Source organism: Cucurbita pepo, chromosome 15, assembly GCF_057944985.1.
Source record: "Cucurbita pepo subsp. pepo isolate OVF chromosome 15, ASM5794498v1, whole genome shotgun sequence".
Classification (NCBI taxonomy): domain Eukaryota; kingdom Viridiplantae; phylum Streptophyta; class Magnoliopsida; order Cucurbitales; family Cucurbitaceae; genus Cucurbita; species Cucurbita pepo.
The window spans coordinates 7,145,275-7,267,102 of NC_141812.1; the positions used below are offsets into that span (position 1 = coordinate 7,145,275).

Here is a 121,828-nt window from a genome sequence, read left to right on the forward strand (position 1 = left end):
GCCCCCACTCACATGTCTCCACATGTACAATTTAGTGATCACATTGTTTATATCATATGCAAAAGTGGGCCGCATCCATAGTGTCCCCAGAATAAGGTACTCAGCCTTATCCTTATACTATAGATCATTTTAACTATATACTTGAACTTGATCCACTCTTATGTCTCTACATATAGTTCAAGTAATCATACTATAGCCAGAGTGTTCTTAGTTTATTGGATTTAGATTAATGATCGTAAAGTTCACTTTATTCAATAACAATCTTTACTGAATAAACAACAATAATAACTTTATTGAAAATAGAATATGTTTTTGTTTACAAACTATGAGTTTTAGGACATAAAACCCAACAAATTCGCATAATTCAAGGATGACTAGGCTGTCACATTCCCCTTCAGGTACTCCCACAAGCCAGCAATAAATTGTTTAGCCTTCAACTCATTAATACTAACATAGGCTGGAGAAAACCATGTCAGCCTACTGATCTCTAAGTCATATTCCTCCACTGACCTGTCTCCCTGTTTCAGTTCGAGGAATGATGCCTGCATTTTCACTCTGGCATTGATTGGGAATTATTTGCGGAGATAGACATCTTTAAACTGGCACCAGGTAGTAAACTCCACAAGGTATAATGGTCCTCTGAGCGCCCTTCCACCAGAAGTGCGCCTCTTCTTTCAGCATATACCTCCCACAATGGACTTGATACTTTAGCAGGCAATTCATAAAATGGAATGTCGTTTCTATGACCACTAGCCAATTCTCTACAGCAATGGCATCCACCTTGCCTCCGTCAAAGGAAGGCGGTTTATGCCTCTGAAAATCTTTTAGGTAGCGGGACTCCACAGTCATAATACCTAAATTTTGGACCATTGCCCTGCTGACTGATTAGCCATCATTGTCTGCATCATTTGGTTCATCAAAGCCTGATTTTCCATCAAGGACATCATGAACGTCTAAAACATCTCTACTGTGGGCATGGCTAACAGCTGGTTGAGTAGGACTTCTGTATTAGTGGTTGGAACCAATGGGACCTCCTTAGAGGAGGGAGCAATAGGGGGGTGTCGAGCAGCCTTTGAGCCTTGGCCTTCCTCCGGCGCTATTTTGTTCTTGATAGCTGTGGTATGGTCCCCTCGCTAGTTTGAGGTGTATCTCCAACCTCCTCTTGAAATTCAGGTTCTTCTACTTCAGGTGTTGGAATTGGGGTGTCCTGAACTTCCTCTCTTCTTCCCTTTCTGGGTTCGGGCCCAACAAAAGGTTTGCGTCTCTTTGGTGCCATTATCTACCACAATAGAAAAAAGGACTATGGTTACAATTCATTCGTAGCACATCTTCTAGGTAATGTGCGATTATAACGCCATAGAAGGTCATGGTATACTTTATAAATACTAGCTTGACTTTTGTCTCTATGTTTCCATGATGTGAGAACATCTGGTCTCGAGCGGACTGTGTTTGACGAGCGGGATCACAGAGGATACGACTCTCTATCCTAAATGTCTAGAGGATCTATAACCTGACTACTCTGATACCAAACGGACAAGACCCAATATTTTACTACGGACCGTGACCAACAACGACACATGAATGCACAAAATAATTTAGATATGCAATAAAGAAAAAAAATCATTTACTTGCAAAAAAATCATTCGGAGTTCGAATCAATATGGTTTCTTCAGCAAGGTTCTAGATCGTGCGAGCTACGTCCTGGTATTTTTCTTTTTTGTAATTTTTTCTTAACTACTAGACGAGTTAAGAGCGTCGGAAGTTCGTTTACCGTTCTCAGACGATTCTCGGATCTCCGCCTTCGAATCGAGATTTTTGCCAAACTTCTTCATAGATCGTGTGTAGAGAGTTGTTTCTCACGGTACGTTCTTGGATCTTGGCAGAGCGCCGACCTTGCTAGCCTATTAGTTCTTACACATGTCTCATCTGAAGATGGATTCCGACGGTGATCCAATGAAACTTTGCGGCGACTCTTTTCTGTTTCCTCTCAATTTTCTCTCTCACTTCTTTTTTCTTTTGCCCGAGGTTTGATGGGGTTTTCCTTGAACCCCTATTATGGCTGTAGGGGCCAAAATTACTCTGTTGACTTAACCACTGTTTTTTTTTTGGCGTTACATAGTGTCTATAGGCTTCGAGGTAAATTTTACCACGTTATTGCTCAAATTGTAACTTCAGGTTTCACATGAGTACTCAAGGATGGGTTGGAGAAGCATATCTCTGACGAAGAAAAGCAAAGGATACTTAACCATACTACTATAGAAAAAGAAGTACAAATATCAAAAGTGAATTTGGAATATTTCAAGTTATGGAGAATGATACAAGTGTTGAAGAGCCATTAATACCCTTTTATATACTGTCTCAAAGTTCGCCATAGGTGAACTAGAAATCCATATGAACCTTTGACAAAATTCTTATGAATATAAGATGCGAAAAGTTAGCTACTTTTGATGGTATAAAGATATGTTTGTAACTAAGGTTATGACAAGATATGATAGTACCCTTTAATTATGGATGATGCGCTTCATTGAAGGACTTCCAAGTATTTTTCTCGAAGGATAACTACCACTCTCAATGAAGAGCGTGAGCATAAAATTTCTTGGAATGAACTCACTTATGGTGATTTAGGTTCTGTGACAAGTCGACTACCAACAAATATTGTCTACTTTGACCCGTTATATATCGTCGCCAGTCTCATGGTTTTAAACGTGTTTATTAGAGTTCAAAATGATATAAATTAACTAATCATAGTGGCGCAGCGGAAGCGTGGTGGACCCATAACCCACAGGTCTCAGGAATAAAACCTGGCTCTGATACCAATTGTAACACTTTTAATCATATGTGTCATTACGTGCATGCTTTAGATAACATAAGCAGAATTCAAAATGAAATCATGGACTTACATGAAAAACGAAATAATACACCTAAACCCCTATATGATCTTGATCTGATCGAAGAAACCTGAAAAATTGGATGTCATCAACAAAATTTGTTCAATTAGACGATAAAGTTCAAATAACTACCTGAGGAGAAATTGGTATCCTAAGCCTTCTTTTCCCGATGTAATGACTCAATCCACCTATGAAGGAATAGGCATACATGAGTGAAATATAGATGGACTATCTGATCATATAGTCATAAGTGTATTCAACGAAATGCATATTGGAGCTAGTGTTTATAGGCTCCGAGGTAAATCTAATCACGCTATTGCTCAAATTATAACTTCTAGTTTCACAGGAGTACTCAAAGAAAGGTTGGAGAAACATATCTCTGAAGAAAAGCAAAGGATACTCAATCATACTACTATAGAAAAAGTAATACAAATATCAAAAGTAGAGTTAGGAATGTCTCAAGTTATGGAGAATGATATAAGGGCTAAAGAGCCGTTAATACCTTTTTATATGCTGTATCAAAGTTCGTTGTAGGTGAACTAGAAATCAATACTGAATGCTTATTGAAATTCTTACGAATATAAGATGCGAAAATTTAACTATTTTTGATGGTACAAAGATATGTTTGTAACTAAGGTTATGACAAGATATGATAGTACCCTTTCATTATGAAAATGCACTTCATCGGACATCCAAAGTATTTTTCTTGAAGGATAGCTACCACTCTCAATGAAGAGCATGATAATATGATTCCTTGGGATGAACTAACTTATGGTTATTTAGGTTTTGTAACACCTCAAACTCACCGCTAACAAATATTGTCCGCTTTAGTCTATTATGCATCATCTTCAACCTCATGATTATAAAAGCATTTGTTAAGGATTAATGATATTAATAAACTAATTAGAGTGGCACAACGAAATCATGGTGGACTCATAACCCATAGATCCTAGGATCGAAACCTGGCTCTGGTACCAACAATAACATTCCCATCAACTACAAAATGAAGAACTTTACTCAACTAGACTTTAAACCCCATGTTATCAAAAGACTCACTCAACTAGACTTAAACCCCATGTTATCAAAAGACTCACTCAACTAGACTTAAACCCCATGTTATCAAAAGACTCTCGCTAGCTCCCTACACCGTTCCTTTATAACAAGTGACCAAATATACAAAATAGGAAAAAAACCGTGATCTTGACACGCTTGCCAAAAACCTTAAGGGGTACTCAATCTACATTCACATTTTTCACCTAGCTACTCAATCTACATTCACATTTTTCACTTAGTTTTGTGGCTTTGTCGGACCTTAGGCAAGGTTTACCTTCGACATTCAAACATCACTTATGTGGAATCAAAACTTGTTTCACCACACACACCGCCTATGCATCGTGATGCAATCTCATGTCTCGAGATAGCTCGACCATCTTGATTTGTCCAAACACGTTCGTCGGGATAGTTTGGCCGAGTGGTCTAAGGTGCTAGATTTAGGCTCTGGTCTGTATATAAGCGTGTGGGTTAAAATCCCACAACTATCATTAATTTACATTTTTCGTAACCTTCACGCCCGCTACTAGCACATATTGTTCGCTTTGACTAATTACATTTTGGCGTGTTATGTATCGTTGCTATTAGCCTCATTGTTTTAAAATGCGTCTACTATGGAGAGGGTCTAGCCCTACTCCGACCAGTGCATCGTGTCGCTTTGAATAATTACATTTTGGCGTGTTATGTACCGCTGTCAGCCTCATGGTTTTAAAACGCGTCTACTATGGAGAGGGTCTAGCCCTACTCCGATCAGTGCATCGTGTTATGGTCATACTTCTTCAAAAGTGCGGCCTCGTGATCTTGACATGCTGTGAAGGATCGACTTACTAATCATGGTTATATCAAATGGACAGAAATATATCTTTACTGAGGGGAGTGCAACTACTAGGCTATATAGTGGAGTGTCATAGTAGTTAACGAATGTTGGTTAACAAGGTTAATGAGTTTAGTCGGTTAATCTCGGATCATTGGAGCCCATGGTCTATAGGTCCATTGGGTCCCCTTGCTAGCTCATATCGGACTAAACTATAGAACAGTGTGACGAGTGAGTTTGAAGTGTTTGAATTCAAATTAGGGAATATGCGCTAAATATATACGATATATTTAACTGCATTTTTGTTTTATTTACGAATTAAACAAAAAAAGAGAATCAGAGATATTTAAATAAGATTTAAATATTTTAATCAATATGTGTCTCGGATTAACATTTGAATTAAGGTTAAATATTAATTAAATAGTTTAATTAATCCTTTAATATTACTTTAATTTGAAATTAATTATTCAAATTTATTGTTGAATTAAAGTGGAGAAAGTCATAATGTTGACGTCACTTAATGCAAAAATCCATGTTTGAGTCGGTGGAAGTTTGAGTGTCAAAATTTGATTTAACCAAACTTGCATGCTTGCCAAATAAACCCGACAAAAGAGTGATCAAGGTACATGAAACTTCTTTTAAAAAAAACCTTAAGAAAAACCCTCACAAACTCTCTCTTCACATGTACTAAATTCCTTCCAAATTTAGTCACTCCCCAGATTCCACAATCCCGTTCTAAGACCAGAGAATAGTAGAGAAGACACTAGTGGTGGTTTGAAACCGGTTCGTGAGGAAAAAGAAATTTGAACTACAAAAGGTTGGTACTCAAACTCCTTGATCACTATTATAGTTAATTTACTATAATTGATGTTCTAATAGTGCCTAAAATCCAAATTGCTTCTGCATGTGTTATAACAACACCATCAGCGAAAAACCTTAAGGGGTACTCAATCTCCATTCACATTTTCACCCAGCTTTGTGGTGTTGTTTGACCTTAGGCAAGGCTTACCTTCGACATTCAAACATCACTTATGTGGAATCAAAACTTGTTTCACCACACACGCCGCCTATGCATGCATGCATGTTCAATTGTGTGCGACTGAACAACGTGCATCTCATCGTCATCTCGGTTCCCAACAACACAACCCATGCATCGTGATGCAATCTCATGTCTCGAGATAGCTCGGCCATCTTGGTTTGTCTAAACACATCCGTCGGAAAAGTTTGGCCGAGTGGTTTAAGGCGCCAGATTTAGGCTTCGAGGGTTCAAATCCCACAGTTGTCATTTATTTTTATTTTTTGAAAACCTTCAAGCCCGCTACTAGCAAATGTTGTTCGCTTTGACTAATTACGTTTTGGCGTGTTATGTATCGCTATCAGCCTCATGGTTTTAAAACGCGTCTACTATGGAGAGTGTCTAGTCTTACTCCGACCAGTGCATCGTGTTACAGTCATACTTCTTCAAATGTGCGGCCTCGTGATTTGACACGCTCGCGAAAAACCTTAAGGGATACTCAATCTCCATTCACATTTTCACCCGGCTTTGTGGCTTTGTCGGACCTTAGGAAGGGTTTACCTTCGACATTCAAACATCACTTATGTGGAATCAAAACTTGTTTCACCACACACGCTGGCTATGCATGCATGTTCAATTGTGTGCAACACAACAACGTTGCATCTCATTGTCATCTCGGTTTCCAACAACACAACCCATGCATCGTGATGCAATCTCATGTCTCGAGATAGCTCGACCATCTTGGTTTGTCCAAACATTTTTGTTGAGATAGTTTGGTCGAGTGGTCTATGGTGCTAGATTTAGGCTTTGGTTCAAAAGGGTATAAGTTCAAATCTTGTAACTATTAATTTATTTTCATTTTTTGTAAAGCCTCAAGCCCGGTTCTAGCAGATATTGTCTATTTTAGCTCGTTATGTATCGTTGTTAGCCTCATGGTTTTAAAACTCATCTACTATGGAGAGAGTCTAGCACTACTTCGACAAGTGTATCATGTCACAATCATTCGTCTTTAAATGTGCGTCCTCGTGATCTTGACACACTCACGACAAACTTTATGGGGTACTCGAACATCATTCACATTTTTCACCCGACTTTGTGGCCTTGTCGGACCTTAGGAAATGTTTGCTATCGGCAATTATTCATCACTTATATGGAATCAAAACTTGTTTGACCACACATGCCACCTATGCGTGTATGTTCAATCTTGTGCAACACAACAATGTTGCATCTCATCATTATCTCAGTTCCCAACAACACAATCCATGCATCATGATGCAATTTTATGTCTCGAGATAGCTCGACAATCTTTATTTGCTCGAGCACATTCATGTGAATAGTTTGGTTGAGTGGTGTAAGATGCCAAATTTAGACTATTATTTGAAAGGGGGTGGGTTTAAATCCCATAACAAATTACAAACAATTCTATGGAAAGACTCAAGCAAAATTCAATGAAAATCAAACTTCCTAGCTAGAGGTAAAAGAAAAAAATTAGGGAGACCAAAAACTATTATAAATATTACTAGTGTGAATGCTCTAAAAGTTGAGAAGAAAATTCCACCTATCTAAGACAAAGTAACCGAAGAGGCACTTGCTCTCATCAAAGTAAAGATAAACAAACTTTACATTTTGATCACCTTCAAATAGTTAAACTTTTAGTGTCATAATGAATCAAAGGAGAATGAACTGAAAAATTTCAAAAGGGATTTCCCCGGGAAGAAAAGATGTCCAAAAAGCTAGATGTCATTAGCAAAATTGTTTCAATTAGAGAACAAAAGTCCAAAGAACTACATGAGAAGAAATTGGTATCATAAGTCCTCTTTCTCCCATGTTCCATTTGAAGAAAAAACTCAAAGAACTCAATCCACTTATGAAGCATCATGCATACATGAGTGGAATGTAGATGGTCTATCTGATCATCTAGTCATAAATGTAATCAACAAAATGCTATTACTCAAACTATAACTTCTCGTTTCATAGGAGTACTTAAAGCCCGATGGGAGAAACATTTCTTCAACGAAGAAAAGCAAAGGATACTCAACCATACTACTATAGAAAAAGTAGTACAAATATCAAAAGTGAAAGTGAAGCTGGAATGTCTTTACTCATTTTGGAAGGAGAAGCTAAATCAAGTTCTGGTTTAGGTGAAGGAAGTATTATAAAATTATGGGTTGAATAATCATTAATATCCTTTTATATACTATCTCAAACTTCACCGTAGGTGAACTAGAAATCTATATTGAACGCTTGTAAAAATTCTTATGAATATAAAAGATGAAATTAGCTACTTCCAATAGTACAAAGATATGTTTGTAACTAAAGTTATGACGAGATATGATAGTACATTTTCATTATGGAAGATGCGCTTCATCGAAGGAGTTCCAAAGTATTTTTCTTGAAGGATAAATACCGCTCTCAATGAAGAGCATGATAATAAGATTCTTTGGGAGGAACTTACTTGTGGTGATTTATGTTCTGTAAGAGCAAAACTCACTACTAGCATATATTGTCTACTTTGACCCCTTATGTGTTGTCGTCAGATTCACGGTTTTAAACACGTCTGCTAGGGATCGAAATGATATTAATTAACTAATTAGAGTGGCGCAGCGGAAGGGCGGTGGACCCATAACCCATATGTCTTAGGATTGAAACCTAGCTTTGATACCAATTTTAACACCCTTAATCAGAAGTGTCACTACGGAAACCCTCACCACACTTGCAAACAGGCATGGTGATGATTGTTGGGACTTCAACTCTAGAGAGATCACACAGTTCTTATTGGACGAGGATCCTTATATCCTTTCTAACTTCATGCTTGATGTTCACACAAAGAACCTTAACATCTAATCAGATACCTAGACTCACAGTTTGCTCAAATCATCTAACATGACAAGAGAATCAATGAGAATCAAATTTCCTTTTCAAAGGTAAAGGAATTCTTAAGCTCCAGATCCAATACCTCATGAATCTCTAATACCTCCATAAATCATCAACATGACAAGATGTATGCAAGTAGAGTATACCTCATGAATCTCTAATACCTCCATAAATCATCAACATGACAAGATGTATGCAAGTAGAGTCTATTGATTACAACAAAGGAGTAGTTCAATCCATTATGAGGACAATCCCAGATCTCCAACTCAAACTGAAGTGGATACATCTATCTTAAACCAGATCAATGTTATCACAAATGAAATTTTTGCTTATAAAGAATTCTTGAAAAAGGATTTCGCATTACACAGGCATACTCTAGAGAGGAATGCATTCTTGGAAGAATTTTTTAAATAAGAAAGAAATGAGATAAGAAGTCATATGGATGGAATCCTACGCCAATATGATTACTCAAGAAAGATGAAAACTTCCCTTTGAATAATTATCCGCCCTACTCCTCCTCCTCTTGAGAAATGTGAGTTTGAGAGTCAATAGGGAGAAAATGTCAAAGCCGTTCAAAAGTGCTGAAGGGATGACAAAAGCATTCCATCCTTGAAGGATATCTAAAATAACCGACATTAAAATAACTTCTCAAACAATAGTCTCTCAACCATTGCAAGATAAGTAGATTGAAGAAAAAATTTAGAAAAATCTGCACCAGCGGAAAAAACTATTACAAATATAAATAGCCTGAGAGACCCAAATATTATTATAGGCTCTGAGGTGATCTATAACTTGGTTTCAGAGAGGAATCAATGACATGTGGGAGAAGCATATCTTGGACGAAGAAAAGCGAAGGATACTCACTCATACTGCTATAGAAAAAGTAGTACAAATAATAAAAAGTAGTGCAGATATCAAAAGTGAAGCTGAAATGTCTCAAGTCTTGGAGAATGATATAAGGGTTGAAGAATTGTTAATACCTTTTATATACGGTCTCAAAGTTCGCCATAGGTGAACTTGAAATCTTTGATGAACCCTTGAGAAAATTCTTATATTTTATAAGATGCGAAAAGTGAGCTTACTCCCAATGGTACAAATATATGTTTGTAACTAAGGTTTAGTTACAACAAATCTAATAGTACCCTTTCATTATGGAAGATGCGCATCATCAAAGGACTTCCAAAGTATTTTTCTCGAAGGATAACTATCACTCTCAATGAAGAAAATGGTAATACGATTCCTTGGGATGAACTCACTTATGGTGATTTAAGTTCTGTAACAGCCTAAGCCCACCACTAGCAAATATTATCCGCTTTGGCCCGTTACGTAGTCGTTGTCAGCCTCATGGTTTTAAAGGCATTTGCTAGAGATCAAAATGATTAATATCATTCGAAATTAATATCACTATGATTAGTTTGCCATTCATAATAAAATGATCAAAGTGGCGCAGCGGAAGCTTGGTGGGCCCATAACCCATAGGTCCCAGGATCAAAACGTGGCTCTAATGAGCTTGGTGGGCCCATACTCCAACCAGTGCCGCGTGTCACAGTCAATACTTCTTCAAATGTGCGACCTCATGATCTCGACGCTCGCGAAAAACCTTAAGGGGTACTCAATATCCATTCACATTTTTCACCCCACTTTGTGGCTTTGTCAGACCTTAGGCAAGGTTTACCTTCGACATTTAAACATCACTTGTGTGAAATCAAAACTTGGTTTACCACACACGCCGCCTATGCATGCATGTTCAATTGTGTGTGACACACAACAACGTTGCATCTGTGTTCCCAACAACACGACCCATGCATCATGATGTAATCTCATGTCTCGAGAGAGCTCGACTATCTTGGTTCCAAACACATTCGTTGGGATAGTTTGACCGAGTGGTCTAAGGTGCCAGAATTAGGCTCTAGTCTAAAAGGGTGTGGGTTCAAATCCCATAGCTATCATTTATTTTCAAATTTTTGTAAACCTTCAAGGCCACTCCGACCAGTGCATCGTGTCACGGTCATAATTCTTCAAATGTGCGGCCTCGTGATCTGTTTGAAAGGGCGTGCATCCTTGAAGATGTGAGCCTGAGGAACAAAAGGAGATACACTACTACCCCCATTTTTAAGAGGACTCGAACCTCCATGCTCTTTAGCACAAGATTTTGAGTCTCGCTTGTCTACCATTTCACCACCAAGGCATCTTGAAAGTGAATCATATTCATGCTCAATCATACTACTATAGAAAAAAGTACAAATATAAAATGAAGCTAGGATGTCTCAAGTTATGGAGAATGATATAAGGGTTGAAGAGCCATTAATACCCTTTTATATATTGATTGTCTCAAAGTTTGCCGTAGGTGAACTAGAAAACTATGATTAACGCTTGTGGAAATTCTTATGAATATAAGATGCGAAAAGTTGGCTACTTTTAATGGTACAAAGATATGTGTGTAACTAAGGTTATGAAAAGATCTGATAATACCTTTTTCATTACGGAAGATGTGCTTCATGGAAGAACTTTCAAAGTATTTTTTCTTGAAGGATAACTGTCACTCTCAATGAAGAACATGGTAATAAGATTCCTTGAGATGAACTCACCTATGGTGATTTAGGTTCTATAACAGTCGAAACTGACCGTCAGCAAATATTGTCTACTTTGGCTCGTTACGTATCGCTATCAGCCTCATGGTTTTAAATGCACCTCTAGGGATCAAAATGATTAATATCATTCAAAATTAGTTTGTCATTCATAATAAATTAATCAGAGTGGCGCAACGGAAGCGTGGTGGGCCCATAACTCACATGTCTCTGATATCAACTATAATGCCTCCAATTAAATGTGTAACGCCCCTAATTTTCTCTACCCAATTAGCGACGTTACCTTATACTCGTCTAATCAACAGGACAAGAGTTCACGTGAGACAGCCTCAATAACGATAATGCATTCATCAATATAAGCAGTTCATACCTAGGAAAACAATAACGACAACCTAGCCTAGAAGTAATCAACAGAGAACTAGAGGAAACAACCGCAAAACTATGAACCCAAAAGAATCCAACAAGGTGCCTACGACACTACAGACTCTCCTCAAGATTTCCATGGCCCTTCGCATCATCCACCGTCAGCCGTACATGGGAGCCTTGCTCTTACCTGAAAATATGGGTAGCACGTGGCTTGAGTATTATATAAAATACCCAGTAAGTCGCCCCACTGTTGGGGTTAAGCATATATTCATACATCCAGACACAAGCAGTCACACACAATACACCTACATGTCGCACACGATACACATACATGACGCACACAACACACATACATGTCGCACATAATACCCATGCATGTCGCACATAACAGCCATAACTTGTCGCACATAATAACCATACATGTCGTACATAATAACCATACATGTCGCAAAGTGTTAGAAGAACGAAGCTGAGAGGGGGGTCTTTCTTCCATTCCTTTCCATGGCCTTAGGCCCTTGCTTTGTCCGGGCGGGGGTGGATGCATGGTAATTTCCCACACATGGCCCACGTGTGTGACTGTGGGCCCACCAGGCGAGCTCGCAAGTGAACTCCCTGGGCCTGGCTTGGTCGGGTATGTATGACATACAATACCGGACGTCACGGACAAAGGAGGGCCTGCATGATATCGTGGCGAACACAATATCAAATATACGCATCCATACCATCAGTAGCATAACGGGGGAGTGCCCCAGGTACATAACCATAGCGTGCATGAGGTTCTTAAGGTTTACCTCCATGGCATTGTACATACAACGTCCCATCCCCTCGCCGCATTACATAGCATAACCGGGTCCACATTGAGCAAGCATATCATAGCATACTAGTTATCTCATTCATGGCATGCGGGGTTCTCATTACAATCATGACATGTCAACCAAGCTCATCATACATACGGGGTAACAAACCGTGTCACGACATCATATTCATAAACATGACATACATAGCAATTCACTGCAAGAATCACATACATAAACATAGCATGCATAGCATTTCACTGCAAGAAACATCTAACCTAGCATACAGCAACAACATATGGTGCATGCAAGGGCCACAGGGCACGCACCAACATACATACATAACTAACGCCAACAGTAAGGTTACTTACCGCCTTGGCCGAAGTCACCCACAATGCTAACTCCAGCGCCTAACTACCTCCTATAAGATAACATGATACACTTAGAGCCCTTTCACAACTAGCTCTTATGCCTAGCTACCAAGGTACGTCCCTATCACAATCTATTTTATCAGAATGGAGTTATACTGACCTCAGATGGCTGAAACAAGGGTGGGAATGGCTCCAGAAGGGTCAAAAACCTAGAAATCGGTATACTATTCGGATGTCGACCGCCAAGCCGCGCCGCCAAGCCGCACAGCCGAGCCGACCTAGCCGAGCCGCCAGTGGAGCCGAAACCGACGGGCTGCGAAGAACCCTAACGGCGCAGGGTTTCTGGGGGCACCTCTGGTTTGGGCCGAAAAGGAACGAGGCCCAATGGTGGTGTCTGAGCGCGGCCTGCGAGGTGTGGGCTGCACGCCAGCCGAGACGAACCGCGTAATGCCGAGGGTCGACCCGCGCCTGCCGCTTCGTCTTCCTCGCCCAAACGCCTCAATAGCCCTAATCGCGAGCTTGGCTGCTGTTACCTGTGGAAGCGTCGTCGTTCGTCCATCTCCGGTGGCGCGTCTGTCCCTGTTGGATTTCGATAATCAGCCAGGGAAATTCCTTTTTCTCGGTGAGAGGAAATCTTCGACAAGAGGTTGTTGGAAGAAAAAATAAAATGCGTAAAAATAACAAAGAGAGAAGTTGAAATTTTGACTGCGCTTGAAATTTCCTATTTAAATATAACCTATCCTACAAATGGCTGGAGAGTGGCCAACTGAATCTGTGACACTTACTAGAAAATTGAGGTCTAAGAATTCGCTAATCCATTCGACGTGTTTGTCAAATGGTCAGACCGAGAATTAATGTAATCGTGTAAATCTAAATAAGGAAAAACTCAGGTTTTATCTAATAGTCCCTCCTTGCCCGACGTACACTAGCGCCTGCTCCTACCTAAAGCTCGCGGCGTTATTGAACCCGATCTGAAGTCTAGCGACGTTTTCGATTGCTCACCTAAACCCTTCAGCTCCTCCCTCACAGGTATGACAGTCACTCAAAAAGGAAAAGACGGCTACTAAGGTACCTAGGGTTTAATACGCCTGAGCTGGCAAGGCATACCTCACCGTAAATCCCATGATTTCCGGCGAGATTTAAGGAGTTCCCTTTTTTTTTTTTTTTTTTGCCTTTTTGAAACCCCTACCGTTACAAAAACGTATCACTATGTGCACATGAAAAATATAAATAATGTGTTTTTTTTTTTTTTTTTGCTTTTCCATTTATTTCCAAATTCCTTGGATTCTTGGAATTTCAAATTTAAAAAATTTGGAGAATTCAAACAAATTTTTAAGATGTAAAAATAAAACGGTGAGAAAAGTATATTTAGATCCACACAACAACAAAAGGTGTGGAAGAATAACTTTTTAGAAACACCCTTTACAAGATCCGTGAAAGAGGTAAAACACTGAATTTCTCAACTCAAAGTCTAGGCTACTGGCAGCTTTAGCCTGACATCTTCGGAAGCTGATTTTCAAAGCTTCTCTAAGAGACTGCTTTAATCGGTTCAACATTTTCTCCTTCTCTTAATGAAGAAGAAGACACAATATATAACTCCAATGATCCGTTCTTGGATTCACAGCCTCCAAGTTTGTAACAACAAAGGCAACCGATCACAGTTATCGTTAAACTATTAAAGATAGAAAGAGAAATGGAAAACGTATCTCTTCACTACCACTTTACTCAACTAGATGATCAACACTTCACTAATTATTTAGATCAATAGAACTGAGATTGTTTTTAAACTATGTATCAAGAGAAGAGAAGGAATAGTTGATAAACTATTTTATTAAAAAAATGTCTTGTACAAATAAAAACATGAGAAGCAAAATAGACATCCAAATAAGCCGTTTGATGAGAATGGTATGGTTTCCTCAAATTTGCAGTCCTAGAATCATCTTGAGCATATGTTCACGATGACTAGACCATAGTTAGAGGGATTTCGTGGTAAAATAAATATTTTTACCCTAAAAAATTAAAATGTCTGCTTTGTCTACCAAATATATATATATATATATATATATATATATATATATATATATATATATATATATATATATATATATTTATTTTATTTATTTATTTATTTATTTATAAATTTTTAAAAGTTTTTATAATATACTTATTATTATTATTATTTTAAAAAAATATTTTTAACTACTTTAGTTAAAAATATTCTTCAGTACACTTCAATTTTTTTTTTTAAAAGTTAAAAAAATTATTACTGACAAAACAAAAACCGTTTATTCATGGATTATTTTCAAAGTTTATGAGTATTTTTAAAATATTATACTAATAATAAGAGTATTTTTTATTTTTTAAATTTAAATTTAAATTTAAATTTAAAGGTATTATTGAAAATTTTAAAAAAAGTTTAAAAGTATTTTTGGAGTTTTTAGAAAAAATGGAAAAGTATAATAAAATTTTCATATTTTAGAATTTTTTTTTTAAGTAGATATTATTTAAAACAAATTATTAAATGTTTATTCCAAAATAAAAAAATATTTTAGAATTTTTTTTAAAGTTTTAAGGGTGTTCTGATACTTTTTTCAATTAAATATATCTATATATATATATATATATATTTTGAGAGTATAAGAATATTAATTAAACTTTATATATTTTTGAAAAAAATACGTGAGATTAAAGGGTATTTTAATTAACTTACGAGATTAGTACAAAATTGATTGCTTAATTTAACAAATTTGAAAGATCACGTGCAGATCACGCATCATTCCTAAACGGGCCAAAACTATCCACTCTGGTTCGGTTCTAGAGACTCGGGCCATTTTCCCAGTCAGCAGCCTCCACCGCCTCTCTTAATGGCAATTACGTAATTTCAGGCCAGGTGTAAAAAGAGTCAGGATCAAGTCATCTTGGTAACAATCACCTGCAAACAGAACCACAGTATGCTCCTTGCTGTCACCACTAACGCTGCTATTAGGTTTGACTTTTCTATTAAATTTTACCCACATGCACATCACGTGGCGTCGATCTGTAACGTTGTCAGAACTCTTAATCCTTCCGATCACTTCCTTTGTAATGAAACTCGAGGGAAATGTATACGATATGTCGACTGTGGCGATTTCTTTCTAAATACTCGCAGGGAACACGCCGTGACTCGAACGGATCATCCCGTCTCTGAGAATGAATATCGAATTGACTTTGAATTGCTTCTCGTTCTTCTTCTTCTTCCTCTTCTTCTTCATCTTAAGTTTGTTCTGCTTGCTGTTTGGTTTGTAGATTAACGTACAAGAATCTTATTGAGAAGCCAGAAACATGTTGGAGGATCAAGTGGCGTACTTATTGCAGAGGTACCTTGGAAATTATGTACGAGGACTCAACAAGGAGGCTCTAAAGATCAGTGTATGGCAAGGTTGGATTCATTTCATTTTACTTCTGCTGTTTCCATCTCATGAGTTTTACTTTAGGAACTTCTGCCAACTGTCTACAGATATTGAGCTTTTGATCTTTGGCGGTTCGAGTTTTGAAAGTTTTATAACTTTAGGCAATAAGAATATGTAATTTTTCTTCGGAATAGTTGTAAGGTGGCTAATGAGAGGATAGCATTGAGTTTGCTAGGAAGATAGCTAGTGGGATTGAACTATGTTACCGATGAATTAGTGAGTTACGTTTCTTCAATTTGGACCTTACTGTTATTCCACTATGGATATAACACTTACAAGGCATTGCATCGCGCTCGGGTAGAGGATATTAGTAGGATTAAGCGCCATTTGATATTAACAATAGACAGTGAACGAGGAGGTCAAGCCCATGATTTCTACCTGTATCTGGTTATGAATTGCGGTAGGAGCATAAAAAATTCTTTCTGATCTGGAAACTTTTATGAGTACGAGATTTTACATAAAATATCTGAATTTGAAAACGGTTGGCATAATTGGGGGGCATTGCATTGTCAAGCATGCGTGCAAAGCTCTATTTGTTATCCTGTATTTGAAGTCGTTATGGTTTTGATTGAGATTTCTACTTGTTTCTGTTACTGTCTCACAGGTGATGTTGAGCTAACAAATATGCAGCTGAAGCCAGAGGCACTCAATGCATTGAAGTTGCCAGTGAAAGTTAAAGCCGGATTTCTTGGATCAGTTAAAATTAAGGTTTGTGAAATTTCCATCAGCACAGTCCATAATATTATTTCATATTGGGATTTTCCCTTCAAAATTGAATAGTTTAATCATACTTATAATTATTTTAACTCCCTGATTGGAAATATTATGGACCAAAACTTACATATCAGCAGGAGAAGAAAATTGAAGCTGAATAGTAAACATGAATCTTTGAAATTTGAAAGGCATCAATGTATTTGAACTGGATGGTTATTAAAGCCCAAATGATCAGGAAAGTGCACTTCATGTTACATAGTGAGACTATGTTCTAATTATTTGTATAAAAAGAGTTGCTCTGTGACTTCTTAAGTTTCAACGATTCATCCTTGGTGCAGAGAAATAAAGAAGAATTATTGAAGGAAAATCTTTTTACAATAGGATCGACAAGCTTTTATAGCCAATTGTGTCGACTGCCAAGAAAGATTGTTAAACAATTATTTCAGTCTGTTGGGAATCTTTTTTGGATAAGAAGCATTAACATTGATGGCATGAAATTACAAAAGAGGGGCATTGCCCCTATGGAGTTACATAAAAATCTCGCCAGTTGGTAAGGGGAGCATTATACCTATAGTGGTGATAGAGAGGAGAACATTTACATCAAGATACAACCAAAGAACTATAGCATAAAAAATAATATGAAACAAAAGCTTCTTATCTTGAAAGATCGGGCGGTTCCTTTCTTGCCAAATACTATAACAGTAAGCTCCAAGGATGCCTATTGAGAATACCAGTATTTGAAACTCTTTGACCTAACCACCACTCCACCCGAGAAATTTTCATGGGCTCCATTTCTTTGTTTCGTTGTTATTGACTCAAAAGGTGAGACATCCAAAAGAACCAAAAGCTGGATACAAGTTTCAAACAATCAAATCAATATCATCAATCAAAAGTTTTTTTTCTTCTCAAAATGATATTCCATGCTGTTGGTGGTTTGGGTGGGGGTAGGGAAAGGAAGATGAATAGTAAGGATTGATTCTTGCAATTCCTTCTGTCTGCAAGCACTTGCCAGACCTTGTTGCTATTAGTGCATTGGGGTCTGGAAGATCTCATGGCCTTGGTGGTACTGGATCTACTTTAGGTGTCAGTAGAAACTGGTGGATTGTGTAGCATAATGGTTATCTTTCATCTCCTCCTTCTAAGGATAATCTACTTCTTCATCCTCTTCTCTGCCTTCACTTTCCTCATTGGCCTCTTTTTGTAAAATGCTTATGGCGTATACTATTTGCTTCTGTAGTCAACTTGCCCTCATCTAATCCCTTTCCAATGTTTGAATTCGTGTATGGTTCTTTTTTCTGATTTCTGTCTGGTTGCAGAAGGTTATAAGAACAGTTTGAGTGTTTTTCTGCTGTCTTGAGCGAAATGCTGAGTTCTGGATTTGTGGGCATCTTTTTGGTTCTCAGATCTACTTGAGCTTGGAATTCAGGTTCCTGACTGAGCTGAACCTTGTAGTGGTCTTAGTGAGTTCTTTTGTCTGCCTTTTGAGCTGGTGGAATAGATTCAGTTAGCTTGTCAGTGGGACGTAAGTCTATTTTCTTTTAATGTGTACACTACCTATTAGTTGGCTTTCAACTTGAGCTAAGGTATTTTTAGTGCTTATGCAGTAAATTGATGGGTATGTTAACCTACGTTCTTCACTTGTCATTTGCTACCTTCTATAAAGCAGTTCATAACTTTCTGACTGAATATTCTCCATCAAATATATGCACATGTACAGTGAAGAAATTCCCAGTTCCCACCACGTGCAATTGCCCATTTTAATTTGTGTGATTTTGAACTTTCTGATCTTTCTGGTGTGTTATTGCATATGAAGAAATCTTGTACATGTTTATTTATTTATTTTTTTTCACAAGATGCAATTTTGTATTGGAAAGAACAAACTCCCAAGGTTTTTATTTCACTGCTAGTTTGCTGCTGGTCTTTTTCAAAAGCTCACACTTTCTCAATTGAAGTTGTCTGAGGATGTTCCACCCATTTATTGAATTCTTGAAGCTAAAAATTCATTTGTAGATTATCCCGTCTCTTCTTTGTTGTCATGTACCCTTGGAAATTTTTAAACGATGGGTTTTCTTCTCCCATGCTAATTTAAGCATTCTGCTTATGCCGGGTCGAAATCTACTTGATCGGTTCTTGGGGCAAGGTCTGTGCCATTGATTTGCTAGGTTTAGTTGCGGATGGATTGCTTCAGGTTTATCAGTGTTTCAATTGCAGCCATCCTTCTTTTCAATCTTTCTTGAGAAAGGATGCACCATTGAATATTAAGATCAACATCTTGTAACCAAGGATTAAAATGCTGGTGAAAATGTGAAGGTCTCATATTTGCAGAAATATTGGTATTGATGGATATATTATAAGAAAGATTTTTGGAACTGAGAAACATATAAAAATCATTTTGATTAATAATTAAGTATTTTGCACTTCTTAAATAAGTTATAAACCTTAGTTTTGGTAGTTATGTTCATATGGGTGAATTTTTGTTTGATAATTTTTTCATCTTTCAATGATATTTATTTGATCTATTAGAAAGATCGGTTGATGCTTTGCATTAATGTTGAATCCTCTCATTTATGGTTAAATTAACAAGTCAAATGGATATTTTGTAACTTCCGATCGAGCAAAATGTTAAGTTCCTATCTTCCCTTTACCATCCAAAGGTAAGGGTTAAAGTGGCCCCTGATACCACTTCGGTACAGAGAAAGTGGCCTCTGATACCACTTTGGTGCAGAGAATTAAAAATCTTTTTAATTGGTGGGCTCTTACATGGCACGTTGATTGGTTCTCTTGTCTTGATTGTTATACATATATTTATGACTTAAACAGGTAATTAATTTTTATTTACTTGTTATTTTGAATTTACTTATTTCCGTTCAGCTATACGGCTATTTGCAAGAGTACTTGTCATATTGTTTCAACTTTGACTTTTGTGTACATGGTTTTTATGTCATTAATACGTCTTCCAAATCAGGTTCCATGGAGCAGACTTGGTCAAGATCCTGTCATAGTGTATTTAGATCGAATTTTCTTATTAGCCGAGCCTGCTACTGAAGTTGAAGGACACAGTGAAGAGGCTATCCAAGAGGTCAAGAAAGCTAGAGTCCGGGTAAGATTTTTCTTTCCCCGGGGGGTTGGGGACAAAGAAACCATATCACCATATAGATTTCTAATTTACTCACTCTTAACATGGAGCAGGAAATGGAAATCAAACTCTTGGAGAGGATGCAGCGAATGAAGACAGAAATGGTATGTCTACTGTATGCACTATGGGTCGTTTCGGTCCCTGAATGGAGGTTGCAAGTTTTCTCTTATATGTTCTTAATCGAGTTTTCTCCACTAATTGCCAATGAATTTCGATTTGCATTGGTGAAACATTAAGATATAATTTCATGGAAAATACGTTGAAGTTGTATTGTAATTTTTTTATGCATTGGTTGTTACTTGTGAGGCTCATGGCCATCGTGATTAAATATTGCTGATCACACCTAAAAAACCCACCCCAAAAAGAACAATAATACTAAAAAAGAATAATAAAAAGAACAAGTAGAAACCCGGTCATTTATTTGAGGTAGGAAACTTTGTCCCTTTTCAAACACTTGCACACGAAGTCACATCCAAATCTTATTAGAGGATATTGATGTCTAGCCATTTATTCTACATCTCTAGCTTAAGGAGAATCAAATTTTATTGATGTTTGAAATTTATAGAAGGGATGTATTATCCGTACTGTTTACAAAGGACCCCATGATGAGGGAGGTATGACTATTGGAAATAAAATTATTTTTTTTATTATTTTTATTATTTTTATTTTTATATAAGAGACAATTTCATTGATGATTGAAATTTACAAAAGGGATGTATAATCCATGGTGTTTACAAAAGACCTTTCCAATTTGTAATGAGGGAGGAGGTATAACTATATGAAGTAAAAATATTAGACAGTTTACACCAAGATATAGCTTGGTAAACAACGTTGTCGAAAATTTGTGTATTTTTTGCAAATATTCTCTGATTTTTTTTCTTTTCATAAATTCCAAAAGAAAGCCATGATGAGGTTTTTCCATAATAGGGTTTTTGTATTCTTGAAAGGGTGGTACGTTAAGGCGATATGCAAAAATTCCTTTACCTCCCTAGGAAATATGAGATACCATCCGAATATATTGAGAATTGTTGTCCAGAAATTCTGAGCGTATGTGCATTGCATGAACAAGTGGCTTTGTGATTCGTTTTCTTTCTTGCATAATAGACACCAATTTGGAGAAAGAGTGATATAAGACATTCTTTTTTGAAGATTTTCACTTGTGTTAATGACTTTATGCGCTATTTTTCAAAGGAAGAACTTCACCTTTTTAGGTTGATGTTCGTTCCATACTGTCTTTGTTAGGGTGGGATTTATTGGTTTCACTTTTTCCCCATGTCCATCATCAAGGATTTTGTAGAAAAGACCCCGTCAGCGCTGGGGAGCCAAGTCGGTGAGTCTGCTTTGTTTAACAATACCACAGGGGCAAGGTCAAGGCTTAATTTGGCCCACTCCGTTGCTTCATTATACTTTAAATTCTTACTAAGCTTCAGGTCCCAAAATTTGTTGACAACATTCTACGTTTCTTTAATCGTGGCTTTTTTGCTGTGAGAGAGCTTGTACAAAAGTCTAAGGTTCAATCCATGGGTCAGTCCAGAATGATGTGCTTCCCCCATCACCCACCTTATGGCGAGTTCGGTTGGTGATGAGGTTTTGATGTTTCTTTATGTACTTCCAAGGCCTTTTTGTAGAAGATGGAAGGGTGATTTTTGTTTGCTGTAGGAGTATATTTAGCCTTTGTAAGATTTCTCCCTAAGGCCTTTTCTTCATGATGATATCTCCATATCCATTTGGCGAGGGGAGCTTTGTTCTTCTTCCTTATCGAGAGAAGATCGAGGCCTCCCTTTTCTGTTGGGAGGTTTATAATATTCCATCTAAAAAGGTGTACATCATCTTTCCACAAGTAGTTTCTGAATGATCTTTCTATATCCGCGACCACTTTTTGTGGCATTTCAAATAGAGACATGTAGTAAGTAGGGAGGTTGGATAATGTGGCTTGTATTAGGATGAGTCTTCCGCCTTTTGAAGTATAACGTGATGACCATGTTGACAACATTCTTTCTATTTTTTCAATATAATCTTCTAGAAGGAAAATGATTTGTGGTTCCTTTTTTAGAGGTAGTCCTAGGTATATATTTGACCATTCTTCCTTTTTAGAACCATATATGCTAGCAAATTCTTCAATAATCTTTGTGCTAATATTGATGCCCATGATCTCTGTTTTTTGTTTCTTTTGGAGATTGATATTTTGTCCAGAGAATCCTTCAAAGGTTTTTACCGTCTCAATTATGTTTTTTTATGGAAAAGGCATCTACCAAGTCAGAAAAGAGGATTGTGTTGTCTGCAAACTGAAGGTGGTTGATGCTCAAGTCTTCATTACCAATATGAAAACCTTTTATCTGCCCTTTGTATTCTGCTTTTGTCAGTAGGCGATTGAGGCAGTCCATTACCATGATGAAGAGAAAAAGGGATAGTGGATCTTTTTGTTTCAGACCCCGTGTGGCATAAATCTTCCCTCTCGGTCTTCCATTGATAATGATGGAGAAGTTTGTGGATGAGATGCATCCTTTAATCCACCTTCGCCATTTTGAGCCAAAGCCTTTTGTCATAGGAATGTTTTCGAGGAAAGTCCAACCAACCTTGTCGAAGGCTTTAATGACTATTCCTTTTTGTTTCTTTCCCATTCATCTATGAGTTTGTTTGCCATGAGGGATGCATCAAGAATTTGTCGCCCCTCTACAAAAGCTGTTTGTTGCCCAATTATTGTGAAGGGGAGAACGTTTTTTAGAAACATTCTGATAATACTCTTCCTATGATTTTATATAAATCGGTCGTGAGGCTTATGGGACGAAAGTCTGCAACAGTGCAATCATCCAATTTCTTTGAGATCAGACATATGTATGTTTTATTCAGGTTGCCATTGATAACTCCGTTTCAAAAAAAAATCTTGGAATACTCTCATGATATATCAACTCTCATAAAATTTCAGCATTTTTTGAAAAAATTATGATGTAAAACCATTCGGTCCTGGAGTTTTATCGGAGCCTAGGTGCTGAATCGCCTTCCCCACCTCTTCTTCAGTGAAAACGACCTCGAGGGAGGCAACTTGCTGTTGTTCAATAGGACTCCAGTCCAGATCGTGGGGAAATTTGTAGTATGCATTGTCCTTTGTGTATAAGGATGTGTAAAAGGACACAAATTGTGATACAATTTCTTCTTCATTCACTAAACTTCTGCCTTGTGTGGATAGTATTTCCATGATGGTACTCTTTCGTTTCTTTGTAACCATGATACGATAGAAAAATTTGGAGTTTATGTCACCTTCCTCTAACCATCGTTTTTTACATTTTTGTCTCCAAGATTGCTCTTCGTTTGCTGCCAACGAAATAAGTTCTGCTTTCCTAAGCTTTTTCTGTGTGTATTGAACTAGTGTGATGGAGCTAGCTTCCACCATCTGATCTAGGAGAACAATTTCAGTTAGCAGTTGGTTTCTATGTGTGGAAATACAACTAAAAACCTCCTTGTTCCATTTCGTCAGGACTTCTTTTAGTCTTTTAAGTTTGTTGATGAAATCGTGCCCCGACCATCCACGGATGGGTGTATTCTTCTACTAGTATTTTACCATTGGTAAAAATTCAGGATGGTTCAACCACATATTCTCAAATCGGAAAGGTGAGGGCCCCATTTATAGCAACCCATGGAAAGTAGAATGGGATAATGATAAGATGTAGGTCTATTCAGTCTTTGAACACCCGCGTTACTGAATTTTCCAAGGAGGCCTTCAGTGGCAAGAAATCTATCGATGAGTGTTGAGGTGGGTGGAGATCTATTGTTTGACCATGTATAAAGTCCATTACTGAGGGGAAGGTTAATGAGTTCGGCTTTTCTTATGAAATTATTGAAGTGTCTCATGCTTTTGGTGGCTTTTCCACTAGATTTTTCATGTGCCCGTTGAGAGGTATTGATATCTACATGGCCATAGATGTCTTTCTTGATATCTACATGGCCATAGATTCCTGTAATCCAAAATCTGTAATTATCAGCTAGTGTAATATGTGTGGTTAAGGTGTATAAGCCTTTGGTGACTTCTAAAATGGTTAAAGTTGGTTCGTTCCACATGATTAAGATCCCCCTGATGTACCTAAGGCATCCAAAGTTGACCAACCAATATGTCTGGGGCTCCAAAGGGATTTAACTGTCCAACGATCAACCTAATTCAATTTTGTTTCTTGAAGAATAACCATTGTGGGATTGTATTTGAGGAGGAAGGACTTGATTAGGGCTCTTTTTTGCCGATCTCCCAAGCCCTTAACATTCCAAGAGATAATAATCATAAGAGGTACTGACCTCCCAATTGAAACTTGCTCGATTTCTCATAATTGATGTTTGAAAGGAGGCCAGCAACCTTTCTAGTCAGTGCTCTCTAGTCAGTGCTCTCTAGTCAGTTTATCTATTTCTTGGCCGTAGTGGGTTTCTTTTTCCTAGATGGAATAGCCATGATGCACATGTGGTGTTTTTTTTAGCCATGGTACCAAGATTTGGATGGCTCTTGTTGGTGTGAGTGTTGCTGATATCGGGGTGCTCTCTTCTACCTCTATTTCATCCTGCTTTTTTTTTTGAAAAAGAGTGCCAAGCTCTGTGTCTGCAAGTTTGATCTCTAGCAATGGATGAGAGATGTTGGGCTTACCCGCGGTGGGGGATAGTGGGGCGGTGGAGAGGGGGAGAGGCTGGATGCATATTCATCGTCTGATTCTTGGTCAATGCCAACCGTGGAGAATTTTATTCTGGGGACGAGGAGGGTTTTTTTGGTTATTTATGATGATGACATGTTTTTCTGGTGATATTGTCACAACTTGTGGGTCGGGATAAGAAGTGGTGTAGTAGATGGGGTTTTGGAGATTGGTGGAAAGTAGGGTGAGGGGTTGGTGGCCTTTGGTTCATGGGGGGAGACCATGGGTTTATGGGGCATGGAAGATGGGGAGGGTGGAGGAGTATGGTTTAGTTGGGGGATTGGCCTTTTTTTTTTTATAGGAGTTGGCTTGGAGGGTAGGGGGTTGTCCATGGCGGATGGGTATGGTCATTACCTTTTTGGGCCTTTGTGGTATGACCATACACTCTGTTAGGTGTAAATTTGGTGGTGAGTCTTGCTGTACTCGAGAGGCCCCTTTAGGTGTTGTTTCTTGGTGGTTTGACCAACGGTGTGGTCCAAGAATGCCGCAAGAAATATCTGTAATAAACTCGGTATCCTCTAAGGTACAAAAACTTTTCCATGCTTGTTTAGTGCCCTAGTAGCCAATCATAACATCAACAAACGATTCTGTATTAAAGCAAGGGTTTATATTGACCATAAGGGGATTCTTGGAAGATGATGATATTGGGACTTCTTTTGGTATGAAACCCCATGTGTTTTTCTCAATAAAAATGGTGGCTTCCATGAGGTCCACTCTCGATGAGGTTTTTTTAGCAATCTCAACAAAACCTCCAAAGGCGTCTCCTATGTGTTTCAAAGTTTCAATATCCGAACGATTAAGAGGCAGATTTTTTATTTTAATCCAACCTCTATAAGAGAGAACCACTGGGTCATTCAGGGTCTTTTTATTTGACGACCATGGTTCTAGTTTCACAGCGTAGGGGTTAGTTGGAAAAAGATATTGAGTATGCATTGGATGCTCCTGATTATCATAAACTAGTCATCGTGAAAATGTTTCCGAGTGATAGTTACCATCGTATCCCATACAGTATGAATGGGGGAGAGGGAAAACTCGTTGTTGATCGTCTTTGCTTTTTTGTTTAGAATCGAAAGACATATTTCTGCATCTATCTTTCTGGCATTTGTGACAACTTTTTAGTAACAAGCAAGGGTTGTGTAGGTAGATGGATATGTCTGTGGTCTTGTCTTCTACTCTGAGATATTGAGTTTAGTTGATGGTCTGGTTGTTTTAGTGGACAACACGGAATAGTTTCCAATAAGATTGAAAAAAGCCATCCAACCATTCTGTTCGCCCACTGGGACAAACAGTTTGTTAAGACCTCCATTTCCATGAAACAATGAGATTTCAGCCATAGTACTCTTCTTATTTCTGAGTTTTTTTATCCAAATGGTCTGTTCCAGAAAACGTTTCAACTTGAAGAATTTTTGGTTCAATGGAGCCAATAGTAGTGCTTAATAAGATGTTTTCAGCCATTGGAAAGAGTCCCATTTCAATGATAGGAAAAAAGCTGTCTCGGGTGATTTGTAATAGCTTGATTCTTGTTCCCCTGTATCTGTCATCTAACTAACTCAATTGTATAGGTCTTCCTATCAATGACAATTTTGCATCTCTGAAGTATTTGGTGTGATGCCATGGGTCAAAGGTTACAGTCAAATGAATTTGAAATCCTTGCTGGTTGATGGGTCAAAAGTTACTGTCCAAATGAAATCCTTGCTGGTTGATGCAAATCCTTGCTGTCGGAGGTACAATCAGGCAAAAACAGCAACCTAGCTGCTTTTTGAAAAGCCGAGGATGAAATCTTCAGAGATTGATTCCAAGGCTTTTTATTGGTGGCTGTCGTCGTGGGTTGAGCAAGCGTCGTCGTCGGAGGAGCGGCTGTACACGTTTACTGGCACTGGAAGTCAGAGGAGCGGCTGTCGTCGTGGTCTTCTTCGGTCGGAGGAGTGGCTCGCCGGCTGTGTAGGTGTGGGATTGGAGGGGCGGTTGTCCTTATGGTCTTCTACGTCTTCCCCACCTTGGCACGGCGCCAAAAGTCGCGACTCTTCGCTTCTGGAAATCGCTACTTTGTAGGGAGGCAGCAACGGAGGAACCATGACGGCGGCTTCGGAAGTCGCAACTCTCTCTCTTTCATGATTTGTTGTTTTTAAATATATGGTTTTATGATTTGTTGTTTTTCTTGCACAATGGGCACTCATTTTGAAGTGAGTCATGTAGGACATTCTTTTTTGTAGGTTTTTACTTGTACTAATGACTTTATGCACCGTTTTCCGTAGTAGTTCTCCTTTCCATATTGCTCATGTGAGGTTTATTACTTCTACCTTTCCCTTATGTCTATCATCAAAGATTTTATCAAAAAAAAACTTCAACACTAGGAAATCATTTCAATGAGCATGCTTCTTGAGATGAGACAATACTATTGGGGCAAGCTAAAGGCTTAATTCGCTTCATTCTATATCTTTGTTATCCTTTTAGGTTTCTACTGAATTTCAAGTCCTAGAATTTGTTTACATCTTACCATGTTTTTTGACTACATCCTGATATTTTTGGAGCCTGAAGGCCCTGAACTCCGGAATTCCTGTTTTCCTTCCTCATAATTGATGTCAAGCATATGTGATATATTTTTTTATTTGCATGGCTTTAATTTCCTTTCCCCCTTCTTTTTTTCTTTTCTCTAAAGAATAATTCGTGGTTGGGATCACTGATCAGCACAATAATCGGAAATTTGAAGCTTTCGATATCAAACATCCACGTCAGATACGAGGATATTGAAAGGTAAAAAAGAATGTCTCTACTTCATGTGCTTGATTGATTTATTTAATAGCATAAGTTTCCATTTGCAGCAATCCTGGACATCCATTTGCAGCTGGTGTAAGCTTAGAAAAACTTTCTGCTGTTACCGTAGATGATGATTGGAAGGAGACTTTTATAACTGGTGGTGCACTTGATCGTATTCATAAGGTTTGGTTCTTAGACATTTCATTTTTTTTGTAATGTCCTTGTCCCCTTCTCTATTTATTGGACATGAAATACGATCTCTGTGTTACTATTGGAAAAGATCCAATTATGTGCAGGCTTTTTGAAAAAACTTTAATAACACACAGAATGCTAAGGCTGGAGCGTTCAACTTGCAAACCTTTATAGTTGTTAACTGTTTATTTCTACTCTTATTTTTATTTTTCTGTAGGAAACGGACTTTTAGTTGGTAAGTGAAAAGTTAAACTATAGCATTCTTCTTTTCTGAACCAAGAAATAGCTTTTTCATTGACAGATGAAGAGATACAAAATGTTCAGAGAAGAAACCTTTGGTCAAAACAACAGCCACAAAAAGACAAAACCAACTTTAAACTGGTTAGAACGGCAACTAACCCACATGCTCAACATGCTTAAGAAACCAAACAAAAAAGATAAAACGATAAATCTGCACCCAAACTGCCAAAACGGAACAAGCAAAAACAGTAAACCAGCAGCTCCTTAAGTTTTCTGCAGGGTGAAGAGGTTGTGTGATGAAGTTCGAGAGGTGGTGAAGTTTAATGCTTTTATGGTGTTGGTCACAGGGTCTTTTTGTATTTTTGTAATTTGATCTAGGTTTGATTTTTTGGATTAGTCTTTGGACTCCCTTTTTTGTTGATCTTGTTTCTCTGAATTCTTTGTATTTCCTTCATTCTTCTCAATTAAAGCTTGGTTCTTGCAATAATAATAAACATAAAATAAATAAAACAAGAAAATTTCCTTCAGAGATAAAATCTTTATGTAATCCCATGAAGCTGAAAGGAATTTGGCATTATGATAATCTTTTGGCATTAAGATAATCTTCAATCATATAGAACTATTCGATTGGAAAATATGGTAAGTGTGAGTCCTTGTTTTTTGGGTGATAATACTAAGTATGATAATCTTTAGATAATTGATGAACTGATGTCTCCTTTTGAGCCAATTTCAATTAAGTAACCACTAAATTGCTTTCTTCCCGTTGCTACCCTTTATTTACTACATGAGACCCATGACATACAAACTTCTCACTCATCCTTTAGGCATATGAATCGAGAAATTTTAGAGATGTGGTTAGGATATTGATGTGGATGGATAAGAGGTAAATTCATTTTAGTCTTGACTAAGTCATTGGTTAATCCTTTTAGTTTTCATGTGGGTTTTAGATTTCTTTTAATTCTCTATTAATGAGAATCCCTCTCATGTATTCTTCACGACTTTTTTGATTTATAATAAAGACAGGAGTTAATCTTGGTGTGAATCCTCCTTTTATCTTCATGGGCTACACCAGATATTACGGGGCCATGTCTATCATTAGAAAGAAGTTGAGTTAGTGAAATATGGTTATCAATATGACACTTAAGAGTAAGGAGCGACTGTTTATGGAACTAATGTTCGAAAGAATTTAGACCACTGAAGATTTGAAAGGAATTTGTGGTGAAATGTGGTTACAAATGGAGTGACTGAGAAGTTTCTAGAAATATTTTGTTGGAGAGCTTAGGCCTCTTGGATTGTTTAGGAAACTTGTAATTGTCCTTCCTAATATCAATCCCATTTTGAATTATTAGAAAAAAAGTTTGTAGCGAAATGTGGTCATAAATGGTGTGCATAGGAAATTCCTAGAAATCATTTGTTGGAGAGTTTAGATATCTTGGGTGGTTTAGGAAACTTGTAATTGTCTTTCTAATTGTCAATACAATTTCATTCGAAGTCCTTCTCACCATCTTAAAAGAGATGGAGAGACCTTTCTCCTCCCTCTCTCCATAAAACCCTAATTCTTTCCCATTAGCTGTCATTGCTTGGGACTGTTGTACATCGTTATCTCTTCACTTCTCGCTTGTTGTCCTCTATCTCGCCATTAGCCAGTTCTTTTTCTGTCCACTTTATTGGTCTATTTGACTTTTGCGCTAGTCTCTTCTCTTGGCTGTTAATCAATTTTTCTTTGTAGTCACTTTCTGCCATTTTTTGCCGTTTGGACGCCTTTTTGTGTGCCTCTTGTCAGTTTGTTTCATAAGCTATTAATACGTTGGTTGCCCTTTGTTGCCCTTCTGTTATGAATTTTGTTCATCCATCAGCTTGTTTGCTTTTGGTTTTCATTAGAACGTAGTAGTTGCTGTATTGAAGAGAGTTATTATCAAACATATGGATTTAAACTCCTCCCTCAGGAGCAATTGTCAATTGTGTTGTATAGCGAATATTTGATGGAGGGAAAGTAATTAGTATGAAAAATGGGACATGAGCAAGCGTAGTAAACCAGAATTCATCAATGACTATGGAGGTTGGACTAAAATCATGAACTTACCTCTCACTATTAAAATATGCGCAGTAGGTCATTACTTTGGTGATTTAATTCGTATTTCATCTAAGACCCTAATTTGTTGGATTGTAGGTCAACTTATATTGAAGTTCAAAAGAACATTTGTTGTTTCATTCTTGCCTCAATGGAAGCTATTGATCCAAGAAGGGAAAGTTTTTCCTTCAATTTGGGATATCACTTCAACTGATATTCCTTCCATCTAATGTCATATGATATCACTTTAGATCTAAAATATTTTTTGAATCTATAGGACATTACTCGAATTGGCTTGGTAATTGAAGATGAAAAGTCTCCTCAACATAGATATTCACCACCTTTTGATGATTTATTAGTTTAATCACCATATTTTTTGTATGCTTCATAGGAAAACTTAGAGCTTCCTATTGCAATCGCTAATGTGACCCCTTTAGGTGACTCCCTTAGGGCGCTTGAGTTCTCTAAGTTTTTAAGTGTTCTGGATGTGAAAGATTGTTTTGTTGTAGCTTATCCACAATTCTATACTTGAAGAATAGTGCGTCATTCTTCAATTCCTCCAATTACTGAGGATAATACTTTGAATCTAGATTCCGTTGAAGAAAATATTTTTAGTTTTTGGCACCACAATGCCAAGCCCCTTACGGTGCTTGAGTCTGCAACTTGGATTTAGAGGTAAATGGCCTAGTTAATAGGTGCATACGGAAGAATAGGATTATGATTTTGTGCACAAGATGACCCTAGAACGCTATAACCCATTGAAGCTACAAAACAAGTTCTGATTAGAGGATATTGAAGAAGAAATTGTAAGAATTGATGAAATAGAAATTCAATTAAATAAATACTTCCGTAAGTCGGTGAAAAGAAATCCAAGAAAATGAATCAAGAAAGAGTGGGTATGCTGAACGGAAGAAGGAAGAACAAATGGAAAAAAAGAAGTGCTGGGTGTTGCCTGCTGGAATTTGAAAGGGCATGCAACTCAGACAGTTGAGGCACAAAAAATCTTCCTGAACATAATTAACCAGCCAGCTGGAACCCAAGTCAAAGGAATTACATGCAAAAACAATGGACAGGATAGTGGAAACCTTCTTGAAGCAAAAATTGGACTGTTTGGTTTGAGAAAGTAATGAATTTTTCCCACACTTTCAAGTTTGCATGAAATTGAAGCGTGTATTCAAGAAAATATTCACAGGGGGTCAAAATATCATGGGACGATGATTAAAAAAGTTGTTCCTTGCAATTACCCCTAGATGTACCCAGAATCTGTCGATTTTGAGAATTATGAAGAAAAAGTAACACACCCTACACATTTAACCAAGGTAACCTACAAAGAAGTTTTGTGAGCTACAAAGGATACCTCAAGCTCATATTGGTCATCAGTTGAGAATTAGAAAGCTTCAGAATATGAAGAAAATTTGCAGATTAACAAGAATATTGATGGGAGAGAAATTGTTGCTGTCCTCGAAATGGTTGAATGGGCAAGAAAAATGTTTCAATGATTTTTTTTAAAAAAAGCTTTTCAGGCTATAACAAAATCCATGGAAGAACTACTCTTTGATGGACTTATTGATTATTCTTATGAGGAGAGGGTTCAAACAACAACGAAGAACATCGAAGACCATGGAGGAACAATTTTTTCATGAATTTGATGAATATTTCAATGATGAAGATAATTTTTTTTCCCTTGCTTGGGTAACTCCTTGCCAAAATGGTAGAATTACCAAAGGGAAAGAACGGGAAGATGTGCTATTACAATCTGAATTAGATGGAATTTGAGATTCTTCTCAAATGTGTTTAACCAAGCTGGAGGATTTCTATTTATTTTTATTGATGGTTTTGGTGAGGATTTATGGCAAGTACACAATCTGGAGTAATTGATTGAAGACTTTCAGGTTGGATATTTTGCTTCTTCAAGAACCCACGATCCTCAAGATCAGATTTATGGATTGCGAATTATTTGGAAGTTTGATAAGTTATTACATTGAAGTTTTGATGGGTTGTAAACAAAATATTCTTTGAAATTTTGATGGAAGTTTTTTGGGCTTCATTCTTTTTGATTGTATGGTCTTTATTTGTTTTGGAAACTTGTATTCTTAGAATATTTTTTTTTCCTTTTCATATATCAATGAAAAGTTGTTTGTTGTTAAAAACTGGACTTGGCATACCTTTTCAATCATCATGAATATTCAAACAAAGATCTACTAACAAAAACCTCCCATTTAATTCACCAACTTCTTTATCTTTTATTACAACACTATGAAAGGTAAGTTAACAAAAACCTCCCAAACCTCCCATTTAACGGGATTTGGAGATGGATTCTTAGGAAAAAACCGATCTCCAATTGATAGAGAAGGCTGGATATATGATTTCACAATGTCCACATAGGAGGAATTATGGCTGCACTTCAAAGGTAAGTAAGTCAACCACGTTTAAAAATCCATTAGGAACACCAATCACCTTCCTACCACCAAAAATTGGCTACACAATACAATAAGTAACTGATAGGGAAGAAAACCAACATTTTTGAATTCTGGTCCAAACTCATCTCTATCTTACTTGGAGAAAAAACTGAAATGTGGGCCAAAACACCATTTCAACCATGGATTTTTTAGCCATCATGGATGAGAAAATTAAAAATGAACAAACGATTTAAAATCTATATCTTCAATAAAAAATACTCGTTTTCAAACAAAATGCAGTGATAACTCATCAATACAACTACTTCGATCCATTGAAAAAAAGAACAAAATGAAAAAATGGATGTTGAGAACCAAATAGCGATAGACGATGATGATGGGTAGTGAACTTGACTAACGATAGACAACATGATCTGACAGACGACAAAAGACCATGAGTGTGGGATGAGAGGACGCGACTAGAGAAACACAAACATAGATTTGTTGGTGCAGGAGAAAAGGACACGGGCTGATGAACGATGATTGGTAGAGGAAGAAAGGCCGTGAATGTGAGTTGAGAGGAAGAAGAAGAGAAGCAAAGGTAAATGGCTGATTAGCAGAGGAAATGCGAATGGATTGGGGTGATGAACCAGGTTGTGGGCAAGATTACGTACTGTCAGAAGGATGGGAACAAAGAAGTTTCTCGGTTAGTGACAATGATCGACAAATCCACGGCAGATGACGATGACGGGGGCAGGGGTTGATGGAGAGGGTTAGGGTTTTTTCGGTAATGGAGAAGAGGGGGGAGAGTGCACAGGAGGAGAGAGAAGTGTTTTTTATTTTTTGATGAATAATAAACACTCTTTGGAGGGTCATTGGAGATTTGTCTCATTTGATGCTTGGTTGCATCATTTTCCATGCATTAATTTGCTTGTCTCTAAAGTTCTTATCACTATATCGTATTTTTCTGTTGGTGCTTGCAATGATTTAACTAAATAAGGTTCATAATACAAGAATGGCCTGGGGTTCATGGTCATATAGAATGGTATGGTGCCAACAACACTATGAAAGGTAAGTTGTACCAAAGTTCAGCCCCAGAAAGGCAAGTTGCATATTGAATTAGTTTCATTGTTTTTTCTTTTCAATTCTTGTATCTCTTACTTTTTATTGCCATTTTTCCTAATTTCAGCTTGTTGCTCATGTTTTGTTTCTTGTTAACAGTTTGTTGAACTCAACCAGTTAGCAGTTTATCTTGATTGTGATATATCTCCTTGGTATATGGATAAACCGTGGGAGGATTTGCTTCCATCAGAATGGGACAAAGTACTCCACTTTTACTCTTCCTCTCAAGTGTTGATGTCTTTTAATTTGGAAAATTAGTATTGTGTTTCTGATACCCTATTCCTTTTAGGTATTTCGCTTTGGTACCAAGAATGGGAAACCAGCTGAAGGTTTTGACAAAAAACACAGCTACATCTTGCAACCGGTGTCTGGATATGCAAGGTATACAAAGCTGCGGGAAAATGATCATGCTGATAGCCGTGAACCTCTACAGAAAGCATCAGTATATTTGGATGACGTGACACTCTGTTTGTCAAAGGTTATTATATATAGACATTTACATCTGAAACACCCTAAACTGTAATTTTGCATTAGAAACAAATTTTATTGGAAGAATTAATGAAATCCTTCGATGCAGTTATCTGAATTAGCAATCCCAACTCAAAATAGGATTTTTGTTGATATGAAAGGGGATCATTCTGAAAGTATTTTAATGTGGAAGCCTAGAGAGTAGTCAAAAGAAAAAAATTTAAACCAGAAAACGTCTTTCTGAATGATCTTTTTATATTTCTTTTTGCAGAATGGGTACAGAGATATCCTAAAATTAGTTGATAATTTTTCTGCGTTCAATCAACGATTAAAGTATGCTCATTTTCGGCCTCATGTTTCCGTGAAAACTGATCCTCGTTCCTGGTGGAAGTATGCTTTTAATTCAATCTCTGATCAGTTGAAGAAGGGAAGGTAATTTTGACCAGTTGTGCTGTTTTCTCTAAAGGATTTGTCTCCATTTGTTATTGAATTAAATCTTCTCATCTGATAAAAGAACACAAGAAAAAAAAAAAAAAAAAAAAAAAAAAAAAGAGAAGCTTTTCTTGATAATAAATCCTTTTTGTTTGTTTTTTTTTTTTTTTTTTTTTTTTTCTTTTTTTTTCTTTTTTGTATGTTTTAAACATTTAGTATACAGTTCTGATTTGAGTTAGGTGATGCTTAGTAAGGTTAAGTAGAAACGGTTTTCTAATCATACTTTTATTTGAGTTACATGTATAGAAACACTGGGTGACATGTTCTATTTTTCTCGGTTTGTGTAAATATTCTGTGCTGCTAGTTTGTGGTCAAAAGTCATTGAATTGAGCAGTATACAACAACAAATATAGCATGATGATGCTAGGTAGGTGTCATAGTTGCAAGTCTAAATTAGCTGGGTTTTTTCTTGTTAAATCAATAGATAATCTAAATTCCCTAGATACTAGGTAATGTAGGTAATCCTTAGAGAATAGGTATCGTAGATAAATCTAAATAAAATCTCTAGTTATTAGGTAACAATAAATCTAAATAATAATCCCTGGATACTAGACAACTAAATCTAAATAAATCCAACCAGATAAATTAGGGAGGTCAACTCCTTCCCTTATTTAATATGAGATTATACAAATATCCTTTGACACCCCGCTTGAGCTAAGTAATAGATATCATTCGTAGTTTAGACTTGGATAGATTTATGTGCAATATTGATTGCATTACTTCGACGACATGGCTTTAGTGTCAAGGCATGATATCAATGATAGCTATGAAGGACTTAAATAAATTTGTCAATGGTAGCTATGAAGCCTTCGAATAAATTTATCAACGGTAGCTATGAAGGTTTCAAATAAATTTGTCATTGGTAATTATGAAGGCTTTGAATAAATTGTCAACGATAGATATGAAGGCTTCGAATAAATTTGGTCAAGGGGAAAGATCAGGTATGAAGGCTCTGAATAAATTTGGTCAAGTGGAAGATCGGTAGGTATGAAGGCTTTGAATAAATTTGGTCAAGTGAAAGATCGGTAAATTTGGTCAAGTGAAAGATCGGTAGGTGAATCTGCCGAAACCAAATAGAACTGAAAATTCTCATTATCCAAAACTGAAATCTTTAATTCTGTTGGTTCAAAAGTTACAAGTGCAGATGGGTCGCCATAGATTGGAATATCATGAGCAGCCAAAAGATTTACCAATTGGGTTGTCCCTGGAATCACAATTGAAAAACTCCTCTTCTTTGGCCAGTATAATTGCAGCAGAACGAACAATAGGGGCGCTGTAAATTTCTTCCCGACCTTCTTCTGTTCTTCCTTCACTGGCACAATCAAACCCTTTTCTGCAAATTTATTAAGGATCTCACCAGTACGAACTTTAGGTGTTTTTGATCTCCACTGCCTGAAGAGTCCAGAAGGCCTTCTCCAATCCACCAATGTTGTAACCGCTTATTTAACACTACATTTTCAAGAAATGCAGCAAAATATAAAGAACACTTATGGCCATAAATTTGGCAACTGGAACTCATTCTGCCTCGCGATTTCACTTCCGTTGTCAACGAAATGGGCGGAAACATAGTACTTTTGAAGTTATTTAATCAAGAACATATATTTAATTTATTGGAAACATAGTACTTTTGAAGTTATTGACCATTACTTTGGTGGTCTAGTAAGTTTTCTTTTCGACACTTGATATGTTGGATTGCTGTAAGGCATTTATTGAAGTTGAAAGGAATTTGTGTGGTTTTCTCCTAACTATTATTGAGATTAAGGATAAGATAAGAGGGTATGTGTTCCTTAGATACGAAAATGATGTTGTTCTAGATCCTCCAAATATTTTCAATGAAATTCCTTCGCGAATGATTTATCAAAGTCATTGGATTTATATCGATTACACCATTTCTATATTGACATCGTAAGGATCAATTAATTCAAGGTTTTGAGAGCTTCGATTTGGTTGTCATTTTCTTAAATTTGTAGATGATGGTTGGGGATAAATCCGTATCTTCCACTTTTTGTTGTTTGTTGGATCCAATATTTTGGATTCTTACTTAAAATGTTCTCCATTTTCTTATCCTAACTAATCGTACGGCCGTCTTCTTTCTTCTTTCTTCTCCCCCTCCTCCATCCCTGTTATTTTATTTTCTTTAGTTTATTTCTTTTTAGATTCTTAATTGTTGTCTTTGAGGCTGTTAATTCTTCTACTTTTCTACATTATATTCTTTGGTATGTTGCAGTGGAAAAATGACATGGGAGCAGGTTCTGAAGTTTGCAAACTTACGCAAGAGATATATCTCTTTGTATGCTTCGTTGCTTAAGTCTGATCCTACTCGTGCAATTGTTGATGATGACATACATATTGAGGAACTTGACCGCGAGCTCGATATTGAGCTCATTCTTCAATGGAGGTACATTTTGACAAATTTATCCTTAAATGCGATACAGGGCCATAATGTGATGTTTGTATCATTTTTTTAATTCTCCTTTTCTACTTTATTTCCTTGTTGGTCAAGACCCAATTTGTCTTGCATGGTTGGAATGTTTGGGCTGAGTCTAGAAGCTTATTATGTAAAATACTTTTTTTTTGAAAACGAATCTATATGACTTTTTATACTTTTTATAAGGTTATTATGTAAACATCGGTCGGTTTGATGTAGCAAATACGTATTGTACTATAGGTTTTTTCCTCCCAATACATTTGGGGGGGGGGGGGGGGGGGGGGGGGGAAGGTAAAAGAAAAAGAGAAAAGAGCAAAACGGATGGAAAAACAGGAACAAACATGAAAATAAAAGTAGAATTAAGGAGAAATAAAAGCTTCCCAGTTGATACAACTACCCTGCAGAGAGAACTATTAGAAAGCTCTGGGAGCTGAGCACCAAAAAAAAGCCTTTAGTTAGCCACAACAAAACAAACCGACCAACCTCTTTGCTTACTGGCAAAAATTCTCCACCAAATTCTGAAATGATAGCTATAACCACATTAACCCATAATAGCGAAGGCCTTGAAGGCATGCAAGGGCCAATGAGCACAAGAAGTGTGTTGCACATGTTGTTGTTGTGGAAAACCCAATAGATATTTACGATCCCATTGAAGATTCTTCCATGGCACTTTACAGGGGCTTGGAAGGCTTCAAAGGGCTTGCCCAGCTAATAACTCCTTCAATGCTAGAAGAGTATTGAGAAATATATTTTTTGGCCTCATTTTCTCAGGGTTAAAGCTGCTTTTCTGAGTTTCAAGCCCTTATGTCTTTGTTATACATCCTCCAGAAGAGTTAGCTTATCTGCACTTTCAATAGATCACCTTGAGAGAGCGCCTTCTTGCCACTTCTTTTGTACAAAAGGCATAGATTCTGCTTTACAATCGAGAACAGATATTTGAGAAATATAATCATCTTAAGATTTCTTGCCTAGAAACAAATTATTTTTGTGCCAAGTTTTTATTAGATCGTTCAGAATTCTGAACTTCTTAAGAATTGAGAAACCTACCCACCCATTAAAGTAGTCTTGCTGCAACAAATTCGGAAGGGAGAAGGATCCCATGAGAAATTCCTCGGATTCCATCAGTAAAAGATAATGTTCCAAGGTAACCCTTGCCTTTCTAGAAACCCTTGATTTCACATAAAGCATATGCCATTCATTTAACGTAAAGAAGTTAAGAATGAGTATGAAGGGGTTCTAGAACCCCTTGACCAAGTAAACCGCCACTTTGGAAGAGAGAGCTCCATCCAATTTAGCTCTTCTATTACACGATTAGATAACCACATGCTATGCCTTTTGTTCTATTCACAAAAGATCTTTCATGAGTCCATCTGACTATTAAAGCCCCATCCTCCCCCCAAACACCATGGGAAAGCAATGTAGGCAGAGAAAGATCTAAGTTCTTGCCGTAAGTATTTTCTTTCTCTGTAATTGGTTGGATCATAGACCCAAAATTCCTTAAGTCAGCTAAAGAAAGTCCAATTGAAAAGTGTGTCCTCGATTAACTCCATTGCTGAAATTGCACTTTCATCCCATAAAGTTCGCATTCTTCCTGATCTTCCAATTGAATTATCATAAGCACTGTCCCTTGAACTCCAAATTGATTTAATCAGCTTACGATCCTTGATTCCAATTTTGTTTCCTGAAGCAGAATTATATCTGGACTTACATTACAAATTGAATTGTCACACAGCCCCCTGATATTCCTAGTAAGGATTTAATGGTTGAAAAGAAATAACTTCCTGAGCTTCTTCTTCGTGTAATAAGAGGACTAGGATCAACTTTTCTATTCCTTTTCTTGTAAGAATTTGGATACTGAAGGATCAATATTTGGTTTAATAGGTACAAGCGGTATCTAAAAAAAAAAAATCTGTTACAAAATTTCCAGAAGGAAGATGAGAAGACTGATTGGACTCAACAATTAAATCAGTTACACAATTTCCAGAAAAAAAGAGGAGAAGACTGATTGGACTCGACCATTAAATCACCTTCCGTATTTAAGACACTTGGAGAAGAGGAATCTGGAAATAACATTCTGATGTCTTCTTTTATGTTAAAATTGCCATGTAATATATGAATTTCTTTTAAAAGAGGAGAAAACTCATCTACTTCATGACTAACTATTATCACTGATAATCGATAGATCTTCTCTGATGAAGCTATAGAAAGGATTCTTTGTAATCTTTTTTCAGGATGAAATTTATAATTCTGGAAAAAATTGTTTGATGAGTCGCAAACACTTGTTTTCTTAGAAGACAAATCTGAAAATAAAGACAATTTCTCATCTTTCATAAAGATGCGTGGCCTTGAGATATATGCAACTAAAGTTTGTCTCTCAAAGTCTCCTGCGGCTCTGTGTTAGTTGTTGGCTTTACATATTTTGTAAGGCTCTGTGTTAGTTGTTGGCTTTACATATTTTGTAATGTTTGTTGGCTCTGTATTAGGTGTTGGATGATGGAAGTCCCACATTGGCTAATTTAGGAAATGATCATGGGTTTATAAGTGAGGAATACTAACTCCATTGGTATGAGGCCTTTTGGAGAAGCCCAAAGCAAAGCCATGAGAGCTTATGCTCAAAGTGGACAATATCATACCATTGTGGAGAGTCGTGTTCGTCTAACATGGTATCAGAGCCATGCCCTAAACTTAGTCGTGCCAATAGATTGGTAACTCCTCAAATATCGAACAAAGGACTCCAAAAGAAAATGAGTCAAGCCTCCTCGAAGGCAGTAAAAAATGACTAAGACTCCAAAGGAGTCGAGCCTCGATTAAGGGGAGGCGCACTTTGTTGGAGGGGAGGTGTTGGATGATGGAAATCCCACATTGGCTAATTTAGGAAATGATCATGGGTTTATAAGTGAGGAATACTAACTCCATTGGTATGAGGCCTTTTGGGGAAGCCCAAAGCAAAGCCATGAGAGCTTATGCTCAAAGTGGACAATATCATACCATTGTGGAGAGTCGTGTTCGTCTAACATTAGGGTCACTCAGTATCTTTGTTCTTCTTGCTGTTTGAAAACCATTGTTTTTTTTTTTTTTTTTTTTTGGTGCTTTTGTATTTCTTCCTTTTAACTATTCTCTTGGTTGTAGTGGTTTTGGTCAGTGTTTCCAGTTCTTAAGGGTTCTAGTTTGCAGCCCCTTTTCTGCTTTTCTTTCTCTCCTTTGGGAGATTGTATCTCTGAACATTTTTCTTCTTTTCCAATCATAAATGAACATTTTGTTTCTTGTTTAAATAAAAAGTAATATGTAGTATGTACTCCCTGCCTTCCGCAACTGTGTAGATCGCTAATTTGTTAATGAATAGGTTAGTAAAATTATGATTCAACAAACAGATCAACAAACTAGCAATAGAAAATATCTTCAAATGTGCTTGAGGGGAGTGTTATTTTTATGCTTTTAGTTAATCAGTAGTTTTTATTATTTACAGTGTTATGTTAGCTGTTATTAGTATATGAATATATTTGTAAGATTATTTCTTTTTATGGAAATCTTTCTCCTACTGATGAGGTACATTTGAAGAAACCTTGTTAAAATCATTGTGAATCTGACAAAATAATTTTGTTAGATACGTACATTCTTCTTGATATTTAGTAAAACTTTGTGATTTATTCACCTTCATTTTATTGATGAGGTTTTCTGTTATCATTTGATTTTGTAGGATGCTTGCTCACAAATTTGTTCAAAAGACGGTGGAATCGGACCAGTACTTGAAAAAAACAAAAGCGAAGAAATCTTGGTGGTCATTTGGATGGTATCTAGTTTTCTCTCTATAACTCAGATAATATCGTTCCTAGAACTACCATAATTTGTTTCATATTTTATAGAACAATCACAAACAGTTTTTTGTATAATGGATCCACTACCAAAAAATTACTCTGTAATCACAACAGAGCCGACTATTATTGAACACTTTTTCTCTAATCATTCCATCTTACCTAGTTCATTATTAGTCAAAATAGTCAATATTTTAGGGATACTTTGGTGTGTGCACTCGATCAGGAACAATCAATCATTCAAAGATGAAGAGGAACAATTTTTTAGTCAAGAAGACTGGGAACAACTGAACAAATTTATAGGGTATAAGGAAGAAGAAAATTCAATTTCCATCATAAATGCTAGCAAAGAGGACGCTCTTCTTACTTCTTTGGAGGTTCACATGAACCGTAATGCATCAAAGCTTACTGATGAGGCACAACATTGTCTTGCTGAATTGTCATGTAAAAACTTGAACTGTTCCATGAAGTTTTTTCCAGAAACGAAAGTTTTTGACATCAATTTGGGGTCATATCAACTATCTTCGCCAAGTGGTCTCCTTGCTGTGGTCTGATTCAAACCCTTCCTTTTACTTGCGAACAATTAATATTTCCAAAAGCTTGACGAAGTAATTTGAATGCAGTGGAGCACTGAAATATATGTGTTTTGCAGAGTGCTGCTACTCATGATTCATTGGTTGGTATCTTCTGTTACAAGCCTTTTGATGTCAAAGTGGACTGGAGCTTGGTTGTGAAGGCTTCTCCTTGTTACATGACCGTAAGCTCCATCTTGATACTTTTGCAACTGTAGTTCTTTTTCCATGCCTTTCTGCTGATTAGCCCCTTTGTCCAGTATCTCAAAGATGTCATCGAACAAATTCTGAGCTTCTTTGAGAGCAGCGCTACTGTTGGTCAGACTGTGGCATTGGAAACAGCAGCCGCCTTGCAGGTGTAGTTTTGATCTTTGCCCACGATTGAAATGTTAAACATATTGCTTCTAACGGCCTGCTAATTTAGTTGGGTAAACTTCCGAGTCACTGATGTAATTTATTGGCAATCGTACTTATAATTGTTGAAGATGTCAAAAAAGTTTCTGACATGAATCCAGATGTTAAATTATTATGAAGAGTATCTTGATATTGAAGTATGGTCTTAATGACTTGAAACGAAAGGTTCAGAAATTTCTAGTTCCGGACTATGTGGTATTAAAGGGCATGGTGGATTGTTTGTGATGAACATGGGTTGTCATCATAATGTTCTATTATGAGCTTCACAAACAAGATAAAAAAATCTCTCTCCTCTCTTAACCCTGTATCCTTAACCCTAACTGTCAGCTAACACTGCTGCTACTGCCTCGTCCATCGTCGTCGTTGTTCACTTGACCAATTGTTTCTCTTCTCCCTCCGATAACCACACATCTTCTCTCCGCTCACAACCCATGACCATTCGTCTTTCTCCCCCCCAAGGTACCATTTGACTCACAACCTTTATTCGTTATTCACTTCTCCATCCCGAGACCACTTAGTGTACAACCACCAGAAATAAAACCTCAGAGTTCTTCTATTTCATTTAACAGTAAAAGATCACTAGTATTTATACTGTAGTGGATACAATTGAAGTTACTGTTGCTAACTAAACTAACTCTAACCAATGGCAATTAACACTTAACCAAGAGACTAACACTTCCAGTCCTTCACAAAGAGAAGAAACAACCATGGAAAAAATAGCTACATAACTACATCAGCGTCTTCCTACCAAAAATTCAGCTTGCCCTTGAATCAACTGCTGGATAAGGAAACAAATCCGCGATCTTGATGATTGGATTGATCTTGTAATTGTCTGGAAAGTAAATTCGATAGGCATTATATTTACATCCTTCTGCAAAACAGCATAGCGTCAAACTTACTTGCCTGAAACTTGTTATATGTTCCTTTAGGAAATTGAGCTTTCTTCAAACTTTTGTGTTCATCAACTTTGGCCTTATATCGGGCAGTAGTTTGTTCCAAATGATCCATAGCCTCATTGTGAAACTCCACAATCACAGTTGTCATGTATGTAGCTTGCTCATTCAAATTGATAGATGTTGTAGGCAAATTATAAAACAGGGCAACCTTTAGCTAAAAGCTCCTGAATTTGTTGTTCTGTGTAATTGTGACCTGTGAACTGCCTTTGTGCTTTTGCCAAGCATGGAAGGTGGAAGTTCCTGTGTAGTTATGAAGAGAAAGGTCCAAGTCCCTCTTTCTTCTTATTTACATTGGGTAAGAAAGGATCATGATCATTTTAAGGGATTAAATGTTCTTTAGTAGATCATTTTAAGGTTTCTATTCTGCTCGATCCTTTCATGGTGGACAAGGCTTTATTCAAACTTAAAGCTGGCAACTCCCCAACGGTTTAACATCCTACTGGATAATTGAAGCTCTATGGTGATTTTCTTTTGCTGAGTGAGAAGTGATGTAGTGATAAGGACACTTTCTAGAAATTATTGAAGGGTGTGGTGGGTGGATCTCAATCAAGAACTTGTGTACGACTTATTGGGAGCATATTATGTTTTAGAAGTTATTGACCATTATTTTTCTTAAGATTTTTGAGTCAATGTAATGGAAGGTGAATAAGTTGAATAATAATGGAAGGTAATACATTTTCTTCTTGCTTTCAATGTATTTTACTATGGTGTCGTTGCTTATCATTCGAATTTTGATAAAGCCCTAGCAAGTTCCGTACCACTTATGTGTGTGTTGATTGTTTCATTGTTTTGTAGATGACAATTGAGGAAGTTAAGCGCACTGCTCAGCTCCAAGTGAATAGAGCATTGAAAGATCGTTCAAGGTTTCTGTTCTCCTCCCTTGTGGGACTTCTAGTCTGTGTTTTAGAACATAATTTTATCATATTGAATCATCATTCGAATGCTTAAAAACGTGAAAGAGCACTCATTTGGAAAAAGTTTCTGCTGCTGCAATGGGGTTCACCACTCTAGTAATCAGTCTTTGTGGCAGTCATGAAGTAGAATGGGGTTCTGGTTATTTTCTTTTTGATTGTTGTAAATTGCATATGTATGAAGTTCTATGCTCGAACCAGTATATGTCATTTCCTCCCTACTAATTCTGATTTCCACTTTTTGGCCCTCTACAAATTTCCAATTCTATAAATCTTCAGCCCCCAAAACAAAAATCCGATAAACCCTCAAAGCCAACCTAAAGATACTTCTAGCTTACGACTGCCATAGCATTGCAAAACTTAGTCAAAGAAATTGAGCTTTTTTTCCATTTTGTGTTCTTTCCATATATCAGTTAAAAAGAAGTCTTAAATTTGATTCAGTTATTGGATGTTCGAACCTTGTTTCTTATCATCTATTAATGAAAATTTGTTTCTTTTGGAAAAATGGACTTAAAATACTTTCAATAGGCGTACTTCCAACGGAAAGTAGTTCCACCACTAGAGGTAGGTCGTGATGGCAAGGAAGATTGCTGCAGGCGGGAGTTGGAATATGGGCAAGGTTGTGTAGAATGTGCAATGTTGTATGAGTTTGAATGGAATGAAGCCATCCCCATTTACAACACTTTGAATTGGAAATGGGATGTATTGGACGTTACCAATTTTAAGAACATAAAAATACCAAGAAGTGTTTTATTTATGATCTAACAAACTTGTATACAAGTATCCTTGAATCAAGTGGAAATGGTGTCGAAGAAGAAAGAAAATGCATCTAGGTTGCGTAGCAAAGGAAGAATCTATATTATTGTATATCTCAACTCTCAATTAAAAATAAAAATATGTTTGCAAGCTCCAAAATGATAAAAGTGTTGACGGTAGGAAGGACTGTGCATGAGACAAGGAGGAGAAAAAGCCTCCGTTTAACCTTCTAACCTTATCGGAGCCAATTAATTTTTGTATTGAATTAAAGATCAAGAATTATGAAGGAGATATCTAAACCCTATGATATTTAATTGTGTAGATGCAAGTTATCCTATAGATGCTACCTACAATATTGTAAAATTTATCTCATATAATGTTTATCTGCTTTTAGGTTTCTGTTGGACTTGGATATTGCAGCTCCTAAGATTACAATTCCAGCGGAGTTCCATCTTGATGATATCAATTCAATAAACCTTCTGATTGATTTGGGGAATTTGTTGATTCGAACACAGGTTTGTACTAGTATTTAAAGAATAGAAGGGCTGTCATTCAAATTTATTTCTCTGATATTTTGTTACGTCTCTGCCTCTTCTTTGGGTCTGATATTGTTTTAAATTAGGAGATTACAGAATATAATCTGGATAACAAAATCCCATTACAATAACAATTACAATTGAATGCAAGACAAGACACCACTAAATAATAATTAAATGAATAATAGAGTAATGTAAATCAATCTTGCTTAAGAACTTTCTTCCAACAAAATCTCTCTCACTGCATGAAGAAAGCTCAATTTATAGGGTGATTCCTCTTCTTACCAACCTAGCTAACCAACCAACAAAAAGAAAAGAAACAAAAAACCTAGAAATAATGAATCATTTATTTTAACCAAAACAGCATACTAACAATTAAGCAGTGTTGAAGCTTGAAACAACCAGATTCGGTTAAATCAATTTCATACCCCATGAGAAAATGAACTTATCCTCAAGTTGATCACGAAGAAGCCAACTGAAACTGAAAATGAAGATAGAAAAGTACTCTCACCTTTTCTTCTCTATGCTTTCCCTAATCTTTATCTTTAGCCTTCATCCTGTCTTCAGATCTTGACTCAAGAAAGGACATCTTTTTGAAGTTGGAAATTTTCTTCTAGTGAGTGAGTTATTTATTTATTTATTTTTATAAATAAATTGGAGTGTCAAGTGAAGGAAATCCAACAATCGTGAGTAAACACAGAAAACCTGGAGCGACCAAAAAAGAAAATTAAGGAACCATCAAAGTTACAAATTCCCCTTTAAATTACAAATGCCTTAAAACAGGAAGCACTTAATGGAGAAAAAAAATCCGCTGAAATAGTCTGGAAGAAAAACCAGATAGCCAAAGAACATCCGAAGCTATGACCAAATCTAGCGATGTGCAAGACCAACTCCTCAGCACTACCCAAAAGACAAAACTTGACAGAAAAAGCCAGGAAGATACCAATTGGAGAATCAGCTCCAACTTTTCTACAGAAGTCATATATTCTTTTTTTCTTCTTATTAAGACAAAATCCATCCAGACTATGTTCTTTCTATGTTTTCATGCCAAAGTCATTTAACCTTTCTTTGTTCTTATGTGACAACTTGTTCAACCTCGTGATTCTAGATGGTTTATTTGTATTGAGCTTTTTGAATGTATCAAGAATTTTTTCATTAGCTACCTCATGGGCCAGCTTTGCCTCCCTGGGCTCATTGATTATGGGTTAATGGATTCGGTTTGAGCAGATTCAAAAGGTTTTCGTAATAAGCATTGAAATTTCTATCAGAGTTTTGATATAGCCAAATTCAGGACTTTCTCTGTGGTGTTCTCTCTGTAGTTTGTGAGCAGTATTCTTCTAGTTATATTTGTGTGAACTGTGATGCATCTATTTCCTCTCTTTTGGCTATTATTTTCATTCCATTTCAACTTTTTCGCTTCACCCTCTTTGGGAATTTGTATTCTTGAACATTACCAGCCTGTTGCTACCTCAAAGAAGGCAAATTTTGTAAATGCAGTTATGATTATTGGTCTTACACATGGTTAATGTCTACAGGATGAACATGAAAACGTGTCTCCTCAAGAGTTGGATATGTATTTGCAATTTGATGTGGTCTTGAGTGATGTCTCTGCCTTTTTGGTTGATGGCGATTACAACTGGAATCAAATTTTTGGCAAAGATACTCATGAATCTTCCCGTGTAACAGAGATTAATATATTGCCTGTTATTGACAAGTGTGGGGTTATCTTAACGCTGCAACAGGTAATCTTCCTCTAATTTGTATGTATTTATTTTCTGAGCTGCCTATACATGCTATTCAGTAGGCATGCTTAACCTTTAATGTTACTTGCCTTATTCAATGCAGATTCGATTGGAGAATCCGTCTTACCCTTCAACAAGGCTTGCAGTGCGATTGCCTTCATTAGGATTTCACTTTTCACCAGCAAGGTATCATCGACTGTTGAAAATTCTGAAGATCTTTCAGGGGGATAATACAAATTCAGATGTTCCTCAACCGTGGAATCAAGCTGACTTTGAGGGGTGGCTATCTGTTCTTATTAGGAAGGTTGTGCTTGCTATCTCTTGTTATCTCCTATATTCTGTTTATTTATAAATCTTTAATTTGTTTCATTATTTCCCATTTTGTTAATAGGGTGTTGGAAACAGGGAGGCTGAATGGCAACTGCACTACTGTTGTCTAGTAGGGCCCTATCTCTACTTGATTGAAAGCCCAGGATCCAAATCTTACAATCGCTATATCAGGTTCAAATACTATGCAAATTAGATCATAATCGGCTGTATGCATTACTATTCCGAAGATATCATTTTAAGAGATGTGAAATTGTAAATGGTCGCCAGAAATTATGTATTGAGAGGTGCATAATCTATTTATAATATATAAAAAAACAAATAAATCTTTAGATATTAGGTAACAATAAATCTTATTAAATCCATACAAGGTAACAATGAATCTAGATAAATCCTTAGATACATGGCAATAATAGAGGTAAATTAGGAAGGTCAACTACTTCCCTTATTTAATGAGATTACACAAATATCTTTTAATTCAAGGTTATTCTTTCAACACTCCCCTTCAAACTGAGGAATAAATATTATCCATTTCTAGCTTGGATACTAATTCATGAAACATTGAGTTGGCCTTCTGTTAGTGTATCTATTAGTTAAAGTTGCGAGGGCAGTAACTAATCCATGCTATCCCCTTCTCTTGCTTCTCCATGTAAAATGTTGATCGATTTCAATATGTTTTGTCCTGTCATGCTAGGTAGGATTATGTGCAAATTTGATAGCTAATTTGTTGTCACAGTACAACTTTATCAAACATTCTCCTTTAATTTGTAAGTCATCAAGGATTATCTTCAACTATAAGAGTCCATATAGCTTTTGTGCAATAGCTTGGAATTCTAATTCGACAAAAGATCTAGCAACCACATTTTCTTACTCCTCTATGTTACCAAATTACCTCCAAAAAAAAGTATATTCCATAGTAGATTTTCTGTCCACTATTGATCCAACATAGTCAACGTCGGTGTCAGCTTCCAACGCAAGATAATTATTTCGTTCGAATAATTCTTTTTCTTGAAGTTCGTTTTAGGTAGCGTAACACTTTATATGTTGTTTGAAGGTGAGGCTCCCCCAAACCATGCATAAAATGACTAACTACACATTGTTTATGCTATGTTTGATCGAGTGTGAGTTAGATATATAAGCCCTCTGGCACATTTCTCTGTTTACCATAACTTCCTCTTCTGAGTTTTATCGTTTACGGATGCGGAAAAATTGCTTTGTTCAATTCCTTAAAAAATGGCTAAGATGATTCACAATGATTATTTGTCTTGTGAGTGTGAGTTGATACTTCATTGCTTCGATGATTATTTGTCTTGATATATTCAGAGTTTTCCTTTGGCATTTGTTGTCTTGGAGAGGCGCTTTTGGTTTGTGTAACTTTTGACATTTGGCTGCCTTCATAATTGGAGGTTATTGGTTCTTGTCACTATGCCTTTTCAGGCTGAAACAGTAACCTACCTACTTATGTACGCTCATCAAGATAGAACCATAAAACTACCTGTCTTAGACATAGTAGCTACTTGTTACTTTGACTTTCTAGACTTGAACAGTAAAACTACCTATTACTACGCCACTCAGGCTTGAATAGTAAAAAAAAACCATTGCTCTTCCCACTAGGCACCATTGATAGTACTTCAGTAGTATACCCTCTATGAATCCTGAAATCATCTGTGGGTGACAACTAAGCCATGTGTAACAAGTAGACCCTAACCCCTGTTGGTTAGTTCATGAATTGGGGTAGCGCTCTATCCGTCCCTACAAGGTATTTGGTCAACCCAAGGAGGCTATGGAACTCATGACTAGGTACTATGACCATAATATGTGAAACAATAACTCATAGTCTATAGATACACATCTAGCACTCTATGACACAGCGATAGTCCAACTTATAACTAGGCAATAACGGGATATCCAAACCCTAAATCATGCATAATAAATGTTTAAGGGCATACAACATGCTCGAAATGCTCATTAAGTGATAACGACCCAACCTCAGCATAATGGAAAGCATAGAAGTCTAATGATCTATTAGAGTTCAACATCATGTTGCGGAAGGTATATAACTGTAAATAGAACTAAGTGGTAACTGTTCCCATTATCTAAGCGCAATTATCATGAGACTAGGTCAAACTAGTCTCCTAAACATAATACTCATTCATTGCCCTCAATCCTAATTGACTCCTACAAGTATTTCTGAAACTTGCTCCATATGGTTACCTACTTGATTGTAGACTTCTCGAGCTTTTTCGGGTCTTCGAGGATATTCTAAATTTCTCCAAAATTGTTCAATATGCCCTAAATTAAGTTAAAATAATAAACGGGTGAAAATGGCTAGCTTTAAATTTGCTAAAGAGAAGGTTAAGAAACTAACCTGTACAGTCATCTTGCTTTCCTTTTTTTTTTTTTTTTTTCTTGGAAAAAATCTTTTTTTTATTTTCTTACAATACGAGGTGTTACCGTATACTGTGGTTTAATGGGCCACATTAATTTCACGTTTTGTTTCAAGATATTCATTTTTTAATAGTAAGCAAAGCTGTTCAACTGCATTTTTACTTTGGACTTTTTGGCTTCTGCCTTCTTCCAAGATGATGTTTTGGTTGGGGATTCATGATTGTTTTCAAGACAACATTTAATGAGGTTTTTCAAGACAACATATATATATATATTTGGTGATTCAAAGGCTCTCTTTGAGATTTATTTTCAACATTTCTTATGGAGTCAAATCTGCTATCTAGTGCTAGTCGAGAAATTGGATAGAATTTGAAAAGAGAAACTTCTTTGATTAGTAAAGTTTCTTAAAACGAAGATTGAGATTTTTGTCAATACTTGATGGAGCTTTCAGAAGTCTATTTCAACTTTCATGGGGAGTTCGATGCTAATTCTCTTGATTCAATTTAATGTATTCGTTCTTTGGTAAAATTTTGTGTTTATCATTTGTTATGGGTTGTAGTTTCTTTTTGTTTCTCTTTACTTTTTCATTTCCACTCATTCTGGAGTTCGTACACTTTGAGTGATAGTCTCTCTTTTCATCTTTTCAATGAAAACGTCTTGCCCAAATAAAACAAAAAAAATTGGAGAATAGTTATTTATTTTTAATTTCTTGCCGAATTTGGATGCTTTTATTTCCCTTCATTAGAATACCATATTTTCTTTATATACTTCACATTTAGGAGTTTGTCTCCTTTGAACATTCGTTGTATTTATTGATTATATCACGTATATAAGTTCATATCTTGTAATTTAAAAAATTTTAATTTAATTAATGTGAAGTACTGTGCATGGACTTTCCTATAGTATAATTTATCTCTCTTCTAAACAAGGTTAAAAATGAAGATGAGAGGAAGGATCCTTTTCCTTGAAGCCACCAAATAGGGTTGGTTTAGCTGGGGAATTTGCCACTAAAATGCATGGTGTTTTCATAGTCCATTGGGCTTCAGAGGAAATCTCTTGTTTCTTTCTGTCTTTAATGTGGCTGATTAGAGAAGTGCATTTATATGAAGCTATATTGGTGGTGTTGCCTTCTCTTGCAACAGTCAACTAGCTATATGATTTAGCATTATCCTTAATTTTATTTGATGTAGCTATATTTTCTGATTTAAGTGCTTTTTTTTATTGATCTGGGTAAGCTTAAGAGGAAAACAAACTGTTCAATTGCCGGCAGAGTTGGTTGGGGATGTGCAACATGTTTTGGCTGTTCATGATGCTTCACGATCAAATATTAAGGTTAAAATTGTCTTATGCTATTTGTGTACATGATTGATCTCTGTTGAGCATCTTGCTCACTCAGCTTCATAATTGTGTTGGGTTTAGGTTGTGGAGGATGCTAGTGCCCTCATATTGAGGTGTGATTCCGATGTTTCAAGAAAAATTTGGCAAAACCGCTTGCAAGGGGCTATATATCGTGCTTCGGTATGTGATTATCTGTTGGATTATGTCATTACTTGTATTTGTCTTTCATTTGGGTTTTGATGAGATGCAGATTAGTTTACTTCTTGTTACTTTATTTCATTAGGCATCTTCCACATTATACTGTTTTTATAATTGCTTGTGCTGTGTGTGGTTTTTCTGAGTTCTAATGTATGTAAATGTTTCGTTCAAAACAACTGTGAGAATAATTAAGTACTCTTCTTTTCTCTTGGTTTCATCTCTCATCAGCTTACATATAATGTTGTTTTACTAATCATAACGATCTTTTCGGATTTTGTAAGAAATCCTTGAAATTGAGGTAAGACAGTTCAACTTATATGGGTATGCTGACGGTGTAAGAGCTGATTTTTTGTTTTTACTAATCATCTATATGTTTTTATGGATATTTTTCTATTAGCAACTAGTCCTAATAACTGTTATAGTGCTTGTATTAGTAAGGTTATTTTATTGTAAATATATGTTGTCCTTCAAGGTCTTTTTACTCTCATTTACTTAGGTTCCCTTTGTACACTTGTATTAAATTATTTCTTTCTTATTTTGGTCACTTTTTATGGTTTTATGATTAGGTTATATATATATATATATTATACATTCTTAGAATTACTCTTATTGTATTCAGTCTAATGTTGGTTTTAGTTGTAAATATGAAAAGAAGTATCATATAACATTATGCTAGATGAGCACAATAAAACAATAAAACCGTAATTTGTTAAACCCTAGCCACCACCACCCTTTCTATCGTTGCTGCCATCACTGCCGAACATCATAGCCGAACGACTTCCCCTTGGCCTATTCTTTATCGTGGGTCTTCAACACACGATTTAACACGGGTCTCCTCTGCAACTTCTAGTGGTCTTCGATGTTAGAGCTTGATCTCCAATGGCATTTGCTTGAGTTTTTCCTTCCTCCATCGTGAATGTTAGTTTTGGTTTAGTACCTTCTGTACATCTGCCTTCTCTATGACTGAGTTCGACTCCTCTGTTTAGTGTTAGACCATCCGCACAGGTATGTGTCTTCCTCTTCTTCCAAACCTCCCGAACTTGTCTCCATCCACATAGGTATGATTCATCTTCACCTTCTCCGATCCCAAGTCACAAATTTAGTGGCCACAGTTATATTCAGTGGTTGCAATCAATTAGAATATTCATTTCTGGTAAGGGTAACGACAATTATTTCTCGAATGAGCATGTGCTGCTCAAACCAACCGATCTTGAATTCAAGAAGTGGAAAGTTGAAAATAAAATGGTCATGTGGTGGCTAGGTAATTCTATGTCTAATGAAATAGGTAAGAATTTCTTTTTATTTGAAACAACACATCAAACTTGGGATGCTCAATCAATCATTCTGTATAAGAAAAATACTTCAGAATTTTTTCAAATAGAATCAATCTTAATATATATAGAGAGAGAATTATCGATACATAGAGAATTGGAAAACAAACTAATCTTAATCTCAATATACATATATATATATATATATATATATATATATATTAATAAGAAACGATCATCAAGAAATGAAAAGTGATTAATGCTCGAAAGATGCAAAGCTTCCTAAGAGGAATGGAAAGAAACAACTAAAAAGGATTACAAAAAAGTATATAAGTATCTATCCAAATAATTCCAAATCTTTTTCAACACAGAGTTAAAATAATTATCCAAACAAAACAACAAAATAAAGGAAAAGAACGCTTGGCTTCGAGCAAAAGTGACTAACAGATAGTATGTTTCGGCGAAAGTCTTCAACAAAAATTCATCGATCTCTATATTGACTGAATGTGCTCCAAATTCTTCACTGCTCACACTAATATCAGATGCTTCATCGGATTCATATTATGAACGATTGGAGAGAAGATAGAATTCTTTGTGGTGGGAAAGGTGGTGGAATACCTAAGGCGATAACATCCTTAGTGGTGGAATAGCTAATGATACCTTTGATTAAAGTGACATTTGAACATGGTGGAGTGATCACTCAAAGAGTAGAAGAGTTCGTAGATTGTAAAGGAGATTGCTGTAACTTTGGAGAGGAAGTGAAGAGTCGAATACAAGCTTCTTTCAAAATGTCTGAATTAGTCTCTGAATTTTCAGGGATATCAGAACAATCTTTCTTCTAATTATTAAGAAGGTGGTAGGCTTCAATGTCTATTTATCATTTTAGAGACATGAAGTGTAGGTTTGGAAACGATAAAAATCTGAATAAACGGCTGAGAAGACCAAATATTATTTGTTTGCATAGCCCGAAGGTCCTTCTTGAATAAAAAAGAACATTAACTTATGCAACTTATCATGTAAAGAAATAAAATTCAATTCAACATCTTTGGCCACATGATCATTTCAGTCTCCATCTTTGGGGAGATCTAAACTTGACCAAATGAATAGTCTTGGAGACATCCTAACTTCCTTATGAAAAAAAATGTGCACTGGATTTTGCAACAATTGAATTAGCTCAAATAAGATGTGTGGTATAGAGGGGATCTGTCAGCTTGTTCTTCATATATCTAATAAAAATCATGTCATTTTCATATCAAATGCAAAAGTAAAGGTTACATGTACAACAACTCATCACCTACATGTAAATGGATTGCGGCCGCAGTTGAAGGAGCGGATGGGGGAGGAGGGAAAATGATGAACTAGTTGATGGGAGGAGGAGAAAGAAAGAAGAAAAAAAAGGGAATGGGAAACGGTGGTCGAAGACGACATAAAAATGATATGGGGAACCGATGGGGAGGAGGAGTGGCTAGGGTTTAAAGAAGAAAATTGAAGAGATTGCGACCAGACGATGCCTGAAAAAACCAATATGGAGGTGACTAAGGTTAAAAGAAAACAAAGGCAGGATGATTGAGGGGTGACAAAACTTCGGAGGAAGATGTTTGGCATGCGACAAACAGAAACAACAGGGACTGGCGACCGAAGGTGACCAGTCAGATGCATCTTCAGTGGTCTGAGGCTAAACGGTATGGTGACCAGAATTTTGGAAACGAAAGGGTTAGGAGGAGAGAGGAGAGAGGAGAGAGCGAACTCCAAGAAGGGAAGGGTCTTTTAATCCTAATACTAATTAATCAAAGAAACCAATCCTAATCCTAATTAACCAAGAAAATAATCCTTATACTTATTAATTAAGTAATTGACCAAGATACCCTACTACATCATAATTACCCTTTTGATGTTATTTATATTAATTAGGATGTTTCACATTGCTTACATCGCTGACATTGCATTATTAAGATTTTGGTTTGGTTTTTATTTTTTTAACTACTTGGAGTTGTTATATAGCCTTTCAACTTTTTTTTTTATTTTAATTATTCTTTTTCATTAATCAATGAAATATTCATATTTGGTTTAATTAACTAAATCAACTGTTGGATTAGCAATGACTTCATCAAATGAAATCAACTGATAATTACAAATTCTGCTGTCAGTTTTTTTAATTGAATTTATAGTGATATTTAAGAATTACCTTAATATTTGTATAGGCCTCGGCTCCTATTTTGGGTCTATCTGAAACTTCCTCAAACTCCGAGGACTCGGAAGTTGAACCAGATGAAAGTGATAATATGATGGATTCATCTATAGAGAGGGTTTTTCTGACTGGTTCTCTTGATGAACTTAAAGTCTGTTTCAGTTCTAGTAATCAGGTATGTCAGTAAACTTCGTTGTTTTTGAAATTTACTTCACAATATTTTTTAAAAATGTTCATTGTCATTCCCTTTTCAGCATGACCAGGACTTTGAGAAGGTCCTTCTTGCAGAAGAGAGACATTTGATTGAGTTCCGGGCAATTGGTGGTCAGGTACATAATTTTAATTTGTTTGTTTATTTACCTATATTCTATGTATGTTTCTCAGATTCTCTTCTAAGTGATACATTTGTGCAAAATAGGTTGAGTTGTCGATTAGGTCAGATGACATGTTCATTGGCACTATACTGAAGTCTTTGGAAATTGAAGACTTAGTTTGTTCGAAGACCAGTTCTCAATCTTGTTATTTGGCAAGATCATTTGTTCATGGGGAAGAGACACCTTCGTTTTTTGACTATTCAAAAAATAAAGGTTCTGATAACAATGATTCGACTCAAATTGAAGGTGATGAGAAATTCTTCGAGGCACCTGAAACCTTGGTTGACTATGCTGATTATCAGATGCAATCACCTGGAAAAGGACTCGATTATGTAAAATCTCGAAGTTCTGTCCAATTGAAAAATTTTGCACCCCCCAGTTTTTCACGTATTGCAGGTTTGCTTCCACCTGGTGGCTCTGAAACTCATAGTGCGGATAATGAGCAACCTATTACATTAGATAATTTTGTAAAAGCTCAAATAGCATTTTATGACCAAAATTCTCCTCGGTACTATGATGTAGACAAACAGGTCTGTCCCTATCTCTCGCTCGATTATATATTATCTACTAGGATTTTGAATTTAAAATATTGAATTATTGTCCCAGGTTTCTGTTACCTTGGCTACATTGTCATTTTTCTGTCGTAGACCTACAGTTTTAGCCCTTATTGAGTTTGCCAATGCCATCAACCTTGAGGAAGAAAGTTGTGAATCATTGAGTGATAATTCATCATCAAGCATCATAAAGCATAATAGCCAAATCGAAGAGGATGAACAGATTCCAAAAAACATGGAGGATGGCATTGTGAAAGGTTTGCTAGGAAAAGGGAGGTCTAGAGTTGTATTCAGTTTAGAATTGAAGATGGCTCGTGCACAAATTTTTCTAGTGAAGGAAAATGAAAGTAATCTAGCAAGTTTGTTTCAAGACAACTTGCTTGCTAATATCAAGGTTTTGTTTCAAAGTCCCAATCTTACTCCAATAGACGTATTGAGTTTTAAACTTTGATTGTTCTTGAGATCTCTCCTTTTCTTCCTTTCAGGTGTTTCCGTCCTCTTTTAGTATTGAGGCTGCCCTTGGAAATCTGAGAATAAGTGATGATAGTCTTTCAAGCAGCCACATATATTATTGGGCATGCGATATGAGAAATCCTGGTGGCAGTTCTTTTGTTGAGGTTCGCTCTCTCTCTCTCTCTCCCTCCAACGCACATTCATATGTATGTATGAATATCTATTAATCTTACGAGCATGTAGATAGTGGCAATCTTGCATTATCATTTGTGGGACGACATTTTGTTCTTTTTATCCTTTTGGCCTATTATTATCTTACACTGTATTGATTTCCCTTTCGATTTATGATATTTCTCCTCAGTGTCTTATATAAAAAATATTTACGATTGCATGTCTTTGAGATTATATGAAAGTGAATGCATATCTCCCAATTGTTATTTGTAAAGCATAGGAGTCAAACTTCAGATCTCCTAAAATTTGTTCAGAACGGAAGTAAATTAATGGGTATTGAGGAGAATAGAAGAAACGATGAGTAGCAGTGTGTAGTACCTTGAAGATTCTGTATTTTAATATTTTCATTTTGGAATAAGGCAGAACTATGTAAAGAATATAAGTAACAGAAAAACAAAGTAACCTAAACTACAATGCAAACTAAATATCATAGGTGTGTTTACAAAACTTGTACGAATTGAAGTCTCCAGTTGGAGTTCTCTTTCTAAGCATCTACGCGGGTTATTCTTTTTCAAGATATTAGTAACGAATTGGAGAATTTCTAGTAGAGTTCTGATTTTTTCGATCTTTGTTTTGTTTTTTCTACCTGCTTTCTTCCAGTCTAACATTTTATATATATATATATATATATATATATATATATATATATATATATATAGATATATATATAATATATATATATATATATATTTTTTTTTATTATTATTATTATTATTATTATTTATTTATTTTTATTTGTTGTCTTTGCTAGATAAATGACCATCTTTCTTTTCTTTCTTTCTCTAAAAGAAATAATAATAAAAAATAAAAAATAAAAAAACTCTTGTAGTATTCATCTAAAGTGAGTTAGAAATGGGATCTTCAACTTCTATAAAAATCCTGAAATTTCCCAAGTATACTAATAACACCTGTGAAACGACACTAAAATCACCTAATGTCGGTTGATACATGGAACACTGATCCAACCCTCTTTGATAGGAATATATAAATATGAGTTTGCTTAGTCGAAGATAACTTGAAGCATTGAACAAATGATTCAAAGATAAATGACAATGAATGGCGCAGAATGAGTTGGTATTTAAATGCTGATTGGTGTTGTCTCTGAAAAAATAGTTTGGAAGATGCTCATCATATCTTTCTTTTCTGTTAGTTGGTGGATTCTGTGTGGTTCAGACTTGTAGACATCTTTCATTTCAGTGTATATCCCGTAGACATATTAAAGTTTTTTGTACTCAGTGCTTTTGTGTGCGTGGTTTGAGAGAATAATGCAAGTATAAAAAATGTTCCTTGCATTTTACAATTTTAAGTTTTATACTATTTTATGGTGTTTCTTTTTTTGAAGTTTGCTACATATTGCAGCTCTTCTTTTCTTCGTACAATGTCGATGATGAAGATTATAATGGTTATGAATACAGTCTCCTGGGGAAGCTTTCAGAAGTACGCGTTGTGTATTTGAATCGATTCATCCAGGAGGTAATCCTTATACTGATTATTATCTTTCCATGTTTTACGCGATTCTATTATTCAGTCATAAAATTATTTGTAGGTTGTTAGTTACTTTGTGGGTCTCGTCCCAGAAAATGCTGAGGGTGTTGTGAAGTTAAAAGATCAAGTAACAAATTCAGAGAAGTGGTTTACAACTACTGAAATAGAAGGCTCACCTGCTTTGAAGTTGGATCTTTCTCTTTCAAAGCCTATAATATTAATGCCTCGAAGGACAGACAGTCTTGAGTGAGTTTTAATGCATATGTCATCGTTTCAACATTTCATATGACATTTATATTTATTAGCGGGTATTGTCTTTCCTTTATTATAATTATTTACATGTCCTGATTTTTCTTCGGCAGTTATTTGAAGCTTGATATTGTCCACATTACCATTCAGAACACATTTCAGTGGATTTCTGGGAGTAAAACAGACATGAGCGCCGTGCATTTGGAAATTTTAACTGTAATGGTGAGTTCTATTGGGGATTTGTTTGAAAAATTGTTGATCAGCTCAATATCTGTGTAAAATGGCCTTTGAACTAATTTTGGAATGGAAAAAGGTTTCTCAAACAATTTAATTATCGGCAATTTTCTTATGTGGCGCAGAATTAGTTTTTTGAATAGCGTTAGTTTGTAACAATGTCGCAGTCTGACCACTGTATCATATTCAGATCGATGATATCAATTTAAATGTTGCCGTGGGTGCGGAATTAGGGGAAAGCATAATTGAAGATGTCAAGGGGGTTTCAGTGGTCGTCCGCAGGTCACTTCGGGATTTGTTGCACCAAATACCAAGTTTAGAAGTTGGAATTCAGGTAGCCATATCAACTATTCCATTTTTCATGAAAGTATTCTTCTACAATAAGTCTGGTTACAGATGCAATTAATTTTTTTTTTTTCTCCGGCTGTCATTTTATCAGATTGAAGTGTTGAAAGCAGTTCTTTCAAACAGAGAGTACCAGATTATTACTGAATGTGCAATGTCAAATATCTCTGAGACAGCAAACGTGGTGCCTCCATTAAAAAAAATTAATGCTTCTTCAGCTGATATAATAGAACCTGCTACTCGCCAGGTTCTAGATGGGACAGAATCTGAAACAAGCGAACCGTCCTCAGTGTCAATGAAACTCTCTATAAATATTGACCTGGTTCAGTTGAGCTTACGTGCAGGAATATCAGGAGATGCATCGTTAGCCACTGTGCAGGTGTTGCATCACTAACTGAATTTTCCCTCCTGCAGCTAATTTTCAATATTAGGATCCATGTAATTCAAACATAGTTTCTAAGTAACTCTCCTAAAATGAACTCCTTATTTCATTATGGGTAGCAGTATTCAATGTTAGTTTTATTTTTTAGGAAAGGAAAGTGGATGATATATTGAATTAGAGAATAAGTACAAGAGAGGAAACTTGTATAAGCGCTCGCTAGTCGTTAGGAGTAAAGAAAGGGATAAATGCAATGCATTTTTTATTTTAGGGTTCACGATACCGTGAGTAGTCAAACATCATCCATGCATTGGTCAAGCGAGGGAACACTCTTAGGGGACTATGCAGTGTTCAAAGTTCTTAGTACAAAAGACTATCCTTCACTATTTATAGAGGATGATAACGAACTAACAAAATATAATTACTATCTCAACAAGCTTTAACTTCTTTTCTTTTCTTTTCTTTTTTTTTTTTTTTTTTTTTTTTTTTTTTTTTTTTTTTTTTTTTGAATTTTATGAAAAGGAAATGTTAGGAAACAAACTTCATGAGTGAGGAGGAAAAAGAAAGGAAAAAAAAACAAGCAACTCAAGTAGGAGCATTACTACCAAGAAAGATGTAAAAATAAAATCAGAAACAATGAGCCAACAAACTAAAGGATCTGGGGACAGCAGCAATAAGAAGCCACAAGGCTCCAACTAGACCCACCAAAATAAAATTCCGTGAGGAAGAAATCAAAGACATGAGAACATTATATTATAAATGAAGCTCATCTTTTTTAAAGAAAAGTTAAATATATTATCCCACGCTTTTTCCTTTTTATTTTTAAAGATCTTTATTCTAGGCCCATTTATCAAATATGTCCTTTTCACTTCTATAGTTCTTGTTCCACATCAAATTTTCAGCTTTTCCTTTGGTATCTCGAGTAGATTCTATATTTCATATATTGCATTGTCAATTCTTTATGTGCTCTGCTTTTAAATTGCATTTTGCAGGCTAATAAGGCATGGGTATTATACAACTCCAATACAAACGGTGAAGGTTTTCTTTCAGCAACACTCAAGGATTTCACTGTTCTTGATGAACGTGATGGAATTGAACAGGAATTCAGGCGGGCAATAGGAATTGCTAACAGCATTGGCACAGTTCAGCTGCACATACCGACTGATGAGCAGAATCAATTCACAAGTGATGCAAGTACTATAGATGAAAATGTTTCTAAAGCAGTTCCTACAATGCTTATTCTTGATGCAAAATTCACTCAGTTTTCAACATTTGTCTCGTTATCAGTTCAAAAGCCTCAACTTCTTGTTGCACTTGATTTTCTCCTGGCTGTTGTTGAATTTTTTGTTCCAACCGTTGGCAGTATATTATCAGATGAGGAAGATAAGAGCTATTTTCATGTTACTGATGCTGTTATCTTGGATCAGTCACCTTATATGCAGCCATCTTCTGAACTGCATATATCTCCTGGAAAACCATTAGTAGCAGATGATGAAAATATTGACCATTTCATCTATGATGGTAATGGTGGAGTAATGCACCTAACAGATAGAAACGGAGTTGAACTCTCAGCACCTAGTAAGGAGGCAATGATATATGTTGGGAATGGGAAGAAATTGCAGTTCAAAAACATCATTATCAAAGTATTATTCCTTGCCCATAATTTTCTGTTAACTTCTATTGTTTGCATTAAAATTTAACTTAAACAATACTTTTAACCATTGTAGGGTGGACAATTTTTGGATTCTTGTGTTTTTATGGGTACCAACAGTAGTTATTCAGCATCTAAGCAGGATGAGGTGTACTTGGAGTTGGGGGATAATGTCGTCCAGCGAAGCTCTCATGAAGTACAATCTCAAGATATCACCAGCAACAAGTCTACTGAGTATACTATTGAATTGCAGGTTGAATACTGAAATATCTTGATTAGCTCTTGCAATGTGATTTATCTATTTCCTACAGCACCAGGCTCATCGGAATAAATACAATTAATTAGTCATTGTCTTCAAAGGAGGAGGAAAACAAAAAACAATTAATTAGTCACTATCCTAGAAAGAAAAAGAATAAAAAAAAATGACATCCTAATACAAACATAAAAAGACCTAAAAATTACAAAAATTGAGGAGATGATTTTCTAATTTGATATTTGAGAATATCGTAACTTTGACATTAATTCCAACACTCATCCTCAAGGTGGGTTGTATATGTTGCAATCCCAACTTGTCATTCAAATCTTCAAAGTTAGGTCTTGGTAATGCTTGGTGTGGATACCACTCGCTGTTGGTTGGTAAGCACATAGTTAAGTTGAACTACTTCATTGTTCACTTTTTTTGAGATGAAGTGTCGATCAATTTCAACATGTTTTGTGCTACATTGTGAATTGGATTCTTTGCCATGCTTATTTCTGGCTTGATTGTCACATATTATTTGAATTGGAGATAAACAACTTTTTGCATCCATAATCCATCACACATGCCATGAGCAAGAGCTCTAAATTCTGCCTCAGCACCACTTCTTGCAACCACAAACTGCCTTTTACTTTTCCATGGTACAAGATTACCCCATACAAATGTGCAATAACCTAAGGTAGACCTTTGATTTATAATATTACCTAGCCAGTCTGCATCGGTTCTTGCAAGTATTTCTAAAAAGTAGTAATTTTCTTAAAGACATCTTCAGATATCCAAGAAATCAGTATATAATTTCCATGTGTTTTCCATTAGCATTGTCCATACATTGACCAACTATGCTGACAGCAAATACAATATTTGGGCATGTGTTCAAATATGAATTAGGCGTCCTACAAGACCGTCAACTGGCGTGCTTTCATAATTAAATCCAAGTTCCTTTTGTGAGTCTACAAGAGACTCCGTGGTTTGCACTCGAGCATCTTGGTTTTTTTTTTTTTTTTTTTTTTTTTTTTTAAGATCTAGCTCATATTTTCTCTGCAATATAACTGTACCATTATGATATCAAGCAACCTCCAAGAAATATTTGAGTTCTCCTAGATCTGACCTAAAATTTTTGGGCCAAGTTATTCTTCAACAACTTCAATTTCAGTTCATCATTTCTTGAAAGGATGATAGCATCTTGTACTATTAGGAGGGCATCTCTCTTTATGATCTAATTGACAATAAGGATACCCAACACTGATAACGAAAGTTGCAAATAGATCAAAGGAACTTTTTAAGTTGGCATGCCTTCTAGGATCAATTTTCTTTTTACATTCGAGTGGAATATCCTTTATTTAGCTAGGTGATTTAGCACCCCCCCCCCCCCCCCCCCCCCCCCCAAACACACAACAGACACTGTATTGAAGTAACTGCCATGGCTAACAACATAATAAATACACATAGAAGTTATTTAAACATTTATGAGCTGGAAACTTGGTCATTTTCATTTATGTACTCCATCCAGGCAATTGGCCCTGAGCTGATCTTCTACAACACATCGAGGGAAGTAGGGGAATCTACAATCCTCCAGAACCAACTTTTGCATGCTCAACTAGATGTATATTGCAGGTAAATGTAGTTTCTCTACATTTATGGAAAACTTTATTTGAGTGAAGGAATTAAGAATAATACGAAAAATGCTAGTGCGTACTCATATACTATGCATATTCTTTTCCATTCAGAAATGTGTATATTGCATCATTATGGCTTATTTTCTCAATTTCCCAGTTTAGTTATGTTCTACATACTTATCATGGCCATAGGTTTCTTCTCAAAGGCGATACAACTGAATTTAGTGCAAATGCACTCGGTTTGACCATGGAGAGTAATGGAATCAGGATTCTAGAGCCCTTTGATACATCAGTACATTATTCGAATGCTTCCGGAAAGACAAATATACATTTATCTGTTTCAGATATATTTATGAACTTCTCATTCAGCATCTTGAGACTGTTTCTAGCTGTTGAAGAGGACATTGTGGCATTTCTAAGAATGACTTCGAAGAAAATGACAGTAGTATGCTCCCAGTTTGACAAAGTTGGAACAATCAAAAGTATGCCGTCACATTTTTATTCATGTTATTGACTATAGATGGAAAATATCAAAAAAATTTATTCTTCCAGCTCTTATCTTGGTTTTGCAGGTCCAAACAGTGATCAAGTATATTCATTTTGGAGGCCTAATGCTCCACCAGGTTTTGCAATTTTGGGTGACTATGTGACACCATCGTCAGTAATCTCTTTTATATGAAGTTCCCTTGGCATTATCTTTTCAGTTTGATTTTTGTATTGACATGAGCACTCATTACATGGCAGTGATAAACCACCAACGAAAGGAGTTCTTGCAGTTAACACCAGTTTTGCAAGGGTAAAGCGACCTATATCTTTCAGACTAATCTGGCCACCGGTAGCTTCTCAAGACAGTTATAATTATCACATGAACAATTATGATTCTTCACCTGGTGATGATATTCTAGGCCAGGAGGACTGCTTTTATTCCATTTGGTTTCCTGAAGCACCCAAAGGATATGTTGCACTTGGTTGTGTTGTCTCCAAAGGAATTATGAAACCGCCATTGTCTGCTGTTTTCTGCATCGCCACTTCCTTAGTTTCTGGTTGTTCCTTGAGGGACTGCATAAGTATCAGCACCAGTGTACCGTATGTCAAATGTCAAACTAATGAATCTCTCTTTATGTTCATTTTGCATGGCACATAAATTTGTTGGTTTTCTATTTTTATTCGTATTTGGATATTGGTGGTTGTTTTGGATGTCTTACGTATGCAAGGAGCTGTATTCTGGACGGGTTTCTTCTTTAAGATATAAACTGGACTTCGCAATCCCAGATGCATTTAAACTATTCACTGAATTTTGATTTCTCATCTTGATTAAATTTAGGCATTTATTTTGTAAAACTATTTTTGATACAACGTTATTGATAAGTTGCAGGTGCCGTTCAAATATTGCTTTATGGCGTGTGGACAATGCTGCTGGATCTTTTCTGCCAGCAGATCCAACAACCTTTAGTGTGAGAGGTACTGCGTATGAACTGCGTCGTACAATTTTTGGGTTTCCTGAAGTGTATCTTCAAATGTCTAAGAGTTCAGATAGTCATGCTTCACCAAGTCAAACTGAAACCTCCCTTCCGGAGAAGTCACGTATTGTAACTTCTGGTCAGCATTTTGAGGCTGTTACTGACTTTCAGTTGATATGGTGGAATCGAGGATCAAATTCCAAGAAGAAACTATCAATATGGCGTCCAGTTGTTCCTCAGGGGAAGATTTATTTTGGTGATGTTGTTATGAAAGGGTGTGTACTTTCCATTTTCTATTTTATTTCAGTATGTTTGAGTTTTAGTTTCTTGGTTAACTCTTGGTTGTCATCTGAACTCAGATTTGAGCGTCCAAATACATCTATAATTCTTAATCATACTGGAGATGAAGAGTTGTACAAGACCCCACTTGATTTCCAACTTGTAGGGCAAATCAAGAAGCAAAAAGGAATGGAAGATATATCCTTCTGGTTGCCACAAGCTCCTGCAGGGTTTGTTTCCTTGGGTTGTATTGCATGCAAATGTAAGCCTAAGCAACAAGACTTCAGTGCATTGGGATGTGTGCGAATGGATATGGTGGCATGGGATCAGTTCTTGGAGGAAAGTGCCTGGGATTTTTCAGATGCCAGGCTAATAACCGAGCCATTCAGCATATGGATAGTTGGTAATGAGTTAGGGACCTTCATTGTTCGGAGTGGGTCTAAGAGGCCTCAGAGGAGTTTCAATCTTAAGCTGGTGGATTCACATGTAACAAGTGGTTCAGATAACACTGTAATTGACGCAGAAGTGAGAACGTTTTCTATAGCAGTTTTTGATGACTATGCTGGTTTGGTAAGAAAACTACTCCACTTTGGTTTCATTTTAGTTTTATTAAATTACTTGAGAAATAGTTATTTTGGCTATCTGGTTAATGAGCTTCAAATGAAGGGGAGCGTTATGAGAGTCAATTTAGTGTCCTTGAACTTTTTTCTTATTTTGATTATTGTTCATATATGAATAAACAACCCTTGTTAAATAATATAAATCTTAAACTAGTATTTTTTGCATGCTGTTGACTCTTTTTTTTCGGGTCCCTTTTTACTTGAAATTTTTTTCTTATATATTCTTTTCTTTCTTGAATTAAACCTCAAGTACCTGCTAATGAAATAAAAAGAATGTTCAAATGTCTACCGAACTAATAAAGACTCAAGACTAGCCCTTACTAACAAAAGAATGAAAGCTCTTGTTTTTTTTTTTTAAACCAGAGACAAAACTTTTCAGTCATGATTGAAAAGTTCAAAAGAGTACAAAAGCGTCAAAGGCTACGAATTGTAGACAAAGAGAGCAAAATAAAAGGAAAAAACAGGAGAAAACATCCTGTGAAAAAGTCCTCTAGATTACATGTTGAATTTCAATATTCTGGTTGTAGATATTTCTGGTAGTAATTTATCGAATTACTTGGATCTAAAACTGAGCAACTCTAGATGTTGTTAGAGTAAAGGACTGTCAACAATCTAGTAATTACCATGGCAATGGTATTGTTCCACCTTATTTTTTGTTGTTTCATAATCCAAGCGATTAAGTTTTTTCTTCATGGAGTAGATGTAACACTAAAAAAGATGGATTTTTGTTCACAAAAGAAATCTTAGTTTCCTTTGCCTGTCCAGGATTTGACGGTGGACCTAAAACTCTTTTGCCTGAAATGGATAGATTTAATTATAAGTGTGGAGTACATAGACATCGGAATCAGCTCCTGGAGTGTTCCCTCATCTGGGAGTGTTGTGCAACATATTGTTCTTGTTTTATTTCTTCTTTGGCAACCTTCATTCCTTGCCCTAATGACCAAACGTGTGCCGATTTTAGCACATACCTAGGAATTTTGTTTATGTGAAATTTTACCTTTTGGTCCTAACCTTGCTTTTTCTACCTTTCGGCCTACGAATTTTGATGACACTCTATTTCCTCATAGAACGTTGTCATCTTTCTTAATATTCTTTCTTTTAAATTTGAAATATAAACCCTCTTTTTATGCACATTTAGATTATTATAGTTAGAAATAGACTTCTTTTTGCAGGTAACTGAACCAAGTTTGACCTTTTTTATTGGTCTATTTGCATAATTTCTCTTCTTGATTTTGACAGATGGTTCCATTGTTCAATATATCGCTTAGCGGATTGGGATTTAGCCTTCATGGAAGAAAAGGTTATTTAAATTCAGTTGTGAACTTCTTTTTAGCTGCCAGATCATATAATGATAAATACGAATCCTGGGAGCCACTTGTTGAACCGGTAGATGGATTTCTAAGGTAATTACCTTGGGATGCTTCTCTTTTTTCTTTTTTTCTTTTTTCTTTTCTTTCTTTCTTTCTTTCTTTTTTTTTTTTTTTTTTTTTTTTTTTTTTTTTTTTTTTTTTTTTTGAGAAGGAAACGAAACTTTCATTGATATAATGATAATAGACTGATGCTCAAACTACCAAATCTATACGATACTAAATTACAATAGAAAGAAAATTCCAATTAAGACAATGGTCCTGAATAGTGTAATAAGCAAAGTGTTTGGAGAGAGTGCACCAAGAAGAAGCCTTCAGATGAGAAGAACCAAAACAATTATTCCATGGAAGCAGCTTGTTGTGAAAGATCTTTTTGTTCCTTTCCAGCCAAATTTTTATAAATGGCTTTCACTGCATTGGACCACAAAATCTTTGATTTCAATTCCTGTTTGTAGATAATGTATAAGAAACTAAGTATTTCTAATACTAAAGGAAATTAAAAAGGAAAGGATTAACCAAGGAATTACTCAAGATTAACCACGAATCCTACTGTATCAATTCTATCCCTCCCAACTCATCCTCAAATTTTAAAAAGAAAGGTGAAGATAGAAGTAAAAATGTAAATAGTTTGAATGGGAACACGATTCAGCTTCAGTCTTAGCTGGAAAAAAACGCTGATCACCATGCTGCCTGAAATGAGAAACGATCATTCAACCACCAGCAGCTAGCCATGGAGAATGGGCCACTGTAATCTCCCAATTGGAATTGAATCCTCCCATATGAAGAAAAATTCTCGAAAGAACATGGAGAAGATTAATGTTGAGCTGGACTAAGAGTCTGTAATATGTAAATTCTTTCGGGAACTGGCCACATTAGTTTTTGTAGAACAACGATTGGACTCGCATGCTGCTTGGGTTGAGAAGGCCAAATTTATGTTAGATTGAGGTCAACTACACTTCACATAACATTTGCCACAAATGGTCAAATCTTCTATTTCTACGCTATCTCGTCTTCCTCTTTGTGTGTGCCCAAAAACCTTGCATTTACAACAACACTTGCTTCATGTTTTCATTTTCAGTTTTTTATTCTTCTTTGCGCAACTGGTCTTTTATGCTTAAGGTTTTGTCAGCCATTGTTTAACAATCATCCTTGCTCATGTTTTCTTCTTCCTGCACGACAATTTCTTTTCTTCTTTGCCTGAGTTTTCTTTTTCTTCGTGTGAGTTCTTTTGATTTTCTTGATTTTGCTTTGCGACTCATGAGCTCTTGGTTTTTGAAATCCCTTTTTTTTTCTTTTTTCTTTTTTTTTCAATTTTGCTCACATGATGCTCCATTCAGCTCTCTAAATGTTCCATAGCACATTGGGTGTCAATCAACCTTTTCCGAATCTCCTCCAACATAAAGCATCCATCCTGATTTCCTCCAATTTCCACCTCTATCAGTTTCAGTTCACATTTGAAGGAAAAATCTCTTTGTAAAGTTCAAACATTGGTAGAATTATCATGCTGGAATTCCTTTTCAAAATCGCCGGGATTTTTCGAGTGCATTTATGATATTTTTATCTATACCAGTTTTCATGTCTTCCTGTGACCTTTCTTAATTCAAAACACTCCTTTCTTGGAAGTTTCTTGAAATTTATTCTCAAATCATGAAATAGGGTACTCTGAAAGGTATCCCCGTTGTAAATAGTTTTGTGCTATTGGCTAATGAGCACAGCTCGTGAATCTTCCTCTTACTTTTGTCGTCAACCAAAGTTTCTTGGTCTTCTTTCGGCAGCAGCCAACATTATCCCATAAGGTCTCTCTGATACTAAATTGGTTTAGCCTAATAGAGAAAACGAGAACTCCCTCCAAAGAATCTAGTCCCAGTCTCTATTAAAAATCAAAGGTATTAAAATACGATTGAGGTATTATCGATTAATAAAGAATTTAAAACAAGTTATTTCAAATACTAAGAGCAAACCAAAAGAATTGGCCAAGGAATTATCCATGATTAACCACTAATCCTTCTGCGACATTTGGGCTCAAATCTTGACCTTTTTGTAAATCCTTTATTTCTTATCCAAAATAATTGGAGAGCCTTCTTTTATCTCCCCAGCCTTTGCTATCTTCAAATAAAATAGCCTTAGTTCGTATGAACTAAAAATTAAAAGTTAAAGGAAAGAAAAGCCTGTCCATATAATTTAATTTCTTCAGGATGATGTCACATTCAGTAGTCTAAGTTTGCACATTGAAATGACTGACCTAATTTGGTTTCTTTCAGGTATCATTACAATCAAAATTCCACTGGATCAGCTTCTCAGTTGCATCTTACCTCAGCTAGGGATTTAAATTTGAATATTTCAGCGTCTAATATCAATATGCTCATTCAAGCTTATGCAAGCTGGATCAACCTCACGAATGTTCAGGAGCATAACAAAACAAAAGTAGTACATATGTTTCTTCTAATTATAATTTTAATATTAATAGCCTCTGTAGATCAAGATCGCATTCAATTAACATGCTATGTAGTGACTAGCTGACCAATTCTTCCTTTTGTCCTGGGAATTGTCATGTAGGACTCGTTGTTTCCCACATCTGGTGGAAAAGGTATCGGTGATGTACAGGCCAAGAGAGACTATTTTATCATCCCTCAAAATAAACTTGGTCAGGACATTTACATCCGAGCTACTGAAATACGTGGTCTTCAAAATGTAATTCGGATGCCTTCAGGGGACATGAAGCCCTTAAAAGTTCCTGTTTCAAAGAACATGTTAGATTCCCACTTGGAAGGAAAACATTTTAAAAAAGATAGAAGAATGGTGACGATAATAATTTCTGGTGGACAGGTATGGCATAATTTTCATCAACTACTTTGTGAAGACTTTTTCATCCGGCATTTCCTTACATATTTTGCTTTCATTTATGGACAATTGTCTACACTTGATCATCTCTTACTTGGAAAAAAAACATTTGATACAGTTGCCAAAGGTTGAAGGACCAGCTGTTCACCAGTATACTGTAGCTATTCGTCTTACTCCCCTCCAAGGGGCTTTTGTTGAATTGCAACATCAACAGAGTGCACGCACATCCAGAAGTAGCTCAAACCACTCATTATCTGCTGAGGTTGACTTGGTCTTCTGGAACGAAATATTCTTTTTCAAAATTGAATCTCCGGTGGGTATTATAAGCTTATTCATTCAACATGTCTGCATTGGTTTATGCACAACCTTACATTAGCCACTTGTAATCACAACCATCTTTATTTTATGTGTTCACATTTACACCGGTAGCAATTATTTGTTATCTCAAGCTTTTTTTCTCACTTGTATGAGTTTTTTTTTTTTTTTTTTTTTGGAACAAAAAACTTCCCATTGATATCATGTAAAAGGTTACAAACTCCCAAAGGGAGTGAAAGTAAAAGAAAGAAAATACAAAATCAAAAACTTAGAAACGAGTACAATCTTCTTCTTCATGCTCATTAATGAAAACTGAACAAACTTGAAGAGTGGACCACCTAAAAACCCTAGAAAAATCTATTGAAATGCAAATATATGGTGAGAGAGGAATGAACGAAATAAATGCTAACAACTAACGAGAAAGAATCCTTAGTGCCCCAAAAATCTTCAATGGAAACTATATTATCAGTCCCTTTCCTCAAAGATAGAAGAAGTACAAGAAAGGCCATGTGTCGCAAAACGTTATCAGTTATAACCTTCCCACATCAAGAATCTCTTCAGAAATAATATCACTAATATGGTATAGGTTGTGTCTGCAACAGCAATAATTGTAAAGGATGATAGTTCAGTGTATATACGTCTTTTCTTGAATCAATGGGAGATTTTACACATCTGAAAAACCACAAGTTTCAATAAGAAGCAAATTTGGCAGGTATGGAAGATGGAGGAAGAGGAAAAGTATCATAATCACCTTCTTGAGATAATGAACAAGCTTCAAAATAAAAATCTTCAAGAACATCCTCCAAGTTAGGCTCTATAATTGATTCCACACTGTTCATGCTAACCATGGGTTCAACATTAGAATCATCATGTGAAAGAGACATAGGGTCTTTGGTCGAGTGGGTAACTCCTCTAGTTAATACATAATTTGGATTCAAAGGGTATAAAACAATTTGGTACTATGTATTGGGGAACAAGGAATGTGAAGGATCAGAAGAGGTAACTTGTTTCACGAGGAGGGCTAAAAAGCGTGAACAACCAATTAATTCGGGATTCAAAGAATATCCTCAAGGATTGGATGAAATGAAGAATATGCCCCTGTTAGTTAACGGGTGTTCTTATGTCAAGGACTCGTTAATGGTCTTATCAACTGCCTTGTCAATTGAAGCTTTTGAAAATATGACCTTACCAACTCCATCATTAATGCTCAACTTCATTTCGAAATCATGCAAGACTACACCAAATGAGTTTTTGTCAACCAAATTCTCACAAATTTATTTCATTAACTACCTTGTCTAGAACATCAATGCCCAAACCCTTTTCAAATTCAAATTTTCAGTAAGTGGAGAAACAAAAGACTATTGATCCTTCAATACCTCCTGGCAGCATAAAAAATCTAGAGACTTATCAAGCATGCTAGAATACATAAAAGAACCGCAAAAGGTGAAGAATGGGATGCAGACATATCACAGGCTCTAGTTGGAATAAAAATACTTCCTAACATTTTGTCTTTCATTTTGATTGTGGAAAGAATAAAACCAAAAATGTTCCTCTTAGCTTCCATTTTGGCTGAGCAACAATCCAATCTATTTAATGTTGAAGAATAAGTACTAATAAGTCTTCCTAAATAAGGCCTCCCAAAATGACCGTGAATGGCTTCAAAGCAACCACAAATTCAGAGATTCGGGGGTAAGTCCAAAATCTCCACCAAGCACCATCTCCCTTAGTAAACTTAGGCACACAATGCTTTTCTTCTAACTATCTCTCAATCTTCATACGAAAAGATTTAAATTTCTTCCATTTTTAATAGGTAGAAAATTCTCATCTTCAAACTTTAGCAAGGCCTTGTCATTAATCAAAGGATTACTAACAAAAGAAGCTTCTAGCTGATCCTCTAAAAAATTTTGAATACCCAACCAATTACCATGAGCAAAAAATCTAGAAATTTCCAAAATTGAACTCCGATCATCTTCTGTTATTTCCTTTTCTTTTTTCACCTAGAAAGAATGAGTGAACTTCTCATAGGGGGATAAACCGTTGTTACTTTTAACAATATCTAACTTAGATCTTTCATTTCTCATTTTAGGAAGTTCCACATGTTGAACATTTGAAATCATGCCAAATCTTCTTGTTGCGTAATGAAGTTTCTTAGTAAATCCCAAAGAGTGAGCCAACCCCTTTTATCAACACCAGCACTTATTGATAAAACCTTCCTACCTCCAAAAGGAAGCCATATAATACAATCGAGAGAGCAACATTTTTGAATCCCTGATGTTCCAAACTCATCCCTATATTACTTCTAAAAGGGTGAAAACACAGGGCAATGCAACAAACCCATTAATGCAATACTACTACTAATCCATGCAACAATTACTTGAACTCATAGCAATGAAACTTAAAAATGACCTTAAATGTAGTTGATTCATAGGGTTAATATAGATGAAAATCTTAACTGGAAAAAGAATCTGCAGAAGAGGAATAGGTTGAGGGTTTGAGGGTTGAAGGTTGAGGGTTCTATTGGGTGTACTCTTAAGAAACGAGAATATTAAAAGATTTCATTTGTAGTTATTGTTGAATTGGTAGTTATCCATGGCTATTCAATCGGATTAATCGTTGTTATTTATATAGTCCTCCTTTTGGGTGAATTAGTGATGTTTATAAAATAAACTGTGTCTAATTAGTCCTTATGGTGTTTACCGTGCTGATATTTCCGCAGTCTTGATTCTTAAAATGATGATTAGGGTCATTTTCATTTTTATATAAAAATCTGTATAGAACACCAAATATCTTTCTGGAGGAGCTGAATCAGAAATAATTCTTCTGCTTACATGAGAAAATTTCTAACTTTTTCCAGAGTTTGTAGATGCTTTTTCTTTTTCTGTCAATACCATGTCTTTGTGACTTCCTGATGCTTTTCATGTTTCTTAAATTCACAGGAAAAATATATGCTGGAGTTGATGGTAATAGATGTGGGAAAAGGTACCTTAATGTGCTAGTAGTTTTCTTAAATACATATGGAGAGATGACGTACTCATGTCTTCATACTTGATCTTTTTGCTAGTTGGTTCACATTTGTGTTTGATGCTACTGTTCATGTTCCGATTTACTGATAATGGGATAAGAAAATTGCGCTGCCACATGGAAATATTGAACTAACACTTGTTTTCCATGGATACTGGAATTTCTTTAGTTATCATTTTATAAATATAATAGCTTCAAATAAAACAACGAAGAATGCATAGATCAATTAGACCTTTGTAGTTGAGCGTTCGTGGATGGGAGTATACTAAGTTGGTGATCAAAAGAAGTCCTTGTGTTGTGAAAAAAAAAACGGAATCTTACGAAGTCGCAATGTGAATAACGCAGCAGCTTCAGATATGTATAACTAGATTCTTGCACACATTCATGCACTGTAATTAAATTTTTCATTTGTGACTTCTGAAACTAACCCAGCACACAGTGGAATTGAATTGAACTCATATGAGTGTTCAAATCACTCCAGGAATACATTCACTCCAGGAATACATTGTTTAAAATTGAAACAGGGGTATCTTCCAATCTGAATTTTGTAATTCAAAATAAAAAGGGCAAGATGGGAATCGAAAATGTAAGACCTGACACCTATAAGGTACCTTGCTGCCTCATGTGCATCAAGACGGGTGAGCGTGAGAGAAGCATGTAACACCGTGGAAGTGCTCCAATAGAAGTGAGCACAAGAGAGGCAAGCAACACCCGTGAAAGTTCTCCAAGAGGATAGTATACACGCGTTATGTGCTCTCACGGCTTCAACTGATAAATGTGCTAACAAAAGAATTTCACAACTTAACTGCTTTAAGAGTTAGTATCCAAGTCGAGAATGAATTATATTTATTATTCAGCTTGAGGGGGAGTGTCGAAGGATTAACCTTAAGTTATGAATATTTGTGTAATCCTAATAAATAATATAAGTAGTTGACCACTCTTGTTTATCTCTATTTTTACCTAGGATTTATTTGATTTATTGTAACTGGTTGCAAGTAGCTTGCTGTTTTTTCTTATTTATTTTTAAAAAATTACATGTCTAGGGAAAGACTAACTAAAACCTAAATCGATAGATGATCTAAATTCCCTATATACTAGATAATCTAAATAAATCCTTAGGTAATAGATAACAAGATAAAGATAAATCTAAATAAATTTCTAGTTACTATTTAACTATAAATCTAATGGATATCATTCCTTCTTAGCTTGGATACTAACTCATGAATTACACAAATATCCTAATTTAAGGTTAATCCTTATTCAAAACTAGTATCTAGGGATTTATTTAGATTTATTATTACCTAGTAGGTAGGGATTCAGTTAGCCTGTATTATAAAAGGCAAATGTACTTCTGTGAAATTAAGAAAAAAGGTAGTAAGATAATTTAGACTTTCAACAGTCAATATTTGAAAATGACTCGATAAACTCATTACTTGAAGTGGAAGGATAGATTGGGAATGATTGTGACAATAACAATAGGAGATATCTGGTTGTTTGTGGGTCAATGTGCATGAGTGTTATCAGTTGAGTATATTTGTACACTTTTATCGTGAATTCCAATTAATTTTATACTTGGTATTTTGTTTCAATAAAAAGTAGGGGCATGGTTGTTAGTTGTGTTATTTTAACAAGTTCCGTTGGTGATGTTTTGCATAGTAAAACTGTCATGTTTCGTTTTAATTGTGTGAATCTGTTTTATTCATTTCTAATTGTTTGGTAGCAAATTGTTATGAAGAATATTGTTCATACTGAAATAATTTTTTGTACTTTTTGAGTAGCAAACCAGTTATGAAATTTTACCAAGGTGACTGTAATCTTCCCTCCATATCAATTCTACAGGTGACGCTACTGGATTCTTTTCTGCCCCTTTAACTCAGATAGCACAGAGCTTGGAGGATGAATTTCACTTGCATGATCACGTTAATAAGTTAAGCTGGATAGAACTTGCTTCACCTAGCTTGGTAATATGTTTTGTTCTTCTTGTACTATATGTAATTGTTTGGCATCCATATGGAAGCCTTACATTATTTGTCAAATGCCCATATGTTAATATCGCAATGTCTAATTAAAAGAATAATTATATTACAGGGGAAAAGATGCAAGTTCAGTGGAAAATTAAGTTGTACTGTGCTTTTGTCGCCCAAACAAGAATTTGAGAACATAAATCAATCCTCAAATAAAGGAAGGAAATCTGGATCTATTCAAATAAGTCCGAGTAGGACTGGACCATGGACTACTGTTAGGTTAAACTATGCTACACCAGCTGCTTGTTGGCGCTTAGGGAATGATGTCATTGCCAGCCAAGTGACTGTCAAGGATGGTAGCCGATATGTGACAATTAGGTCTCTCGTCTCAGTGCAGAACAATACTGATTATATGCTTGATGTCTGCCTAATGTCCAAACATTGCAAGGAAAGCATACATCTCCTGGATGAAACTGGTAGTTCAGATCGTTCAACAGCTGATAATAACATGGTTGTTACAGAAGAGTTCGATGAAACTGAAAAATACAGCCCCACTGCTGGCTGGGTTAGCTGCCTGAAATTCAGTCAGGATTTCTCAGAAGTAATCATTCCAGAGGTATAATCGTTCTCTCTAAGAGTGAACAGTTGAATTCAAATTATGATTTTAGAAAAGTAAAAAGTTGAAATCAAATGAAGAAAAGCCATTATTTCAAATAATTTGATTAGAAAGAACTTCATTTCTTACATGTTTGGTGGAACTTAAGTTGGTTGTGTCCATAAAACTTAGTTATATTTTAATATTAATTTCTCGTGATGTGTATGTTGTATATTTCTTCTAAATTTCCTCGTCAGAAAGCTTTCTTTATGCCCAATTAACACAAGGATCAATCACTCTTCTATGATCTCTGTCCTTGGGAGGACTCACACAAACAAAGTTCAAAATAGACACCCTTCCTAATATATTCCCTGCAGAAGTGTGCCTCTGCATACATGTGCATGACAATGCAGATCACTTATTTATCATCTTTGTGGCACGCTTCTCAGAGAGCTTTGTATCTCTTGAGACCAACACCACTTGCTGAGTTTTGTGACTAAGAGCACAACACGCATACGTTTTTCTGTTAAAGCTAGCAATACAAGGAATCCATAGGAGGATGTCATCTACCTTAAGGCTTTGTGGACTCTAAAGTTAAAATCTCTCTCAAATTTCTTTCTTTTAATTTTGTTAACTACATGGAGGGCCTTCCTCTAGCTCCTGTAGCTCAGACAGTTCTCAATTTCTTATTGGTCTTTTGCCATGCCAGTTTTTGAGCGACTAAGTGGGGATAGAGTTTGACAATTTAACAGGGAAGGAAAAGGGGTAATGGGTCGAGGAATCGGAGAGGTGAATTGGGAAAAGAGATAGAATAAGGGGATATTACAACCGTGTCAAATGAGGTTGTTACAATTAAGATGTATGTATTAGTATTGAGCCTTTGGGCTGACTTGATGCAGGTCAGTCTCGAGGAAATAGTTAATATTCAATTTTTAGTTCAGTTCTCCAAGCTAAGCTTTGTCGATGCTTATAGCAATTTTGCATCATAATTTATAGAAGTCCACTTTTCCATTGATGATTCTCGAGGAATTCTTATGGTGCTTTCTTGTTTCCGTTATTGAAGTTCATCGTAGTTCTGTATAGCTTGTATCCTTTATTAGGCTTCCTTTTAATATACTGTTCACTTGCACAGGTAACATCAAGAGTTGAGCTACCGTCTGGTTGGGAATGGATTGATGATTGGCATTTAGACAAGAGACCTCATACTGCTGCTGATGGTTGGGTTTATGCTCCAGATGTCAAAAGTCTTAAATGGCCTGATTCTTCCGACTCTGTGGAATCTGTAAACCATGCGAGGCAAAGAAGGTGGGTCAGAAGTAGGAAACAGATAAGTAATATAGAGAAGGAAATATTCATAGGGCAATTGAAGCCTGGTGATACGGTTCCCCTCCCTTTATCAGTGCTGGCACAATCTGGTCGTTATATATTTCATTTGAGGCCTTCGACACTTAAAAATTGTGATGAGTACTCTTGGAGTTCAGTTGTAGATAAACCTAATCAAGAGGATGCTAATGGGCCTGATATTTTCTCTGAAGTATGCGTTTCAAACCTAAGTGAATCTGAGGAGTTGTTGTATTGTGTTCAGACAAGCGGAACCTCATCAAGTAGTTCTCATAGGTTATGGTTTTGTTTAGGCATACAAGCCTCGGAAATTGCCAAAGATATGCACTCTGACCCTATTCAGGACTGGAATCTTGTTATCAAGGCTCCCTTGTCTATTACCAATTACCTTCCGCTTGTGACAGAATTTTCGGTTCTACACAAACAGAAAAGTGGCCATTTCATTGGCTGTTGTAGAGGAATCCTTCATCCAGGGAAAACTGTGAAGGTCTATGATGCTGATATCAGAAATCCATTGTTCTTTTCACTCTTCCCACAGAGAGGATGGCTTCCTGTACATGTAAATTTAGTTCACTTTCATCTTGCAACATTTAAATTCTACTTGAGAGATTTTTCTGTGCCTATTCTTTTTTCTTTTCTTTTCTTTTTTTTTTTTTTTTTTTTTTTTTTCCTTTTTCATCCTCCATTTTTCTTTTTAATAGGAAACAGTTCTTATATCCCACCCTCATGGAGTTCCAGCAAGAACATTAAGTTTGAGAAGTTCAATTACTGGAAGGTTCCATTTTTTATCCCTACCCCATTTGTCTCTCATTCTATCTTCATGGAGGCCAATGTGATTGTGGTTTGTGCAGGGTTGTTCAAGTTATTCTTGAACAAAACCATAGTAAGGAGCATCCATTCCTGGAGAAGATCATCAGATTCTACGCACCTTACTGGTTTTCTATTTCTAGATGTCCTCCTCTCACACTCCGTCTTGTAGACAGATTAGGGAGAAAAGATTCACGAAAGATTTATCACCGGCTTAAGTCCAAGACTAATACTGACATATTTGAGGAAATAACTGATGAAGAAATACACGAGGGTTACACAATCGCTTCTGCTCTGAACTTCAATTCGTTGGGCCTCTCTGTGTCAATTAATCAGACTGGGAAAAATCAGTGTGGAGATGTTAAAGAACTATCTCCTCTGGGTGACATGGTAATTTCAAATTTTGGTTCCATTATCTTCTTAAAATGGTCAAGGAGTTCTTTATTAATTTGATTTTATCTGCAGGACGGATCCGTAGATCTCTATGCTTGTGATGATGAGGAAGGAAAACGTATGCAGCTTTTCATTTCTACAAAACCATGTCCCTATCCATCTGTACCAACCAAGGTAATTTTTAGATTTGAGTTATTGGATGCTTCCTTTTATGCTCTCTCCTCTTTCGCATCACCCTCCAAAAAGTTGTGTTTTCTCATTTAGCACGCTTTCTACCTCTCTACAAGTTCGTGGTGATGTTTTTGTGTATTAGTTTATTTTTCCTTAGCAATTTTAGCTGTTATCATGGTTCTCTTTGGTCTATTTTCTCTTTGCTCTTGTTCTGTGAAAAACGAAGGCTAAAGTCCTTTGTGATGGCTTGTTCGTTCGCACAGTATTGTTTTCAAGAGTAAAAAGGTGGACAATTGACTCTCATGCTAGTCTCTCTGGACTCCCAATCTATAATCTCCTGCATACATGCATAAATGTATTGACCTGGTGCGAAAAGGCTCTCTTTTTGCAAGGTGAAAATTTAAATGATGGATCTCATCTGGTTAACTGGAATGTTTTCTCTCAGCCTCATCTGCCTGGGTAGACTAAGGAGGGAGTGTAACAAGGGTCCTCTTAGCTAAGTGTTTTTACCTCCCCTGCCCAAAAAATAAAAACAAAAATAATGGAACTTGTAGTTGTAATGGAACAAAATACTTGTATTTCAATGGGTCAATAGTATACATAGCCTTCTTATATAGGAGAGACTCAATACAAAAAGGGAAGGAATCAGAATTAGAATAAAATAAAATCATTGGTGATTGCAATAAATTAACATATTTACAACCGTTTGCTCTGTACTTGGGACATATGAGATACATACCACCCCATTTTCAACTTTTTCCTTTATGAAGTGTTTTTCGACTTTGATATGCTTTATCCTGTCATGTTGAACTAGATTATGAGCTATTGCTATTGTCACAGTACACACATATAGGTGTCTTTCAAAAAAAAAAAAAAAAAAAAACCTTCATTTCTTCAAGTGATCTTTATATCCATATTCCTTCACATATACAGTTAGCTTAAGCCCTAAATTCTTCTATAGGGCTACTTTTGGCTACCACATTTTGTTTTTTACTACATAAAGTGACTAAGTTAACTCCAACAAATGAACAATAGCCCGACGTAGACCCTCCATCCACTGTAATTCCTACCCCATCAACATTAGTATAATTTTCAACCTGTAGATGGTTGTGATTTTTAAACAATATCTTTTTGTGGAGTACCCTTCAAATATTTCAAGATTCTATATGCAGCTTCCAGTGAATGTCCTAGCGAGTGCATGAATCTGTCCTAGCGAGTGCACGAATGTAATATCTGGACGTGTATGAGACAAATAGAAAAGTTTCTCGTTAGTCTTTGGTACTATAGCTAATCCTTCACTTCAAGTTTGGTTCAATATCTGTAGCAGCTATCTTGCATCCAAGTAAACATGTTTCTCGAAGTAAATCTGTAGTATATTTTCTTTGGTTCACAGAGATACCTTTTCTAGATCTCGTGAACTCCATTTTTAGGAGATACATTAGTGTTCTTAGGTCTTCATTTGAAGTGCACTTGAAAGCTTTTCTTTAGAGTGGTCAATTCTGCTTCGTCATCACCTGTAAGAAAGACATCATCTACATATACAATTAAAACCGCATTCCTAGGACTTTTATTTGAAATGCACTTGCAAGCTTTTCCTTTAAAGTGGTCGATTCTACTTCGTCGTCAACTATAAGAATAATGTCAATCAAAATCACATTTTTATAATTTGTAGAATGCTTATAAAGATGGTGTAATCTACTTGACTTTGAAGGAATCCAAGGCTTGTAGCTATTTTCATAAATCGTTCAAACCATACTCTTGGAGATTGTTTGGGCCCTTATAGAGATTGCTCTAGCCAACATTCTTTTTCCTTCAATATTACCATGAGAAGCATTTTTTACATCAAGTGGGTAAAGAGGTCAATCTTAGCAGCAAGAGCAAAAGTTTCCTAATAATCAATCTCATAAGTTTGAGTGAATTCTTTTGCAACTAGTCTTACTTTATATCTTTCAACACTATCATTAAAATTACATTTTATGGTAAACACTCGTTTACATCCCACTATTTTCTTATCTCTCGACAAATCTACCGTTTTTCATGGCAGAACTCTTTAGAATAAACGACCAAAAAGTGCAGGGTCTTCCTTTGGAGATAGTCCTTTGTGGCTTCCATAAGATGGAGAAGATCCAAAAACATTTCCCTCTATGATGCTTTACTCTTGATGCTTCTTGGAGTGCAGGAGAATGCCTCACTAAGATTATGTATTTCCATACTTAAATTGAGAAATAATACATGTCAAAAGATCATCACTAGTCCAAGGGTCAAGCCCAATAATTGTATGATCTCATTGTCTAGATATTTTAGGAATAAAGATTTAGATATTTAGATATTTTAGGAATAAATATAGAAAATTTTTAATCTATATAAATACCACTCCACCCTGCGAAGTTGTTCATCCCTAGCAAAGCAAAGTGTAGTAGTTTCTATAGAGTATTCAACGGCATACTCTTCTACGGGAGTAAGCACCACTACAAGAATGAATAGAATAATACAAATAATATAATCACATAATTACACTGCTAATAAAAGAAGAAAACGAATCCGATATTTCCAGCTGATAATTACTAAGAACAAACCAACACCATCTTTTCTGTTTTGGTCTCCTGGTAGTGTGTCTCTTTGTTTGAAGCTGCTGGAAACTTCTAACATGGCTTGGGTCCAGTGCAAGTGAACCCGAGTCTTTTCCTTTTTAGGTTGTCATTGATTTGAATTCTAGTCAGTATTCAGCAGATGCTTTAAGATTAAACGATTGTGGATAGTTTGATTATAGTTATTTTTTGGTTTTATTGATCAATTGGAGATATTTTCTATAACTATATGGTCATCTGCATATCTTACCTTCTAATGGAATTCAATTTTTTACCCAAAAAGAGTAACTATTTTATGCACCTTCTTAAATCACAACCATATTATTTTAGGTGATTTCAGTTCGCCCATTCATGACCTTTACCAACCGGCTTGGTCATGATATTTTTATTAAGTTAAGCGATGAAGATGAAACAAAAGTTCTCCATCCGTGTGATTCAAGAATGTCATTTGCCTTTCTGAAAACTGATGGGCATGATAAATTCCAGGTCAGTCAACTTCTTATAGCGTACTAAATCGAAATCATATAGCTGTACTTCAATCGATATCCTTACTGACAGTAAAATATACCAAAACTTTTTATCTCATTGATTGATTTTGTTTGTGTTTGCTTTTTAGGTACGTTTAGAAGATACCAGTTGGTCACTTCCTTTTCAAATAACGGAAGATACAATATTTTTGGCCTTGAGGAGATATGATGGTACTCGTAGATTTTTGAGGATAGAAGTTCGTGGCTACGAAGAAGGATCACGTTATATCATCGTGTTTCGTGTTGGATCAGCAGATGGCCCAATCAGGTACTTACATACCTGTATCAAGGTTTATGTTTCGTTATCGTGCCTAACTAATTAAAACTTTGATTCATCAGGGTTGAGAACAGAACTGGCAATACAATCAACTTACGTCAGAGTGGATTCGGTGAAGAAGCTTGGATTTTGTTGCCGCCCCTTTCAACAACAAATTTTTGTTGGGAGGATCCTTATAGCCAACATTCCTTAGATACTAGGATTAATAATGATAGTCGTATTCGAGTTTGGAAACTTAATACGAGCACGGGATTTTGCTCTTTAGAGGATGCCGAAACAGAATTATGTTGCCATGTGGCGAAAGAGGGTGATATTAATGTAGTTCGGTTCAGAGACAGACAGCATTTGGAATCTGGTTTTCATGAAGAGATTGGATACGTAACGGCTGCAAGAAATTGGAGGTCTCAAATGCAGAGACCGGTGCAGGATAATGAAGCAGCACCCACTGAGCTTATAGTTGAGTTAGGAGTGGTAGGGATTTCTATTATAGACCACAAGCCAAAGGAACTGGCTTATATGTACTTGGAGAGAGTTTTTATCTCATATTCAACTGGATTTGATGGTGGAACAACAAATAGGTTTGAACACTTTCTTCCTGTCCCCTTGACAATAATCCCCTTTGACATTTTAACTGGGAATAGTTGACTTAATCTCTTACTGTGATAATTCTTTTCCTGTGCATCTTTGTTTAGTTAATATTTGTTCGTCGCTTTCTTTGATCTCTCAGTGCTTTATTCTTTACACCAGATTTGTGGATAATGTCTGGAATTGATTGAGTGATGAAGTCTTAGGTTACGAGATTTATGAATCAAGCTGACACTTTTATTTGGCAGGTTCGAGATCTCATTTGGTAATTTGCAGCTTGATAATCAACTCCCCCTGACATTGATGCCAGTGTTGTTGGCTCCTGAGCAGACCACAGATAGAACTCATCCAGCATTTGGATTGACAATAACAATACAGAATGAGAATATTGTTGGAATCCGAGTCTTCCCATACATTTGTGTTCGGGTAATGTATGATTTTAAATATTAGAATAACGATGTAAGAAACTATACCTTCATTAGCTCATTAAAACCTTGCTTTTCATGATAGGTCACAGAGAAATCTTGGAGGCTTAACATTCATGAACCAGTTATTTGGGCTGTTGTTGACTTGTATAATAATCTTCAGCTAGGTCGCTTACCCCAAAGTTCTAGTATCACTCAAGCTGATCCAGAAATACGCATCAAGTAAGATTTCCATTCATTTTTTCCGCACAAGGATGGTGGCATGTAGTTTCAGTTTTTGAGTATTGATATAATCAAATTGACTGTAACCCATATCCACTTAACCTTTTGTGTTGTGATTTAACATAGTTGTGGAAGGATTAACCTTAACTTAGAAGATATTTATATAATCCAATCAAATAAGGAAAGTAGTTGCTTTATTGTTTCATAGAATCTAAGGATTATTGTAGATCTATTGTTGCCTAGTATCTAGGTATTTATTTAAATTTATATTGATCAAGTTTCGTTTGAGACCTTCATAGCTGCCGATCATCCATAAATGAACCCTTCATAGCTGCCGATCATCCATAAATGAACCCTTCATAGCTTTCGTCCACCATTGAAGCCGTTTTTTTATCTACAACTTCATCAGCCGCAAGCAACTGTTATTTATTGTAGCTTCAAGTCACAAGCATCTGAAAGTAGCCGCAAGCAACCGAGCCCATTCTTATTCGCCCATCTATTCATTGATCCAACATACACTCAGCGCCACAAACCCACCATATCACCGCAAACACCCCACTTCCAAATCCTCCGCTTGATCACAATAAATACAATCCTATTAAATAAATGAAATAGTTGACCTCCCTAATTTATCTTTACAGTTACCTAGTATCCAAGAATTTGTTGAGGGCCTATGTTCGAACCCCTGTAATGTCATTTCCTCTCTAATTAATATTCATTAATTTTGATCTCAATTCATTTAGTTATTTGTATTTACAGTCTCGAAGACCACCTGTGCTTTTTCTATTGATTACAAAAATCGGGATTCTAATGGTTCTGTTTACTTCTTCAGCCTAATAGAAATTTCTGAAGTAAAGCTGAAAGTGGTACTGGAGCCGGCACCAGCACAAAGACCCCATGGAGTTCTAGGCATATGGAGCCCCATACTGTCAGCTGTCGGGAATGCATTCAAGATACAGGTTGAGTTAATCTTTCATAATTTTATGTTGAAAAATCAAGAAACGTTTACCCTAGAAGCTAAAAGCTACAGTGTACATCATACCACGGTCTTCTTTTAAAATTACACTCTTAATCTGTATATGGCTAGGAGTGTACCAGACCGTGTACTGGACCTTTTCATTAGTTTCCTATGTTTTCTGTCTTTCTTCTGAATAATTCAATTTTGGTTTGAAGATGATGCAGAGATTTATAATTGAGATCTGCTCATTAGTAGCCAAAATTATCATTTTCTTTCTGTGAGATTAAAAAATAATCTTATAAAAGGTAGAATGGTTACCGGTAAACTGTCAACCTGAGCATAGTTCAACTAGTTATGGATTATATCCTCGATTAAAAGGACAGGCCTTCGAATCCTCATCACATGTTATGTTGTTGAGCTCAAAAAAAAAAGTAACTAGTAAATTAGTAGTTTGTCTACGCTCTTGGTTCGTATCATTGTTAAAAAATTTGTTGATTAATGCTACTTCTCTTCCAGATTGTATTGCAAGTTTAAATCTCCATTTAATCTAAGGAAACCATCTTTAAAAGTAATTCTACCGTTTTCTGCACTTACGTCCATTCATAAATCTACTTGTGAGACAGTTTCAAGGCATCCTATGGTGAAAACATACACTGCTGCATGTCATTTCAGGTGCATCTAAGAAGAGTGATGCGCAGGGATAGATACATGCGTGAAAGTTCTATTCTTCCTGCCATTGGAAACCGCATCTGGAGGGACTTTATTCACAATCCTTTACACCTAATATTTTCATTGGATGTTCTTGGCATGACAAGCTCAACACTGGCTTCACTCAGCAAAGGGTTTGCCGAACTTTCAACTGATGGCCAGTTTTTGCAATTGCGGTCAAAGCAGGTATCTTAATTTCATAACTTGCAATTAATAGGCCTTTGTTGAAAGATTGACTTATAATTGGGGGCAGGTATGGTCACGGAGAATCACTGGTGTACGTGATGGAATAATCCAAGGCACAGAAGCTCTTGCTCAGGGTGTTGCTTTTGGGGTGTCAGGCGTGGTAACAAAGCCTGTGGAAAGTGCTAGACAGAATGGTTTAATTGGTCTGGCTCATGGATTAGGACGTGCATTTCTTGGATTTATTGTACAACCAGTTAGTGGAGCATTAGATTTTTTCTCACTGACCGTTGATGGAATTGGTGCAAGTTGTTCCAAGTGTTTAGAGGTTTTCAGCAGGAAGGTTTCTTCCCAAAGAGTTAGAAACCCTCGGGCCATTCATGCTGACAGTATTCTTAGAGAGTACTGCGATCGAGAAGCTCTTGGGCAGGTATGTTCCTATATGTACCTAGCTATATGTGTGCAATGCTGATAGTTTTCAACATTTTATTGTTTATCTCCACTTTTCGAGTAACATGTCATAAGCAAGCACAGTAATTGACTAATTTTTGTATTTCATCATAACATTAAATTCAAGTATTACTCTTATTCCTTCCAGTTATTACCTTTTGCATTGAATATTCTGTAATTCACTATTAGATTTCCAAATAAAATCATAATCTTGGTATTATGAATATTCCTACCTTGCCTTTCCTGCCTAATTCAATAGCAATGAGTACACCATTTATAAATATCTGTACATGTTTGATTGAGCCCAAAAAATGTCATGTTGTGTTTATTTTGCGCAATCATGTATGACAGAGCTATGCTAGGGTATCTAGTGTAATCTACCCAAACGTTCTGCTCGAGTATTTAGACAATATTGCCCTTTTGTGAACAATTTGGTGTACTGTTTGGATAGGTTAGGTGGGCCGAACCTTTCTTTTATTCGGACAACCTAAGCCAAGCTCATCCAAAATTTACTAATAGTTTCTGAACTTCTAGCATAATGTATGAATGAAAGGCTAATGTGCGTCAAAAAGCTGCCTAAACCATGATTCATGAAGGAGATGGTATCTCTGATTCCAAAGACTTGGTTATTCTTCATGCTTTTAACTTATTTTCTTTATTTAGTGAAATAGGAAGTCACATCCATGAAAGGTTAATGATGAATATTGTGAATTGTATTTATAACTTTATTTCAAGCCCTCTTTTAACTGTGATGGTCTTATCCTTTTTCTTTCTGTGGGTAGATGGTTCTTCATCTTGCAGAAGGAAGTACACATTTTGGTTGTACTGAAATCTTCAAGGAGCCTTCAAAATTTGCGTTTTCTGATTATTATGAAGAACACTTCATTGTACCTTACCAGAGAATTGTTTTGGTAACGAACAAGAGAGTCATGCTGCTTCAGGTTCGCAAATACCCTTGTTCTGTTGCCTTTATTGGTTTTAATATAATCTCTTCTATTCTTGATATTTGCCCCTTCTATGTTACTATTTAGTGCTCAGATCCTGGAAAATTGGATAAGAAACCTTGCAAGATTTTATGGGATGTTCCTTGGGAGGAGCTCATGGCACTGGAGTTGGCAAAAGTGGCTAACAGTCACCCTTCTCACTTAATCATCCATTTAAAAACTTTCAAGAGGTCAGAAAATTTTGCTCGTGTTATAAAGTGTCATACTGAAGAAATTGTCGGAAGAGAACCTCAAGCTGTCAGGATTTGTTCAGTGGTTCGTAAATTGTGCAGAGAATATCAATCTGACATGAAATGCCTTGTCCTTAAGGTCAGCATCATCGGTTTTATCCACTTCATTGTTGTGAGCATTGAACTTTTTGGCTTAGATTCTTTCTGAATGCTTTAGGTTCCCTCAAGCCAGAGACATGTTTATTTTTCATCGAGTGAAGCTGATGGGAGGGATGCAAATAATTTAAACAAATCCATTATTAGATCGAGGGAGCTTTTGTTATCCAGTTCCTTAAATGATGAAGGAAGATTTGTGAAACGCAGTATGAACTTTACGAAGGTTTGGAGCAGTGACCTTGAGTTAAAAGGTCGTTGCATATTGTGCAAAAAGCAGGTGCTTTGTGTTCTTTCATCATTTTTAACCAATTTAAACTACTTTAAATTTATGAGTTTGAAATGACCGATTTCATTTTAAATTTATGTTTCCAGGCCTTGGAGACCGGTGGGATATGTACCATATGGAGACCAATCTGTCCCGACGGGTAATGCCCATATCGATTAAATAATACGTTTGCATTATGTCTGTTTAGGTTACAACTTGCAACTTGCAACTTTTTTATTTTCCTTCATTTATTTATTTTTTTTAATTTTATTTTCCTGTTGGCCTCCCATTATAAGCAAATTTTATTGAAGGGGTAAAAAGGGAAATAACCTCTAGACAGTCCGTTAGTGGGAGATGTTTTGTCGGTATTTCTTGATCTGACGCTTGTTATTCATAGAGATCTAGGTTTGTCAAAGAATTAGGAGATATTTGTGTAATTCAGGAGTAAGTATCCAAGCGGAAAATGAATGATATCTATTACTAAGCTTGAGTGGAGTGTCGAATGATATCTATTACTAAGCGGAAAATGAATGATATCTATAAAAGGGACATGTAATTCTCGGGAAAGAAATAAGAAAAACAGCAAGCTAATCTAGACTTGCAACACGGATCACACAGATGAAAAACGGGCTTTCGGGCCAAGTGTTTCTGCTGTTATGTCTGTGCATCGTTGGAAGGGGTAAAATCTTTGAACAAAAGCAATCCAATGAGCATGGATTTGACTTATGTTTCGTCTGAGAATATACCCTTTGTAATGAGTTTGATATCGTGAGTTCATGGGAACCAAACAATGTTCCCATTGACACAATTGTCGAATTAATGAACAACATTTTTATTTGTACGTAAACATCTTTTATCTACACTAAGACAATAGAGATTTATTTCATTTCAGGTACGTCTCCATTGGGGATATAGCCCATCTCGGCAGCCATCCTCCAAATGTTGCTGCTATTTACCGTTACATGGAGGGAATGTTTGCACCGCCAGTGGGTTATGATTTGGTAAGAAATTTTAGTCCAAACTAAAACATCTGCTACTTATCAACCCTTTTCAGTGTCCTAATCATTAGAATTTATCGTGCAACTAAAGAACATCGTAGTGCCAATAGTCTCCTTTTTTGTCCCATTGAATAAAGATTGAATTCTTGTCTTCGACTGTTTTTACCCGGGGAGGTGGCCGAAACTCTTTTTTCCTGAAATCAGAGGACGAGCAACAGTACCAGTCAGGGGGTGAAGGAGTCTGAGGTGTCGGGGGTCATTAGAATTTAGCGTGCAACTAAAGAACATGCTTTTAACTTAAATCCATCGCAACACAATGTGCAAAGATTCCTCCTGAATGCTGAAGATTTGACTTTGAAACCTCTGCAGGTATGGAGAAACTGCCAGGATGACTACATAACTCCTGTATCAATCTGGCATCCAAGGGCTCCAGAAGGCTTCGTCTCTCCGGGATGTGTGGCAGTTGCCGATTTTGCAGAGCCAGGGCCTAACATTGTGTATTGTGTGGCGGAATCTCTTGCTGAGGAGACAGTATTTGAAGAACAAAAGATTTGGTCGGCACCGGATGCGTACCCTTGGGCGTGTCATATCTACCAAATGCAAAGCGATGCGCTTCACTTCGTCGCTCTCAGACAAAGCAAGGAAGAATCCGACTGGAAGCCAATGAGAGTTCTAGATCAACTTCCCAGTCTGTTGCCGTCATCAGGAAACCACTGATGTTATATGAACTGATGTGCATAATTCAGCTTCACAACACAGATTTATATGAACAACGTATTTCGCAGTCAGGCAGAAAGTCATTTGGTGCTCATAGTGCAAGATTTTGTCCCCGTCTTGGCGAAGTATTAGCGAAGTACTAGAGAGTGAACGTGACTAGTCATCAATTTTTGTGCCTACCGTAAATAGTTGTAAATTGGTTGCCCATTTAAGAAACCGAACGTTTTCTGAGATGGGTTAAATGACAAGAATAAAGGGTGTCACAACTTGTTGAAAAGATATGGAGTTGAATAAAATTTTCAATGGGTTTTATGGATAAAATCATGTGTAGTTCTTTAAAATTTCTGTAATTCATTAAAGCAGAATATTGCAGATTTGTTGTTTGGAAGGGGAATGTATGTGATAAAATAATAGCATGATGCATAGTTTAATCTCTGTTCTGTCTAAACATACATATTTATGATGGACGACATTGATTGTGCCTATCAAAGCTACTAAATGACTGATGAAAATGTGTAGAAAAACAACAATATGAAAACAATTTAACAGGTTACACACAAAAAAAAAGTGTTATGTTTTTAGGTTTTGAGACTTAATTAAATAATATGTTTGAAATTTTGAAAATATTTTGTCTTAAAATTTTGTATTTCAAATCACTCATGAGACGCACTCTAAACTTTGCAATGCAGCGCAACGATACCATCACGACATGGATCATCAATTCCGTTTCAAAGGAAATCGCCGGCAGTCTTGTTTACACTACTGGTTGTGCCAAAAATATTTGAGATGAATTGAATGATCGATATTGGCAAATCAATGGACCAGACATCTACCAGTTTCAAAGGAAAATTTCTAGAAAGTGAAGGAATATCATTCAAAAACGTAATGCCATACGTGAAACTCGTAGAAAACAATTGACCAGCTGAACTTTGAGGCATTTGTAAGAAGTCGTTTCTACAGAAACATCGCCAAATTGAAGGAAAATTTCCGAGTCATTGATCCAAGCTTTTGGCAGAAAATCCTTAACTTGACAAGCACTCGATGCCCTCCGCATGGCCCCGAAGTTGCAACGCTGCCTCTTTCATCACCGCCATACTTCAAAATGATCTGTGTATAAACAAACACATGGAGAAACACGTTTTTCTTTCAAATGCCTTAAAATCGACGTTGCTTTAAGGTTAATCGACATTTCACAAACGCCTCAAATCAAAAATTACGAATCTCCTTGTTCGATAAGTTGAATTTTGTCATTCAGTCCAGAATGAACTTCTCCAACACAATCGAATCGATCAGTAACAAGCAGGCGATTAATAGTTCTCGAACGTCAATTACATCATCATATAAAAATCATTACCTACTGAGGAGTTGCAGAAGAAGAATCGGAGTCGGAGCTTCCGCGGCGTAGATCTTGAATCAAATCTCCCAAGTCTTTTCGAGCGGACTCTCTTCCAAACATGAATCCATACCTAAGGAAAATGGAGCAAGACGAATTGAGCTACGAGATCCAGAGAAGAAATGAGGCATCAAGGTTGAAGAGAGAGAAGTAAAATCGCACCAGAACGAAATCGCAGAGAAGGCCCCAGCGGTCGCAATTGTCTGAATCAGAGTGAAGGATTTCTCCATTTCAATTTCTCAGGAAATTCCTGCACCGATTGACTCCGAGAGGGAGAGAAGAAAGAGAGAGGTTCTTTCATTTTGGGCTTCCACCAGTTTAGGCCCAGATAGAGGTCGATCGGTTTGGGCTTTAACCCTTTAGGCCCAAAGAAAGTTACGTCAATTGATCTTGGGCTTCGAGTAGTTTAGGCCCAGATAAGCTCGACCGGTTTTGGGCTTTGAATTGTTTAGGCCCAGATATATTCAGGTCGATTCGTCTTAGCTTAGCTTCTCAACAAAGGCGAATGGAGGTGACTGAATCTCTCGACCTCCTAGGTCGGGAGAACCGTGCGAATGGTTGAATGGATGACTTCGCTTCTATCTCCTCGAAATGCCCTATAAAGACCATTTGAGTTGCCCATAACCTTGGTGCGAGTACCTTCTTTCTCGTTGGAAGAGTGAGTGTCATCGGATCGAGTCTTACTCGAGGTATCCTCTTTTTTAACCGAGGACTTCGTTAGTTGCACCTAACTCAGAGTATTTTTCTTCAAAGAAATTGGTAACATTTTTTCTTTGGAAAATTAGTAATTTTAGCCTCTAAAAATTTAAATTCTAAAATAAGTATAGCTCAACAATAATTGACATGTATATTGACATGATACTTAAATTTAAACGCTCAAATTTCATACTTTTAAATTTTTTTTTTAAATTTGCCTGTTCCAAAAAAAAGAGATTTAAATACAATATATGTACCTTCCTAGTATTTTAATTAAAAGATTGGTATTTGCCAATGACTTCTAGTCAATTTTGGGTTCAGGAACATTGACTTTTGGCATGTTACCATGGTCCCATGCCTTGTCAACCTCTTTATTAATTTTTTTTTTTTATCATTATTGTTGTCGTGCTCATATAATATTTTATTTTTCAAAGTGTTTTTCAAACTTGTTTTATCCGTGTTTAGTAAGCCTTTTTCTAGAAGAAGACGGAGGTTGTGAAATAGACTCTTTGTGCCACAGGTGATCTGAATTTGAGTTGATAACTTACTCGAGTGTTGCATAATCTCTATGAGTCTCAATTAGTGAGATTATGATACCAGAGTCAAGCCAAACACCTAGAGTAGAAATCAATAATCATGTTTGTAGTAAGAGATAAAAAGCATATATATTAGGAGTAATATAACATCTAGATGATTAACAGGAATCCTCAGAACTAAACACTCCCCTCGGACTCTTCTACTGCTTGCTTCAAGATTTCAACAACTTTCGACATTGTTGGTCGATCTCTTGCAGTCTTGTTGAGACACTGATCGGCTAAATTCGCAACTTTTCGGGCGGCTGCAAGGTTATACTGGTTTTGAAGCTGAAGATCTATTATTGTCTTGAAACTCTTAGTGTTAGCTGGAAACTGTTTGACCCACTCCAGTAGCTTTTGCTCCCTCGTTGGCATGTTTCTTTCGAGAGCCCGCCTGCCCGTGAGGATCTCATACAACACTACTCCAAAACTCCATATGTCACTTTGCATTGTTAGATGTCCTGTCACAACATACTCGGGTGCTGCATATCCATATGTCCCAACTACCTGTAATTGTGAAACCAGCAAAAATCGGCTTTACAAAGCCACCAATTTACACCAATGATGCTTCTTTTTCATAAATCTACGAAGTTTAACTCCAATGAGTAGAAGAAATACATAAGACGTTAAGTAACTTGACACGAAAAAAGAACAGCCATGTTTCAATTTTCCCAATTTTAGAAAACAAATTAGCAAAATCCCCCGGTTAAAACCTGTGAGATCCCCCGTCGATTGGACAGAGGAACGAGTGCTAGCGAGGACGCTGGATCCTGAAAAGGGTGAATTGTGAGATCCCACATCGGTTGGAGAGGGGAACGAAACCTTCTAAAAACCTCTCCCTAGTAGACGCATTTTAAAAAAAAAAAAAAAAACTGGACGGAAAGCCCAAAAAGGACAATACCTGCTAAGGGTGGGCTTGGGCTGTTACGAAGGGTATCAGAGCTAGACACCGAATGGTGTCCCAGCGAGGGTGCTGAGCCTTGGAGGGGGGTGGAAATTGGGCGGTGTGCTAGTGAGGACACTGAGCCCCGAAGGGAGTGGACACCAGGTGGTGTGCTAGCAAGGGCGTTGGGCCCCAAGAGGGGTGGATTGTGAGATCCTACCTCGATTGGAGAGAGGAACGAGTGTCTGCGAAAACCCTCGGTTCCGAAAGAGGGTGGATTGTGAGATCCCACGTCGGTTGGAGGGGGAACGAAACATTTTTTATAAGGATGTGAAAACTTCTCCCTAACAGAAGCATTTTAAAAAAACCTCAAGGAGAAGTCCGAAAGGGAAAGCCCAAAGAGGACAATATCCGCTAACGGTGGGCTTGGGCAGGTTCAAAACTACATTGGGCTTGGGCAGTTCCAAAACTACATTGAGAGATGCACACATTTTCATATCATACACTATCTAGTTCTATAGAATAATACTATTCTTAACTTCTGTTAGAGATGTGAAATAGGGGTTTCATTTTTAAATATGAAAACTGAAAGCTGGCCACATACACATACTGCAGCAAGCTTAGAAAAATGGCTTTTCTAGAAGGCTAACATGAACTCAATAAGTCGTGAACTTACTGCAGTGGACACATGCGTGCGATCACCAGTTGGCCCTTCTCTAGCAAGCCCGAAATCCGAAAGTTTTGGACAGAATTCTTCATCCAATAGCACATTTGATGATTTGAAGTCGCGATATATCACCTTTTCATTTGGAGAAAGCAAAATGTATCAATTTACCGGTGAAAAATCGAATATTGTGCAACACAGCAAGTCATTAAATAAACATTAGTCCAAAACGAACGCTGTGAGAGAACATAGGCTACTTGACATTAGTTCTCCAAAACCAAATGTGAGTTAGCACCTCAAAAGGGCATATCCAACTGGAAATAAAGGCAAATCAATATGCAACTTAGCATAAAAGCGTGAGATCCCACGTCGGTTGAAGAGGGAAACAAAATATTCCTTATAAAGGTGTGGAAACATCTCCTAGTAGACGCGTTTTACAACCTTGAGGGGAAGCCTAGAAAAGAAAGCCCAAAGAGGACAATATCTACTAGCGATGGGTTTGGGCTTTTACAAATGGTATCAGAGCCAGACACCGAGCGGTGTGCCAGAAAGGACGCTGGCCCCCAAGGGGGGTGGATTGTGAGATCCCACATCGAGTGGAGAGGGGAACGAAACCTTCCTTATAAAGGTGTGGAAACCTCTCTCTAGTAAATGCGTTTTAAAACCTTGAAGGGAAGCCTAGAAAAGGAAGCTGAAAGAGGACAACTGCGAGTGATGGGTTTGGACTGTTACAAATGGTATCAGAGCCAGACTCCGAGCGATGTGTCAGCAAGGACGTTGGGCCCCCAAGAGGATGGATTGTGAGATCCCACATCGGTTGGATAGGGGAACAAAACATTCCTTAGAAGGCGTGGAAACCTCTCCCTATATACGCATTTTAAAACTTTGAGGAAAAACACAGAAAGAAAATTCCAAAGAAGACAATATCTGTTAGCTGTGGGTTTGGGCTATTCCAAAAACAACCTTGATGGAAGCAAAGTTCAGATGGTAGCTATGATTCAAATGCATCAAAAGAGTGATGTTATCCTTAAAGAAAACTAATCGAAGTAAGATTGATTATACCTTGACTTCTAATCCTTCATGTAGGTAAGCCAATCCTTGAGCTGCACCAAGGATAATCTGTAGCCTAGTTTTCCAAGTCAAAAGAGTAGTACTCCTGCTAAAGAGATGGTCTTCTAAGCTTCCATTAGACATGAATTCATAGACTAACAGTCGTTGGATCCCCCTTTCTCCATCTTCTGAACAGTATCCCAAAAGTTTTACAAGGTTTGGATGACTAACAACACCAAGAAATTGAACTTCTGCAAGCCATTGTTTATGACCCTTCAACAACAGAAGAAAATAACGTTATCAAGAGTGACTAAAACATAGGAAAATGCCTAACTGATTATCTTCAGCCCTGTTTTTTCTCCTTGAGCAACTAAAGACTAACTAAAGCGAAGAAGTAGCAGTTACCTGTGTGCTATTTGGCTTAAGCCGTTTAATGGCTACTATGACTTCCTCTCCCTGTTCACCTTCAAGCCTTAATTTCCCCTTATATACACTCCCAAAGCCACCTTCTCCGATCCTAAGGGACCTGCTGAACCCATTTGTCGCAATTTTAAGCTCTTCGAGAGTGAAGGCTCTCAGATTATGCTCCTTCTCTTTGTACAACTCAGGTATGCTCCGGGGCGTAGGCAAAGTTTCCAACGCTTCAATCCCACGATTGGTAGTTTTACCATCCGATTTTTTCCTTTGATTCAGTTTCTTAGCCGATCCTTCTCCTCTCTTAATTTTCGTTTTGCGATGTAAATTGAAGAAACAGCCCATACTCAAAGCTCAGAGAAAATGCCGAAACTCGAGAAAAATATCAAACTCTCAACAATCCAGAATTCCAAAAGATCAACAAAGTCAAATCGAAACGGAATGAACAATACCGAAGCAAAAAGATGAGGAAAAAAAAGATTTAAGCCAAGAAATCTATGCAAAATCAGAAAATCCAACCAGAAACTTGAATGCTAAGAAATGCACATACAGAAAAATCAGAACACGACAAACAATCGAAATAAACGGTCGAATAAGGCAGAGAAATTCTATACACGTAGCAACAGAGCTTAAGGAGATTAAAGAGGAAAACAACTTTGCGCCCACGACATACAGTTTGATCAAATAAGGCGATGCCGTGCACAAACGGGAAAAACAGATTGATCCATTAAATGGAAATAGCGATGGAACAAAATCAAAAGTTTGGACGCAAATTTAAGGAAGAGAAGAAGAAGAAGAAGAAGAAGAAGACCTTTCAAGAATTTGATCTAGCTTCCATGAATTCGAGCTGCCAACTGCACAAAGCAAGCGAGGCATGGCGGGCGGTTTAATGAGGAATCCTTCGGCTTCCTTCAACGGGAAGCGGTCGTCTTCACGCGTCCCTTTTAGTATGATTTTCCTTTTAAAAAAACTATTAACTAACTTTTTTTTCTTTTTCTTTTTCTTTTTTTTTTTTTTCTTTTTTTTTTTGTAAATTTTGAACCATTTAAACTCAAATTTTTATTAATTAAGTCTGTAAAATTTAACATATAATTATATATATAATTTATAATAAATTAATCTTTGCCATAAAAGTTTTAATTATTTTGTATTCTATAAATACATTTTGTCAATATTTAAATTATTTTTCTATGTACATTAAAAATCTTATTAAGTCTTAACTAATATAAGCTAAATTTTATACCTTTAAATATAAAACTAAATTGTTGAAAAAAAAAAAAAGACTATTACAACTAACGAGCTGCAGGCACGCAAATTACCCAATCTTGACACGGGGAGGTAGTGACAATAAATAACAATACCGGGCTCTTCGAGTCTAGTAATTGAAATGAGTAGAATCTAAATCCTGGGCTGGCTTGCGGATGGTTGATGGCTGGTACGAGGACGAAATAGGCAAGGTAGAGTGGATTGGGGTGCCTTTGGACGTTCGGCATGAACTTCGTTGAGTGTGTGACGTTGTGGTGATGCCTTTGGCCCATTCTTGGGCTAGCCCAATATTTTGAAGGTGGCGTTGTTGGCAAAATATGCACGATGGGGTTACTTATTTTAATTTGTGTTTGTTTATTAACTTTTAACATCTTTTATCTCAGATTATATTAATAATTATGAATGAAGTATAAATACAAGTTTTTTAAGAAATTAGATTTTTTTTTTTAACCATTTGACAATAACTTGAAAATAGAACGTTGGGTTGTGAAAATTTTTAGATTCGGTTGAGTTACCAATCCAACCAACTGAACTTTTGTATTGGTCTAAAAAAATTTCCTCAACTCAACCCGACTCATGCATACCCTAATTTCGACTAAAAGGGTCACTAGAGTCGTGTCATTTTACTCTTTATTAATTTATAACAAAATATTATTCTTCCAATCTTAACACCTATAAGAAACTTAGAAAAAGTAGATGAGGAAAAATGAATAAATAAAATAATAAATAACTTATTAGTCAAAAGATGTTAGGTGAAACATTTAAACTACAATAAAACAAAATTAAAAAAAAAAAAAAAAAAAAAAAAAAAAAAAAAAAAAAAAAAAAGAGACTGAATTAAATACTTTTGAATTAAGAAATTGGTATTTCATAATAACTTGTCTAGTCAATTTGGGATTCAAATACTTGAGTCATTGTTGACCCTTATCCTGCCAAACCGTGTTATTCATGACTCTATGCTTACTTTTTATATATAATACTTTTGTAAGCGTGTGACCCCGAACCATTTTTTATATCAAAATATATTATAGACGGATTTAACGAGTTGTCAAATCTTTCTACCAGGGTTATATGTTATCTATGTTGTTCTTGCCGTCCTTTGTTACTTGCTAACGTATAACATTTTATTTCTCAAAATGCTTTCCAAAGTGTTTTCCTAGAACGGGGATGAATGTTGTGAAATAAATCCTTTGTTTGACATGAGTAACGCTTCTACCAGTGGGACACATAAGATCAGACTCCTTCATCAATGACTATCCAAAAGATTAGTGTGTGCTAACAGCAAAGAAAAGAGCATAAGCTCTCATGGCTTTGTTTTGTGGTTCCTAAAAAAATCTCATACCAATGGAGATGTATTCCTTCACTTATAAACTCATGATTGTTCCCTAAATTAACCAATGTGGGACTCACTCCTAACAATACTCAACACGATATTCCTCTGCTATTACCCAAAGACAATATAATATAGATCCTACCTTCTCCTCTTCGACGGACAATCTTGTCATTTTGCGTCATTAACTCTTAGGTTTTGATATCATTTTTAGTTCATCAAGTAACAAATATGTTTATTTTTAATATTTCGTATAATTATAATCAGTCTTGTTTAAGAAAAAATAAAATAAAGAAATACAGTGTCGACCATTGTAATTCGAAAGATTCGATTTTGACTTTGTAGAGCTGGAACTACTATCGCTATTTTTTTTAGAAAAGTTAACAATAGAATAGTAAGTTAGAACATAAATAAGAAGTGAACTCTATTATTCATGAAATCATTATTTAAATAAATTACTCATCTATTTATTTTTATTTTGTTTTATAGGTGAATGAGTGAACTTCATTTCATAAGGTTACATTTTGAACTCCTTAATTGGTCAAGTTTCCAAAATGGTCGATATATTCAATCAACTACAAAAAGACATTATCCGTTATGCAAATCAAAGAACAAGAACAAGCCCTCACAAGCAGAAGAACGTTCATAACTCTCTCAAAATTAAGATCTACACTCCAAATAAGTATCGAAGGGATAAACATGCCATATTCAAATTCAATACATATTATTTCAACCTCTTAACTTTTATTCAAAATATATATGTTTAATTAATAATCATTAATTTTCCGTCTTTTCACATTAAATGTATAAAAAATGTCCTAAAAATCAATAATAGCTAAATTAATAAAAATACTATGAATTTTATACTTTCTAATGTTCCAATAATACAGACAAACTAAAAAAAAAAAAAAAACATTTTGTTCTAAGAATCCAAAAGGCCGGATCGAACGGGTTTAAAAGCGGGTCAAATAATTATATTAACTTTATCATATCAAAAGGTATCAAACATCCGTTGTAGTCTAGTTGGTTAGGATACTCGGCTCTCACCCGAGAGACCCGGGTTCAAGTCCCGGCAACGGAATTTTTTTTCCCTAATTCCTTGTGAAAGTTTTGGGCCAATTTAATTGAAAGGCCCAAAACAGACAGGTCTCCCAAGATTCAAACTGGAGGCCCAAAAGAAAAAACAAAAGATTCAAACTGGAGGCCCAAAAGAAAAAACAAACTTTTGTTTTCGAGAAATTATTATTATTATTATTTTTATTATTATTATTATCACTATTATTTTGGTGTCTTGAATTTAAAAATTTTAATTCAAGTGAGTTTTATTTCTGAACCTGAGCAATTGAGCATAGTTGAAGGAGATTGAATATCAACTTCTTCCTTTCAAGTTAATGTCTGAGCTTTACACCTGTACTTAAAAAAAAAAATATTAATTTTATTTTTGTTTATGTGAGTTGGATGATTAAAAATAATTTTTATAGTCGATTCAGTTCTCGAGACTTGACCAAATTAAGAGTTGAAATTATAATTTCAAGAAATGAAATTCGCTCATTTTTATATAAGAAAAGTAGATGAAAGTGATGGTAATTGCATGATTTCAACGATGATAATCTATTTCTTCATTTGTATTTTTTTTAAAGTTTTTAAAGAGTTTAAAAGTGTTTTTTTTTTTTTTTTTTTTTTTGAAGTTTTTAAAAAATTTAAAAGTATTTTTAATTCTTTTTTAGAAAGTATCTTAAAAAAAAATATTAATAAAATATTTAAAAAGTAGGAGTATCTTTGAAACCCTTTGTTTTTTTCAATAGTATTTTATATACTCGAACGCTACTGTTTCAATTTCCTTTTCAGGTAGAGCTTGATGTAGCGGTCAAGGTGGAGGCACACGTAGGCTATTGACTATTATAGGGAGCCTCATCACACTTGAGTCTGGTGTTTCTTTTGTATTTATCTTTAAATCTGGTAATTCATGTCTTTTAAATAGTTTAATTTTGTAGTGGTTGATTTTTTTTTGCTATTGAAGTTCAAAGTGAACACATATATACTTTACATTTTAGGCATTTATTACTTATTTTCATGTTAGTGAACAACGGTCCATGGCTGGAGTCGGTGAAGAAGAGCCAGCTTAAAAGAATTTGTCACTCTTCCCTCTTCCGTCTGCATGCTTCTCCTATAAAATTAAGAGGTTGTTACATAGCGCCCTGATTCTTTATCGTACTCAGACACGTACATCCTGCTCAGTCCATATGATCATTATCAATGATTTTCTTGCAATTTCTCTCGCATGCGCCCTGTTTCACCCCATACACATTCATTTTCTGTCAACTCTGTGTGTGATTCTTGGGTTTATTTTTGACGTTCGATGATGGTGGACTACAGTTTGCCGGTGTCGAAGAGAACGAGGCCGAGGCGAGCAATGGCTGGAGAGGAGCATTTGGAGCAGAGGAAGAAGAAGAAGAAGAAGAAGAAGAACAGGGTGTATTCCGCCAGTGACAACGTTCGACGTCTGGTTTCCAGCGAAGGATTTGGTGATAGAGGTAAGAGGGTTAATGCTTCTGAAAATTTTTGCGTTAATCGTAGAATGGATGTGGAGCCTGTTACTTCGATTGTTGATAGTGAGAAGGAGAGTGTAGAGGAGATTGATTCTGTTACATTTGGTATAGAAGTTGGGGAATCGGTCACATTTGTAGGTTCTGAGAGTTCGGGGCTGAAGAATGCGAAAGAATTTAGCACGAAGGGGACTGAAAAGGGGAATGTTGATTTAATCCAGCTAGGCGATGGGATGATTTTGATAGATGAGAAGGAGGGTTTTGATTCTGTAAATTCGAACTGTTCGATTTCGAAATGGACTGCCTCTTTGAAGGATGGGAGTTTTGTTTGTCTTGATTTGGATAATGAAGATGGTAGTATTCGCTTGATTTCATCTGGCAAGGGAAAGGGTGCATTAGTGATATCTCCCAATAAAAGCATGGGGGGAAGTAGTTGCTTGAACTCTAATCGTTGCGAGAGTCGTGGTTGCTCGAACACGACTGAGCCTGCACGTTGTTCTGATGACACTATAGGTGAGTCCACTGGATGGGGAGCATCACCATCAAGTGAAGAGTATGATGGCTCCCGTGAAGGGAATTACGAATTAGAAGGATCGGAGGAGTCGAGTTTGAAGTCCTCTAGTTCAGAAAATGGGAAGAGTAATGGAAGTTACTGTGTAGAAGCAGGAAGTAGAAGGGAAAGAAGGGAAAAGGGAGATTTTATTGAAGGTGGACTAAGAAGGAGGAAAGCTTATGGATTGGACATATTGGTTAATCTTGACAAGGATGGACATAACGAAAATGTTAAGGTTGGCGAACAGTTTCATAGTATTGCGCTAAGAACTCGTTCATGCTTTGGTTTTAAGGTTAGGAAGACGAATACCGATCGTGGAACTGTCAGTCAGCCAGTCTGTGTCGACGAGGAAGAGTCAGATTTTCCGTGTGATATGAAAGATTCTTCATCAAGGCATGACAGTGGAGATTCTTGTGATAGTGATAGTTCTACTGATGATCAAACTTACGAGCCAAGGGCCTGGAGTAGTAGTAAAAAGAGTACGCAGGTCAACAATGGAAGTGATGATGATATCTTATCAGTAAAAAAAGATGATGATACAAACAAGGTTTGGAATAGTAAAAGCTTACCTGCAAATAAACACAACCAGAGTGGAGATTTTCAGAAGGTTCACCCAAAGAATTGCCATGAGTTTCACGATATTATTAAAACGAAAGGCCGCAGTGCACGGAAAAGTCTTGATGTTTTCAATATTCTTATAGATTCCATAATTGCAGACAAAGAACTGCCTTCAGATGAGTTAGATCCTCCTATAGGTCAACTCTCCCATATGCCTCTTAATTTGAAGTTTGGATTTGAGGAACCATGTCTTCCAGAGAGGTCAGAGGATGAAAAGGAGTTGGACAAGCTCTGGACAGAGCTTGACTTTGCTCTCAGATCGAACCAGATTGGTCCGGTGGATTCTAATACTGTAGGTTCATTCTGGAGCAATGGATTAAAGCTTGTTATGTGTTATTATTTAATGTCATGACATCATATATCTTCAATTTGGCTATTGAAACTATTATGTTGTTTGCGTGTTATATTTTTGCTCCCTTTTGAGAATTACATTTGTTACTATTTTCATCATTTATAGATTGAAAAGGTCTATGATTTGAAGTTGTCGATTTGTTCAAAAATCTTCAGCTCTTTTAGATCTGAGAGTTCTTTCAATAATGAATTGTCTGCTTGTTAGATTCTCCCTCTGGAATCAGCGAAAGATAGGAGCTTTTATACGAATACTGCCATTCTCCAATTGTCTGTTGCAAATGGTTGTATCTATCCACCATGCATCAATTAAAGATTGTGAAGTTAGTGATCCATATTGATTTGCAGGTTCAACACAAAGATGCCTTTCCTTCAACGCTTGAGCGAGTGGATCTGTGTCTTCGCGGTGATCATCAGCTCGTTCTCGATGAACAAATTGGACTTAGATGCAAATGTTGTTCATATGTCAAATTGGAAATCAAAGATATTGTACCTTCTTTTGTGAGTCATCTACCTCCCTGTTTATTTATATACTCGGTTCTTCTGAGAAGTATCTTCTTTTTCTGTGTATCATGTATATTCTTCTGTGAGTCTTTCGATCTTTTTTTTTTTCTTTTTTTTTTCTCAAAATTATGTTTTTCTTAGTAATTAGTACAAGGATTTTTGGGAGGGAGTCCCACATCGGCTAATTAAGGGTATGATCATGAGTTTATTAGTAAGGAATACATCTGCATTAATACGAGGCCTTTTGGGAAGCCCAAAGCAAAGCTATGAGAGCTTATAATATCATGTCATTGTGGAGATTCGTGATTCCTAACATGGTATCAGAGTCATGCCTTTAACTTAGGCATGTCAATAAAATCTTCAAATGTTGAACAAAGAAAGTTGTGAGTCTCGAAGGGTATACTAAAATAGTGACTCAAGTGTCAAACAAAGGGAGTACTTTGTTCAAGGGCTCCAGAGAAAGGAGTCGAGCCTCAATTAAGAGGAGACTATTCGAGGGCTCCATAGACCCTAGGGGAGGCTCTATGGTGTACTTTGTTTGAGGGGAGGATTGTTGGGAGGGGGTCCCACATTGGCTAATTAAGGGTATGATCATGGGTTTATAAGTAAGAAATCTATCTCCATTGGTATGAGACCTTTTGGGGAAGCCCAAAGCCATGAGAGACCATGGTGGAGATCCGTGATTCCTAACAGGCTGGACAGCAGATCTGCTAGTGTAACACTATTATCCAATAATGTTCCATGTCTAGTTGGTATTTTTTCGCCAAAGAACATTATTCTTTTATATAAGAAACAAGACGTATATTGTAGTTAACCGTCAATTATTTCTCGTTTCAGAGCATATTCAATTAAATTAATGTCTTCGTGAATGCTTTCATATTTGTAATACAGGTGAACGAGAAGGCATCAACAATTTTTCATTTCTTGATGATCTTGATAAGCGTTGGATCTGATTTTTCCTGGTCAAATGACATCATAGATGTGTTTGTTTGAAACTTCTTGCATTCATTACATTATAAAATTAATTCGCATTTCTATTGATACATCTTTTGTTCCTATTTAATCTGTTTAGTTTTTTTTAAGAAAAGTTCATTCATGGTTGTGAGATAATATACTGCTCTCTTGTTTGTATGTGCTTGTTGGCTTCACATTACAGTAGTTTAAGCATATTGTTCTCTTCCAGGATACAAATCCATATGGAAAGTCACAAAAGAGGAAATCTGGCTCATTTGAGCATGTTAAATTTGATGACCTTCCACAAGATTTTGATTGTGACCCCCATGACAGATCTGATTCACGATCGCATGTTGGACGCACGGTCTGGGATATCATTCCCGGTATAAAGAATGGCATGTACCCACATCAGCTTGAAGGCTTTGAATTCATTTGGAAAAATATAGGCGGAGGAATTGATCTTGATGAGTTAAGAGAAAGAAAGAGCTTAAACCATGGGAATGGATGCATTGTATCACATGCTCCTGGAACAGGAAAAACTCGTCTAACAATTGTTTTCCTTCAGACATACATGGAATTAAATCCAACATGCCGGCCTATGATCATTGCACCTAGCAGCATGCTCCTTACCTGGGAAGAGGAGTTTTTGAAATGGAAGGTTGGCATTCCCTTTCATAACTTGAATAAGCGAGATGTCTCTTTCGACGAGAATATTTCAGCTCTCGAGTTCTTGATGCAATCTTCTCCATCAGGACAAAGTGTGGACAATGTACGGCTTGTAAAACTGTTTTCCTGGAAAAAGGAAAAAAGCATCTTGGGAGTTAGTTACCGATTGTTCGAGAGACTGGCCGGAGTTCGAAAGATTTCTAAATGTGACAAAGTAAGGAACGTTCTTCTCGAGATTCCGGATCTTGTGGTCTTTGATGAAGGCCACATACCACGCAACGACGATAGTCTTATTTGGATGGCCTTGTCTAAAATTAAAACGGAAAGGCGCATCATCCTCTCTAGAACTCCATTCCAGAATAATTTTACTGAATTTTACAATACACTAAGGCTGGTGAGGCCAAATTTTGAAGACATAAGTAATTCTGGAGGAGATGAATGCCTAGATAAGAAGCATGGATGCTCAAAAAATATCTCAAAAGGAAAATGTGACCTTTTGATTAGTTCCATTGGAAGAACTTCTGAAGACTTACTGGAAAGTGCCGAATTGAAACAAATCAGAGCCATGATCAATCCATTCGTGCATGTATACAGGGGCAACATATTACAAGAGAAACTTCCAGGGTTGAGGAAATCTATACTTATATTACAGCCCGCAGAGCTGCAGAAGAGTTTTCTTGAGAGCATTCAAGCAAGGAAGAATTCTTTTGAAGTGGAATATGCCGAGTCCTTGATCTCCGTACACCCTTCCCTGATACTGAAGTGTGATAAAGAATATTGTGGAGTTGACAAGGACATGTTAGAGAGGGTTAGATTGAATCCTGAACTAGGAGTGAAAGTAAAGCTTCTTCTCGAAATTATACGTCTAAGTGAAGCTTTGAACGAAAAAGTCTTGGTTTTCAGCCAATACATAGAACCAACCATTGTCCTTCATAGAAGACCATCTTAAGTTTCGGTTTAAATGGACTGAAGGGGTAGAGTTGTTTCATATGGATGGAAAACGCGAGATAAAGAAACGACAAGCATTGATAAATACGTTTAACGACCCAACGAGTGAAGTTCGAGTATTGCTTGCATCTACAAGGGCTTGCTCAGAAGGTATAAACCTTGTTGGTGCTTCAAGGGTGGTTTTACTTGATGTTGTATGGAATCCCTCAGTGGAAAGGCAAGCCATATGCCGTGCATATAGACTGGGGCAGAAAAGAGTTGTTTATGTCTATCATCCCATTACTTCTGGGACAAGGGAAGAAGAGAAATACAGCCGACAAATGGAAAAAGATCGATTGTCCGAGTTGGTTTTCTGTCCTGTAGAGAGCTGCAATGAAGTAAAAGTATCATCCACAGATCTGGGTGACAGAGTTTTGGAAGCAGTACTCCAACATGAAAGGCTTAAGAATATATTCCAAAAGATTTTCCAGTCAAAGGAGTCCAGCATGAATGAGAACTGGTATGTATGTCTCGATTCTTTAGAAATTTGCTTACTTATTAGTTGACATTTGAGCTGTTTAGATTTAGGAAATAAATGATTGTAGTTACTAGTTTTTAGTTTTAAGCTAGCTTCAAGGACATTAACTATTGGGTATGTAAAAGGCAATCTCCCAAGTTCATGGAGCTAAGATTTCTGTCTCGGCTGCCGAATGTTAACCACGGGCTAGCTTAGCATCCGATAATCACCAACACAAATTGCTAAAAGATCTTCATACATCGTCTATATATTTTAGAAAAAAGATTTAGGTATTTTAGGAATAAATTGTCTAACCTCTACTATAAATACCTCTCCACCTATTAAGTTTTTCAACGCAAGCAATCCAAGTAAAGGAAATGGTAGTCGTATTCTACTGTGTCGTTGGTCTTAATAAGAGTGCGAGTGTTTCCTGTAAAAGAATTGTGTTCAACACAAATTTCCTCCTAACTATCTCGGGCCGTTATTTTCAACATGTAGAGGCGTAGGTGTTGCAGATAGAGGTAAGATGTCTGTTCAAGAGGAAATGTCTGACTTGGAGGCCCTACTAACATTTTCTTTCAGCCTCCCTAGAGTAATGTACTCTCAACTAAGAGGTTAGAGGCTTGAATCTTCGTATATTGATGTTTTGAAAATGTGTCGTTTGTGTGTTGTATTGCAGATTTTTGTAGCCTTGCGACGATGCACCGGTACCGCCGTAAGGAATCAGTAACTTGCATTTCATAATTTCATATTTTATGGAGGTAAATGCCACTTTTTGACATGTCTTTTTTTGGAGTGCTTAATTTTTTTGAAGCATATTGTGTAAATTGGTTGTTCACACTGCTCGAAATGTAAAGGTATAGGAGCTATAGTTTCATTTGGATAGGTAACCCAAAAGAAACTACAAAATCTTGGAAACCCTTTTTGTTAGAACATCAATAGACATACAAGTTTAGTTTAAAGTTGCTACCACAATGAAATGTTAGCAGACTTTCTTTATACATCTTTTTCTCTTTTAAAAACTTTCTTTAATCTATGAGACTAAATAGATAAAGTTTAATTTTTTTTTTTTTTTTTTTTTTTTTTTTTTAATTTTAAATTTAGAGTGTTAAGGTAAGAGATTGAATTGCTACAAATTTAAAAATTGTGAATGAGATTTTGACCAATATTGCAGTGTCATTTCTCAAATTAATGACAAAAAAAGGAAAAGTCTCAAATAGTGTCACCCGTCTTTGTTACGATCATTTGAGTTCAACTTTACCAAATTAAATTTTATTGGTATTTTAGCTCAAATTTAAATGATCTAAAGAAAAGCTCTCTAATGACAAATTAATCTGGATCCCGACTCTAAAAAGGTTAAGCCCAAGATTACAAGAGTTAAAGTTCAAACTCAATGGATCTAAAGTCATCTACTGTCAAGCGCACACCGAAAAAATTCTAGAGAATGTTCGAAAAATCAAAAGACTTTCAAAACTCTTACAAAAATCACAAATACTTCAAAGACGAGATAAACTTTAATAGGAAGAACTGTTTGCTGTTCAAGTGAGCATACACATGTATTAATGGTTTTTCTAGTACTACTATGCTCAATTAATTGCTGAGGTTGAGAACTAAAACTCACCTGAATGATAAATATAAAATTTTGAAATTCAAAATAGCAAAATAATAATGATAATAATAACAATAATAATTTCTCGAAAACAAAATTTGGTCATGTTTTTTTGGGCCTCAAGTTCGAATCTTGGCAGGCCCATCTGTGTTGGGCCTTTCAATTAAATTGGCCAAAAAATTTCACAAGGAATTAGAAAACAAAAATAAGGAAAAAAAGTTCCGTTGCCGGGATTTGAACCCGGGTCTCTCGGGTGAGAGCCGAGTATCCTAACCAACTAGACTACAACGGATATTTGAGTACAAAATTGGTCAAACTATAAAGAAAATTTTTATTTTGTTTTTGGGCCTCCAGTTTGAATCTTGGCAGGCCTGTCTCTTTTGGGCCTTTCAATTAAATTGGCCCAAAACCTTCACAAGGAATTAGAAGGAAAAAAAACAAAAAGTATTCCGTTGCCGGGATTTGAACCCGGGTCTCTCGGGTGAGAGCCGAGTATCCTGACCAACTAGACTACAACGGATGTTTGGTACAATTCAATATCGTGTATATAATATAATTATTTGACCCGCTTTTAAACCCGATTGATCCGGTCTTTTCGATTCTTATGTGAAGGAACAAAATTGTATTCTAGGGTTCCTCTCTGGTTCAAGTTCTTCCCACTTTCACAAAATCTTCTCCCGGAGATATTGTGATCGGCCGAGCGGAAATGGTAATTTCTCTCCCTTCGAAAAAGAGATTGCGTATTTTGGTTTGATTTTATCTTTCACCACCGTGCTGAACTCCAATGGGTTGTTATTATCTGTTAGCATGTTAATTGTCACGACTATCCGATAGATTTCATGAATGATGCTCCATGAAGGGATTAAGTGTTTTTCAATGCAATTAGCTTGAATCCAAAGTTTGGGAGTAGTTGATATGGTTCTATGGAAACTGCCATGATTTCAGTAGGAACTGTGCTGCTTGCTTTGTTTTTTAGATTTTTCTTCGTGCTTTGTTACGCTGTTCATATACACCTTTACGCATTTCTTGATACTTCGAGATCCGAATTATGTATTGAAAGTGAAATGCTTAACTTTCTTTTGTGAGAATTGAATATTTCATTCATATTTCATTCGATGTGAAAAGTTTTAAACTGATGTCTTTGTTTTTTACACAGACAAAGAGAACCAAGAAGGCAGGCATTGTTGGAAAATATGGTAAATATTTAATAATTTCGATTTATGATTTATAATTTATTAGCTTGGGCGTACATAACTATTTTTCTTTGAGAATGCTTGTTTTTGTATTATCGTATTCAATTATCTTACGTCTGATTCTGCCTTAGGTTCTATGTTCCCATCCATAGAATGTCCAATGAGTTGCTTGATTCGTAAGAAAACTATCCTAGTATCCTGTCTGAGCTGTACTTTTACCTGGTTTCTCATCTTAGAGAAGTCATGGACGACCTTTAAAGATTTAGTAATAAGTTTCTATAATTATTAGGATCAAAGAGAGAATTTTCCTCTGTAGAAGTCAAAACCTTATAAAGAATTTCCCTGTCCGGGAATTGATTGAATATAAAATGGCACTGTTAATTGATTGTTGTCGTAGTAAGATTCAGTGTTTTCTTTTTAAGAAAAACTTGTGGCAAGGAGCGCTCCTGGGCACAAGGTCCAGCTCGAGCGCCTTGCATCTAGGAAGGGGTGGCCAAGGCGCATGCCAGGCGCTCGCTTAACATGCCTCCAGTGATTCTTTAATTTTTCTTAACCTCTTAACTCTAAGTGCAGCATTAAGGATTATTATTGTAAAAATAACAATGATATTTTCTATTTTAACCCTAAATTCAACGTTTAGATTTTTGCCTTAATAAAAAAAAATGGATTTCCCTTCGATCTTACTTCTTCTTCTTCTTCTTCTTCACATGTTCATCTTTATATGTTTTTGTGTTAAAATCTCATCTTTATATGTTTCTTAATGTGTGTATATATATGTATCTATATATTTTATGTTCTTTTATACATCGTGTGCTTCGCCAAAGAAAGCCCGTGTCTTTTTTTGCGCTTTATGCATAAGCCCGCACCATAGTGTGTCTTGGGTTTAAAAAAACACCAGTAAGATTTCCTTAAAATGTTATGCGCAATGTGGGACAATATACATCAATATCATCAGCAAACCTTATTACTTGATTTATGAATATATCTCTGCAGTATCACGATTATAACTGCAGACCTGTGTATATGATATCTGGCTCACCTCTTTGCATGGAGGATTTTCGTTTTCCATTTTCTTCTTCTTCTCTTAACTTTGGCTGATAACAGGTACTCGATACGGTGCCAGTCTGAGAAAGCAGATTAAGAAGATGGAAGTCAGTCAGCACAGCAAATACTTTTGTGAGTTCTGTGGAAAGGCAAGTAGTTGTGCTCCTTTTTTGCCCAAGTTTTTCATTTCCAAGTCACTTAGTCTTCATGTTCCAATTATATGCTTCCCCATTGCAGTATGCAGTTAAGAGGAAGGCAGTTGGAATTTGGGGCTGCAAAGATTGTGGTAAAGTGAAGGCCGGAGGTGCCTACACTCTTAAGTAAGGATCTTACTTCTTTTTGTTCTTGTTTGTTCTTTTTTCTTTTCTTTTTTTCCTTTTCAGTTTTTGTTGTTTAAATGTATTTGATTTTGATGTTATTTTTGGTACCTTTGACAGCACTGCTAGTGCTGTGACAGTGAGGAGCACTATTAGGAGGCTGAGAGAGCAAACTGAAAGCTAAGCCATCTTCACTGCGTATTTGATCTTTTTCTTTTTCTTTTTCTTTTTTTTTTTTTTTTTTTTTTCCTAAAAGGAAAAAGAATGCGCCCTCATTAAACTTATTGTCTTCATATCAATGTTGTAGGAATTGGTTATTTTAAGTTAATTGAAACTGATCCTTTTCTTCATTTCTTGTAATAGATTCTATTGATTGTCAATTGAGTTTTACTCGAGTAACGTATTTGGTGGCGAAAGTTGATATTGATCAAATGACTTGTTTGCTATTGTTTACATAACTTTTTTCAGATTTCTAGAGTTAATGTTACTGTCCACATTAAAATTATTTTTTTAAAATTCATGATTATGATTTTGAAGTTATAGGTTTAATCTCTTAGCATTTAAACTCATTTAGAACGTCAAAAATAACATTTAATTTTATATCTAATAGTTACATGAATTATAAAATGTTTTGATAAATTCTTAAACTTACAATTTTGTATTTAAACAACTTATTAAATGCAAAATTGTAAGCTTAGGTGTATGAAACTTAAATATTGGTTTTCTTTAATAGATTAGTTAATTGGTAAACATTTAAAATATATGAAATGTACAATAGTGAAAGTTCTTGAGAACTTACAACATTAAAAGTTACAAAATTTTTAATATATCATTTTAAAGTTCATTTTATATTCAAACATGAAACTATATATATATATATATATATAAATATGCATGTATGTGCATGGGATATGCCGAATTGGTTGTACTTTGATCCTTCAGGTAGGGAAAGGGTCGAAATTAAAGCTGAGAATGTGATTTTGATACAGATTGGAAGGTGTTGTGCTTATCCCATTTCTTTGATATTGGGGAATTGGCAAAGGCTCCTGGAATCTTTGTTCATATTTCCAAAGACTTTTCCCCAAAATATTTAATAATAATAATAATAATAATAATAAGTAACCTACACAACTTTAATTTATGATTTTGACTGGAAATATATAATAGACAACCAATGTATGTGGACAAATTGTGCATCCTAGCGTCCTCTCCTACTCCTCTAGTGTCCATTCATTTTCATTGTGTTACCATTTTTTACTGTGAAAGCAAAATAGACCTGAAAAAGTCAATAAAATGATGATCTTCTAGCACAATTGACCATAGAAGAATTTGGATGGAAATGGACATAATCAATGGTATATGCTAAAAATCTCATATGAACACAGCACTTTCCAAAGAAGTGGAATCTTTAGAACTAAGCAAACACAGAGAATAGAGCATTCAACAAATATGAAAACGACATGACTAATTGAGTCACCCCATCATTACTTTGCAAAGAATAATAACCTTGGGACTATAAAGACATGCAAGGCAGGCATGGTGACAAGCTATATTTGAATTGTCATTAAGGAAACTGTTAGATGAATAAACAGATTAAACAAGACAGCAATCTCCACACTTAACCTTCCAAAAAGAGTTCATTCTTTCCTTGTTTTTTTTTTTTTTTTTTTTTTTTTTTAGGGGGAGGGGTGAATTCAAAAGAAGCTCACCAAATACGAGCCATCATGAGAATTGGCACCTCCATTCACAAGGGGTTGTAGATGAATGCCCCATCCTAACATTGCGAGGCGGATAAAGGGAGGAATCTTCTTCGTTATTAATTAATTGTCAAAGGAAGCATCTGCTAAACTAATTCTCAAAAGCATGTCTTTCCCAGAGAAATTTCAGCAAATAAAGATTGCATAGAACTCACCCAAGTGAATGCTTTTAAAGTTCCAGCTTCATGGCTTGTGGATCTTGAACCCGAAAACTCTTGGAACGTAGCTCTGAACCGCTTTTTGTGGCTTATGGTGACCATATGTCATCAGGAAGAGGTGAGAAAATGTAGTTCCAAAATAAGCTCCATCAATGTCTATATAGAGTTAAAGAAACTTATGAAGTAAACCAAAATTGAGCATGTGAAGACACTGCTGTTCATCTAAAATAGATTCTTATCATTCACAATATATATAGTCTTAAATGCAATTCAGTGGTTGAAAACAAATATTGTGTAGCCTTAAAATGCATTATACAAAATCTGAAAATCAAGAGTTTCAAATAAAAATAAACATGAGAAGACTGTAATTTTTCATGTCTAATCCACAAATTACCATTTCCCATCTGGTCAAAGTGGATCAACAGTTGGGAAAAGTTGATGGCTATCAAATTCTCCAGCAAGAGGAGATACCACAAACTCACAGTTGTCCTTCGGGCTATTCAATTAAGTTTGCATAAATTTATTCCGTCATTTTTATACCATAGACACTAGAAAAATGTGAGCAACACCATATGATTCTAATTTACATTTTCAATCATGTCACATTTTCTTTTCAAATACTAATATGTTCCCATTACTTATCAAGTGATTCAAGTCTAAAGGAACATGACTTAAAATTTTATACCAACCTTTCAAGACTAACTCCCCGTTAGACCAAGTACTAATGAGGATATCTCATCTATCAAGATTTTCAATAAACTCAAAGAAACAATCATTATGACTAGGATGGTTATAAAGCATTAATGTGCATGAGACTTTTCAGTTTCGATGAAGAATTAAGTTTAAAGCTCTTAAATGAGTTGTTTTTCATAAGAAGATTTTAGGTTATTCTCATTAAGGGTAAACAATGTCCTATTACCCATGCTAGTCTTGCTCTCAAATCCATTTCTAGGTTTGCCAATCGAATTAGGAAAATGTGAATCAAGTGGTGCTTCTGAAGCAGCTATCAGCGAAGGCCATTTTGGATATAATGAATTAACAATTCCCATCTAACATCCCAATTACATTACTGAAATGAAGAAGATGTTAAGCTTGCAGTTTTTGAAGTGCTTAAGAATGAAAAAGAAAAAAGAAAAAAGAAAAAACAAGCTTGGAGACTTTATGTGGATGTTACATCAGACTGACATGTGAATGTCTTGAAAGACACATTGATGGTTGGTTATTCGTAGCTTCAGCTAAAGTTCACAAGCTCTCAAAGTCTTTTAGGCGAAGTTATTGGAAAACCTCTTTTTTCTTTAAAAGCTTTTCATGGTCATTCTTTATATGGTTGTAATTGTCTCAAATTTCTTGTTTTGGTATTTTTTTTTTTCACTATTTTACTCCCCTTTGAAAGTTCAATATCGATGAAAAGTTGTTTCTTGTTAGAAAAAAAAAAGTAAATTAACAAATGCATGAACATATGATCATAAAACTTAAGGATACTACCTTGATACTTCGATCGAGGATAATAAACATCCTCACACCTTGGACAGTATATCTTGACGGTGCCTGATCTAGGAATGTCTGATTGACCAACAGGAAGACAGGGTTGTCCACAGCAGTAAACTCTAGGGCATCTCCCAAAGTCATAATTCTTGAACTTGTCAAGCTGCAAAAATCATAATGGGTTATTCTGACCTCTGGTAGCATAAGCATATATAAGAAGAAGACTCAAAAGAAGATACTCACCATAGCAGCCATTCCTTTACTTGTCAATATGTATCTCGCATGAATTAGACCGTAAAGCATTTCAGCTGCAGATTCAATTAGTTCATTCTGTTCCTCTGTAAACATATCACCTGCACATTTCACCCATTCAAATTGATTTCTGACTACCAACACTCACATGGGAGATTGAAGCTAAGATATTTTATAGGAGAAATTAGAATAGTGGATACTGTCGATAAGCCGAAATGACAGAATAATAGTTATCATAGAAAGTATGCACAAATCACTATGAGTTGACCTATCGGTTATTGGGGGCTGAAAAAAATATAGTGGACTTGAAAAGACTGAAACCATGGGGGCCACCTGCCTTAGTTCATACCATGGTAACTATCAATAGAATTTAATGTTCTAGGAGTTTTCTTGACAACATATAGAAGTAATATCAAATGGTTGTGCAATAAAATTACTCAAGGTGCACGCAAGCGTGCTCAAACATTCACGGATATTAAGGGGGGGGGGGGGGGGGGGGGGGGGGGGAATTCATACAACGAAGGGTTTTATCTCCAAAGAAATGGGAGGAATGGCTATTTCAATTCCTTCATGACTTTCAATATCCTATTGATGGCTTCCCTTACGTTATTGAGCATGAGCAATCTTGTTGTAAAGTTACTATTGTAATGGCATTAGCTACATCGAAGAGAACACGTACAAAGCCAGTTTAGATTTTATTTATTTATTAAAGGAAATCTTCTCAATAAATGATTTCTTTGATATCGAGGCAGAACATGTCAGAATACCATAAAATGCATTAACCTTACCATTAGAGGATTCAACATCCAGAATCAAATCAAGAGCATAATCATAGTATGGAACTTGGCTGCTTAACCCACAAAGGTTAAAGTCATCTTGTATATAGTCATCATCCACTTCACAGAAGAACTCATTTCCTCGCAGATTACAAAACCATGAAATCCAAGATATATCATCACCATCAGATCCACTGACATCTGACTCTTCACTGTCAGTCTCAGACTCCTCTGCAATTAAACCAAAAGATTATAAGTCCAAGAGATCAACAAACTATAAAACAATCATATTGTAACTAATTTATAAAGAAATTTTATCCAACTCTTAAAAACCAAACAATCAGACAAAAAAAAAAAAAAAGCAAAGTTCTGAATAATTTTTATCTGCAAGTTAATAATGCCCGTTATCAATTGAGTAATTAGCAATATGTTATCTGTTCTAGTTTCATAATAGAGAAGAATGGTGAAGACAGCAAGTTGGAGTATGTTCTTCGACAGCAACTAATCCTGAATAGCATCTACATCAACAATTTTGAAATTATGTCACAAAAAACCACAAACATTAAGCCGATCATATATCCTCTCATCAGTCAATAATCAAAATCAGAATTCACTAGCAGGGACAACATTCACTCTAATCAAGTATTTAATCATTCCACCAAGTATTTCAGGTTTTATTCCATTGGCAGGCATTGAAATTAAGCTATGTGAAATGATTATTTTTTATTTGACAAAAGAAGGGGACAAAAGCCAGTGGTATCAAGTGAATCATTTAGACTCTGCTGACAGTAATTCATAAAGCTAGTGTTCCACAAACGAACAACAATCTTAAGTTCCACCCCCAAATAATATCCTCTGCTTGAAACAAAAAAGTTCAAGAAATTCTTTTAAACCCATGATTTTGAAGTTCCATATTGATCCCCCGCCCCCCTTATTAAAATAGAACAGTGGGAAAATATATTACAAGATGAAGAATGTAAAATTAACATTATTGTTTGTTGTTCATCTTTCATTTTCAAAACACAAGCACGCGCACGCATATTGAATTTGGACATATTATCACTTAATTATACACCATGTAAACAGCGCAGCACAGAGATCCTTCTCAACCAAACAAAATTTACGAAATGGAAGGCACACTTCAAGAGGATCAGAACAAATAACAATGATTCCTTGCTGAAGTTAGTGAACAAAACCATCCTTCAGTAGGCAAAATATCTGAAAATGCTGATATCAGTTAACACAAGACACCTTAGAAGCGAACTCTAAATCATCTTAACATGGGAGGCACTATCGGATCCTTGAATTCCCAAATCGACACGCAAAAGGAAACAGGAGAAGAAGGTAGGTCAAATTAGAGATATGCATAACTTACACACAAAGCTAAAAAAACAAAAATCCCAATTAAAACCTGAACAAAGGAGGACCAAAAACGAGAGAAAAAAGAGCTGAAACTAACAAGTCGGATGGTAACGCAGACAAGAAAAATCGAGAAAAAAAAACAGAAAAAAAAAACAAAGAGAAAAAGTGGAACAACCAGAGCAGTTGGTCTTAGAGAGAGATGCAGAGTGAGAGTCTCTCTGATCAGACGGCGGCTTCGTCATTAAAACCGACGGAGGCGCAGAGGGCTTATTATCCTTGCCGTTAATGACGGTACGAGAAGTCGAGGGCGAGGATCGCTCGAGCTGCTTATCGAGAGCCTCATTGATGCGCTTCCGATCGATGGGAGTGACGTCCAACTTGGAGGCGCCGGTGCCGACGCCGCCAAACGCAGGACGGTCCCGGTGCATCGCCGCCGGTTGAGGGGCCGAAAAAGAGAGGATGAAGAGGCTAAATCTGTGGGAGAAACATGCCCAGAAAAGGGGAACGGAGAGGAGGAGGAGGAGGAGGAGAAGAAGAAGAAGAAGAAGAATTGAAAAGCAAAGAAATTGCTAAACGGAATCTGAGAGAGAGAAGAAGGAGTGAGAGAGCAAAGAAGAAGGCATTATCGGATTCCAAAACCTTAACCAAAAAATCACACAGCGATAGAGCAGAGCCACGATCAAATCTGTGCAACTTCGCTCCGTGGTTCACGATTAATCGGCAGCGCCAACTCGCCTTTTAGCCTAAATAAATAATTTTTTTTTTTTTTTTTTTTTTTTTTTTTTAACTTTATATTTTATCATAAAAACATATTCATCTACTTATAAAATATTTATACTATTTATTTTAATATAAATTATTATTATTTTTAAAATCTTTAAAAAAAAATTATATCTTAATTTTTTTTTTAAATCTTAAACTTTTTTATTAAATAAAAAAATTTAATTAGTAATACGTTTCCAGAGTAATATTAATAAAAAACAATCTTTTTTTTTTTTTTTTTTTTTTTGCTCATAATATATAAAAGCAAATAATTTATTCTTTATAAATTATCTTCTTATTCAATTTCATCTCTCATATTTTTCCCTCCCTTCTTTCTCCCTTTATTTTGTTCTTCATGTTGGATAATGAAAGTTCCACATCGACTAATTTAAAGAATGATCATGAGTTTATAATAAAAAAAATACTATCTCCATTAACATGAGACATTTTGGATAAGCCCAAAGCAAAGCGCTTATATTCAGAATGGACAATATAGAGTAGTTACTTTTATATTAGAATGATACATTATTATTCTTTGGAGTTATGTATCAAATGTCCATATGTAACTTTTTATATCCTAATCTTACATTATTCACTTATACGACTCATGCGTCGGATTCAGATCAAGATTTCAAATTCAAATTTGAAATTTAATGGTCCCGACATTCCTCTACATCCGCTAGACATGGCCATGTTGCTTTCTTCTCGTTTCTAAGAGTGAAGATTATCCCCCATAAACCAACAAGGGTCCTTTCAGCATGTTTTGTCCTTGGTCACATGTAACGACCCTCTAAAGTTCTACTCACTCAAAGTCGCTACTAACGTATCATGTTTTTCTAAAATGGGTAATATAACTCTTGAAAGAATACATTATCTATAGTATAAATGTCGAAAACATTTAAAACAACTTCTAACTATGGAAAGCACAATCATGGTCTTTCGTATTTATTACGAAATACTGAAATTTAAAGAAAATAAAAATAAATACAAAATAATTTAAATCAATGAAATGAAAAATAACTTATTCTAACCTAACAAGGAATTTAAATATGTATCTACCCTATGTACGTGCCACAATCTCTTCTCACGATACCGTCGTTATCCGTACATGGATGTCTTGCCTTCACCTGAAAATAATGTGGCACACGACCTGAGTATTTCGAAGAATATTCAGTAAGTTACCCCACTATAGGGGCCATACAAAATGCAATCACATGCAAATATGCTGTAGGGACCTATCTGTTTCAAATCTCTTACTAAGGGTAGCCTCCAGTCCAGACTACTATGGATGTGTAGTGCTTCCCTACATGCGAGTGCGAATCCCCAAACGGCTTGCACACCCCCTAAACCATCTCTGATCAAGCTAGCGATCTGTAGCGACATCCGGAGGTCAGCGGAACCCCTAGTGTCATGCTGGCCATGAACACCCTCATCATCATACTGTGCGCGTGTGCACTCATCATCATAAAGGGCAAGTATCCCTATGCTTATGTACATACAACATGCATGAGGTCCCTCTAGTTCTCATCTTAACATCTCTTTTGACACAATCCTATTTTCATCTCTTTGTTACGCTTAGTAACACATGCTCGTTAGATATTTATATTAGTATCATTTTCATACTATTAGAGTTGTGTCCTAGGTCGATCTATCGACCTAATGCAATATGGCATTCATCATCACGTAACATGCTTAATATGAAAAATATCATCATATTAGGGTAAACGTCATGCAAGACATTATAGTCATCATAAAGCCATCAAGTGCATCGAGTACATCAAGTACATCATACACCATCATATAATGCACATACGTTATCGTACATCATCATACAGCATAACTAATACATCGTAGCTCATGCATCATCATATAACTAGTGTACGACATCATACGATACAACTCATACATCGTAAACATAAATATCGCATGCATCATCGTACGTCATCTCAAACAATCATAAATTGTAACTCATACAGTTTCTAGCCTATTCAATACCAAGGCTACTTACTTGTTTGACCTTAGCCAAAGTTCTATCTAGCTTCAAATTTGGTTGCTTTCATCCTTGAATTCATTCTCACTTATATCGAGCTTTCACCTATTTTGAATATAAACTTAATTGACTCAATAAAAAATCGAATTCCATGTTTTCCTTGTTTGGTAATAATTTTTTTTTTTTAAAAATCAATATTATTTCATGCTGATTGATCATGTTCTGTATTTTTTTAATTCTGTTTACCGTTCCTTTGACCATTTTTAATCGATTCTGATTTTCTTTTTCTTTCGTAAAAATAGCTGCAACTTTTTTTTATTTTTGTTTATTTTGACCATTTTTTCTGATTTTATTTTTCTTTCTTAAAAATGTAAGAAAATCAAGAATAAAATCAAGATAATAGAAAAGTAAAGATTTAACGAACAGTACTTTTGTCATTTTCAATGAATTTTTTGGAGGTCACTTAACTAAGACGACTCTAAACAAGGCACACTTAGGAAGGTGCACCTCATTAGTATAATTAGTAACTTTCGACATTTTAAGTCTTTCTTAGATATCATATTCTCATGATTTCTCTTTTTCAGATATGGTTTAGTTTTATTCATGTGCCCCTCCTTTACTCCCGAGTCACATGCCCACCAACTTTTGCCTTGGCTTGTCCCAAACCATTAAGAGACAATTGTCACGATTTGGTTTTCGAGGCTTCGATTCACGCACTATGAAGTGGACTGACACTAAAAAATACAATATTTTGAGCAATTTAAAAATGAACAAGGATGCATTAAAAAGACAAGGACGAAGAAACATGGTACAAAAGGACTATAATAACCAAAAAATGAGGGGATAAAAGGAAGGAAAATTATCCCACATTGTGTAAGTTGAGAAGTGGGGAATTGGTCTCCCGTGAAAAAAAAGAGGTCCCTCACTTCATTTTATCATCCTACTTCAACTGTTCGAGCCAGCTGGAGAACACGCTTTCTGAGCTCGAGGGCAACATTTTAGTTGATTTTGTTAGTTCGGATCATTTCCTTCTAGTTTCAATTTTTCGAAGCGTTAAAGGATAGTATGATTACCTTTTACCTAGTTTCTAATTTAAATTTTTGGAATCTAAGTTCAAAATATTTACATTTACACATAGTCAAGTTTAAAATATTTACACATAATTAGGTTTAGCTAGTTTAAATTAATAGAGTAAGTTTAAATTTATGATTATGGCATCGGCTTAGACAACTCAAATGTCTTGGCTGGCTCCACGGCTCAATTCTCGGTTTATCGGCTCAGAATTCCATTTTTAGCCTAATTTCCACCGTTCCGACCCTCCCGAACCTATTTTTGACCATAATTAAGGTAATTGAGGTTGTTTTAATATCGTATTTCACAAGTTTTAGTTAGATTTATATTAAATTTGTGAAATACTAACGAAAGTGACGAATCGTCTAATAGGAAACGACAACCGACAATAACTTAGAACGCTTTCAAAGAGCGGGAGCTAACGTAATTAATTAGGGAGAACGCCAGCTAAGGCGAACCAAGTAAGTGGTCCTACCTTCATTAGGTTATAAATTGAATGTTGTATGATGACACATGCTCGTGGTTTCGCATGTGTCATAGACCATATATGTAGACTATTATGAAATAGTACGTAAATGCTATGTAATGTGACTATTATGATGTGTTTGATGAATTGTTATGCTTTACGATATGATATGTTATGATAGCATGAAAATGTTACGATATGACTTATAAATTACATAAATGATATGATATCATTGACATGAAAACAACAAATAGCATGAAATACAACTCCGACATATGCATGAAAGTTATAATCAATTATATATAAACGTTATGAAAAATGTTATGGAAACCGTTATGGTATGAAAAATACGTTAGTGAGGTTGTATTAAGGATAATTAAAATGGAAAGATTTAGAAATCTCTTGCATTATTGTGTGCTCATGCATTGGGGATACCCCTATTCCTTCACGATAGTACGGACGCGTACACTACTAGGCAGGGAAACGATCATTATGTTTGACATAGTTCTGCCATGACGGTCACTACTCCTAACGAGTTTTCGACATCAACAGCTCCTAGTGTATGCTCACCCGATCAGAAAGGGGCCTAGGAGGTGTGCGAACCGACTTGTGGGTCCATACTCGCACATGTGAGTCGTGTGTAGGAAATTATTACACATTCAAGTTGCTCATTAGGATAGCCACCGTAGGAAAACATACTATTATGATAAGTCTCATGCATGCATTTGTATGTCTTTGCATTATAACTCCAATAGGGGGTCGTCTATTGAGTATTTCTTAAAATACTCAAGCCACGTGCTATTATATTTTTCAAGTAAAGGCAAGGCACCTCTGTAAGGCTGACGTTAGCATCACAATTCCTAAGACGATGGCACATGCTTAGGATAGATTCACATTTAATTTGTAGTAGACTATAGGTCATTTCTATTTAGTAGCATCTAGGTTAGTATAGAGCATTTCATTTTGTATTGTTTTTCGTTTTATTTCTTTTGTATTAGTTTTATTCAAAAGCATGAAATGAAGTATACAAGGTTGAAGGTTGATTTTAATCTTTCTTACATACAGGCAGGAGAGTGTTCATGATATGTATACGGTAGCAGCGATCTTAGGTTAAGTAGAAAATTTAGGGCCATTACAAAAGTGACATTTAAATGACATGAAATTTGATGAGGAGCCTCATGTCATGGTTTAAACGGATTATACAAAGTTACTACATAGTCTATTTGAATATGCCAAGGGTTTAAACCAAGATCTGAAGTGGTAAATGACCAAAATTTCCCTATGAGAATTCTAAGATGTTTTCAAGACAACACTTCAAAGTCTCTCTGAGGCCAATGAGAGCGTGTCCAAGATCTAAAGTGGTAAATGACCAAAATACCCCTATGAAAATTCTAAGATGTTTTCAAGACAACAACACTTAAAGTCTCTCTGAGGTCGATGAGAGCGTGTGACTCATTATGCAACTCTTAAAATCAACACTGAACTATTCATCTGCTTATCCTTTGTGAGAAGCTCCTTATTTGGTCAAGCTCCTTATTAATCTTTTGTTTCTCTATTCTCCTCTATTCTGTTTTCATCCCTTCTCTCGGTTACACCGAACACGACTCTCTACAATGGTATGATATTGTCCACTTCGAGCATAAGCTCTTATGGCTTTGTTTTGGGCTTCCCCAAAATGTCTCATACCAATGGAGATAGTATTCTTGATTATAAACTCATGATCATTCCCTAAATTAGTCGATGAGAGACTTTCATCCAACACTCTCGATTGCCATCGCCACCGACCGGGGCACTATCACCGTTCGTGGTGGCCAAAAACTAAGGTCGTAGAATGAACTTAAATTAAGAAACATGAAGCAAATAAATATATAAATGAAGGAAAAAAAACATTCCAACATGGTTGAGGACAAAAATAGGCAAAAACAATGAATAAAGCAAATAATGGAGTGGACAACTAAAAAGCAAAACAACCCAATAAAAAAAGAGGAAAGATACTCATTAATCCAAAAAATGTTGACTCATAGCTGGATTTTTTTTTTCTTTTTTTTTTTTTTGCAAATATTGTGTGGATTACAAAAAAAAAAAAAAAAATTGGCATTGGAAATGGAGTATATGAGAAACGGGGTAATTTTAAATAATTGAATGATGTATGATGGTGCACGTTTTATGGCTACTGCATGTACTATACTATTATGTATATCTGTTTTATTTAATGACATATGATGTTATGTTATGTATGCATGTGATATCCATTACGTCTTGTGAATGAAATGAAATACTATAGATGTCATGTTATGTCTTGTCATGTAAAGATATGTGATTAGGTGTGTACATGGTCCGGGTTGGATTGGGTTGAATGATTTTTTTGACCCAACCCAAAAGTTCAAGTTAGTTAGATTGGTAACCTAACCCAACCCGAAAATTTTCACAACCCAACCCAACCCAACCCAACCCAACCCAACCTGAAAATTTTCTGGTTGGGTTCGGGTTGGGTTGCCGAATCGTTAAAAAAAAAAAAATTATTTATCCACAATTTATAATTATTCGGATACAATCTTAGATAAAAGACAATCTATAATTATTCACAAAAAAAAAAAAAAAAAAAAAAAAATCAATCAAGAACAAGGAGCGAAAATGTAACGTATTAACATATTTCAATGTTTTCATAAAATTAAAAACAACTAAAATATCGACATTTGTTGAGAATTGGTTAAAGTAAGAAAAATACAAGTATAAATCATGAAATTAAAAAAACAATAAAAATGATTAGTTTAAAGATATTGTATACATAATAAAAATAAAAAATTATTGTAAAAATATTTTAATTTAAATAAATTTACCTCGATCAGGTTAGAGGGCCTTAAATTATTATAAAAATAAAAGAAATATATAGATTGTAATATAATAATGTTGACAAATAAATAATAAATACATTATAATTTAGAATTACTTGTATCAATTTAATAACAAAATCTTTAAAATCTTTAAATCAATTAAAACTAATTTTCTATGGATCCAATTCTCTCACTCGTACACGAGCTATTGGATCCAATTCTCTCACTCGTACACGAGCTATTGGATCCAATTCTCTCACTCGTACACGAGCTATAGTAAACGCTAAAATGGTCAAAATATTTTGGACAAGCTATAATACCTATAATAAACACTAGGTCAAAATATTTTTTTAATGTATTTGATAGATGTCAAACTCACGAGTGAGTAGTTTAGGTTAGGACGAAGTACCACTCTCGCAAACCTACCATTACAATTAACTTCATAATATATTTTATATATTTTTATTTGGCTCGGGTCAACCCGAGGTTTTATCCCATGAACCCAAAACCGAACCAAGTCAGTTCAAGTTCAGAAAAATGAACCCAACCCAACCCAACCCTTATAGTTCGGGTTGGATTGGTCCGGGCTGTCGGGTTATCGGGTTAAATGTACTCCCCTATATGTGATGATTGTCATGTATACATGATGTATATATGTGCTATGTCATGAATGAAAGTAGAAAGGAAATGATGTTAATGCTCTGCTTTGAATCTAAATCATGGGAATTTCATGCATGTATGTATGTCATGTGCATCGAGATACTTACGCATTATGTTAGGTTAATACGGACATGTACCTTCGATATTTATGTTTGCCACGTTATCATGTGGGTCTTTCTTTTTCTGTAGTGTCCGACCAAGCTAGCCTAAGGGGTATGTATATGAGCCTGCCTGATAGGTCCATGTGTGTGTGTAGGCCGTGTATGGAGAAGTACCACACATCCAAACCTACCTGGAACTGGAAAGAGTCCAAGGTCATGGTAATATGCATTGATTTTCATTTAGTAGTTGATAAGTGGCTTTTCATTTCGTACTCAATTACTATGTTATTTTTATTTTCTTGTTTTAAATTAAACGTGTAAGTCCACGGTTTCATTTGAAAACATTTTATTTTAAATTTCTGCATATGTTATTAAAGGCATACATGTAGTGATGTCTCTAATTTAGACAAGAAAATTAGGGGAGTTGCACAACCCCACTAAGAGAAATAGAAACCTAGGATGAAACCGAGGTGAAATGACCTACATGCCCCTCTGTCTTAAAAATAAATAACGAAGGATAATCCAAGACCTAAATAAACTTCAAAAACAAAG

The 121,828-nt window shown here is 36.0% G+C and overlaps 6 protein-coding genes, 1 long non-coding RNA gene and 3 other non-coding genes across 11 annotated transcripts; 4 read left to right on the forward strand and 6 right to left on the reverse strand.

Moving 5' to 3' along the window:
- Positions 1 to 11,484: 11,484 nt before the first annotated feature.
- Positions 11,485 to 13,905, reverse strand: LOC147789239 (uncharacterized). The gene is made up of 4 exons (XR_015411995.1): positions 13,703 to 13,905; positions 12,921 to 13,339; positions 12,761 to 12,810; positions 11,485 to 11,782 (listed from the first exon to the last, which is right to left on the reverse strand). It is a non-coding gene; the product is annotated as an uncharacterized LOC147789239 (long non-coding RNA).
- A 1,928-nt stretch (positions 13,906 to 15,833) lies between these two features.
- Positions 15,834 to 87,856, forward strand: LOC111811402 (pleckstrin homology (PH) domain-containing protein). Its single transcript, XM_087117799.1, has 64 exons — positions 15,834 to 16,178; positions 16,814 to 16,917; positions 19,889 to 20,023; positions 20,113 to 20,163; positions 27,386 to 27,480; positions 27,549 to 27,666; positions 33,604 to 33,705; positions 33,794 to 33,982; positions 34,244 to 34,404; positions 36,692 to 36,862; positions 40,590 to 40,682; positions 40,931 to 41,252; positions 41,357 to 41,461; positions 41,537 to 41,632; positions 43,442 to 43,509; positions 44,708 to 44,828; positions 46,385 to 46,591; positions 46,695 to 46,895; positions 46,983 to 47,092; positions 50,542 to 50,638; positions 50,726 to 50,824; positions 54,315 to 54,476; positions 54,556 to 54,630; positions 54,720 to 55,205; positions 55,282 to 55,623; positions 55,715 to 55,846; positions 57,273 to 57,386; positions 57,460 to 57,644; positions 57,761 to 57,869; positions 58,072 to 58,215; positions 58,321 to 58,605; positions 59,598 to 60,248; positions 60,333 to 60,509; positions 62,023 to 62,126; positions 62,321 to 62,610; positions 62,701 to 62,785; positions 62,873 to 63,214; positions 63,504 to 63,863; positions 63,948 to 64,437; positions 65,727 to 65,890; positions 68,116 to 68,278; positions 68,411 to 68,680; positions 68,814 to 69,008; positions 71,947 to 71,989; positions 73,871 to 73,992; positions 74,120 to 74,611; positions 75,723 to 76,490; positions 76,633 to 76,706; positions 76,783 to 77,128; positions 77,204 to 77,305; positions 80,221 to 80,376; positions 80,507 to 80,685; positions 80,757 to 81,272; positions 81,528 to 81,705; positions 81,790 to 81,926; positions 82,759 to 82,885; positions 83,557 to 83,778; positions 83,846 to 84,205; positions 85,008 to 85,166; positions 85,257 to 85,538; positions 85,617 to 85,832; positions 85,928 to 85,980; positions 86,713 to 86,821; positions 87,188 to 87,856. Exons 1-64 carry the CDS (start codon positions 16,082 to 16,084, stop codon positions 87,533 to 87,535), a joined length of 13,056 nt encoding a protein of 4,351 aa, XP_086973925.1. The 5' UTR covers positions 15,834 to 16,081; the 3' UTR covers positions 87,536 to 87,856.
- A 445-nt stretch (positions 87,857 to 88,301) lies between these two features.
- Positions 88,302 to 89,235, reverse strand: LOC111811404 (Putative membrane lipoprotein). Its single transcript, XM_023698221.2, has 3 exons — positions 89,091 to 89,235; positions 88,890 to 89,001; positions 88,302 to 88,642 (listed from the first exon to the last, which is right to left on the reverse strand). Exons 1-2 carry the CDS (start codon positions 89,156 to 89,158, stop codon positions 88,890 to 88,892), a joined length of 180 nt encoding a protein of 59 aa, XP_023553989.1. The 5' UTR covers positions 89,159 to 89,235; the 3' UTR covers positions 88,302 to 88,642.
- A 991-nt stretch (positions 89,236 to 90,226) lies between these two features.
- On the reverse strand, positions 90,227 to 94,154 carry LOC111811403 (putative serine/threonine-protein kinase PBL19). The gene is made up of 4 exons (XM_023698220.2): positions 93,202 to 94,154; positions 92,809 to 93,069; positions 91,759 to 91,881; positions 90,227 to 90,706 (listed from the first exon to the last, which is right to left on the reverse strand). The coding sequence occupies exons 1-4, from the start codon at positions 93,553 to 93,555 to the stop codon at positions 90,338 to 90,340; spliced, it is 1,107 nt and encodes a 368-aa protein (XP_023553988.2). The 5' UTR covers positions 93,556 to 94,154; the 3' UTR covers positions 90,227 to 90,337.
- Positions 94,155 to 96,814: 2,660 nt separating this feature from the next.
- On the forward strand, positions 96,815 to 96,887 carry TRNAE-CUC (transfer RNA glutamic acid (anticodon CUC)). The gene has a single exon. It is a non-coding gene; the product is annotated as a tRNA-Glu (tRNA).
- Positions 96,888 to 97,976: 1,089 nt separating this feature from the next.
- Positions 97,977 to 103,911, forward strand: LOC111811147 (SNF2 domain-containing protein CLASSY 4). Its single transcript, XM_023697890.2, is given in 4 exon segments — positions 97,977 to 99,815; positions 100,220 to 100,372; positions 101,559 to 102,911; positions 102,913 to 103,911. Coding segments are annotated over 4 exon segments (3,732 nt in total). The 5' UTR covers positions 97,977 to 98,165; the 3' UTR covers positions 103,489 to 103,911.
- Positions 103,912 to 105,267: 1,356 nt separating this feature from the next.
- Positions 105,268 to 105,340, reverse strand: TRNAE-CUC (transfer RNA glutamic acid (anticodon CUC)). Its single transcript has one exon. It is a non-coding gene; the product is annotated as a tRNA-Glu (tRNA).
- A 155-nt stretch (positions 105,341 to 105,495) lies between these two features.
- On the reverse strand, positions 105,496 to 105,568 carry TRNAE-CUC (transfer RNA glutamic acid (anticodon CUC)). Its single transcript has one exon. It is a non-coding gene; the product is annotated as a tRNA-Glu (tRNA).
- Positions 105,569 to 105,625: 57 nt separating this feature from the next.
- LOC111811348 (large ribosomal subunit protein eL43) lies at positions 105,626 to 107,952 on the forward strand. Its single transcript, XM_023698154.2, has 5 exons — positions 105,626 to 105,757; positions 106,205 to 106,244; positions 107,346 to 107,434; positions 107,523 to 107,605; positions 107,723 to 107,952. The coding sequence occupies exons 1-5, from the start codon at positions 105,755 to 105,757 to the stop codon at positions 107,784 to 107,786; spliced, it is 279 nt and encodes a 92-aa protein (XP_023553922.1). The 5' UTR covers positions 105,626 to 105,754; the 3' UTR covers positions 107,787 to 107,952.
- A 1,187-nt stretch (positions 107,953 to 109,139) lies between these two features.
- On the reverse strand, positions 109,140 to 114,124 carry LOC111811866 (casein kinase II subunit beta-1). 2 transcript variants are annotated; one of them, XM_023698902.2, is made up of 5 exons: positions 113,568 to 114,124; positions 112,043 to 112,261; positions 111,246 to 111,355; positions 111,000 to 111,165; positions 109,140 to 109,673 (listed from the first exon to the last, which is right to left on the reverse strand). In XM_023698902.2, the coding sequence occupies exons 1-5, from the start codon at positions 113,818 to 113,820 to the stop codon at positions 109,543 to 109,545; spliced, it is 879 nt and encodes a 292-aa protein (XP_023554670.2). In that variant the 5' UTR covers positions 113,821 to 114,124; the 3' UTR covers positions 109,140 to 109,542. The 2 variants fall into 2 exon arrangements, with proteins under 2 accessions (XP_023554670.2, XP_023554671.2); XM_023698903.2 differs by having other exon boundaries at positions 111,003 to 111,165; positions 113,568 to 114,122.
- Positions 114,125 to 121,828: the final 7,704 nt, after the last annotated feature.

Coding starts and splice junctions, on each gene's coding strand:
- LOC111811402 (XM_087117799.1), top strand. CDS start 16,082: ATGTTGGAGGATCAAGTGGCGTACTTATTGCAGAGGTACCTTGGAAAT. Junction 20,164..27,385: donor AGCGAATGAAGACAGAAATG/GTATGTCTACTG, acceptor TTTTCTCTAAAG/AATAATTCGTGGTTGGGATC. Junction 62,786..62,872: donor GGTGACTATGTGACACCATC/GTCAGTAATCTC, acceptor ATTACATGGCAG/TGATAAACCACCAACGAAAG.
- LOC111811404 (XM_023698221.2), bottom strand. CDS start 89,158: ATGGAGAAATCCTTCACTCTGATTCAGACAATTGCGACCGCTGGGGCC. Junction 89,002..89,090: donor TTCTCTGCGATTTCGTTCTG/GTGCGATTTTAC, acceptor CATTTTCCTTAG/GTATGGATTCATGTTTGGAA.
- LOC111811403 (XM_023698220.2), bottom strand. CDS start 93,555: ATGGGCTGTTTCTTCAATTTACATCGCAAAACGAAAATTAAGAGAGGA. Junction 93,070..93,201: donor TTAAGCCAAATAGCACACAG/GTAACTGCTACT, acceptor CTGTTGTTGAAG/GGTCATAAACAATGGCTTGC. Junction 91,882..92,808: donor ATGAAGGATTAGAAGTCAAG/GTATAATCAATC, acceptor CCAAATGAAAAG/GTGATATATCGCGACTTCAA.
- LOC111811348 (XM_023698154.2), top strand. Junction 107,435..107,522: donor TTTGTGAGTTCTGTGGAAAG/GCAAGTAGTTGT, acceptor TCCCCATTGCAG/TATGCAGTTAAGAGGAAGGC. Junction 107,606..107,722: donor GGAGGTGCCTACACTCTTAA/GTAAGGATCTTA, acceptor TACCTTTGACAG/CACTGCTAGTGCTGTGACAG.
- LOC111811866 (XM_023698902.2), bottom strand. CDS start 113,820: ATGCACCGGGACCGTCCTGCGTTTGGCGGCGTCGGCACCGGCGCCTCC. Junction 112,262..113,567: donor CTCTAAGACCAACTGCTCTG/GTTGTTCCACTT, acceptor GTTTAATTGCAG/AGGAGTCTGAGACTGACAGT. Junction 111,166..111,245: donor GTAAAGGAATGGCTGCTATG/GTGAGTATCTTC, acceptor TGATTTTTGCAG/CTTGACAAGTTCAAGAATTA.